A 144179-nucleotide genomic window follows, 5' to 3' on the forward strand; every position below is an offset into this window, starting at 1 on the left:
CCCTGCCTCTTATGTTGGAGGTACGCAAAATAAATGGTTTATACCACTTGTCCAAGTGGCCATAGACGGGGGCCTCGTTCCCACAAGAAGTATACAGACACTCCGAAAGCAGAAGTCACTGCTCGTTGTCCGAGTGGCGATGCAGTACGTTATCGGGATGCCAATCACAGTCACTTGTAATATATGAACACAGGAGTTCTATATATATTCCTTCTCCACCCTTCCAAAGACTGCCTGAACCAATCAACAGCAATCAGCAACATAATGAGAGTGGGATAATCACGCAGATCCCAAGAACAGGACGCCGGCTGCCCCCAGGGTATACGCAGCAGGTGGGCTTTTATATAACCCTATTTAATCTGTAAGCTACATTATACGGGTCTGTTTAAGGTACGGAACAGTAGAACGTAAACGGATAACGTGGCTCATCGGGGAAAGTCGCCGGAGCCAACGCTAGAGGAGAGATCCATTGGGTGGAATCTGGCAAGACCCTGACACTTTCGCACGTCTTTGGGAGTAAAGCAAGTTTGCCACACGGCTGAACGTTAGCTTTGTGATTGCCCCCTCCCAAGTACACAACTACATATACTTGTTCACATGTATTATTCAATGTAATATTTGGTAAACACTGAGCAATGTTTAGAGGGAACAAAATCATATGATTTGCCACAAAAAATGAATTACACGCAAAGTCCGGGATATATGTGCATGGGCATAGAGGCCAACAATTACATAAAGATATGCCAAGGTCTGGGCTAATGGTGCCCTGTATTGTAAAGCAAACATTTTGGGACAGGGCTTTGTGCATAACACTGCAGGACAATAAATGGTAACCAGAAAGAATAAGAAAAACAAAGAAAAAGAGAAAAATGATGTTCATACCGCATATACACAATTCCAGTCTACATGGTCTTATACAAAGAGCGGCTCCTATGACATCACCAAATGCAAAAGGGCTCCCAATTTAGACAGCATGTGGTGTAACATTTTATGAAGGATTAGTCTTTTTTTGTATACCAGCGGAAAACGGGAATAAATCACAAGGGTATGCAATTAGCCCAAAATCAGCCAAAAAAGGGAAACAGGAGGGACTCAAAAAACAAAACCTAAATGCAAGGAACTGTGTTTGAGATTGGCGCCCATCACACCCCGAGAGGAAGGTGGGAGCCAAGCCCCAACATCCTTCAACAGATGCAGTTTGGGACCTTTGGAGTCTCCAGGCCCGGACACAGCTGGGTCCCCCAAGCTCGGGAAGAGAAGAACGGCTATTTAAATCAGCGATACCCACGTTTGGGGGCGTAGTGTTTGGGGGGGGGGGGTTGTTGCTTGAAGCATTTTATAAGCAGAATGAAAACTGGGTATAAGCTGGGTATCACACACTAGTTTCGTGTTTAGTACATAGCTTTGACTGCGTTACATACAACGGTGCTGGACCTGGAGGTCTATTCACCGAGGGCTTATTTTCGTCAGAAGGGCCGCTCAGCCCTTCTCGGGGAATCAGAAAAAAAAAACTCCAGGGCTTGCAAAGTTTAGCATGACGTAAACTCTGGGTTTAGAGCATATTCTCCCGGACCTACTGAATGTAACGATTGAATTAGCATGCTTCTCCAGATCGCGCACACATTTACTACATCCGGCGGTCTCTCGCAGAGTGCTCTCGCGCTCATAGTCTTTATGCACAGAGAGAGAGACAGATGTGCTGCCGACGTAACCCAACTCTCTGCGTTCTTCAAACCCGGGGATACCAAGGAGACAGACAGGAGCGCGTACACAGCAGAAGGAAGCCAGCTGTCGTATGCTCTTCTCCCACCAGCGCCTTGGACTAAAAATCATGCCAAAACCCACCCCAGTTGCTAGCCAGTTCCTAATAACATCACTTCCGGCTTCGAAGCCGCTTAGACTTCCTTGGACAGTCCACAACCTCCATCGCTTTCTTCCTCTTGCGCGGGGAGTCATCGCTCTGGCCTGCTCCGGAAGAGCCTACAGCGCTTTCCATGACTTCGCGTAATTTGTGCTCTAGCTCAGTTAGGCGCACGTTCTGCTCGCCTATGATTTGGGTCTGTTCTAGAAGTTTCTGGTCCTGGTCTTGAAGCTGTTTCTGCTGCTCCTGGACCTTTGTACGCAGCTCCGTCAGCTCCCGTCTCAGAGAGGTCATGCCGGCCGTGTGGCCCCTCATCTGCTGCTGGAGTTTGGTCACCTCCTGCCTCGAAGGGTTCTGCTTGGAGAAAAGCTGCATGGAACTCAGCGCAGTGGAAGGACCAGGACCTACAGGGGGAAAAAACATGAATTTAAACACAAAACCACCAATGGGGGTGGTGGAAAATGGCATTAATCCCATCTTATTAGTCGATATATACGTCCTGGCAAAGCCACCGCACCTGGGGAAGATCCGCTGAGACGTCCAGACACGTCGGAACCTGGTAGCTTCTTTTTAAGTAACGGAACAATCTTCTCGTCGAAGTATTCCATGGCCATCGACGAGATGTCCCGTAATTCCTGTAGGACCTCATGAGCCCGCTGGGGAGATCTTGTAGAGTTGATGTATCTGAGCACTCTGAACATTTCATCGATGACCTAAAAAAACAAACAAAAAAAAAAAGTCAACTTGTTACTCGTTAATGTTACACCTGATGAGGGTTTCTCATTGGCCCGGCTGAACCAGACGTATCGGGATACGCTTGCGGTTGAAGCGTGGCAGCGAGGATCAGCCCACCCAGTCATCCAGTGTCGTATTTGGGGCTTATTGAGGATTTAAAAAAAATAGATAAAATCTTTAAATCACCGACGGCTTTTCCTACTGAAGAACTTGTATGAGTTTTCCCGGTAAATGGTGGGATTTCTGTCTGGAAGGCACAACCAGTTCAATTTGATCTCTGAAGGATGGTTATTTTTGACATAATGCAAGCTTTAGAAATAATGTAAAAAAAAAATATATTATATTTATATGCTGAGATATCTTATTTTCTGTTTTGATGAAAACCGTTTATTCTTCGAAGAAGTTTTGGCTGCCCGGTACAGACGTGCAGGCCTACCAACATTGTAAATAACTCTGCCGGAGGAGCCATTTGTTTTCTCTTCGCTCTGTGTGGGTGTAAATATTCCAAATATATCTCTTCTGAATACAGACAGCCATGAAAGGCCTGAGGCCGCATGAATATTTATCACGGGTGTCAAAGCGCTGGCGGAGAAACGTTACCATCCACCGGCAGTACCCCAGCGCCATCCACTGGACACCATCTACCACAGCAGAGGATTCTAGAACGTCTTGTATGACGGAAAAAAAAACAGAGCAAAGCCACACATAAGAATTCCATGTATGGGAATGTAGCCACATCGCGCCTCACATCGGCTCACGGGTGCCAAAATTCACAACGGCCCTAAAAGCCCTACAACCACAAACCTCCCTGGAACGCGTGAACCCGGCTCTCTGAATCCCAGTTACCTAGACGTTCGTTTGTCTGACTCACCTGCGAAAATGCTGAGAAAAGTCTAATTGGCTTGGATAGAACAAAAAAAAATGATCAAATGTCAGGTTCTTGTCTGTAACGGCCCAGAACCCATAAACCAGCACATAGGGGCTTTACTAGGCAATGGGACTTATGTTTTTTTTTTTACCTTTCCCGGGATGAAGCAGCACAGTTTAGAGTCGACGTATTTCATGAACGTCATGTTCAGCAGCGACAGCCTGGTCTCCACTGCCGCCAGAATGTCCACGTGTCGGGCCAACGAGTGATTCCGCCTCTCCGATTCCCGTCTGCGCACAGAGAATTGGAGAACATACAATCAGTAACGAAACAAGAACACAGAAGCAAGTGCTTTCTCTCTCCTAGGCGCGAGGGTCATGGTGAATGAAGGCTTGAGGCTTACAGGTTGCATTGTAATAAGAGTTGACGCTTCACTCACAGCGGGCTTACCTGCTTACTTCATGAAGGCAGCCAATCAGAGGCAGGATGCATAAATATCGGGGATTCCGTCACATTATACGGCCATATATCGCTTTGCCCGCCACTACGTCAAACTACCCCAAGATTGGCGAGTCTGATCTAATTTTTTATGGCTATATTGGTTACCAAGGAGGTGAATCAGTGGGACTGCACCGCATTTTAACCCAAAAGAGACTCAAGCACTTTAAAGCCTTCTCTGGACACCATTAACGAGGTTCCCGTGTAGCAGGAGGCGATTGCTTACTTAGTGCGTCGCGCCCTTGTAAGCAAACCGTGCTCCTTCTGACATTGAGTTGAGATCTACCACTGCCTGCTCGATGAAACCGAAGTCTGACTAAAAACAATTGCTTGAGGTCCATGGGAACGAACACCTCAATACACAGGAACTGTTACACTCACGTAAAATAATAATTATGCTCTATAGCATGCCAAATAAACAACCTAAAATAAAAAAAACGCTGCAAAGTAACAGAAAAGGAGCAGAAGCGCCGCGCTAACGTTAGCAGAAAGCCCGGAGAAGGTTCTTTTATAATTGCGTTTCCAGGTATCCGCGCTCCGGGGACCGGTCTGCTTTAATGGCTCCCGCAGGCGGTACGTACCTCGGCAGCTGCGACTTGACTTGTTTCTGGCAATAGGTATGGTATCTCTCCACTCGCAGGAAGCCCTGGTTGAGCATGCGCTGACACACCTGATCCATGCGCTTGCAAACCTATAGAAAGAGAAAAGGAGAAGCAGATCAGGAAGAAGTTAAAATAGAGAACGGTCAGGTTAGAATGCGCCATCAGTATAGTGTATAGCGCCAGCTGATACCGAAGCGCTGTTACAATAGTGGTGAAAACTAACAAAGTCACAAGTAACACATACAGGAACAGGAGAAGAGAGCCCTGGTCTTGTGAGCTTACTATCTACTTGGTGGTTGAGGAGGAAGAGAGACAGTAGGCGGGGGACTGCTTGGGTGAGTTGATTGTAAGCGAGGGTCACATTGTGTTTATATTACGCAGCACTCCTAGGTTTCCTCCCCGTTTACGGGAGCGCCATGCCCTCTACCGGTTACACTAATCTCATTACATCCAAGGTAAGCCGTCTACTCCCTGCACAGCACGAGCACCAGCATGCGCGGCAAGAACGCGAGGCTGATGAGCTCGGGCTGTACTCCGCAATACCGGGGCAACATCTGCAGACTGCCAGTTAGTGAGGGGATTTAAACATGCATGGGATAGACGTACGGCTCCTCAATCTAAGGCGAGTAGATTTTCAGTTTCACCCAAGTTTTTCACAGAACATGGAGAACGGCCCAGAATTACAATCTATTTTAGTAAAGCAGCAGACACTAAGTATCAAATCAATCAGCACATAAACCATTAAGATACCCAGCCATCTATATATATATATATATATATATATATATATATATATATATATATATATATATATCTATATAATCACACACACACACACATACAGAAGATCCAATTAGAAGGTCCGAGCGCACATCGTATCCGACAACAAAAACCCTGCCTGGCTCAACCACCCATAATTACTAAATCAAGACAGGCATGCGCAGCAGAGCTGAGATACAGTGAGCACCTGGAGGTAGAACTATTCCTTATTCATAGCCCTGACGAGCATTTCCAGCATGGAGGACACAGAGGTCTCACCCACCGGACCGGCCTTTGGGGAAACGAGCAAACGTCTGGAGACACCACGTTACTTACCTTCTCTGTCGCTCCACAGGCCGATCGGGGTTCTTTAGGACAAAACCATGGCGTAAAAAGTGAAATGCTGTGCACCCCTTTAAACAACGTGAAGAATATTAACAGGAGAAAACAGCCACCTACACACTCCCACCTGTTCCAAAGCAGGCAGTGTGCATGTGCATGTATATATATATATAACATACATTAATGAAGAGTTTAGCGATTATGCAAAACCTACTTTTTAAAAGATTGCGTAATCATCTTAAGGGATAAAAAGGCCCTTTTAAGAGCAATAAGTAAAAGCCGGCTTTCCTACACAATGAAAAACGGCCGTGTGTCGTGATAAATTTAAGGGAAAGTTTAGGGTAATATTTGCTAAAATGCACTTAAAAAGTTAAGTCTCTTGGTAAATATTTGTAGCCAACAAGCTGCAGGCAAAGCCAAGCTCCACGTAGAGAAAGAATAATAATAAAAAAAAAAAGCTTCAGGTTTGGTAATAAAATACGACGCGGAAGGAATTCACGGGCGCCGGCACAGATAGATTCCACCCTTAACGTGTCACTCTATACATTACCGGTTCTATGCTTCTAATGACATCAGCAAACGATGAGAGATATGATGCAAATGCCCGATGAATACAATCACAGACCCTGCAATCAGACCCCCCCCCAAAACAGCAGGCGATACAGTGAGGGACTTAACCCTATACCTACCGCGTGGTAGATGAGATGGATTGGTTCCTACCCGCTGTCAATCTCTGTTTCTAGCCCCTGTTAAGGTTGCTGATTGGTTCAGGCAGCCTTGGAAAGAGGCCGAGGAGCCGGCTGAGGAACCACGAGACCACCAGGAACTTGGTTAGATTCTACTTTTTTCGACCTCGGTCACAGGTTTTAGCTTTCTTGCGGTAAAATAATAATAGTTCAACTAGGTCTTTGCCTTTCCCAATACGGTAATTATAAAGATGCACCGCAGTACGATTGAGAAATACATACTAACGAGAGGTAAACAAGGAAAAGGGATTCTTGGCGAGGCTCAGTAGTATTACCAAAGAGATCAAACAAAGAAAAGGGGAGAAGTAGCAGCTCCGTAGAAAAGATGAAGGAAAGAGTCAGAGCCTTCTGCTCAAGATGTTACCAATGATCTCCAACGAGCGCCTACGGCAATAGGAGGTTCTTTAATACGCAAGCGTCGAATATCTTTCTTTATCCATCTAGCAGCCATTGGTCTTGGTTACTTGATGTGCCATAGTGGCTCTGAGAAGGCTGCTGGCAGACTAGGGTTCTTTCACCAGGCCTTGGATCTCTTGCTAGTGGTAGAAACGCGAGGCTGAGCAGACAATGGAATCGGGTCCAATGGATCATGGAGACCTTAAGTATCAGGTTTAGATGGCGGCTGGGGGTTCCTGGTCTCCTTCTTCTATGTCATCTGGATGCAGCCTTGATAAACTATCATCAAAGGAGGGCAAATAACATTTGATCTAGAAGAAACTAAGAATGGCATCCGGGCCTTTATGGAGTAGCAGGGCATAATCCCCTCCTAAAGCCCCCTGCAAAAAAAAAAATGGCGGCCACGGATAGGAGATGTTCTTTACCTTGGTTAATTTTGTCCGGAAACAACTACGCCCATCTTAAAATGTGCCAACAAAAAGCCCAGTCTGTGGAGTATCGTGTCACCTTCCCTTGTAGGCACACAAATGAATGGTTGTCTAAGGGACACAACACTCTCTGGCACACCACTGCCGGTGTCTCATCAACCCAACCGAGAACGTCTTCTGTAGCCACCAACCCAAGAAGGTCTTTAAATGACCCAAGATCCTTGTACACCCGTGACCCGTCCAAAGAAATGACTTGTCTTATTTCTGGAGTGGGCGCAAGAAACTGCATCTGAATAAGAATTAATCTCAGAGACACTCGGATGATGAACAGCATTCCAGCATCAGAACAGCCTTCTCCTCCATGCAGTTGAAGACGATTGCTGGGAGCTTCAGTTTGAAGCAGAAGGAGCCTCGATTTTGGTCAATTTGTCCTCCGCCACAACCTTCCAGAATCTCTAGCATTATTGGGATATGTTGTTGATGGGCTTGAAATGGTGACGCAATGGCAACATTCTGCTGTCACCGATTCACACAACAATATGACCATAAGGGCGAGAAATCTTAGATGTGAGCAGACACTGAGTCTATAGTGGCCTACAGCCTACCAAGGGGAGGAAAAAAAATTCAATACGCAAGGCTGCCATGGGCAAAAAAAAAAAAAAAGCCAACCACCTGCATGCTGGCCGCCATATGCCATCTAGCGGCTTCACGGGACAGAGGTAGAGCTCAGCAGGATTTGGGGGCAGCAATCCCACGGTTCCAATTGCATGCGCAGAATTGTCCTCAGTAGCAAGTTTGAGTGACAGCTCGGCGTGCGTCCAGGGGGTAGAAGTTTGAAGGTATGACGCCATGACAGTTCTTTAGAATTTATTCCGTTGTTTGTACTTTTCTTTTTCAAAGAGCTCGGGGGTCTGCTGGTGGCTGATCTTGGATATTAACCAATTTCCTGCCACTAAACAAATTAAACAATGGGGGGTGCTCATGCAGACCCCCCGAACAGTGCGACTACCGCTTGTAGTGCGACTACCGACACGTATGCTATGATTGTGACACATACTGCTTGTTTTAACCTCTGCCGAGTAGCGGATCACACTACTACTGGACATTAAAGGCCATCTCTGCTGCGGCGGTCATCAACTTTATCAGACCCCATAAACCACATCGAACCGAAAATAATCCACTTTTTCGTTGTGCCGTAGAAAAATAGGTACCCGGCGAGAGCTTGCATACCCCTTAACCCCTGCTCACCCAAAGCAGCCACAAGTCCGGTGTCAGGCTGCCTGTACAGCAAAGATATAAATCAGGAGAGCCCCGGACCTCATACCCCCCCGTCATGCTTCATCTGACACCTCGGCACATCACACAACGCATAACGACGAAGAACTGCGAAGCCCTTGTAACCTTGACGTAGAAAACACCTCGTTAACCTGTTAACGACTGCAACGCAAGAAAGCACTGCCATTGGTGGGTTACCCGCTGATCTATCCTACCCAGATCTCTTCCTCGTCATTCCCAGTACAAAAACAATCTGATCATCTTCATCACCGGCTCAGTTCGGGCTTTTTTTTTTTTCTAGTATAGAGATATTAGATATAGTTTCAGGAAAAAAAAACGTAAAAGAGGAACTGTCAAAAAAAAAAAAAAAATGTAAAAAATGTAAAATACTAAAGTTAAAACCACATCGAAATCAAGTCTGAAATCGCCATTTATTTTTTTTTATGTAGTTCTGCTTTTTATTAGCCGACGTACCTAGTCTGGGTATTTTAGGCATAATTTCAGTAATTTCCCATGATCCGTGCAGATGGCATAGGAATCTATTTCACGTCGGTAGCGTCCCCATGGGAGGCGCCATCTTCCAGCTGAAGCTCCAGCTTTTCCTGCCCGTAGTGACAACAAAAACCTGCGCGGACGGCTCCTCCACAGGTCAGCGAGTTAACGAACGGAACGGTTAATGAAGTCGAGTTATCCTTATGAAGGGGATTTTATTGATTTTTTTCTGAACGTGGACGGTTCCACTTTAAGCGAGACGGCCGTGATTCCAGCAGCAAGGTGGCATCTTCTATTATTGTTTTATATAGTGCCATCATATTCCGCAGCGCTGTACAATGGGTGACATTATTTGACTTACAGAAACAACGGGTAAGACTCCCCCAGTTGTTGCCTCTCACCAGATATCACCGCGGTTGCCGTGGCAGCCGACTGGCGCCAGGACAGCGGCGCAATCGGCAGGCCGTCAGCTTTGGCAGGCGTACGGATTCCGTCTATCACGGTATAGGGGACTCAGCCGCTGTACAAGCCACTAGCCACGGAAAATCTCGACCAGTCACTGGACTGTTTTGGGATGGAAAGCGGGTAACGATCCCGGGGTGTCAGCACCGGAAGGGCATTAAAGTTATTACACCTCTGCAGAAATATAAACAGGAATCTAAGACGAGGCCGAGGACTGGTTAAAGTTAGAGTCTTTCATCGGGACAAATGGGCAGATAGAAGGGGCCGAATGGGGCCGATCTGCCGGCAAATTAAACGCTTTAAAGAAATAAAGAGCAATTCTTCCCCCCCCTCAGCGGTGTAATTCACACGCATTGGGCAGGTAAACACCTTGGGCGGTGCTCCCAGGAGCCCAATTTTTGTCCAGCAGGGGCAAGTGAGATAGAGAAGCCCAGTCTCACCTCACACCCCACGCAGGGGCAAATAAACCCCACGCAGGGGCAAATAAACCCCACGCAGGGGCAAATAAACCCCACGCAGCCCCATTCCATGATCATACTGGCCCCGCACAGACTGATGGCATCCAATGCCCCAGAGCCTATACTGCCATCCCACCCCGTAGGTACCCCAGTCCCGAGCACACAGAGGCAGTTGGGCAGGTACCTCCTCCCCCACACAGCCCCCAGCCCTGTGTTGACATCTTACCAGCCGGAGTTGGCTGATCTCTTCATAGTTCAAGAAGTTCAGGATGTTCTCGATGGCCACGATGGGCAGCCCGAGCAGGGAGTTACCGGGGTACAGCAGCTCCGAGGACGGGGAGGCCGGCCTCGCTCTCTGGTTCCAGGCAGACACCAGAATAATCCCGGAGTCGCCCTCATCTTCACTGAACTCATCCACTGCGAACATCTTTCCTTTCCTCCTTGGAGGAAAACCCCGCCCCGTCCTACGTCACTTCCACTGGGCGGAAACACCATGCGACCGGTCACGCCCCCTCTCAGTCACCAGCCGTGATGCCATCACAACAGGCCGCGCTTCTGCGCCGTCGGCCTGGGTGACGCATCCTGTTTGCAGGTTGCCTAGGTGACTGTTATAGGATCCCTTTGCTGCGAGTCAATAACGACATATTACGAAAGCAGGATTGTTTTCAGGAGATTGCGGGACAATCTATGTCATTTCCTTTTTAAATAAAATGTTTAAAGAGACCTCCGTGTGGCGGCCAAGATGTAGTGGAACTCCAACTCCCATAATGCTCCAATGATGATCAGCAAGCCGGAGGCATAAACGGATATATTTGTGTGTGTGTGTATATGTGATTAAAAATAATTGTATATAATTACATATATATATGTAATTCATGTTAAAGTTCAATAATGAATATAGAGATCTCCCAGATGCCTTATGGATGCCAGTGATGTCACTTGGCTCCCTGTGAAGGTTTTATTTTAATTTTTATTTCATTATTCTAAAGTGGGAAAAACTTTGTGCTTCCCTTTGGTCTCCCCTGTTGATCACACTGTGATCAGCTAGCAGGGCTCCATAGCCAGCCAGCAGGGGAAGAGATCAGAGATCTGGATCTGGAAGACCCTCCTGAGATTCTCCTCTCCTAGGCCTAGCGGCATCACTGGGTGCCTGGTCATGCCTATGACATTGGCATGGTAGGCAGCTACTGCCGAGGTAAGTGGTAGTGGGCGGCTGGGGTGTTCCCTGGGTCAGACCTAAGGAAGCTTCCAGCCAAGATACATCCCTGTATATATACGATAAGGCGGAAAGATGTGAAAAAAAAATAGACACGTTAATAGTTTCTTTTTATCACTTAAAAAAATGCAAAATGAGTGAACAGAAGAAAAATCAAATCAGTATTTGGTGTGATCACCCTTTGCCTTCAAAACAGCATTTTTTATAAAATAGAGATCTCGGCGAGTTCTAGACGGTTCTCACTCGCCATCTCCGATAAAGACGCAGCCATTCCCTCGTTATTTAATGAATGAAACTCAACATGCTTCATCAGCCTTTTCTCATCGAAATCTGAGCAGCATTTCAGAGAGGACCCCTGAAATGATTGGTTATTAAAATAATAACCAAAAACTGTGTGCGTTCCCTAAAACTGCTTCTCCACTTTGACCAGTTGGGGGTCATAGGTTGAAAGTAGCCCACCGTAAACTCTTTGCCAGGACGGGCCTATCATTGAGCAATATCTAAATATACCGACCACGTCATTATTTTACGCCACTAGGTGGCAGAGGCGCACCTCTTCTAACTACCTCTGCCACAGCAGCCAACAGGGGGTATTATCATTAATTATTATACGATAGCGCCATCATATTCCGCAGCGCTGTACAATAGTTATATTATTATAACCGTTATATTGTATTTATTATTCGTTATGACAATTATATTGAATTGTGTATATATATATATATATATATATATATACTAGGAGCCCACCTTATATGTGTTCCATATATATCTATATATATATATATATATATTATTATACCTCCTTATAAGTTATCTCTCCCTTGTTGTTAAGTTGATGACTGATGCTGATTGGTTCAGGCAGCTTTTGTAAAGGTGTGGGGAGGTGATAGGAGGACATTGATTAGCTAATGCTAGTTGTGCCACCAGTGGCATATTTACAATCGGTGCCACTCTAGGTCTAACCCAAGGCAGGGCCATCTGCCGCCCCTTCCTCGCCACTGTCCTTACAACTAGATGTTGGGATATGATGTCATATCCCAGAGCTCCACTTTGTAAAGGAAGCGAGTCGCGGAATGAAACTACGAAGGACCATGTGACTCCACACAGCCCTCCATGGTGTTAATGGGCTGTTTGGGGAGATCAGCGATCTCCCTTTTAATCGACCTATTGAGTCGTGGGGGTTCCCCTGGAATTGCCAGCTTTTAAACCATTACACCGCACACCACAAACTATAGGTAGATTTAATGAATGAATAAAGGAATTTTATATTTTCCGTATTAATTTTCTAAATTTAGAGCTAAGCGGTACTCACTTTTTGCAATTTAGGAAATTACAATTACAAAATTTGGAAGCAACACCCCACTAGTCATCTTACCAATTCACATTGTCTGTAGTTTCAAGGTAAAAGTTTATATAAAAATACCATTTCCTCTATGACAAAGTAAATTAATCATACTGAGAACGATCCTCGCTGTAGGTGGAATCGCAGAGAGATGCAAATAGTTTCTAAATATACAGTCACCGGCATGCAGTATGCTTTCTGCGCGTTGGTCACGGAACGCGTGGATTTCTGGATTTGCATTCCTCGGGTGACCGTGTTATGACACATTCGAGTCGCTCAAAGTGTTACCTTGTCAGGTTGAGTAATTATTTTATACCGAGAAGAATACATTTTAGCTAAGAAGGGAACAGATGGGAAAGAATATATGAGCTCATTAGAACGCAATCATACAATGTAGCTACAAATTGCTTTCTTCCCAGGTGTGATACCATTTGTGGTTTTGTTTTCAACAGATGGGAGAGTTTTTCGGGACTTATTTCCCCAAATTGTGAGTTAGCTTGGTTTGTGCACTATTTCTCCAAGCTGGTCCGAGGTCTGGCTTGTGTCACGGTTGACGATCTCTAAATGTCCTCTTAGGGTCAACCCTACATGATACCTCCCAATGTCTCAAATGGACAAACAGGACACAGTTGATTTAGGGGTTATGGTTGACTCTTTGAATAACTTTGTGACCTTATTATTTTCCTTGAAGCCCAAGGTACTCATTCTTCCCAGTTTGTCGTGTAGAAAACCAGTGACTGTGCTAACTAGGGTCATAGTGGAAACCAGGTCCTCATTCTTCATCTTCTGGGGCTCCACTCATCACAGGAGGTGGGATATGTGGTCCCTTCTTTCTCTCCTAAGACTCCAAAGTCCTCAAAGAGGGGCTCTCTGACGTCTTCAACAAAGAGTGACGGCCAAAAGGCACATCCCACCAGTCCATCAAAAAGTTGAGTTTTCAGGGACCCAGCTCCACTATGGCGTTTTCAAACAAACCACATCAGGTGCAAAACCATATCAAAAGAAACACGTGTGCCCTGAAACAAACCTTTAAAAATGTGCAACGGAATAAGGCATTTAGTAGAAATATAATTTATAAACATATTTTCCATTATTTTCACGCATGGGATTGTGGCTTTAAGGGTTGTAGAACCCTGTGATACCCTCATATCCATACCTAGGACCTCTCTGTGTTTTGGCGGGTCACTGCGGGCATTGCAGCACGCCCCACTCCCTGTCCACTTCCCATCCAAAGATGTCGGCTGTCCCCCTACGGCAGCGGGACTTTGTGCCGTAAGGGGGGCTCTGGGTAGCCAAAGCCAGAGAGCTCCGCAGGATGCCCCGCAAATATTCTGATCTCCAAGAAAAAGAAGAATATTGATTAGGAAAAATGGGCAGAGGGATCGCGTGCCTACGAGGGACTATCTCTCCTAAACAGGCACAGGTGGAGAATACGCTTCATAAATACAACATACAAACATACCAAAAAAGGATGTGTTGTGTGGAATGACATCATAAATTCTTTTTTTTTTTACTGGTGTAATTTCACATTCCTGGTTTGGTGGGCTGTTTATTTTAATGTCTGTTTACTTAGCTTCCATGTATGAACATCTGCAGAAAATTACCGTTTGTAAGTTAAGGCAATTTTGCTGCTCTTTGAACGTCTGCTAGATTACCGCATTTTAAGGGATGTCCCACACGCCGAACATCAGGATGAAATAACATCAAAATTACCCCACATTACTGGCCGTTTGACCCAGTTGGGAGATGTTTTTATTTATTTAAATGTCAAGATCACATCTCAGTTAAACTGTTTTCCAAGCAGCCCATCCTGAATTACATCTTTAATGGCTTTCTTTTTCAAGAACATGGATGGATCAAGATCAGACGGAGCACCAGGCCCTCTTCCTATATATATATACCGTATATATATACATATATATATATATGTGGCTTTTCTGCCACTGATTGGCTGCCTTTAGAGAATTGTCGAACCATGTAGTAAAGTGAGAGCTGCAGCTTCTCCTTTAGCGTTTTTTTTTTTACTTTTAAAGAATGCATGTTAAAGCTACTTTAAAATGCATTATTCTTTGTCCCTATAAGGGCAAAGTTCTACAACGAAAAGATTTAGGAAATTTCCCTACCTTTAATGCACAGCCAACTCAGACCTGCTTGAATGAGAAGTTAACTTGGATTCTCCAAAGTTATAATGGCTATACACACACGCAGCCACTTAAGAGACAACCTCATGCATTCAGACACTTCCCTGATATTCACACTCATTCACACACACACTCCCCTGGTACACATTCACACACACACAGATTCCCAGACACATGGATCCACGTTCCTCCATGCTCAGAGGATCTCTGCTCCTAGGATACAAAGTGCTGCCGTTCTGGGCTCCTGCCTCCCGGGCTACTATCATAAAAATTCCTTAGACCGCACACCTTGCCTGAAAGGCTGGGTCTAGTATATAACTAAAAATAAAAAGTGCTTGCTGTGCTTAATACCGAGTGCAAAACCAGAAACATGTCGTGTGTAACGTTCTCGCTAAACCCCATGTGCACTGCGCCCAGACTCGGACCATGGCGCTCCAAGCGATCTCGGGACTTCAATCTAACGCAGCCTTAAGGCCAGACGACCAAGCTTCCCACTCCCACCGGTACTCATTTAATATCAGCCAATAGGCCGAGAAGAGAGTAGGGGTCCTGCAGCAATTTTTTTTTCTTCCTTTAAAGCCCGAGGTGCTCTTTCTCAGTCCTCCGCTGAAAAAACGGTGCTCCAGTGGTAGGGCCACAGCGGCAACTTAATCCCCTCATCTTCTGGGACTACACTCCCCACAAGAGGATGCGTGGCCTCTTCTCTCGAAAGCCAAAGCAAGGGAGGGCTAGATCGTCTTGGGTTATCCCCAAAAGGAGAACCCACTGGTGCCTTCAAGGTAAGGTAGTGGATAAAATGTACAACCCATCCCCCACCACCCCAAAAAGCTGAGAGGTTTCTCTGTGTACAAAAACCCATATCAGGTGCAAACAATACCAGATAGACGCATGCTAAAAAACTCAAACGGTGCGCCATAACTGGCCCCAACAATACCACAGCAGCCATAGGCCGGGGCATATTAAGGTTAAAGTGAGAAAAGGTGAAGTGCAATTGTGCCCCCACATAAAAACCACTATTTGCCCCACCGTTTGGCCACCTTTTAGTTGCTTGCTAACAGACATCTGCCCTGATGCCCTCCTTACCATCTCAGCACGCTAGGTTGTTGCTATGGTTGCCTATATGGCAGGACCCGCTTCCAAACCTTATTTCTTATTTTACTGAAGTATAAAGCATTACGTGGCCAGGACACGCATCTCCATTTCACATACGTGTAAACGAACCAGGGAAGTCTGCTGGTGTGACCTGGAGGCTCCGGGAGAAGCGCCACTTCTTTAGGTCACCGCCAGAAGACTCTGTTAACTGACACGCCCACTCCCCGCCCATTTCCCCTCATTAAACAGCGGGGTGGGTGGTCCTGCGGCCCGGAGTCTCCGGGCAAAACCCGGGGAAGTTCCCAAGTACGCCCAGCAACCATGTAGAAAAAGTACCCGCCGATCACAATGCATGTGCCTGGAATTTGATACATTGTTACCATTATTATTGTTTTATATAGCGCCATCATATTCCGCAGCGATGTACAATATCACTGTACAGTGTGTTCATACCGAATTGACGTGTTTCTGATCTGTGAATTATTTATTCCCTTATAAATGTTGCCCTTTGGAAAGTGGTTATATTACCGGCCGCTGCCACCTACATTCTTTACCAATAATGCACCTAACAGGGTTGTGTTTAGCCCGGCACTATGTATATGTGGTAAACCTGGTCATATAAATGTAGGCCCCAGACAAAAGGGACGAGACGCCTGAGTTCCGGCAGGGCAGGTTCGTGGAGTTTTAACCCCTCAAAGTGTTTATAGGCCTGGAGGTTTGCCCCCTGGCGCTGAATATGTTAAATGCCAGGGCGACTGCTCGTTGCTACAGCAACAGCCGTCGTGGCGCGTACACAGGGCGGGTCATGTGACTCTTCTGGGCCAGTGACGTGTGATGTCACGGCTCCCGGTGGGGGAGGAGGCGGGCGGTTCAGTATCGGCCTCTTTACCCCTCTCAGACACCTCCCTCCGCCGTCAGACAAAGCCGGACAGCACGGGGCAAAGCTGGGGCCGCGGAGAGTGAGCAACAGGTTGGTCTGTGTGGGGGTATTGGCGAGCCCGGGGTGTAAAGAGTGCAGCATACGGGGCCCTAAGAACCGGAGGGACGGAAACATGGTTAGTGCCGGAAGGGCAATGCCCACCGAAGGCACGATATCCTGATGCCCACAGAGAGGGGTAGAAGGAGCCCACGGAGTGCGTTGTTTTGGCTGAAGTACCCGCTGGACGAGGGTGAAAAGCTGGATGGTGGGGGCAGGGAGGGAGGTACAAGCGGGGGGGGGGTAGTTGAGAGAATTGCCCCTCAAGTGAAAAAGATTGATGGCGGGGGCAGGACCTCCAAAAAAAGGAGGGGGTGCTAAGTGTTTATTGAGGTGGAACATCAACAACTTAGGCTTAGGGGGGTGAATTGGCAAAAGGGTAACTAGAACACTCCGGGGTGGGGTGTCTAATCAAAAAGGGGGTGATGAGTCAGTGTCCACTCATGATGATGATGATGATGATGATGATGGGGGGGGGGGTGAAGCTGTGTCCAGCAATAGATGCAGAGTATCCAAGGAGGGCCAAAGTGCCCCAGGTAGGGGAGCAGGTGTCCCCTGGGGGGGGCAGTTCTTTGATGTGTGATAATTACCAGCGGGGTAGGGAGGAGAAGCTCCCACCGGGAGACCAAGTGTGGCAAACGCGGCACTAAGAGTGGGAAGGAGTTTGGGGGGGGGGGGTGTAGCCACTCAGGTTCACAATACCACACATAGGGTATGTGAGTCACAGTGTGTGTGGGGGGGAGATTAGACCTAATAGCTAATTGTTGTGCTTTTACAGATCCCTACCCCGACAGCAAGTGCATGAACCTGTCCAAACCGAGCAACCGGCACCCCTTCCTCCAGCAGGCGCTGCCGCAGGCTGACACCCTCTGCTTAAATGCGTTACGGACCCAAAATGATGCCGGTAAGTGCCTTGTCGACTAGAATCTGCCAGCAGATCGGGCCCCATTCGGCCCCTGTCTAGTCTGGCCGTGTCCCCCTGTTGTTGAGACTCAAACCTTAATCAGTCGTCGGTCGTCAGGAGCCGTATGTCTGTCCCATGCATGTTTATATTCCCTCACTGTATTAACCTCTACCACTTCTGCTGCTAGACTGCTCCATTTACCCACCTACCTCGCTGCAAAGTTAAACTAAATATGCCCTGCTTGCTTTACGTTTTCCGGCTTGACACATAACGTCGCTGTGTTGTGATGTTTCTCTGTTACTGACATAGAATGCTTTTAAGTCACAGCTAATTTGTGACCGATATTATATGTATGTAACCCGGTCATCGTATCCGTGAGTCGATTTTAACTCCTTCGAGTTGTTTGTTTGTTTTTGCACTGCAGGAGTTCTTGGCACTCTGTTAGTAAAATACAATAATATTGGTTCTTCTATTTGTTCTTTTTTGCTCTTTATTGCTGCTTTATGGCTGACGCCAGCTATCAGGTTACGGGTATTGTGTATGTAGCGTGCTGGGGACACGGGAGACGGGCTGGATCTGTCAGTCTATAGAAGTCATTGTGACGACCCACCTGCCAGACGCACAGCTTTACCCCCTGTTCTGGTAACTCGCTCCTGGCTGACTACAACAACCCGTCGTAAACCCGCGTTACAGAATAGCCTTTTGAGTTTAAAGGTACTTTCCACATTTTGACGCTTCCTTCTTGACTTCCAAAGGCAATCGGAATTTTTCTTGGTTTAAGAATATTTTAGAGTTTCCAATGAGAAATCTGACCTTTTAAGTCAAGGAGGAATCCCCCCCAAGTGGCAAAATTCGGGGGGGGGGGTAAGCCTTAATTTAGTTTTTTGGCTTCTTTTTGATCCCAAGCAGGACGGATTACTCTGTTACTATGTGTGTTACCTGCTCGGACACAGAAACCATATCCTTTTTAACCCTGAATAGCTAATTAATTTTTTTTTGTTCATTTTATTGATTATAAACCGGCCCTAATTTTTGCTGTGAAAGTCAGATTTCCCCAGGAGATTAGACTGTACGTGCGATTTGAACTTTTTATGTGATATGTCGGGGCTGGCCCGTGGCTCACAGCTATGGAATTCACTGCAGAAAAGTGATATCTGTCGAAGGGAACGGTATGTTTTGAGATACACCCTCCCCCCCCCCCCACACCTTTTGAGGATTTTTTAGTTATTCGTCCCGAGGCATTCTGTTGGTTAATAATAGGCGAGAAATTCCGCAGGACTTTTTGCCATGAATGGGGTTTTCGGGTGGAATGGGTATTGTGTTTGTATTTAAATGATCTTCTCAGAGTGCTGGAAAGGGTTAAAGAATCCATTGCAGAATATAATCCCTGAATGGTGTTCACTGGGTCGATGGTGACCAAGGCTTTCTTTATCCCGTTGTACAGCGCTGCGGAATATGAGGGCGCTATATCAAATAATAATCAATGGACGTAGCCATGCTCATAGATCTGCGGCTAGCCCGCTTTCCCTGTGTGGGACCACTGGACCAACTGGATTTTTAGGGTCTTATTGGGGGGCTAAAGCAGAGCTTGTGATCACCGTTGAGCCCGCTGCTTGCATTTGGGGCATTTTAGTGGGTGTTTGTTGGCCGTCGGGCTGACGCTGACTGATTAGTCCTATCTCAGTAATGCGCGGTATGTGCCCTGGACAGAAATCTGTAGTGGGAGGTAATTGTTTACCAGCTTAAATTCCTGCCCACTCCGCTGCCCTCTCGGGGTATTACATCACACTGCTGGCAGTATTACATCACATCCTGGCTAATGATTCCAACGAATAATCTCGGATTTGCAACGCCATCCTCCCCGTACCGGTCCGGGCACCGCGTTCTGTTCCGGGGGCCTCGCAGCTGTCGGCTTTCTCGTGGTTCTGACCCGATCGTATCCGGTAACCGTTGGTGCCGTTCTAGTCGGGGAGATTTGGATCGGTTTGGCGTAAGAGCTCCGGGGAGCATTCACTAAACTGTGCGCAGGAGAAGCTCGCTGGGGTTGTTGCTTCGTAGTGAAGGTGATGTTCGGCTCTCCTGCGATCTCCTTAGTGAATGAACGCGTCTAGCAGCTCCTCGGCTCATGATGTCAGAGCGGATATTCTGGTATGATGTATGGACGCGCGCCTGGGGTTTATTCACTAAAGGAGGATTTGGCAGGACAGTCGTGGCTTGAACTCTTCTGTCGCTTTAGTATCGGGGCTTTTGCATACAAAGCCATCGTTGCCGTAGGTAACGGAATCTTTTCACGCTCTGGGTGTTGGGTGGGCTGTTCGGAGAGATATACGGGGTATTAAATCCTTTTAGTCCGTTGTATTCCGGTGCGTCAGAAACCGATCACTAATACAATGATTTGGGGATTCTTAAAGGGACAGCAGAGAGCGGCAACTGTTTTTGTTTGAACTTTGTGGTAGAAAAATATAAAATTGTGCTGGAACCCCGTGATCGTTATTTGTTTTTCAGGCCTCGGTAGGCTTTGCTGTTTGCCGAGTTAACGAGATTAGGAGATCTGGAAGGAAATTAGTCTTTCTCTCTGGAGTGACTCTCATTCGTTTTGAAGTTGCTCTTGAAAAGAGACCGGTGCAAAGTTTGAAAAGTGGTCTTATCGCCTTGTTGCTATAGATGGGACCCTTCCGTTAGTTGCTATGGTAATAAGACCACTGTTTAAACATTCTATTGGGATAGATTTCTTTTTCCATAGTGTGCCTTGTTGTCACAGAGTCTGTCTATGACCGCATTGCAGAGAGTGCTTCTCCGCTCTTTCAAACACAAATACCTTGAATATTTGCTTTGGTTTCGGTGTGAGGCCCCTGGAACCGGCCCTGACGGCGCATGCGTACCATGTATACTATACAGGATTAGATATGATGATAGGGGGACGATGGCTGCCTTTACCGGGCACAACGGGAAGTGTACATGTCTTGGGTGAAATAGAGCCGCTGCTCTACATTCCGACCGGCTCTTCTTAGCAGGCACTACGTAATCTGTAATGTCATGAAGTTTCTGAGAGGTTGGTAGATAAGTGGAACAGCCTTCCAGCAAAGATGGTAGAGGTTATACACAGTAAGGGAATGTAAACATGCATGGGGTGGTAGATTCAGGAGCCACCTGCCTACGACATGACCAGGGAGGGGAATCTGTCGGCAAATTCTATATTTCTAGAATGTATAATTAATTCATTGAGATTATTAGTGTTTTATATAGCGCCATCGTATTCCGTAGTGCTGTACAGTGGCTAAACAGGACATAAGTAGTGTATATAACGTAACGAGGCGAGGAGGGCCTTGCTCAGACGAGCTCGCGAGTTAGAGTGCAAGCTCTTGGGGATGGAGCAGGGGTCGGTGAGTTGTTGGCGGCTCTCCAGCAGATAAACCGGTTGTGTTGTGATTTCTTGATCTCCTTTCGCATGCAGCCCTGGGTCTGGCTTTTCTCTCCTTATCTGATCGCATTGTGTGCAAAGTATTAATCCTCCCCTCCCCCGCTCATCTCCTTGCTGAAGGAAACACTTCATGGCGGCTCCCGTTGGCTCTGTTTACTTTCCTATATGTTGTCGTTCTATAAAGTGCGATAACCTGCGGATTGTACACCTTCCGTGCAAACATCGCGCATGTTCACTGAAAGTGTGTAAAGGATCCCTGCCCTTTCTTTTGGGAAGCCGCTGTTCCTCTGATTAAAGAACGTTTGTCGCTCCCAGGGTCGCCCTGCTGTCTGTTGAAGGCCGTTTATGTCTGAGTGACTTTCAATAACCCATGTGTAAGGGGTTTAAAGAAAAGCACTAAAAACACACATTTTGTCTGATATTCAACCCTGAGGTCTTGTTGAATTTTTTTTTTTTTTTTTGCGTCTTGTTAATAGTGATCATTGTTGCTTTTATCGAGATATTTTTAGGAACCCCCCCTAAAAAGACGGTAAGCTTTTGGCGTGAAAGCAAAGTCTTTAAAGTGACGGTTTCTGTGGAAACCTTTTATCGGATGCTTTTTGACCTGTAGCTCTGGTGATTTCTATGCGTAGATTGTGGGTGTATTTTGACCTCTTACATGTGCGTTTTGCCAATTCTGTTCCGGGTCATTTTACTGGCTAGAAACGCCTGAAACTTGTCACTCGTTTATGAATTTAAGGTGCGTGTGAATATTTCCTGGCTTTGACATTTTTAACGTGAAAAAAGTGTTTTTACTAATATCTAAAAATAAGTTAAAGTATCCTGCAATTTATTCTGTATTAATATTTGGAATCTGCCTTATGTGGGAAGCAACTCTGGGTCTGCATAGAAACCTGCAAAAAGTACTAAAAACAATGAGAAAAGGTAAAGCTGATCGTTATCACTTTTTTATTTTGGTCTTTGATTAGCAAACAGCGGTTAAACATGGCTAACGGCAACAGACCGAGATAAGAAAACCTTTTTGTGTTTCAACGTGATCGCTGGAATTGTATATGTAATACAGAAACTTATATAACGGTCCGTTACAATGTATACAGCGCCAACAACCAGCGCGAAATAACGCACTACAGTTCAAAGGGTGACTTAGAAACGTCCTTATAAAAGCAGATTTTGTCGATGAAATAATGAAATGGATCAGAAATCCAGCCTAGACGGGGTTAATGTTCCAAATTACTATGGTAGCTGGAAATGGCTGATTTTTAATGGAATCTCTTCCTGGGCTTACAGAGGCCCTTTATCACTCCCATCACTCCTGTGTTCCAATGGCCCTTTATCACTCCCATCACTCCTGGGTTCCAATGGCCCTTTATCACTCCCATCACTCCTGGGTTCCGATGGCCCTTTATCACTCCCATCACTCCTGGGTTCCAATGGCCCTTTATCACTCCCATCACTCCTGTGTTCCAGTGGCCCTTTATCACTCCCATCACTCCCGTGTTCCAATGGCTCTTTATCACTCCCATCACTCCTGTGTTCCAATGGCCCTTCATCACTCCCATCACTCCTGAGTTCCAATGGCCTTTATCACTCTCATCACTCCTGTGTTCCAATGGCCCTTTATCACTCCCATCACTCCTGTGTTCCAATGGCCCTTTATCACTCCCATCACTCCTGTGTTCCAATGGCACATTGTGTTCGCTGATCCAAGTTTAAGTTTAAAAGGCTAATTCATTGTTAGAAAACCCTTTTGCAATTATGATACAGACACAAATTTCCATATTTTCCAAGAAAACAGCTAAATGACCGCAAACTGTTGACAGGTAGTGTACGGGGGAGCTTGACCGACAAGCTTACGCTTTTGGAATCGGGTGTTCATTGGTCTTGCGGCCGGTACGGGTCCTTTTCTATGTTGGCCCGTTAAGAGGTATCCCCTTCTGCTAGATGCAGACTGAAGCACGTCGTCGGAGGCATCTCCAGTACTGGCATCCTCCTGCAAAGGGGTTAAACTCCCCTCAGTGATGTCATACAATCGGCACCTGATTCATTTTGTCCCTGAAATCATTGAAATGAGCCAACCTCGGATACGCCTCGCTGGCTGCTTTCTGCAGGATAATTAACGGCTTTTTTTAAAAACTTTTGAATTAAAGCCAGCATTGTCTGACCGTATAAATAGCAGCCGTATGGAAAGCACAAAAACAATGTGTTTTGGGTTTTTCTTTTTTTTTTCTTAGAGTACAATAAAAAGGAAAAATCGGCCATTTTTTTTTTTTAAAGTCCTGTAAACAGTTCTTTAAAAAAATGTCCTCTCCACCCATCTTACTTCACAGTAGAAGTTCACTTTAGTAATTACTATCAATGCCAAACGGATTTAACCCCGTGAGTGCTTCAACCTGTGTATGTCCTTGAGCGTAGATAACTAATGGTGTGTGTATGTATATATATGTGTTTATGTGTGTGTGTGTATATATATATATATATGTATGTGTGTGTGTGTATATATATATATATATATATATATATATATATATATATATATATATATATAATTATTACACATTTTTTTTCATAAATTTTTTCATCAGGCGGTGCTATAGTTTTTTACCCAGCAGTCTCTGGAATGTTAGCTCTGTTCCTCTGCAGTTTTATCTTTCACTTGCAGACAGACGATGAAAAATCATCAGGAACAGAAAACCTCAATAGGCTTTTGTTTTCAATAAAAAAAAAAAAAAAAAATGGAATTCCAGTGCTGAGCGATATCGTGTTTATGTTTATTCTACCCCCTCGCGTTGTATTTGGAAGCTCCAGGGCATCATCTTACACTAGGTAATATTTCTGCTTCTCTGCGAACCCGGAAGATTTCCTTCCAGCCAACCACTCCCAGAATCCCTAGCCAAGGCGAGTGGCCGTTCTGTACAGTGTCCTATTCCATAGGTGAGTGTTTGGTACGGGTTCCGTAGGCGAAACAGACCGTGCCATAGTTTAAAGGGACCGTGCAACTTCTTTGGTTCGTTGTTTTACTTCTGGGTTGTAGTTGTTGCCGTGATGGGAGACGCATGCAGTTATTGGGGCTGTTTGTGCTTTTACGCAATGTTTTATGATACAAAAAAATACAAAGGGGACAGGAAGGCATCTTTCTCGTCGTTTGCCTTGTTGTTTTATAGTCTAGAAGATGCATGGGAAGAATAACATGCAGATTTTTGTAACAGAAGTCAGGAATGTCTGTACGCCAAAACAAAAAAAGCCAATAGTAAGAGTGAGCTTCGGGTCAACTTTTGTACAAATTCCCTGCATAAAAAGCTTTATTTGCTTTACACACAGGATGGAATTTCGACAATTTAGATTTGTGCTCGGGCGCCAAAGGTAAATTAATTCTGGTATTTCTGGCATGTCAAGTAGAAATTCTGAGAGCTGTGTTTTTGTTTTTTATATCTGATATATTTCTGATCTCTCTCTCTCTCTATATAATCTCTATATATCTTCTTCCCTCGCTCATTAATAAAGCCACAAAAAGATTTCTTCCTAAAAGATTGTCGTTAATTAAGCCTACATCTTATACCCCGAGATTGTACTGTAACTCAATAATATCCATATGGTGAGGACTGTTGCACCGGCACACTGTCTGCATTGTTCTAAACAATCGAGTATCCCATTTTACATCACTGTTGGATCTGCTAGTAGTCCTTTAGGGGTTAATGGATGAGCTGTAAGGGTTCTTCCTGGTTCTGTGCGAGCGTACAGCTGTTTGCTTCCTATAGAACCGGTTCGTCCTGTCTCCGGAGGATGCTGCGCGGTGCCCGGCGTTGCGCTTGGCACGGTGTTACGCTTGGCACGGCGTTCTGCTATGACATCATCACCTGGAAGAGTAAGCCTGACTTTTAATGAATGGAGGATGGGTAATTGGGCACTCGTTGTCCTTCTGATGACACCCTTGGGTTGGCCTCGTATTTTTTAATAACTAATATAGATGAATAATATTCTAAAGGTTTAATTAAACAATACAATGGGAGAATTATATTAAAAAAAAAAACCTTTCAGGTTCTATAAAATATTGCTGATGTAGGGAAAAATATTAGTCGGCCTTTCTGAAAGTACTATTCAGCGTTTTCTTTATTTTCGGTTACTTTAAAGGTTTCATTGCCCAAATCATGCCCCCCCGCTTGTGATTTTGTCAGCGGGGGAGACAGGAGATAGTGGGCTGGTGTGATCAGGGCTCGGTGGTACTTGTTATGTTCTGTTTGCTCGCGATACTGCGCTATGGAATATGGTGACGCTATGCCATTCTGTAATTTAACCTTAGCTATATCACTAGTGGCAGCACCGGCGTTATCTGATTAATATTTTCTCCCAAAGATCTCTCCCTGCTCCTCCTGCCGCACATACACAGGCCGAATTAATATTTGCCGGTGCGTTCATACGCAATCTCTTTATAGTGTAAAAGAAAAGTGAATTAGGGGAAGCTGCAGCTCCAGGGCTGCAGTGCAGCACATTCTCCCCGCTCCCATTGTAGCATCACTGATTGGCTTCCAAGCAGTAGCAAAACACATTTAATCGAGCTTCTGGTACTCATGGGCCAGTCTCTGTATCTGTAGGGGGGGGATTAACCCTTTGAGTGTCGGATGCCCCATAATGTATCTCATTGTATCTGGAAGCCCGCCCGGCACACACACGGCGCATTGTTCGGCACATTGTTCGGCACATTGTTTGTCGGTGCGACCGCCCAACTGATTCATCTGTTATTTAAAGAGTGTGTGGGATTATCACGCCGTTAAATCCCTTCTGATTTAAGACAAACAGGATCAGATTAAGCAGAGGACTCGCCTGTTACCTGCAAACCCACAAACAACTCCAAAAGCCCCATACTGGAGCGCCTGCTGGCTTCTTAACTCTTTATGTGCCAGGTAGAAAGCGACACAGCGGTCTTCCTCCTCTCATGTATTTTTGTACCGCAATAAATGGTATTTACACCTCGCACAGATCTCTCTCTTCTTGTTTCTGAGGCCGACAGGATTTATAGCCGTTTATTCCAAGAATACGCCTTTTGCCGAGGAACTGCCGGCATCCAATGAGACGTTTTCACAGCAGAATGTAATAGTTAGAGACCTTTCATCCCGGCATTCACCTCGTTCTAACCCGCTTTCCCGTTGGAGAGAGGAGACGGCATTATAAATGTTCTGTGGATATTCGTTTCGTGTGCCTTGCTAAAAAATCATTTTAATCCTTAATTCCTTGAATACGCTGGTGATAGATGAGATCTCGGGGCTGCTAACTTCTTTCTAAAGCCTCCATAGTGTGAGCTGCAGTGCTAAGCAACTTGTTAGTAGGTTAGTGAATAAAATAGTTGTATAGTGTGTGTGTATACTATATATATATATATATATATATATATATATATATATATATATATATATATATATATATATATATATATATATATATTATATATATATATAATATGCATTTTTTTTCACATGCATATCTTTTGCGGGAGTTAAATATAATAAGTCGAGCGTCCTGTATGCCTATCGCAAACTCACCATTTTCCTTCTCGGCCCACAAAACCACACAATGCGCTCATCTGTTTGTTTTTCCTCCTCGGTATTGTCATTGAAGTCATTTCTGTAGACAGAATGTATTTGTTTGAGAAAACCGTCCAAACCTGAGCTCATTCCTCACGCCCTAACCTAAATATATATATATATATTATACACAAAAATGGCGGGACCGGCGCGGAGCTCGAATCTAACAACGTAGCGAAGAAGAAGCTTGTGTTTTGATTCAAGAAAAAATTATTCTCTTAATTTTTATTTTATTAAAATGACTCGTATGGATCATATTTTTGTAGATAACAAAAACTACTATGTAGTGTAAGGGTTTTAATTAGAAGGAATACACTCTTATTTGTTTTATCTGTATGGTTTGGTAACGTCATGGTCTCTCTGAATCACTGATTTTAAAGTTTTTGGGGTTTTCTTGGTGTTTGGGCTCGTCGGGTAGGAAGGGATATCAAAGCGGTGCCTTAATTAATGAGATGCAGACAAGACGGTCACATTGTGTTCCCGACGTTACTTTAGTTTCACTCCTATAGTATTTTCAACGCTCTTTTTCCTCCTCTCTTCCAGATGTTCCTCACGGTTTATCTCAGTAACAATGAGCAGCATTTTACAGAGGTGCCGGTCACCCCCGAGACCACCTGCCGAGACATCGTGGAGCTGTGTAAGGAGCCGGGCGAGACGGACTGTCATCTATCCGAAGCGTGGAGGGGCTCAGGTACGATCCCCCCCCCCCGCCGTATAGACCTGTTTATTCCTCGTGTGGGGATGTGGCACGTTTTAGAACATTCAGCCGCGATGAGCAAGCCTGTCATCTATAAGCTCTCGCCTGATGTGAAAAGTATCGTAACATTAGAGTAAAAGTGTTTTTTTTTGGCGATCTCATGGGGCAGTTCGGTTCTTCTAGCTGTTCTTGCTTTTCTGACATCTTAATAAAGGAAAAGGACAATGCTTGCGACGATAAGGCAATCTTTAGACCGAACAGAATACGTTTGTCCCTCGCAGGCATCGTGGAAATAAACCTGTTCTAGAATTAACGACTAAAGAGTGTATGTGTCCGTCGTCAGCCGGCCCCCGCTCTCGGGCCGCTCTCGCTGCAGACGTTTCTGTCTCGTTTCTTCGGCCTCCGGTTTTCCCTTTCATTGTTGGAAACAAAATATAAGGGTGACCTTCTGGGCCGTTGCCGCTTGTGAATGACTCCAGCATTGTCAACCTCAGTAGCTGTGTTATCCTCACTTTGTATTCTAATGAAGTGGCCCCGAAACCTTGCATTCAAGCATATTGTGCCTGGGTGAAAGAAGACGCCGGGAGACTCACTAGAGGGGCCATAAACTTTTTTTTAAACCATTCTTTTTACAGCGCTAATCATTCCTATGCGCTCCTTTTTTTGAGACTTGTGAATGCGGGGAGTGCTCAAGAATTATCCATCTATCCATCGCCTGTTCGGTGCTGCTGCCTCATTCCATGTTGATTTCTGGGGTGTTGGAGGGTCTCGTGGCCCCCGTTATCGCCGCATAATCCGTGCTAATTGTTCCACTAGCGGAAATGTAGGTTTTTAATAGACGCGCCGAGGTAGCGGTGGTTCTCTGATTGCCATAAAGCTATCTATACAGCACATGATCAATTTTTTGTTTTTAATGTTTTTGCGTCTACTCTCCTCTGATGAGAATATAAGGGATAATGTTTATGATCCGCTCCAGCATAGTGTGTAGGTGTTTCAAATTTCTATAAGCTATGTGAAGCTGCGCATGTTCTGTCCTCTTGTATTAAGCTGAAAAAGAACGTTTCCTTTCCACCCGTTAGCTGTTGGTCTTAAAAGGAATGCCCCCAACAGAACATTTGTGGCCCTTTTTTTAAAACCCCAAAAGCCCCTCCCCCCGCTCCGGCCGGGGTAACATCCAGCTGGCCATAACTCCATCATACAGTATATGTATACCCTGCTATGCGACGATTAACTCTTTCTTGGTTGGGTTTGTCCACTATTGTGTTACTTAGACACGTTCGCTTCGACAAATGCGTGTCTGTGCGTTAAACACCCGGGTGTTTGCGATGGAGCTCGCGGCACGCGCTCCGCGTCTCGCCAAACCGTTCCGTGAGTTTATTCACAGTTTTGAAATGAAGCCATTGTTCCCGGCAGCGGTTGTGACAATGGCGGATTATATTGATGCTGATGTCCTTCGCAGAAGACAAAGCCGCCTTCTAAGCACTTTAAAAAGGTTCTTACACAAAGTGACTGGTGATAGAGCAACTCTGTAACGCTAGATTTACTCCATTCAAAGGGAAAGCCTTACAAGGAAAATAATAGATATCTATCATATCTTTCTTCTTCTTCTTTTGAACTTAGACTGTAAGCTCTTCAGGCCAGGGACCTCCTTTCTCAGTGTAACATAAATGGATGTATTTTTCAAAATAAAAAAAAATGGTAAACCTGCCATGAGAAATTGGCCAGAGTAACCTGCGCAAGATATCAAACTTGTCCGGTGAAAGGAAATCCCGACCCAGCACGGTACCGGATCCTGCGTGTGAATGTCCACCCAGGCATTGACAGTCACGTGACCCTCTCGAGCTCATTTGGTTGGTTGTTTGATGTATTTTAACGCGTTTCTCACATATTGTTTCAGAACGACCCGTGGCGGATAACGAGCGGATGTACGACGTTCTGCATAAATACGGGACGCAGAAGCACGAAGCGAGGTTCTACCTGCGCCATGACCGCCCTCCGTCTAGAGAATCGGGTCAGTAAAGTGGTGCGATGATACCCAAAAACCCCCCCCTATCTCTCATAAATCTACATCGCTGACAATGCGTGGCTCATGGGGAGGCAACTTTAGAAACGTATAATTTGATGAGGAACCATCTGGTCTCTCTGGTTTTCTAGACCTGAACCTAAATCAGTCCTTGGGCTCGTCTTAGATCCAGGAGCTGCTTAATGACTGTTAATGGGTATTTATGTAGCCACAGAGCCCATAGGATACTTTATGTATAGGTTGTGGACGTTTACGGCCCATGGGGATCCCTGCTCGGTTGACCATTGGTCCCAATAGTGCCGTATGACTGTCCACCGCCGGTGATGATTAGAAGGAAGCCGTCGTGATGCGTGTTACTGAGTCTCTGCAGCTTTAGATTTTTTTTTTTTCTCTTTCATTTTATTTGGTATTTTTTAGCTAATGTGTGTCACTATTTTCCATTTCAGTAAATGCACAGAGAGTCAACGACCCCAATATGAAAAGGAACGGAGTGAAAGCCCCGGCTGACCGGAGGATAGAGAACGGGGTAAGTCGGGACACGATGCCCCTAAGCATACAGCTGAAATCCATGTAACCTTCTAATACGGAAAGGAAAAAATATGGAGTTACCTATCCAAGGCTGTCATTAGTTAATCATTGTAGGGCTGTCACAATCCTTGGTTAATTGGTTTGTACCACATGTTGACATCCCACTGCTTAAATTCAGGTGAATGGTCCCAGGATGGACATGACTCTGGCTGAATTGCAGGAGATGGCAGCCCGACAGCAGCAGCAGATTGAAGCCCAACAGCAGATGCTGGCCACCAAGGTACAACGAAACGGGAACCACCACCCTCACAGCCTCTAAGATGGGAAATTGTTTTGGGGATACTTTAGTTTCAATGTGGCAGAAGGTGGCAAAACTAGCGTTGTCTCACCTCCTGCTTTTAAGACTTGAGTGAGAAAGTCAAAGGCTGCCTGATCCAAATCCAAATCTCATCAATATGGCGGCGGAAACTCCTGCTGTAAGAAGCGCCGCATAAGTTGTTGGCACTATATAAATAAAGCTAAAAGATATATTATATCATATCAGGCAATTACATGCATGAAATTAGCGTGTAGGAATGAGAAGACTTAACCTTAGATCCGATGCCCAGGTCCATGATGGCTCTGGTTTTATACACCTGGGTCAACATAGGTGGGTAAAGCTGTACATAGCTGTTCAGCTTTTCCCACTACTTACGTCTGGAACAGCTTTGCAGAGGTTAGTAAAATAATCTCAATAACTCTAAATCCATAAACTGGTAACCTCTGACCTTTCACCGACTTGTTTATCGCTATTCTTTGGGTGTAAATCCTGGCTGCGGAAGCCCCGTTTCTGTATAAATGCTTGCTTGTGTTAATTAGTTTATTTCTCGACACAATGTTACAAAGACTAAGCAGAGGCTCGTGAGATTTGTAGCCGGAGAACAGAAGATTAATCGGCCCCCCGTTACCGCCGTCCTTTGTGCTCAGACACGCAGCTGGGACTGTGAGCCTCGTTCGATAAAATCTTTCCCGATTATTTAGGAGCAGCGCCTGAAGTATCTGAAGCAGCAAGGCCAGCGGCAGCAGCAGCAAGCGAGCGAGCAGGAGAAGCTCAAAAGGCTCCGCGAGATCGCCGAAAACCAAGAGGCCAAGCTCAAGAAAGTTCGGGCCCTCAAGGGTCACGTGGAGCAGAAAAGGCTGAGCAATGGCAGGCTAGGTGAGCTACGGTCCAGAGGCCGCCATGGTTATTCCTCCCCGTACAGCTTGATGAGCATTCGTTGCGCGGAATGAATTGTTAAAGGAAGGTGTTTATAGAAGTCGTGCATTGTGTACCTGCATGTAACGAGTTGGTTCATTGACACACAGAGTTTCTATGCTTACGTTCTACACGCGTGTCTTTAGTATGTTCCAAACTCGTTTTGAGCATTCACACGCTTCTGTCACACCGTGACCAAGGGGCTTGGATGGCGTTTCCCCCAGAAGAACATTGTGTGGACCTGAAGTCTACAAATAACCCACGTAACCAGCCTGTATAAATAGCACCGAAACACACGCCATGCGCAAACCACTAACCAGCCCCTGTATGCAATTTTCTGCCCCCGCACACTATTTTGGAGGCTTTTATGGAAAAGTCCCAGCAGCCCCCTTCTTGGTATATTTCCATGATCTTACTGCGCGGACCGGATCATATCGCGCGCTGTTTGTATGTGCCGTGTTTACATGTCACCCTTTCCTCTTTGCCAGTGGAGGAAATCGAACAGATGAACAACATGTTCCAGCAGAAGCAGAAGGAACTCGTCGTAGCCGTGTCCAAAGTGGAAGAGCTCAGCCGACAGCTGGAGATGCTGAAGAATGGCCGAATCGAGGGTTACCCTGACAACCAGTCGGCCGTCGCCGAGCTCGACAGATTGTATAAGGAGTTACAGGTAAAAAACGCATTTCTGTTATTACATACGATTACTTTGCACCCTCTGGTACGCGAGGCAAAGAAAATGTAGCAGATCTGCGTTTATTCCTTCCGCCGAAGGTTTAATCTCATGAAAACCTTTTCAGAAGCTTATTTTTCCCCTCAGTTGCTATGGCAACAATCTATCAATGCCTGCTTTTGTGTCACTTGGCGATTAAGCATTCCTGGCAAATATTACGCCGGCAACAATTTCACCGGATTAAAACGTTTATTTTTGGAAGGGGTTTTGGGGGCTTCAACAGCGGCAAGAAGTATGTTTCTAATGCTCAGGGATTACCAGATTAATAAATTGTGATTAATTCCTGTTAATTAAGTGCACCACACTTCAAAAGTTTAGGGTGACTTAGAAACGTCTATTTTAGAAAGAAAAGCAGATTTCATCCACTAAAATAACATGAAATGGATCAGAAATCCAGCACAGACGGGGTTAATGTTGTAAATGACTATTGTAGCTGGAAATGGCTGATTTTTAATGGATTCTCTTCATTAGGCGTACAGAGGCCCTTTATCACTCCCATCACTCCTGTGTTCCAATGGCCCTTTATCACTCCCATCACTCCTGTGTTCCAACGGCCCTTTATCACTCCCATCACTCCTGTGTTCCAATGGCCCTTTATCACTCCCATCACTCCTGTGTTCCAACGGCCCTTTATCACTCCCATCACTCCTGTGTTCCAATGGCCCTTTATCACTCCCATCACTCCTGTGCTCCAGTGGCCCTTTATCACTCCCATCACTCCTGTGTTCCAATGGCCCTTTATCACTCCCATCACTCCTGTGTTCCAGTGGCACGCTGTGTTCGCTGTTTAAATTTAAAAGGCTACTTGATGGTTAGAAAACCCTTTTGCGATTGTTACAGCCAGAAATGTCCTTGTTTTCTGTGAAAAAACGCCCAGTGACCCCAAACTTTTGAGCAGTATGTGTGTCTGACCCTGAATCCATACAGCGTGGGTATCGGAATGAATAACTTGTTTTGTGCTGGAACGTGCAGTGAATGTGCGTCCGGTGCACGGATTAGCATGCGCGGCTTCGCCTGGCTTTTGGATCCCCGTCTCTGAAGAGTTTTGTTCTGTTTTTTTTGCTGACCGCATTCAGTTAAGGAACAGGCTGAACCAGGAGCAGAATGCCAAGCTGCAGCAGCAGAGAGACAGCCTGAACAAACGCAACTCGGAGGTGGCGGCCATGGACAAGCGCGTCAACGAGCTGCGAGATCGCCTGTGGAAGAAAAAGGTTGCGCTGCAGCAGAAGGAGAACGTGCCGGTAAGTGAGGCGCCCCGTCTGATAGTCCGTCGGGGAGATGGCACCATATCTGGCTTCTTTATCAGCCGTGCGTGATGGGAGTAGTAAACATTTCATGTCGGTTTAACCAGATTCGGCACAGATCTTTGGGTATGGCAGATCATAACTTGCAGCCTGGTCTGGTTTTTAAACCCTGTAATCTTCATACTAAATAAAGCCGTTGGCTTCCCGTATGAATCCGGCGTGATGACAAGCTGTGTTGATGGTTCGCTTCTTCTACATCCCACGTTTCCGGGAGATGAGCTAACGTTGACAGGCTTAACCCTGGCTTTGTAGGAGATCAGATTTATATCCCCATTCTGTGGCCCGTAGCGTTGTGCATCTCATTCCCTTATCGCACCGGCGGGGCAATAAATTATCTCGTAGTGTGCACTATTGCCCTCGTCATCTCAACTTGTTGGGCGAGTCCGTGACAATCATTACAATGTATTTTCACCGTTATTTCTAGTACCGTTTGCTTTCAGTATTTTTAGTTTATACTACATACAATAAATTGCACCCTTTTTATATGAGATTATGTGAAATATCTATTTCGGATTAGATTTTAAATGCCTAAAATTGAGCAGATTACCAGGTTTTAATCTATAGTACATCACACAAAGGGTTGTGTTTCAGCCCCATATAATTCACTATTCATTATGAAGGTCCGACCCCGGACAGCTACTGCTGCCGGAAGAGCTTGGCTGGCCCTCTATAATGTATAGTTCCATCAGCGAGACCTCATCAATCTTCTCGCACATTGAATTATGCATGATACAGGATCCCGCAAACCGCTTAGTGAATAAACCCCACACTCTGACTTTGTTTATAATCACTCACTATTGCATATGAGAATTGGATTCCACCCTTTGGTGGTATTGCTGTTTTGTGTTTACCCCCCTTTTGTGTTGAAACGCTTGAAACCTCTCTTCAATCTAGATTTCATCTGATGGGAATGTACCTCAGCAGGTAGCGAGCACTCCCAGCCGAGTGGCTGCCGTGGGTCCTTACATTCAGTCTGCCACCATGCCGCGTATGCCCTCTAGACCAGAGCTGCTCGTTAAACCCGCCGTTCCAGAAGCACCCGCGACCACACAAGTGCCTGACGTGACACTGAAATCACAAACTCTGCCCAACATGAAAACTTCATCCCAGGGCAAGGCAGCATCTGGTAATGCCCTCCGCTGTATTATTGATCTGCTTTCGTTTTCCTCTTTGTTCTAGTTTACTGCTTTCATCATCATCATCAATGGTATCTCTGGTTCTAAGAAGTTAGGTGGGGTTGGGGAACTTTGGTTCCCTTAGTCTTTGCTATACTTACCACGTTACATTTTCTTCAGGGAACGGAAATCAATTTCAGTGCCCTTGCTAGCAGCAGAAATACCTCTGACATCATACTCCAGTGACCTCATTAGCAGATATCTGCACCTCTGACATCATACTCCAGTGACCTCATTAGGAGATATCTGCACCTCTGACATCATATTCCAGTGACCTTGTTAGCAACAGATATCTGCACTATGACCTAATGTGCTGGTATCTTTGCTAGTGGCAAAAAATACCTGCTCCTCTGACATCATATTCCAGCGTCCTCATAAGTAGCAGACATCTGCACCTCTGACATCATATTCCAGGGCTCTTAGCAGTTCATAGGTAGGGGAAACTCTGAACAGGGCAGCTTGATACAATTAGCCTCCTAGCCACTTCTTTACTCCACTGCTGATGATTGTTTACGCATGCGCAATAAGTAAATGTACAGCGTATTTTTCAATATGTTTCCTTCATGATTTCTTCGTTGCCAGATAAATTTCTCTCAATCAATAATACTAATATGTCTTCCCGGGAACATTTTAAACTCTTCTTAATGAGTGTCATGCTGAGGGTCAGGAGACAAAAACAGGTTGGAACTAAGCGGCGGCTGCCTCTGCGGTGGTATTTTACTCCCCATCGGTAGAAAGCCCGCTGAATTGCCTAGAACACACACCATGCTTTGTCTATAACGTTTTTGCTAAATGTGTTTTGCCAGGCATGGGGATTCACAGCGTCAAACTCCAGCCGAGTGGGACCGATTGGAGCAATACGAATGGAGATGCTCAAAACTCGCTGAGCGTCGCAGGACAGGGTGAGTGAATGAATGAGCGAGTGAATTAGTGAGTCAGAGACACGCAGCAGCAGGGCCCTTTTTTCTTAATTGAGTGTTTGTTCTTAAACTGTCGGCTTTATTATGGATGAATAAACCTTAGAATTAGAAATGCAGCTGTCTCTAATTTGCATAATTAAGTTACCTTGTCTCACATACCCCGTACCAGATTTAATTTCTTCTACAAAATCCCAGCATATGGTGAAATTAAATATATTGTAGAAAAACACAATATGGCTTGAGAAATTGGCGTAGCTTGCCTTTATGATTCATTTGATTTAATCAACTTTTCCATTGCCTCTGCGCTTTCTGAATTCACCATATATTTTGTAACTTGCACATTTCTTAAATTTTTTTTTTTTTTTTTAACCATTTTGATTCTTGACGGAATATTTTGTCGCAAGCTGCTTCTGTTTTTAACGATTGCGTACTCGTTACTCGTGTGAATACTAAGAGTTCCAGAATGTTGGTTAAGACTTTGGGGTTGGTCGTCGTACCTCCTGGGGTTAAATGTTTTTTTAATATCTTAGCTTTTTTTTTTTTCCTGTTGGGGTTTATTATAAAGTTGACTGACACGACCTGTAGTATTAATGCCACCTCCTCCTTTTTAGCCCCGGACGCAGATATTTCTGTACGAGAGAAGGACAAAAAGACCAGACCTTGTTCGATGTTTGATTCGGTTGAGTCTCCTCCAGGGCCACCAAATTTCGGGACTTTAAGGAAAAACCAGAGCAGTGAAGATCTTTTGCGGGATAGCCAGGTATGAGCAAAATATTTAAAAAAGTTCCAAGAAAGTATTTTGCATGTTATTATTTTTTCTTTTTTAATTAAAATACGTTGCATGTGTAGTTCGTTATCTTCTTTGGCGCTCGGCTCCTGATGACCGGATATAAAACATTATGCACGGTCTGTTTGATGTATGAACTGATGCTTATTCAGCTCCGTCGGCTGAGTGTTTCTAATAAGAAGCGGTTGCGTGTATACGACGTATGGCGGGAGGTAGATGTTTTGCAAGACGTTTCATAGAAAGTAGAAAATAGTTCTGCTGACAGTTTGATTCTCTGCCAAATGTTGGTTTTTTTTTTTTGTTTTTTTTTTTTTTATCTGTAGCAACTGCCCTTAAATATGGCACAGATGTCTTGACTTATTTTTTTTATTTATTTATTTTTTTAGTTTCCTAACAGAAATGTGGCAAAGGTGCCACCACCGGTGCCCTCCAAACCGAAACAGGTCAACCTGCCTTACTACAACCAGAACCAGCCCACCCAGCCACCTCCCGTGGACCCCAAATCTGAAGTTGCCTCCCAAAAACCTCTTCCGGTCTCTGTCGGGAATAAGCAGAAAGTGGCACAGCCACAGAGGGTCCCCCTCCCCTCAAATCAGGAACTTACCCCACCTGTCAAACTGGATAACCCCCCTGCCGTGGCAGTTCGTCCTTTTACCCCGCAGCCGGCTAAAGATCCACCACCTCCACCGTTCCGGAAACCCCAGATGGTGGCCGCCAGCTCCATTTATTCCATGTACACCCAGCACCAGACCCCGGGGAAAAGCTACAGCGTGCAAGGAGCCCTTCACCGAGCTCAGGGAAGGCCACATTTTCCTAGTGGTAAGATTTTTTTTACTCAATTGTCTGAATGGTGTGATGGGAAAGAGCTTTAAGGGGAAATCCCACCATAGTCTTAATAAAAGTATTAATTTTGAAAAAAGTAATGATGGTTTTCACACTTGGTTGAGGGTGTCAGTGGTCAAAAAGTCCTTATCATACTAGAATGTCTTGGTCTTAATCACCCAGATGGAGTCTCAGGCCAATGAAAGAAGGATATCGTTAGCATCACCATAAAGAATCCACTCTCTATGAGGTGTTTTTTTTACCCTAAAATGGTGACATAGAGGTCCTCAAGTAAAGGAAGCTTAATCGCTCAAAATAAAGTAACTTTTCTCCTATGCCAAACTTCATATTTTTTTTGTTTGTCTAGTTTACGGGAAACCTGTGATCGGTGCCGGACCCCAGAACCAGCAGTCCTTAAACACATCTGTAGATGAGCAGGCAAAGTCCAGCAGCCCCGACCCGGAATCAGAGCCTCCCGTTTCCGGTAACGAGACCCAGGAGACGGAAAGAATTCCTCGTCCGCTTAGTCCAACTAAACTCCTGCCGTTCCTATCCAATCCGTACCGAAACCAGAGCGATGCCGACCTTGAGGCTCTGAGAAAGAAACTCTACAATGCTCCCAGGCCGTTAAAGAAACGCAGCTCCATCACAGAGCCAGAAGGACCCAATGGACCAAACATTCAGAAACTCTTGTACCAGAGGACTACCCTGGCGGCCATGGAGACAGTCGGCGCTCCTAAGCAAACCGTGGTGCCGATCTCCGAGAGCTTGGCCGAGAACCAGAACGAGCAGATCACGGTGGACCCAGAAACCGAATCTTCAGAAACCTCGTCGTCCCTCCTGGTTCTTGATGCCGAGCCGGTTGATGAGATTAACACAGAGGAAATCGAGCTGCCTTCTCCTGTGCTGGGTCCAGATTGCATACCCGAGGGAATACCGACCGAGGTTCTTCCACCTCCACCTCCACCACCACCGCCTGCTGAATCCGAGGAAGCCCCAGAAGAGGTTCAGCCAACCAACCCCTATATAGAAGAGTACCCACCTTATCCTCCACCCCCGTATCCCACCGCCGGGGAACCAGACAGCCTAGCTGAAGATGCACTCAACATGCGCCCTCCTGAGATCACCGGACAGTTTTCTTTGCCCCCAGTAAGTAGGATCTGTTGCACATTATTTAAAACTGGGACTGTGTTTGTGAGGCTTTGTATTCTGTATAAAGTACAGTAAAGCTCTTAATGCCTAAAAACACAAACCAAAGATTAAAGAAATAACATGACATTCCAATGAATACACTTTATCCATCTCATTCATCTCATTCATACGACTATACTTTTTTTTTTTAATCTAGTTTATTTTTATTTTTGAATTTTTTCATTGCCCAACTTGACTTCAAGTTTTTCATGGATTAGAATAAAAATGCTACTTCTGACATTAAATGATAAATATATACCTTTCTTTTTTATACTTTACTCTCAGAAGCTTAGTGGAAAAATATCCACTCCTTAGGGGTGAACTGTGAGAAGGCTGTATTTTAATTATTAAATGATTGACATAAGCTTCCCGCCTTAATGCTTTTACGCAAAAGCAAGAGAGATGTCAGAAGAGACCATAATGTAAGACTAGATGGTCAGAGGTTTAGATGCAAGGAAGTTTATTTTTACAGAGAGGGTGCTAGATAAGCGGAGCAGCCTCCCAGCAGCAGTGGTAGAGGCTAATACAGTGAAGGCATGGAGGTGGACATTGGTTGTTTGATGCTGAGATGCGCAGGAGCACGTTGTCTCTGGGTTGGGACGAGCTGGTTGTGTTATATTATGACTTCTATGTAGTAACAGCGTTTTCTGCGTCTTTCGATCTGCGTATAGAAACCGTTAATCACGCGTGTTCCGGCCAGCAAGAAGCTAAATGCTGCCGCCATAGAAGAAAAGCAGAATGACCTCCTCAAACATGTAATGACGATTCTTGTATGTTGCAGACAGCATTGTAACCACGTTCACTTGTTACAGGGTAAAAGGACCAACCTGCGCAAGAACGGGTCGGAGCGAATTGCACATTCGATGAGAGTGAGGTTTAACCCCCTGGCGTTGCTGCTCGATTCCTCTCTGGAGGGGGAGTTTGACCTCGTGCAGAGAATAATATATGAAGTAAGTGAATAATTCACTGGAATAGCGTAACGGATTGTTAATGTTTTAATCCATACGAGTGTGCAAAGGCTCTGTAATGATGGCGCTTATGGGGGGGGGCAGTCCTATCCATGTATTTGCTCTTGTGTGTAGCATCTATGTATGTGACGGAGGGAGCTCCTTTAAGTTGTCAAAATTCTACTGACAATAGGAAATATGTGGGTAGGTAGAATGGGGTATGATGTGTCTTGAAATCATAATTATTAACGACAAGCAAAACGGCCGCCCTTTATTACACTCATCCTCTCTCAGTTTGTTATACTTAATTATCTGTTCTAACGATTCCAACAACTCTTCTTCAGGTGGAGGACCCGAGCCAGCCCAATGACGAGGGGATAACGGCCCTCCATAACGCGGTGTGCGCGGGTCACACGGAGATCGTGAAGTTCCTGGTGCAGTTTGGAGTCAATGTGAATGCAGCGGACAGCGACGGATGGTACGTTTTACAGATTGTAATCATCCTGCGCCTCTTACACAGACCAGGAGCCTAAAGCCGCGCTTTATATACGATGTCTCTTCTATGTTACAAACTTACCCTGACGGGAAACAAATGATGGAAATGAAATTCATATAAGCAGACCAAATAATACTAACCTGGATTTATTTTTATTTAAAATCACTCCAAGGGAAAACACACAAAAGCCCCCAATTTGGAAATATTCTTTACTATACTTTTCCAAAATCTCAGGGGTTAGATAGTAGAGAATAAAACTAATTTTTAAGGTTTTTTTTTTTTATTTATTTTCTTTTTTTCTTTAAAACTGTTTTTTTCACTGATTAAAGCCTCAATTTTTAACAATAAAAAGAAATAAGCAGTGTCTCCCTTTGATAACGAAGGTTTGCTCCGAGATGTGTATCGTTAATATCGTGTCCGCTCTCCCGGCAGGACCCCTCTGCACTGCGCCGCGTCGTGTAATAACGTGCAGGTTTGCAAGTTCCTGGTGGAGTCGGGAGCCGCCGTATTCGCCACGACCTACAGCGACAGACAGACGGCCGCAGATAAATGCGAAGAGATGGAGGAGGGGTACAGCCAGTGCTCGCAGTTTCTGTATGGTATGTATTTATATGCAGCTCACGGCTTTATTTCGTTTTGCACCAACGAAATTTCGTTTGAACGTCAGCTTGTTACATAGTTCATAAGGTTGAAAAAAGACCTAAGTCCATCAAGTTCAAGCCTTCTACCCAACCTTCCTATTCTTGATCCAAAAGTTGTTACAGTCAGCCTTTGTGCAGCGAAATGCAGCGTTAATACAATGAGTTGAAATATTTATTCTCTCTGTGATTCAGTGACGTGTTACTATTTAGTAAATAAAGCCCCAAATCGGGATGATGTGATTAGATGCAGGATTATATTAGGACAGGGAAGGTTGTTAAGCATGGCGAGAAGCTTTAAGCAATGGGAATGGTACTTACTGCGTACCGGATGTTTGTAAGCCTGCCGGGCCCTCGTTACCTAATGTATCGCCTCGTCGGACTCTTTAAATGTAGGGCCATGTTTATCTGCGTTTAACTCCACTGATTACGACGCTGCGGCGGGTCTCGCCGGGTCTGACCTCCCTTCAAATCCAGCTGCGGAATCCCTGAAGTGAATGCACTATGGAGCGATGCGGCTGATAACCCGCTGCTGCGCAGGCAATGTGCTCTTTGGGTACTTTCTGTGCGAACGGCTGCAATTTGGGCAGATTAAAGGCTTGAGCAGTCCAGATAAATCGCTGCCCAACCCAACAAAGCCGGCATAATGGGCTTTATTCACTAAATGGAGACTCATCCGGAAGGTTTGCAGGAAAGTAAGCTTCTCCAGCATGACTGGTTAAGACTGCCCTGCATAATGTATAATTCAGTGGGCGAGGAGCCTTTGAAGAGACCTCGAAACCAGGCTCTAAATAACTTTAATTTGATAATCTGGGATTTGCTGTTGGAGGGGATATTTGCTCAAATCACTCCTTTATATAATCTAACATTGATATGTATTAAATTAAACACAATTTACATTTTTATTGTCCATTTCAAAGGCTTTTATGCTTCAGTCCTGCTTTGCAGGGGTCGATGTGTTCACTTTACGGTAACTGTTGATCGGTAGAGATGATTAACGCAAGGCTTTTCTGTGTTCCATAGGTGTGCAGGAGAAGATGGGCATCATGAACAGAGGAGTAGTGTACGCGTTGTGGGGCTACGAGGCGGAGAGCGACGACGAATTCTCTTTGAAGGAAGGCGACTGCATGACTGTTTTGCGGAGGGAGGATGAAGATGAGACGGAATGGTGGTGGGTCCGCCTGCAAGACGGCGAAGGATATGTTCCACGCAACCTGCTTGGGGTAAGTGTCGGCTGGATGGTAACTCGGCAGGAACACTTTTTTTGGTGACTCAATTGTAAGCAGTAAATGCAGAACAGTGTCGGCCATGCTGTCCGATTATTGTCCTTTAACTCCTAGTTTAAAGGTTGTAAGCAAAGTTTATTTCCTTAGAGCGCACAATTGGTTAAAGTTTAATGTGAATGCTGATTCAACTACTTTTGGCATTTGCGCTGATCTTTATGGCCAGGGGGGTTTAGCGCTCAAAGGGTTCAGATCCCTCGGCCCTTCCTAGTGGCTTATGCGCTTAATGGAATTTTGTCTGCAAAGGACCCTTTTCTCATTTTCACTCTTTTTTTTTTTTTCTCCCCAGCTCTACCCAAGAATTAAACCAAGACAGAGAACTTTGGCTTAAACGGTTAATGAAGTTTTCCTGTTAGAAAAGGAAGAAATGAGGTCTCGCTATTTCACCAGATACAGAGATATCCACGTGGCTTGAAAGCAGTAAAGACAGATGGATGTGTAACGGCCGGGTATAACGGATGCGTTGCACCTCCTCGGACTAAGGACCTACTGCCTCCCGTACTTCTTCAGACGCTGAGATGTTTGTCGGCTTTTTATTTTGCCGAAAAGTTTAGTGCCCTCCTTCTCGCGCTCGTCTCTGACACGTCCGGCAACTTTGAATTCCTTAGACCTTTGGATGTTCTTTCTGCTTAAAACAAAAAAGGACCTTCCTCGGGCGCTGTTTAGACGTGAACTGGTTATTCGAAAGATGTTTTTAAGATGTTCCTTTTTACATTTTTTTTTTTTTATTCACTAACATGAAATGTACCAATATCATGAATTCTCATGTAGGGTTAGGGATTTTCAGTATTTTACAAAAAAAAAAAATCTATATTTATTTTTTTCTTTATTCTGAGAATATGTAGTATATAAAAAAAAAAAAATGTAGGTTCTAAAAAAAAAAATGTAATAAAATGTTAACCGGATTTTATGTAACGCGTTACTGTAAAGCGTGGTGGTTTGCGTCGTGCTGCGGGGGATGCCTGGGCTTCTTGTTGCGATTTAAGGAATAATGAGTGGGGGTCAATATAAAGATTATGGCAAAATTCAGTCCATTTAAAAACTGGATTTGGGGCTAATGGATCTTTTAGCAGGACGGTTATCCCAAGCACAAGGTCGAGGCAACATTACAGCCACTCGCGAGGAAAAAAAAATGGTGTATGTCTAAGACGCGTCCACTAAAAGCCATGGTTTCCAAACCAATTGAACTTACTTGTGGAACACGAATATAAAGTCCAGCCTGGAGAAAGTGTGTTAAGTGGCACTGTGTGCCGTTATGGTACATAGTTACCCCAAAAGACACACACGGGTACCGCGGTGATAGGTGGCTCTACCCAAAGTGTGGGGGTTGAATACGTAAGTTCTTAAAACATTTAATTTTACCATGAAAGTCAGATTTAATTCATTTTGCATTGTACTGGAAGCAGGTGGTTTAGTTATTGGGGTAAAGAAATGAGGAGACTCCGCCCCCAGCTGCCTCTCCAGGAAGCTGGAAGCAGGAAGTGTTCCGGTGTACACATTGCACATGCATAGCAATTACTGGATGTAGCCCTAGCCAGTCACATGTTACATGCTACTTGAAACGTGATGCTTGATTGGCTGCTGCTGCTACTCCCACCAAAATTCAATGACAAGACTATAACGGGGGGCTACCGAGCAGGTGCAGGGAATGGGCTTTAGTTAGAAGCAGCCAAGGGAGTATTTGCATGAGAAATTACATTTTCTGATAACGGAACGATGCATGCAGTAAAATGAATTTGCCTCCATGCAAAGTGGACCCCAACATAAATTAAAAAACTATGATATTGGGGAGCAAGGAGTCTGAATACAAACATTATATAATTATATTATCTTTTCATTTTCTCAGGTGGGCATTTATAGCGCACTATTAACATATTCAATTCCCTTTAATTCACATTAAACATTCACGGGGGAAGGTAAAATAAACGCACACACAAAGACTTCGTTTATTTTCATTTATTTCTTTAATAAAGATATTTTTGGGGAAAATAGTTAAAATTAAGGCTTTGGTTCTGTTTTCTACTCTCCTGTCTGAATACCTTGCAGGATGAACTATACTTTCATGTGCGTTGGGGGGGCATATAGCGACGCAGTCGGCAACCTCAAGAACCTGAAAATGGTGCCCCCTTTGTGAATTCAGGCAGGTGGGGAGATGGGGTTGGTCCCATTTGGGAAGCTAAGGCAACGTTTTTTTATTTATAGCCTTAAGAGTCTCGGCTAATTTCCAGTGCACTTGTTTTCCAGTCTTAGGTTTACATTTTAATATTATTGTTAATAATATTGATTTTCAGTTATTTTGTATCGGTGGTTGCAGAGAATAATGAAAAATTCCATTAGTAAATCAAGTCTTGGAGATCGCAGTCGGACTTAAAACCCAGAGCGCTGGGCATTGTTGGAGGGCCAAACATTGACCGTCATGAACGGTAAGTATAGGCTCTGGCCAGACTGCGATCTATGAGTATTATTACACCTGGCGGCTCCCACTCGGCCCTACAGATGAAATCCAGTCCGCGAGGGCCATCACCATACCAGAACTTAACAAAATGTATATTTCCTCCCCATGTAAGGGTTAGGTTACCATGGAAAACATGTATTTTTTATTTTTATCTCTGATAACTACACCTTCGCCAGCAAGTTCTCAAAAAAAAAAAAAAAAAAAAAAAGTAGCCACACCTCAATCTTATTAGAATACAGGTGGGACTCATTTAAGCAGCACCCACCTTTAACTGGTTAGTATGGGTGGGGCTATTTTCAGCCACGCCCACTTGGAGCTCCGCTTAAAGTAAGGGATACACTCGGCTAGCTCGTGGAACCAAAGGCAATTCCGGCTCTGCGGAGAACCTGGTTTGTTTTCTGGCCCTCGAGGACTACATCGGGAAAGCCCTTCTTTAAACATAATTATTATAAAGAATCTAAAATATGCTTTTTAAAAAAAATAAAAATTAATTGCACAATGGTGTTCCAAAGGCGTGGAAAGGAAGAGGTTAATATGTTAACCCCCTTCAAGACTTCTGCCAGAAGTACCTGGCACAGAGATTTATATTTGACCCGTTAGATAAGAGATTAAGAGTTTAGCAGTGAAACAAAGTGCCCCAATCCCCTGCAAATCACCCAAAAAAAACATTCACTACAAAGCTTGCAATTCGGGGCTATTTTCTTTCTTTCTGGATGCATAGTAATTATTGAGGCTTCTTTTCCATGCTGCGCATCAGAGGACGGTGAAAGACATCCACTGGAGAGAAAACACAAATATATTAAAAAACTGCCTCTATGCAGGGGGTCTGTGCACAATATCACTAAATAAGCAGCGACTACCACTTCTGCTGGAAGACTGTTCCACTCATTCACCACCCTCTTAGTAAAGTAAAGTTTGGTAACAACTGTTTGTACTTACTGAGTCCAGGGTGAGAGGCACAGATCCGTCGTTGTCCTTATCCAGCTTTTTGAACAGTTCTACCAAAATGAAGATGAACAGAAAGGGTTAATTTAAGCTGAAATAAATATAACGAAGCTGCGCATAGCGCGTGCCTTTCGTTTGTTGTTCAGTCTGCTTGTTTTCAAAATAATCGTTTTAAATGTTTAAAGCGATGCTGATATCTGTGGCAAAAGACGGCACGGCAAACAATATCTAACCAATAGCCTGTGCTGAGGTTTAATCCCGCCTCTCCTTACCCTGAACCAACCAATCGACAACAACCAGCAACTTAACAGTAGGGGAGAGATAACTTAATGGAGAGAGGTAATCATCACACCTGGGGACTTTACAGGATTGGCTAGCCAGGGCTCTCCCTCCTCTAAGGGGGTGGAGCTAGCCACAGGGGCTATCCACTCAGAGCATTAAATGGGTTGGTAGTGGGAGGGGAATTGGGCGGGGAGTGGGCGTGACTAATCTAGTCTAATTTGTTTCTAGAGCAGACAGACTCCAGCCAGCTCGATGGATCATCGTGACGATAAGATTTAACAGGACGTTGATGCCTTTTAATTTCGATTCCTGGCGTATAAAGGTACGTGATTGGTTACTCACTGAACATGATCTCCAGACGGAGCAGACATCGTACGAAGTTATCAAAGTCAATGGAAAGATCTTCATCAGCAAATCGAGCCACTAGAAGCTGGTGCAGCTCGGAATTCAGCTTAAACCCTGAAATGATTACATGATCAAAAAAACTAAAAGTCTATAGATTTAGCTCAAGTTACGATGATTTATACGCCATTCCGAAGCCTCAATAATACAGTGTATTATAGCGAAACGAGGATGTCATTCACCCTTCATCCTCTTATTGTAGCTGGTTACATAGGAATATATATATATATATATTATACATACACATATATACACACACACACATACTTCCACACAACCCATGACCGTTTTAGAATCCACCGCCATCAGGCACATATTGCATTATTATGGGACAATCTTTCATTAACTCTTTTATTTCTTCTATTTTATTCTTTGGGATAAGAGGGTTTTTTAATATTTATTTTAGTGTGTGTGTGTGTGTTTGTGTGTGTGTCATTGACTTCATCTCACAAACTTGATAAAGTTCAGTTGCCCTCGACCACCACGTACCGTATCCGTCTAACATTTGTTTGTTGTTTTGGAACTTATAGAATGTGAGCTGTGCTCAGGTTAACCATTTAACTTCACTTTTATTGAATAGACCCAAGCATGACCCTCGGCCAATAAGGGGCAAGATGCTCCCAGCCCCTTTAACAACAACTCATACCACAAATCGCTAGATCCCTTCTACCCATACGGGAGGTAAAATGGAGCAGCGACCGTCAGCGACCAGATTATTGTCAGTAAGCAGCGTGTAACTTCTAAACTACAGACTGCTTTCTGAAGTTTACTTTCAAAACCATTAATTGTATAGTTTTTTTTTTTTTTTTTTTTGTGTATAAACTTTTTTTTTTTAATGCCAAAAGCACCGTCTGGAATTTAGCTAACCTGCTGCCTGCAGAGCGTTTCTCATTTCATAAGCATTCATCGTTCCGGATTTGTCCACATCGATGCTCCGGTAAATTTTCTACAACAGACAGAAAATAATAATGAAAAAATGGAGTAAAATCTTACACGAAAATTACGTTGTTTTTTTGTTTCATGGCTTAAAAAAGTGAGTTTCTGGGGCGTAATAACCTGCCCAGTTATTGCCACTAGATGGGGCTGTTACTCTTTAGGTTTCGGATAACTCCGGGGGGGGGGGGGGTATGTGACTCGCGGAATTCGCAATCGGCAAACATGACCGCCTGCCCAGTTCGGATGATCTTTTTAACGGATACATTCTGAGACGCAGCGGAACGAAAAACACATTCGGAAGTTCCATCCACTTAACCCCTTTTTTTGTTGCTCACCTACATACCGCATTTATTTATTGTTTTATATAGTGCCATCAAATTCCGTAAAGTTAAGGGGTTAATATAAAAAAAAGTCATTCTGATAAATAATGCAGGCAGGTGACGGGTAAAACCTACCTGGTATTTCTGTATTTTTGACCACAGAATGTTAAATTCCTTCAGACCGAGTTTTCCTGATCCGTCAGACTGCAGAGAAGGAGTTAAGGATATTACAGGGTATGCCGTGTTTAGGGTGACCACGTCGGACATTTTTCCCCCAGGGCTAACATAAATTGCACATGTCGTTGAGGTATGTGAAGTGTCGTCATACAGAGGTGGCAGGGAAATGGTTAATCAGTTATACCTTCTACATGCTGCAGGGGGCAGCACTTTTCAAGCCCTGTTATCCAAAGGACAGCAAGCGGACATTATGCATCCTTACAGTAAAGTCTTTCCATCTGAATATTAAATAAAAGGGAAATCTGCTCAGCTAATTGGCACTCATTTTGGTTTGCAGAATCCCCCTCTGTCTGCTGCCACCCACTTTCACTAATTACATTACCGAGAGGGTGGTAGATAAATGGAACAGCCACCAATCAGAGGTGGTAGAGGCTAATACGGCGAGGGGATTTAAACACGCGTGGGATAGACATACGGCTCCTGAATCCAAGATCTTCCTCAGATACAGTCTGTATGTTCTAAGCAGAGAAAGTGAAATATTGAAAAATATTTGATAAAACCTCAGAACCTATTATTATTTATTAATTATTATTATCTTTATTAATTATTATTATTATCTTTATTAATATTATTTATTTTTTATTATTATTATCTTTATATTATAAATATTATTCCTGCAGCGATACCCTATAGATAATTCTATAATTCGGCTCTATAGATTATCGCTGATGGTTGGCAGCCGCTTTCGCGTTGAAGGATACATCGAGAAGGTCGACGATGGTCCTGCAGGTTTCCAGGCTGAAGCCGTCCGATTTTATATCGTCCCCTAAACGGAACACAAAGCGATACAAACAGTGATCAGGTATGGATTAAATGCACATTGTCACGCCATGAAACACAACAACGATAATTGCCAGAAGCGGGGATTTTATGCCTAGGGGCGTTTTAGGAGGTGGACACTCCGAGGGCACTGCTGGCAGGCGTACGGGGCAAGCAGAGAGCAAGGAGACTTACGTTTTGACATCACTTTCTTTAAAATGTTACAAAGCTCAAACGCGGAGATCTCTTTGTCCTGTGGAAGAAAAGTGGGGGCAAGATATGAGAAATACACATGAAGAGGAGACTTGTGAGGTTTGTTGCCATATTGAATGGTACCGGGTAGTGAGACCATTAATAGTCGAAGAAAAATAGAAATAGATGGGAGATAATAGGCATTTGGCCCTTCCTATCAGCTTTCTACTTGGAAACCTCAGCGATTGACGCCCGCTTGTGACTCCGGCATAGTGTTAGTGTAACTGTGTGGCAGTCATTGGAGCCACTGCTGCATTGCACGTCCTGATAATAATCTGTTTCTTCCGGTGATGAAATGATGCTCGCTGGACAAGCGCGTACTGTCTAGTATTTTACATTATGCAAACCATGCGAGAAATATCATGATCTGTTACTTGAGGTGGTGGTAGATACGTGGGAGACCCTCCCAGCAGAGGTGGTAGATGGTATTACAGTGAGGGAATTTAAACATGCATGGGATAGACATGGAATCTAAAGACGGGACCAACGAATGATTAAGGTTTGAGTCTTTACAGCAGGAAAAACATGCAGACTAGACGGGGGCCGAACGGGTCTGATCTGCCGTTAGTTTCTATTCCCAGGAGCAAGATACGGAATCACTTCACCAAACCAAGTTACCAAACACAATAAAGTTCTTACATAACCTGGAAAACCTACAAACTGATCATACTTCAGAACCCCCCATTGTTTATGGCTGGAGACTAGGACTATTGGGCACTACGGTAGCCATATGCATGTGCCTTTGGGTCTAATGGACCCTTTAAATTGACTGATGTGCTGCCCTTAGCGTATGAGTGACAGGGGCTTTAGATATACACGTGCCCCCTGGGCCTTGTTTCACAGCCGTGTTAGATGTGGATACAATAAACAAGGCTGCAGCTTCACTACTACTTACAATAAGGACAAGCTGAACCCGTGGTGCCCTTTAAGTCTGCAGCACATGCATATTGGCTCAGCGCGGCTTATGGATTCCAAAGCTCAGCACTGGGATCCGCCATGCAAGCGATAATGGTACAGCCTGCTAGAGAGTACGTCGGCGACATTCTTCAGCGGAAAGCAAAGAGAAGCCAAACAGGGGGCCTGCTGTGGTTTAAGCCGGTGGCATAAAGCTCCTCCATGTTGGTGTCTACTGCCTTTGGTCTCATTGACTTAGCTCACAGCCCAACATACAGTCATAGAGGTGGTCAGAGAGCTATGGCCAGTGATCGTACTTTCATCCAATCAGCTCAGTTCAATGAATGTATTTTATTCTTTAGCGGTGGCAGATATCACCAAGATCAATCAGAAACCCCAGTGATTAGTCCTTACTGGGTTTCTCCAACACCCACTGCCGTCTCCATAATGACCCTAAGCGTCCCGAAACATGTTTGAAAAGCCGAAGAGCATCATATTCTCTGCATGAGACCAAATCTGAGGACTGCACCTCGAGTGAATGCAAAAAAATGGGGAAAACCTGGTTCCTTCTACACCCAACAAGAAACCGTGTAGGACTACAGCCAATAAACGGCAAACACACCACACTCCACACGAGAGGACATACAACATGCTAAGTACAACTAATCTGAATGGACCCCAGTATGAAATATGTCATACCTCTGGTGAGATCTAAGTAGATGGGAGAAGAAAACCAAAGAAGAACGATGTTAGTATGGAATAGGCGAGTGACTCGGCAATGACGGACGCAAGCAATCATTCATTAGTGACTTTAAACATGGTAATGAAGAATAATAATTACGGGTATTGTAAAGGATACTGAGTGTGAGTGATATGGCAGTGAGTGTCATACTGGCAAGTAGCCGTTTGCTTTGTGGTAGTGAGCAGGGCCAGACTTGGGATAACTAGGTGGGTCTGGCACTTTAAGGCCAGTGGCCGGCTAATGATGTAAGCTCTGTCTGTGGCTGGATATGAAAAGCTGTGCGGTATGTTGGGTATGGCGTTACGGTAGTGGCCCCCTAGGCATTTCTCTGTTGTGCCAGATGGCCAGTCTGGGCCGGATAGTAAGTGTACAGCCTCGCTAATAGAATGAGTGGATGCGTGGGGTGTGTTAGTTGGAGGCGATCCGGGCATTTGGACAGCACTCACCTCGCCTGCCAGCTGCTGAAACAGTCTCTTGAAACTAGGGTCGATCTCATCTTCACTGAGCACATCCTTGAAAAGAGACAATGAAGGGTTAATAAGCGGATATTAGCCAAAACACGATATCCACCCTCCAGTATAAGCGCAACTCGCTGGTGTTACCAATATATGAAACCCCCTCGTTTACCGTTACCGGATTTTAACGCTTATCGGACATCACATAATTCTTATAGAGCGCCGGCAGATTCCAGAATCTGTTTTTATGCTCGTGTAGCTCGCAGCCGGGCATATCCAGGGGCCACGCGCTGCTGCAGGTATACGTAGCGTTACCAAGGCGACCAGGCATTTACCCCGTGAGCCAGATGGCCAGTCCGGGGCCTGTACCCCACCATCTAGTTACTCATCTTTCGCTAATCATAATGCTATAAGCCGTATACCTCGTCAATGTTTGCTTCGATTTCATCATCAGCCACACTGAAAAAAAAACATTTACAAAAATATAAATAAAACCAGGAAATATGAGGGGAGTTCTACTTTTTTTCCGAATATTTTCAGATACTTGTCCTTAAAAATGTCAGGATTTCCCCATAATATTTAATAACCAGGCCGTGCCACGGCTATGGCCACCGAAATGAGACAGGTTAAGCAGGTTGGCGTTTAAAAGAAATTTGGGGCTGCAATTCCAAAAAATAATCAGTGAACAACATTTTTAACATATATCCTTAAACCCTAAAATGAACTTTTTTTTATATATATTAACCCCTTAATGTCAAAGCCCGTACATGTACGGGCTCAAAATGCATTGTTTTCAATGGGTTTAGGGACCGCCCATTGTCCTTAAGGGGTTAAATTCATAGTAGTTCCTTAAACATTAAGAAACGCTCATTAAACGTACGGTGGGAGCCCCCCGTGCCATATACACCGTAGCTTTGGAGTGCCAGAGACAGCATATACCTGGAGACAGGCGATACTCACTGTGACTCCGCATTCTTCTCGGAGAAAACGCGGACACAGAAGTCTCCGACTTTATTGGGCTCGAAGGTTGACGGGACGATGACATATTCTCCCGGAGGTAGTTTGTATCGGTTCAGTACTTCACGTAGGTTGATGAAGGTGTCCGATCTTGCTATTGCCTTGTTCCTCAGAAAAAAGTCCCTGCTCAGGTGAATATTTGTCTGTCCAGCCAGCTGAAATATAAGGGACAGACAGATGTCCCATATAGAAATTAAAAACATTGAATTCTTTAAGTGTTTGTCAGAGCCAGATCCCCCAACAAAGACTAGATCCAAAGTGACAAGATATTTAGGGATGGTTTTTTCGTCAAAGTCAGGGATTTTGTAGGCATATAGCGAGGTGTATGATTGATCAATTATACCAAACAGGTGCTAATTATCATCAATTTAATATGTAGATTGAAACACAATCATTAGCAGTGTACAAAAATAAAACTTTGAAGAACAACAAAGTGAGGTTGCTGAAGAACTCAGCACAGCAACAACCCTTGCGGTAGTGATACTGCTTCAGGCACACCTCTGCTTCGCAGAAATGACTTTGCTACATACTCCGTCGGATTAGATTCCGTTATGTTCCATTTCCCGCTAACCTGGCACTTACTCTACATCTTTTGGGTCACATCTCCACATGAACACCTACCTCTGACGGGTTATTATAACAATATTTGTTTGTGGCTAGAACGCAACACACGGCCAACATACCTGTTGAGGAACCTGAATTGGGAAAAGAGAAACAAAAAAAAAGGAATAATTAGAAAAAAAATGCCCAATATTTGAACAGTGACAAATCAGCCTTTTAACTTCATTTTAAACAAACTTCTTAAAACACAGTTAGTGTGTCCTCCCCAAGGGGCAGAACAGAAATGTATTCACTAAAGTAGGAGTTTGCAGGAAAGATGCGAAACTTCACTATACATTATGAAGGGCTGCCCCTGAAGAATGTATACATTGTCTTTTCATATTGTGAGTTAAAACTGCTTTAGTGAACCAACACTCTCTTTGGTAACTTAAATGTGACCCGGTTGGTGCCGGATGACCAGCCACAAGTTGAAGTAGAGTGGTGGGAGTAGAGCTCCCCTCCAACAACTAGGAGGCTTCGGGTTCCCATGTTTTGTTGATACTTTGTTTATTATACGCTACCTCATAAATAGCAAATCCGATTGTGTGCATGTCCTCTCCCATCTTTCTCTGCTTCCTGCGATTCTTCTGGATCAGACCAACAATGAAGGTGCAGCCTTCCTCATTGTCATCTGGATCGTCATCTGCCTCATCCAGCTTGATCACATACTGAGGGTTTATCCAGAAGGTGTCTGCAGAAAATCACAATGAAAAAAGAAGGAAGCGTCACCTTCACTGCTCTAAAGCAACATGTTACTCGTATTCATTTCTCTCCAATACGTTTTATTAGTTTCAAGGTTCATAAAGGTAAAATCTATCTCTCGAGGGGGCAACACTGGGTTTACCTAATCAGTTTGTGTACCAGCCTTATCTGACATCGCCCTGGCAATCAGAAATCTGTATGTCGCCCTCCATGGCTCTTCCACGGCCCTCAGCGAGTATATGAAATCTACTGGTTAATGATATCTCCTCACTGCCATGCCATGTTTTGGCCCACTGAGATTTTGAACCCAAAAAGGTAGATGTGGTCTTCACCTGGGAAATTCCTACATCCGCCAGCAGTTGAGCCTCGTCGCCACATGCCGTCCATCTTGGCCAAACTCCACTTTCGGTACTTTTCAGAAGTAAGGGTGTCTGGGGTCAGGTTGCAGATTTCCAGTCGGGAATAGTGTCTTAAGAAGTCATTGTAAGACATCCTATTAAAATGGCAGAAAAGACTAATTAAATTAGCTACTTAGGTGGACATTTGGCTCCACCATGTTCTTATGTATGGATAGCATGGGGGGGGGGATAGCCCTAGTAAAAAAATGGGTTTTTGAAAATAAAGATTTAAAAAAAATTCTAGTTTTTGCCCCATAATATGAAGTTAGCCATAGAAATCCTAAGTAAAATTGGAAAAATTCGTTTTTTTGTAAGCTTTTGGTGTTTTTTTTTTTTTTTTACCATAAAAAAAGACTATACAAAAAAAGTTGAATAAACAGAAAGCACTATCTGTCCTTGAAAAAAAACATATAGTTTGCGTGGGTTCAGAAACATAGTAAAGGACAATTATAGTTAACCAAATATATTAAAAAAAAAAAAAAAAAAAAAAAAAAGCTCCGGACACCTTGGGGAGTAGAATGCCTAGTCAAGAAGGGGTTAATTTACGGAAAACGAATGTAACTTATAGCAGTGACTGCGTCTCACCAGAATTCCCCGTCATCACATCTTTTAATCAGTCTATCTCGATCATCTGGATCAACAGAATTCCACTCGTTAGAACTGAAAATATCGAAAAGACGGGACTCAGATTCAGTCAAGATAATTAAAAAGCAAAGATATATTTTCAAATAGTACTAGACATATACTTTGAACGTCGGCGTCCTGTGATACTCCTTCTACGTTACCGTGGGATATGATAGAACGCTAGAAATAAATATATATAAAAAAATAGAAGAAAAAAACAAACTACATAAACAGAAGCAAGTCCATTTTTCCATAGGGTGGGGGAGGGGGTTCAATCCGAATAAAATGAAAAGTCAGTTAATTGGTAAAAATAAACTATTTTACCCGGATTATCATAATGAATATTAAATCAAGATATACTTTTTAAAAACTTAGGCCAGGTCTAACAGACTGCTCATGCTGCACGTAATATTCCCGAAACAACTGCAACACGCTCTGACATCCAGAAAATACTATTTCTTTAGTATTTCTTTAGTGGATTTTTCCGTAATCATAGTTTCTTGTATTCATCGCATTTTTGTTCTTTGGCTGACGGGTGACTTTATTTTTATAGGGTTTTTGGTTTAATGAATGTCTGACCCCTACACTTTCTGTATGACCCCTTTCGTTTAGGCTCAACAAACCTCTTGTACTTTTCAAATGCATTACTTTGCATTTATCAACGTTGAACTTCATATGACCACTTTTTCTTCCCAATTTTAAAACCTTTAAGCAATGATAATGTGATTTTTTAACATCCATAATGATGTTTTTGCCATTTATATATACATAAAAAAATCCTTTTAAATAAAATAAAGCTATTCCGTGCCTATGATTTGCTGGAACTGAAATTCTCCAATATTTAACTTAAAATGTGACGATTTCCAGAGTTTTTATTTCTCGTCAACCCTTGAAATCTCCCTTGGTTCATCACTCAATTTCCGTGCTCTCAGCAATCACTACTTACTTGTCACTCCATGCTCCGGTCCACTCCACTTCTCCCCATGGATTTCGGATCCGAATCAACTTTTCCTGACTCCCTCTGTAGTTTACCTTTTGAAGTAACAATCAAATGGTATTAGAACCCAGGAAAATACAGAAGCTTTACAGACATGATCTATGAATTCTCAAAAATCTATAAAACGGGGCATAATTCTATTTCTAGACGGCTTTACAGACATTTATGTAATTAGACATATTGTATAGAAGCCTCATCACAAAGAGACCACCGACCTCCTCTGCTGCGGTCACGGAATACGCGTGGCCCTTCACCAACTTCTGGAACGTAATCGCTTCTGTCTCAGCAGCGCTAGTGATCTATAACACAAAACGGTCGCAATGGTGACTTACCGGATGATTTTAAATGGCGGTTTCACAAATCACAGCAATTGGGGCAATTTATTACGTTGTGATATGGTGAAGCCAGCAGCTAAATATTGCATCTCAACACAGTAAAGCAATTTATTATAAAAAAGATAATTTTATGAAAGTATTATTACAAATAATAATGATAATAATAATAATAAAATAATTTAATGATAATGAAAAAATAATCTTTTGCCTTTAAAAGCAATATTGAAAGCCGATATGGATAAGACTTTGAAACACCGGTGAAAATGTATATTTCTTGAGATAATTATAGTTCAAAAGGGCTCTTTTACAAAAAGATGTGAATCAAACATGCAAAAAATATTCAAACATCACATTTAACGAGCAAAATAGTAAACCTAAGAAAATGCATTTTTAACTCTGATCTTTGATTTATTTGAAGCTTGTGGCACCAAATTAATGTCTCAAATATATAAATGAAGCATTTTGAAAGAGTTCACTCACATCTATGGAGCAACCCAAAAGTGATCCGGTCTTCAGGGCTTTTTGGATGATCTTAAAGAGATTGTCCGGAGCCTTCTTCAGTTCGTACCATTCTGCGATTCCTCCTGTAAAGTCTTCGAAGCCTTCAGTGGTGCTTCCTCCCGAAAGGGCTTCATAACATCCGTTCAGCCTGAATCCGAATGGAAGGCGGTCGTTAATAATTGTCCATAATAAATAAGAAAGGAGGAAATAAACTTAATAATTAATTACGGTAAATATTGTACATTATTGTTTTCATATGATCCATCTAAACAGCCTATGAAAGATTTGCAACCCAACGCTTAAAAAAAGTCATGGCAATGAAACGCAGAAAAAGAGATTTCTTAGAGATTTCGATCATTTGTGGCTATAATTCAGATGGCCGACGTTAGCTCCGTCCTTACTTGGCATAGGCCTTCTCCAGTAGGGCGCTCCAGAATTCACTTCCTTCTGCCGAGTGGACAAAGACCAGCTCTCCATTTTTGGTTGGGAGCCTGTCGTCGATGACAACATCTACCCATTCCCCGAACTGCCAGAACTGAAAAAAACACCAGATATAATATAATATAATGTAGTAACATATTATATGTCAATCGATATACCAGTGAACCTTCGAGCATACATGATCTATAGATGTCTCCTAATCCTAATAGGCTTTATTCAATAAAGTGAATGAGCTTTCCAGAAACTAAACCAAACTACATTAGAAGGACCCTGGTGAGCTTACAACCAAGTTTGCTCTGTACAATGCATAGTTAAATAAGGGAGTTCTGCTGAAAGTCCCATCAACAACTAAACTATGCATTATGCAGGGCCAGGAGAAACCTGCCCAGATTAGTCCTTCACAACGTATCAATGAGGCGGAGGCCACTCTCCTGAAGACCTCTTTGCTTCACTCAATATACACTAGGGGGATTTGGAGGGTAAATTAGGTATGGCCGCCATCAATTTAAGGCAGTCAGATGGAGAAGAATAGAATTTAGTGATGAAGATGGGTGGGAGAAATACTTATGGGAAGCTTTATATGCCTGCTCAATGAAGATAATTAAACTGAAGATAATTAAAGTCACATATAGCATATATATGGTTATATCTTCCTTTTACCCATTTTGTTCAAAATAATTTGGTGTTGTCAAATATTGTAGTAAACTCGAGTGCCGTGAAACCCATAGACACAGGAATACGGATGTCAACAGCAGTTGGGAACGATTCGGCCCACCCGGTCCACCCTTATATCCGGTTATAAAAATCTCAACTCTCATTCGGGTTCTTGGTTTCGAAGAAAAAAAAAAAACATCCAAGAAATCCTGAAAAAACCTGAATAATCACCTGGAAATGGAATATGCCGGCATAGTTTTCCTGGAAGCTCTGGTCTTTGGGAACCACACGCGACAGAACTTGTTCATTGAGGGTAAGAGACGCGATGGCGGCCAGAAGCCAGCAGTCACCTGCAAACATGGATGTTCTGTTAGCTAAAAACATGCTTAGGAATCAAATATATGAGCGGATATCATTTGGTTGAAGGGACGAGAAATAATGTAGGGGACAATCATGTCCAACAATCTCTCCACACGGCTGGTAATACCACTGCATGTTCTCCTCTATCTTCAACGGGCAAACATGACTATCAAAGGACTTGGAAATATTCCCAGTATTAAAATTGCCCGATGGGGTGTAAGAAATACATGTATGATGCTGTGTTTTACTGCAAGTAACTGTATGAAGAAATCCATGAATATGTAGTCATATGACAGTATGAATGGCCGCTTGTGCTGCTGGAATAGCTCAACACATTCCATGCGGAAACTCAAGAAATCTCCGGAAGTAGCAGAGACCCCGGCCAAAAACCAATGGAAAAACCCGACGCATGTTATGTGCTATGAAATCCAACAAGTCCCTGAATGGAATTGTAAAAGCAAAAAAAAAAAATAATAAAAAAAATTATTAATTAAAAATAAAATGAATCTGTGGGACCAAACAGCATTCATACACATATAAAAAATAATAAGAAAATTACAGTTTTTTAACAATAAATGGGTGTAAATTGCTACTTAATATTAGGGAATACGCCGGTAGTGTGGGAACAATTTAATATTTGTTAGTATGAAATGAAAAAAATAGATAGAATACAAAAAGGGGATATGTGGTCACCCTGGGCTAATGCAAATCCTATGGCGCTCGAAGAGTTAAAGCAGACTGTCGCGTTTCAATAATTGTATATAATAGTGTTTGCAAATTAAAATAAGCAATGTATATAACACCTCCTAGAAAGAATTCTTTAATCATTAACTATTTTGTGCCATTCTTATTTTTTTTTTGGGGGGGTTATTTGTCATGTGATACAAAATCAATCATTCACAGGGCGTTGCTGAAAAAGCATAAAAGCTCGTGGGGAAAGAATAATATGATAGATCGGGTAAGGGTTATTTGTTTAAAAGGGCAGTGTAATGTTTTTGACACTCGCACTATAGAAGAAAGCATATTATTAAAGAAGAGGCTGCCCTGCTGCAGCAGCTTCCCTCCTCCTCCTTCATGGTCTGACTGTTCTTGCCACTGATTGGCTGCTTGAAGCAAACAAAATGGCAGCATATCCCCCACTGAACAGACTATAGAGTGCGAATAATGTTTTGGATAAGTGGAGCAGCACCTGTAACCTAATAAACTCCCATGCAGTAGTAGTAGGTACAGGACAGAGTACCCAGATGAGTCGAGTCATTAACTTTCATCTTGGGTGTGGAAAGCCTTCACACCCTCTGCCACGTAATACAGCAAAGAAGCTATTAGCTGAAAGAATGTATCTGCAATGAGGCCGGGATTATTCCGTACGGCCGGAGACTGCGAATCTAACCGAACGGCTACTAAGTATCCAGTGCTGTGCGTTTACCTCTCGGATACGTTATTCACGTTGCTTTGTGTCATTATCCTGAAAATCCAGTGTTTGTGAATTGGCTTTTGGACTGGGTTGGGACAGCTGTGTGCGAGATGTGGCTCAACCGGTCCTCGGACTTTAATTAGCACCTTGTGAGTGTTCCTTATTCTCTAATGTGACCCAAATCCACAATACAGCACTAGAGTGCTTATATAATAATAATAATAATAATAATAATAATAATAATAGTGAAAGTCTTATAATCACTACAAACCATATTTATTTACAGATGACTTAACCTTCACTGCAACCGCTATTACCGCATTTTTGCTTGGTGTAGATCTCCAAACGTAGGACACGTACGACAAGTAATGCATAATATTTGCATTAAAACGCTTGGCTTTTAATATTGATTCCTGCAGAGAGTCCGATCTCCAAAGTGCTGATATTTTCCTCGGCTACAAGCCTTTGGTTAAGTAACTGACGTGGCGGTACTGAACCCGAGTGTCAGGATCCCAGCGCAGGGAACCAGGAGGCGATTCAGGGAAACACCACACAACAACCGATTCACAACACACACAACATTTTAACTACAACACAATGCGTTTTGATTACAGTATACGGGGGACCATGCCACAAATATCCACACTTCTACGACTAACTGCAAAATTCCAATCATCATCATCCCCGGCAGCGTTTTTTTTCTTGGAAAATGGGTCCCACATGTTAAAAATACAATTTGGCAAGTGTGTTATAATTTACATGGTAGACGGCGCACTTAATGTTATTTTCAGAGAGGAATGATACTGAAAAAATCCTGCTGGAGAGGAGAGATGTAAGCGGGGCAGGTGGTGGGATGTGTGTATATGTGTATATGTGTTTGTATATATGTATGTAATGTATGTATGAGAGCGTGGATGAGCCGACCCTGAGAAATCGTGAAGATTCTATGTAAAAACTCGCCAAATTAAGTCACCTGCATTCAAGCAGGGGTAACAATCATAACGTACCGGGCGCAAAAGCACCAATTGGGAGTTTTATATATGATCACGGAAGTGTAGAATAGGAAGGGGGTCAGCTAACCCTGATAATCTACCCTGAGATTGGGTCGGGACAAGCCCTGAGAGTTCCCCGATATGCACATTCCCTATTTGGAAAATATGTGAAAAACAGCATTTAGTAGAACGTGCCCACAAAAAAATCTCCCAGTGGTAACTTCTCCTGGGATGTCTGCAGTAACGATCGGTTGTGCTCCGGGTTCTGTATAAACTATAATGTAAAGTCATGCTAATAACACAGGCGGTTATGATTCACGACTGGGCAGGGCGCTGTCTGCCGGCTGTATCTGGCTGGGTGTACTTGGCGCTGGGTAACACATATTTTTACCCGTATATAGGAAATCAGTAAAAGTCAGAAAAAGGTAACTATTTTAAAAGCGAAGTAAATTACGCGAAATCATTGAGTAAAATCAAGCAATGTTCCAAAAATACATGATTCGGGGTGTTTTCTTATATATATATTTTCTTTTTCCTCCATGAAACAGCTCAGCTTTTGTGCAGATGTCGGTGGCCAGAAGTATACACGGCACCTACATGTGAACATGTGTGTATTATAAGCACACATCATTCTCACACAAACGTATATGACATGTTGTGTACTCTTAACGCACTAAAGCAGGGGACACGGACATTTTACTGTAATACCAACTTTTTATAGTAGTTTTTTTTTGTAAATGGGGAGGAAAATTAAGCTATAATGCAATCCTGTTGCCATGGTGATCAAACAGGAAATCACACACGCCACCGTTCACATCAGCTTCCTGTTGATAGCGTCTACAAACTTAGGCAAAGAATAACTGAGCTGATTCACTCCTAAATCATGTCTTTGTATCACTTATATACATTTGGGGCTTTAGGCGGCTGCCTATTCCTGACTTCTTGGATGGGGCAAATATTTTGCCTCCCAGACACCGAAGAATGAAATCGGGACCGAGTCCTGCTGTCCTGCCGAAGTCCATCTCTGTCCCGAAGAGGGAGAGAGGTAGAGCTTGGTGGGACAGCCGGTATAGAGCGGCACAATCGGGACTGACCCACAAAAAGTGTTCCATTTTTCTTTATAGCCGAGCAGGGAACAGGAACAGGAACCAGGAACGTGGGACGTGGGACGTGGGGCAGGTGTAATAGCGCTGGGATATCTCTGCACAAAAGGCTCAATAGCCTAGCACTTAATGCAGTGTGTTGAGGGTTTAAATACTTCCTGGTATCTAGGACATGCCTCTGTTGCCAGGGAGATAGGAGGAGGAGCCATGATCTAAAGTCTCCTATTGGAACAGGTGATACTGGAGAACAGGTGTTGATATCGCTATAATTTGATTCTGCGTCCGTCATCTTGGATCTCCCCTGCACTGGTCACATTGTGATCAGCAAGCAAGGCTTCATTCACTTACATTGCTGACCCTGTAGTGTCTCTCCTATCCTCGCGCGATCAGGCATTCCTTATATAACGGTAAACTGATGCTCGCATTGAGCGCCTTTATATACAGTTTGTCGTTAGGAAGCCAGGGATGCTGCCTTCTGCTTACAGGGGGGAATTCAGGCTGTCAATAGACAGTCAGATTTCCCATGTAGGGGCAGGGAGACATCCACGCTGGTGCAACAAATTCATGACGTACTAGTACGTCTTTATAGGAGTTAATGAAGACAGAAGGTTGAATAAATTGTTCCAAGCCATCTCTGGCAATTATTCAGCTGCTCAGCAGTTTGCAGGTGGATTGAACATTTCAGGTCAGTCACTTCACTATGAAGGGCCAACCGCCAAGAGCATCACTTTGAGAGCGTTCAGCATTGTGAAGGCGGTGGGTTGTAACGTTAAACCGCCCTCCCAATTTAGGGAATGGACCCTGGCAAAAAAAACCTTTCCTTACCCAGCGCTCCTTGGCAGATGTCAGTGCGAGTGGCTCCTCCAGAGATGAACTGTGGGTTGGAGCACAGCTCCTGGAATAAAAATCACAGAGAAACCAGTAAGTATTGCGTCATTAAACCGAGTCCAAGCACTGCGGTTATGAAAAAGAGCCGTGAGTAACATCCTGACTTACTAAAAATCAGGACGGCCAACTATTTCCCCCAACAAACCACCACGAACCAACAGCAACACCAAAAGCGTGACAATTCGAGTGACTCACGTGAGCGCTCAGACTTTCTGATCACAGAAGAGAAATATTCGCTGCAAACAAAGAGGGCTGACAATAGGGAAAGGATGCAAATGCCCACGGGGGGGGGGGTAATCTGATTTAAGGGGACACTCCGTGCATTGTATGCACTTTAATGAATAACAAGAAGGTTAATATTGAGGACCCCCTGTTTCTCATTAACGGGGGACATTTTATTTTAAAAAAAACATGTTTACAAAAAAAGTTTTTAAAAAAAATAACTCGACTATTTGATGAGAATTGCTTTTTGGCCGGAATATAATAAACATGCATGGCAAGTAATAATACCTCTACCACTAATAATAATAATTATTATATATTGATAATAATTTACCCAGTACATAGGTGCCACAAACTCACGCTGACAGAGAATAACTCATAAGTGAATTTAGGATGGCTCAGGCCTACCGACTCTATGCGCATTTGTTTGCGTTTTATATAATATAGTGTAAAGAATAAAATCCTATTTGAGAGGCTATCGGGGTAGACAATAAGCAGACGTGCAGTGAGTTCATTCCCCAGAGATCATCATCACTAATGAGCGTGTAGGATGGTTTCTATATGCTCAGCAATGGATGCTTTTCAGTAATTGCATTATTCGTGGATAATAGTAAAAATAATAATAATAATAATAATAATAATAATAATAATGATCTGGAGAAGGGGCCATATAACATGTAAAAATAAAAAAAAATACGTGATGGAGCACTCTCCAGGAAATAAACATTGTTCCTATACAGCTCTGCAGAATACATATATATATATATATATATATATAAATCAATAAATAATTACGGTATACATCTACATTATACAGTCTGTGTCCATGAGTATATGCATTGTCTGTATTAACTGGGAGACGGTTAAACTCAACATTAGGTTGCAGCTGTACGCCGTGTAGGGCTGTTTGCGGAGTTCTTCCTTTTCAATGATTCTTTGCCGTGCGGAATCTCAGTACTTTGTTCTCCAGCCCTCCCCGTCTCCCATTATCAGCTGGGCTTACTGGGATTTTTCAAGCCCCGCATTTCACAAAGGCCAGCTTTGGAGGGGGGGGGACGCATAATTGTTCATTTAACAAAAGGACGTATTTTGTAATAACAAAGTCTGATAAACAAAGTCAAACTTAGTCAGAGAAAACATAATTTTTTGTCAACGACATAGCAGTTGAAGCGTTGCGGTTGCTGAGTCTTCACAATACCACGAAGAAGACGAGTCAATAAAAGATGCCATTATAAGTGCCAATGTTGGCCATGTGAGCAGGATCACAGGAAAGTCACATTTTGGGGAAGATCGTTAAAGATCTAAGAATATGTTCTGCAGCAAGTGAAGTCCTTCATGAAGTACATTATATCCGACCAACGCTGGTCCGCTGGGAGCTGCTTGAGTGATGTTAGGATTGCAAAGGCCATCCAGTAAATTAGCTTTGTCTATAATTCATCAGCTGACAAAGCAGTTTGTAAAAGCTTTCAGGTATATCCTGGTAATTAGATCCTGCAGCCCTAAGCCTGGGCGCTTTGCCTTCAGAACGACATAACGAGGATAAAGAGTAATGGAAGTCGGAGTTCCAAGAAGACTAAGTGCAGCTTTTTGACTACAACACATTGGCACCTGCAGACGTGCCAAAAAACGGGCAACATTTTGAGTACCCGCAATAATCAGAGGCAGAGGTTGTGGAAGACATTGGCCGTGAGAGCTTACAATTTAAGGAATGATACATGGGGAACACTCAAAACATTAGAATGCCGGGAAAGAGCTAGTGGAAGCAGGGATTCCATATGAAGTAAGGTCTTGTAGACAGAAAGCGGTGAGGTTAAGGTAACATGTAATTAATCTAGATGAAGGACATCCAGGAAGATATTCTGGGCTATGCCCAGGGCAGCAGGTCTGGGGGTTGGCACCCTGCTCCAAAACTGGGGCAGATTATCTTGTTGGGCCATCAGACTCCCCTGACCACGGCTGCTCAATGGAGGTGTGATGAAGATGAGCTCCAGGGGGCGTTGGGGGTCAGATCCTAAGATAAATACATTACTGGGATATACAGTGTGTAAATGAACGCACATTATATATAGATATCTATATATACACACACATATATACCGGTATATATATCTAAGAAGATACAGCGGAACTCCATTCTTGGGACTATTTACAGAAACTTTGCCTGTGGCTAAAAGACGCGCCCACAGTTCTGTACAAAGGCGATACGTGACGTACGTGATAGGGTCCTTTTTCAAGTGTATGACTAGGACTTCAGAGCCAAATGTCAAGTAGGAAGACTATAGTTAATGGCAGGTGTTGCCTTCTAGATATGATACTACACGGTTATACCGGTAGTTGTTATTACAGGCACTGCCTTATTGCCGTCAGCAGAGGTGGGCTGGGGCTCATGGCATTAATAGGTGAACAGCAGCTGGTGAGCTTTGGACAACCATAGCAACTGCATGTAGCTAACCCCCGGGGGATATACGATGTATAACGTACCAGACGTATATATTACCGGAACTAAACCTGCGAACAGCAGAATCTGTCCGCCATCCTTAAAGAAAGACTAATTCACATGGTTCACCTGACGCACCCTGACTCGAGCCGTACTCCTCAGAAATAGTCTCCATTGGGTCAAACCGATGCGATATCCTCTACATGAATTTATATCCGTTAGATACAATGTATCCCTGGGATGAGTCTTTCTGTAATGTGCATTAAATGTAATAATATTGATTAATCTCTGGAAGAGAAACCATGAGAGCGACTGTCCCTTTAAACTCCGCTAGTCCCCCAAAAATGTATAGTTTAAAGAGATAAAACACCATCTATACATGTTTTTGGTGACATTAGTGCTGAGCTTGTGTCTATACCATAGTTTTTTCCCATTGGGTGTCCCACCAGTGACCATTAAATATATCACGCTGACCGATCACTTTACAGTGTCCATTGGCGACACTGGCCTAGATCTGGTCCGAAGTAAATTCACCCCAATATGGGGGTACTGGTGGTGTGGTGGTAGCCCAGAGCTCAGGAGCCCCTAGGCAACGTGCCTAGTATGCCTTACGGATAATCGCTGGACTCATTGCTGATAAATTTAGCTCTCGTCGATATTAGTAGAGTCTCCAATTAGAACGTTAGACCTTCCATGGATCTCCTAGGACTTTCTGGTCTCCTGTAATTGCCATAAAGTGTCCGTGCATTCCAAACACTAATGCAAAAGACGGCCGATTCCTCATCACACCCTGTAGTTAAAAGCTCACAAAAAGCCTCCGAATTTAGCGAAAAGTCTCTTTTTGGCTATGAATTCGGTTAACCCCTTCAGAAGGCAGAAAGCTGCGCAATGGTAGTAAGTGCAGAAGGCAACATGATGCTACCAAGGGTTGAATGCTGCCCCCCCCAATTTTGTAAATGATTTATTAGTTATAATAATATAGGGGTTATATTTTGAAGAGATGTTTAATTTGAATGCACTGCAGAGCCCGTCGGTGCCCAGACGGAGCACAATGCTGTTTCTGTTCGGTGAGAAGAGCGCGTGGTGGGCGTCCTGGGGAGGTCTTACTTTCAGTCTTTATATAAAAACAGATAGAAATCCATGTTTGTTTCTGGTGGCGTCTAAACTAAAATAAAAGATTTGTTTGTCTGTCTATCAATGATATCAATCTTACTACAGCAACCACATCAGCGACCGATGTAAATGTCCTAACAACATTATTAGGAAAGCAGATCAGACTCATTCGGCCCATCTAGTCGTCCATTTTTCATGCTGTAAAGACTTAAATCAGTCCTTGGTCTGGTTCTAGATTCAGGAGCCATATGCCCATCCCATGCATGTTTAATATTCTCACTGTATTAAACCTCTACCACTTCTGATGGGTGGCTGATCCACTTATCTACTGCCTCTCAGTAACATAAACATTTACACATCACCGTCTTAATCGTACTGGGCTCTGAAGGATGTTAAAACTATAATTTCTAAAAAAACAAACAAAAACAAAACAGGATTGTAAATGAAAAAGCTCCATGTAGCGTGATACTTCCTGATTGAGGTATCATCTGCCTTCAATTTATTGCATGTTACATCACATACCCGCCATCCCACCCCTCCTGCCGGGCCGCTGTGCCTTTAAATACAGTGACAGCGGCCAAGAAAAAAAAATAAAAAAGTTTTATTATAAAATACTTCTGTTTACTAAACTACAAAAGTGTTTAATAATAATAATAACAATAATAATAATAATAATAATAATAATAAACATATTAATGAGATCATAAACCTGCACTGTTGGGACAAATAGTAAAGTTCACTGGAATCCAAACCCATTGTGATATTAACCCATTCCATGCCAAAGCGGTAAGCTCTGGCTTTTCAAGAGTTAAACACTCAGACTTACCGTGGGTCTCTTCCACACCACACCTTGACATTTGGAAGAGTTAGGTCCCAGTTCATTAAAGCCCAGAGAGGAGTGGATGGCAGGAAAGCAGGGGTCCTTAAAGGGTGTCCCCGACTCCAGGCACTCCTTCCTCAGGGCATCAAAGTCCTGGTTGAGGTATTTCAAAGCATGTTCGTTAGTCCCAAAGCCATGTGCCAGCTCTCTGTCTTTGGCCAGTTTAGCTGCCAGCCCAAACATAGCTGCAGTCGGTTTCAAAGGGAAGCAGATGGGGCAGTTAGATCAGGGGGGGGGCAGTCCAGGGTAGAGATGGGCAGCAGGAGGCTCCTCAGCTTGGAGGATCTAGATCCTTGCAGATGACGCAGCAGCCAGGGGGTGGGGAGTCCTTCCTTTGCAGCAGTTGAGATACCCAGGCTGGGGCTAAGGTGTCTCCTGAGCGGCAGCCACTCCTGACTGGGGTAATGATGCAGCTGGCAGGCATTTACCCAGACTCCTCCTCAGCAGGGGAGGCATCAGCTGCTCAGGGAGTGTCCCTGCTGCATGTCAGCCCTTTCGCTGCTTCTCCCCAGCATTATCCGGGGCTGACAGCAGGGGCTACTTTGTAACAATTACACAAGGACTCTACCTGCTGCTACATGTGTATCGCTTTTTGTTACTCTTTGCTTTACTTTATACTTCTTTATAGTCAATTTTGCTACCAAATACAACATAATAATATTAATAGCATTATTAACTTTATGAAACAATCCCAGATCGACCCCTTAAATACAAGCAGTTACTATCCTATAAGCAGCCCAATGACCCAATAAATTTGAACCGTATTTGAAATAAATGGTAGGAAATCATTAGTGTACAGGAGAAAACATAATTTAAATATAACAATGTTTCACCCCGCTAGGTCTGTTTCCTGAAAAGGATTTGGGAAGGTCGAAACGTTGTCTGTTTCTATGGTGGGAAAAGGTAATTTAAGACGCCTGCAGTTGCAGCAATGCAGGATTTTTTGGGAATTGTGGGCAGACATATCATAGACTCGGGGAGGCAGGTCCAGGAGAAAGAAATCACCTTCTGGCCCAAGGGGCAGGTACAGCTGAATGGCCCTATGGATCTTTGCCTCCAACCCAGTAGCATACACATTCTCACACACACACATACACACTGACCTTTACATACACACTCTAACATACTCAGTCTATTAAACCTCACACATCGCTGCAGATCATCACACCTCACACCCTTACCTTGTCTGGGGCTGTTCACACTGTTAGCACAGTGGCAAGTAGCATTCTGAGTCACACTGGTCCTTTTTGAAGAATTTTGGACCACCCTGGGGGGAATTTGACCCCTTGCCTCTTGGGCCAGTCCACCCCTGAAAGCAGTTCCCTAGGTGCAGCTATAAGACAAGAGCGGTGGCATATGGCAGCTTTGGAGGGGTCGGCCTGAGGAGCTGCCGTGGGTCAGGCCTAGGAAAGGGCCCAAGGAAAATACATCAATGCTCTTGGGAATCAGTAACAGTGATGCATTTATAAGGGAAGCTGATCTAAGCATGACCAGTCACCCCCCCACCTCAAATGTTTTGCAAGGGATCATCTTCTTAGAGGTGAGCATCCTCATTGTGTAGAACACTAGAACATGAAGTCATATCTTAACCCTCTGCCCCAGAAGGTCACACAGAACAAGGGATACTATACATACTATACATACATAAATAGGTCAGTTACAAGGGACAGCTCTGATCTCCCCAAGAGACCAAATCAGCCAATATGGCCATCAGGCCCCTTGGAAAGCAGCACAGTGCCCCCCCCATCCTATAGATATATATGACATCATGTTCTATTTCTTATATCAGGCATTTAGTTCTATGTAGATGATAATATCTATCTTAAAAATAAATTTTCTGTTTTCTCATTGAGTCCACAAGGATTTGAAGATCCCCGTACGCAGAGTATATGTAAACCGATCCGATCTATGATGATGTGACAATGTATACTGACACCATGTAACTGATACCCCCATCTACAGCCACATATGGGGGGAAGTAAGAAAGGGGACAATTATTTACCTATCCGAAGAGCCAACAGCAAAGGGGGAATTCAATCCCTGAACTAAATCCAAATCTTTTGTATCCCAGTAACATAAGAAATTAACTTTTATTTACAAGTTAAAATAAACGCAACAAAATTGTATTGTGTGTGGATTCAAACGAAAAGCTATAGATTTTATTATAACTACTGAATGTTCCAACAATAGCACAGATGCACTGACTTTGTGTGTAAAACAAACCTGGACGAAGAATCCTGGCTTCAAAGAGACAGATCTTGGAGACCCAGACATGGCTCTGTACCCAATGCAAGCAGAGAAATGCTCAGGACAGAGACAGCTAGCTCTATATCTCTGATTATCTATCCCTTCCATGATGACAGGAATGAGGGTAGGGTCACTGACACCTGGGTTCAGGATGTTTCTCGCATTCTCCCGACTGGGGGGCTCAAACTCAAACCCTCCAGCCACTCTCAAACCCAATGATGCAAAACCAGAAATATGTAACCTGCACAATCAATTTAATGGTGACCCGCGCCCAAATCTAGCTACAAGCAACCTCAAGGCTTCAAGCTATCCCAACATTAAGGCCAGAGGACCAACCTTTCCCTCTCTCACTTTCTATCGCAGAATCGCCACCTGTATATAAATCTTTCCTGCAGCTAAATGCAAAACATAAAAACTAAGACACAATATTGTGTTTTTTTGGCTTGTGTTCAATGTCCGGCGTGTCATAAGCCTTGATTTAAATCTGTTCTGCATGTTTTCTTCAGTATCACCTTACAGAACCCAAGGGCCACCTGAAACAATGTATCCAGGAAGTCATTGTCCATTAAACATGTATAACGGACTTCTAAATATATCAACATCTCAGGTCCACCAGGATAAGAGGGCAGGTAGTTGTGTATAGGGCTGGGGTTAGCCCCATTTAGACTTGAATAAGGCGGAGATTGGGCAAAACCTTAAGCAGGGATTGGACGGAACCTGGCTGGAAGTGGGTATGGCCAAACGTCGCCAGACCATCCATCCAGATATCAAACAAACTGGCCTGGAGGCCTGGTGATCAGCTCAAATTTCTGGAGCCTCTGAATAAAATCCAGATAGTTTTCAGTTTTTCAGCAAATTCAACATGCTTTTAAGAACCCTTTTCAATAACTCCTTGGGTGAAGCACCACTTCTCCGGGTCACCACTGGAGCAGCGTTGCTACACACCCCATTCAACACCCAGTTACCCTCAACCCCCAGTTACCTTGGCCAGTTTTCCTGCATGTGGGGCTAACCTCGCATGCCAACGTCAAAGGGACTGGCCACCTGCATCAGCGGGACCCTCTACCCACATCCCGAAAAGAGAGGGTAGCTGGAGCCTGGATGTTCCCATGTATGTGTACCCCCTCTGTGAGAAAATACCCAACGTCTCTGAGTATAATGTATACGTGAGCTGGTACCTCAGCAGGTTAAAGGATAACCAGAAAAGACTCCCCACCAGCCTATGTAATTTTTTGCGTATACGTTTTGTGTCGATTGCAGTGAGATCTACAGGAACTCATGAAATAAACCGGTTCCACCAGAACCTGCCTGTCTGGCAGGGAAATCCCACGGTATTCGCAAAGTGAGGTCTACCTACACAAATCAGGCAACAAAGACAGCTCCGGGAACAAATGAAAATTAGAATGTCCGTGACACTTTACTTTCCTTCTGTACTCTGTGCCATTCACTATAGATATACCGTGCATAATAGAGCCACGTCATTTAACAGACTTATCCTTACATTTGCCCTTTTGTATTTCTGAAAGCATAGACATGGGGTAGAATTGGTAGAGGACACACGAAGGGCATTTGTCCGATCTCAGTGTTTTTTTTAATCTTTGTCTGTATAATATTGCTGATTTCTGAGTAGTATGTTCTATGAATTTTTTTTAATCGAATTGACCCGTTATTTACTTTTTATTTTTATGGGTTTTCTATGCATCCTCTTCTTGTAAATGTGTTAAGGACAGGGTTGGATGGCGCGCATGGAGTATATTCTCTGCCAGATGTCTCATGCACCCCGTTATTACCAGGCCACTTGGCTGGACTTGCACTCCAGGTTGACTTTTGCCAGCCCTCCACTGATTAATAGGAAGACTCAGAGTCACTGAAATGAGACCACATGGAAGGCACCCTGCGGGTAGGGGACCATTTAGGAATATGTCATAGTTACATTGTATCTATGGCGCTTCGTCTTAATCTGTAGGTGCTAAAAAGCTCCCCCCCCCCCCGAGGGGTCTAACTCGGGAACTTCTCCACCCTGGCTGCTTCTGTAGGTTTCTGTGATTTATAGCATTACCCCAGGCTTTACTGTACAGTGAATTCTTTTCTGGATTGTTTGTGTTTTAACCCTTTTAAGGAAATAAACATTTAAGTATGTTTTCCTTCCCATGTCATCCCCTAGTAACCATGACAATCATCACCGTGCCCCCTGTTATTTTTGCACAAAAGTGCTTTGCGTATGCAAACTATTTGTGTACCAACACACACACTCCTTTCTTTAGCCCGCGGCCTTCTATGCACCCCTTTGAATATAATTCCTGGAAAAGCCGCTGCACATTTCTTGATAATCTTTGAACCAGGGCTACGGGCTACTAGGACTATGTTATTAAACGTTAAAATGTGGAGGGCTGCATAAAACAGGGAGAGTAGAGGGTTGAGGGGACGTGTATTCCAGGGGAACTGTCACGTCTCAGATAAACTCCGTTTCAGACAAATTCAGGTTTAGACTTTCCAGCATCTGCCTCCACCAAAGGCATGACTTATTACAAAATGTCCTTTGGCTCTCGTGACCCCTCGGTGCAAATTGGAGCCCAAGGAGGAACTTGTAACTTGCCTCCTGGACTCTACCCGCACTCAGCTCTCTCCCTCAATGTCAATGGCGCACCCATCACCCCTTCTCCATGCCCTTGCTGCCTTGGTGTCACCATTGACCGCTACCAAGTTCCTGCCTAGTGAGTTGGCTTATCCAAGTTAGACTGGCCCTTTTTGCAAAATGTTGTACCAGCCAAGTTTGAGTAGGGCCCTCCTTACCTTTTGATTCTGTAAGTCTTGTTTTTTGTAACATTGTTATAATAATAATCCTTAACAACATGCATGAAACTGTCAGAAAGTTGTTAGCCGTTGTAGATATTGGGGGTATGTTCATACTAGAGAACTACATTGTAAGCTTGCGAGCCGAGTCTCCACCGAATGTATCGGTTTGTCTTTGTCTGTCGATTCTCGTCTTGTCAGACCCCTTGAATTGATGTATTGTATTAAGCGCTGAGTAAACTGTTGGCGCTATAAAAATAAAAGATAATAATAATAATAATAATAATAATAATACACAGGGGAGGCTCCATCTTTTGGGAAGGAGGATCCATGAGGTGTGGGGGATACCTGCACACAGGGGCGAGGCTGGCCCCAGGCAGTATTAGGTGGGTGAGGAGGGGGCGGAACCCAACTCCACTCCCCTGCCCCCAGGAAGAGGAAGCTGAGTGCTTCACCCGGAGACTCTGGGTCAAAGCTGGAGAGCTCCCATGTATGAGTTCGTTACAGACGTACAAATAACGTAAGGGCGAGGCAGCAATTTAAAACACGCGGGGTCGGAAAAACTTCCACGCAGCACCATGGAAAATATGAGATGTATTTTCAATACTTAACCCCTTCATGACAAAGCCCGTACATGTACGGGCTCAAAATACATTGTTTTCAATGGGTTAAGGGACCACCCATTGTCCTTAAGGGGTTAAAGATACAGGCAGGTTGGGCACAACGCAGGAAAGCCTTGGAAGCCGCTTCCGGCCCTTGGGCCTCCAGATGGACTTCATAAAAATATAGATTTTTACAATTTGTATTCAGCCTCCCTACATTGCTCGTTGGTTAAAGGTTAAAATGTTATCTACTGTACTCAATGTGCCGTGTATCTAAAGCAAATACGTCTCTGCGATGCCTTTGTTTCCTCGGAGTCCATAATAAGCTCCTGATGTTGGCTCAAAAATCATTGTTTTCAGCGCAGCAAAACTACACTTTTTCAAGTTTTCCTGTTGAGTCACATCGGGGGTGAGTCACACTCCGGAATGCGATCTGACTTTACTCCCTTCCCAGGCCCGTGGCCTCCAAGAAAATCATTTGTCTGATATTGATTTTTACACGTTGAAATATAATCATTTTTTTATGCAGAATCCAGGGCGTTTCATCTGAAAGGGCCAGTTTAATGTCTCGGGGAGTTATCCCAAACAGTACATTAATCTGCACTATTGAAAGAGTTTACAAGAAAAACCTACTTTAGTAAGAAGCTTCAGCTATAGAGCTGCAGCTCTCTGCCTTCACCGTGGTCTGATAATGCTTGCCACTGATTTGCTTTTTGAAGCAGCCAATCAGTGGCAGAAAAGCACTTTCATTGCAAGCAATGAGGGCACTTTCTGCTGATGCACAGAAAATAGCAGGGGGGGGGGCAAATACATATGGGGGATTCTGCATTTGTAAGGGAACATCCTAATAAGGGGACCGCTATTATTATATGTATTAAGTGGCTGGAGTGTCCCTTTTAGAGACACAAACTATTTGTTATATTATTGGTTTCATTTTTTAAGACATAGAAACATGAGTGAGAAAAATGCATAAAATAATCACAGTTATGGGGCAAAATCAGGCTTGTTAACACAGCAGACTCAGTGAACCCTGAGATGACAGCTGGACGTCTGCATTCACAGTTATCATTCCAGGACTTCAGTCAAACGGTGAGGTACCTGGTATGTCATGGGTTAAAATCAGTGCTGCAGCACCGATTGGCATAGTCGACCAAGTGGCCACCGAATAATGTTCCTAGAGGGACAGTAGTGAGGTACCTGGTATGTCATGGGTTAAAATCAGTACCGCATCACCCAGAATTACATAACGAGTGCTGTCTGAGGTCAGCAAGAGTCAGTATTGATGATTCCGAGCCGACAGGTTGAGTGTATTGAGCGCCGGTAGCACTGGAGACAGCGTGTCTCTTATAACACGTTACATGCCATATATAGGTGTTTTAACCTATGTTTGTCCGTGTAAAGTTGTTGTTTTTGGGGTGAATGCAGCGCCACCTACAGGCTCACTACACCAATTACGGCTAAACGGAATTTACAATATATACGTTTTAAACGAGCAGTTGGGTCCCTCTAGTGGTAGGAGTTAGGAAGTGATTGGCACATAAGACCATTGTGACTGGGGTGATATATTTATTTCTGAACTTTTCCTAAACATAGACTCATTTTATATAATTAGATTAATATTGCTACTATTTACCACTAGCCACTCGGCAGCTACTCCTGTAGGAAAAAGGGGGCAGAATGGGTCTTATCTGTTGTCAAATTCTATGTATCTATGAAATTAGCAAAATATTTTTATTTCATGTCACACGGACCTGCCAAATTATTATTATTATTATTATTATTATCTTTTATTTACATAGCGCCAACAGTTTACGCAGCGCTTAATACAATACATAAATTCAAGGGGTCTGACAAGACGAGAACTGACAGACTAAGACAAACCGATACATTAGGTGAGAAAATTAGAACCCTTAGAACATGAAGAAACTGGTGTTACTCCTATAAAATGTTGATTGTTGATTGTTATCAGTGGTTCAAGTGACAAATGGACATCCATAGAAAAATATCCCATGTGGGTTTAATACAAAATCGATAAGATCATTACCGTTCAATTAATTATTATAGAACACGGAAAGGAGTGTCATATAAATATTTAAACACTACCATTCCTGGAAACTGTCATGATTTGTCTCAGTCTCTGCAGAAACTGTTGGTGCTTTATAAATGAAAGCTAATAATTATAATACTAATAATGTTCAGAATTAGTTTTTTTTTGGAAAATTGCAGTAAAGAGGTTCCTTAAACGTGCTTGGCCCTAGAATGTTACGCCACCACATTTATAACAGGATTGTTACCTTGTTTTTTAGTAAAAATTATTTATTAATATATTTTTTTATATAGTCTACCAAGCAGCATAGCAAAAATAGCAACTTTTCAATTACTTTTAATATTCGCAAAAACAGATTTTTTTCATCACTATTTGGTGGTGATTTATTTTTGGAACTTGTTTTTCTCTTGACATAATGATCGGTCTTATGATGGAATAAAACTCAGCAAGAAAAATACTTTGACATAAAAGGACACCTTGGGCCATGCTTAAAAAGATCAATTGGCAAGCTTTAAATACAGAACAATCACCGTGGAAACCGATGGAATGATATTTTTGATTATGCCACATTTAGCACTTTGCACTACAGCATGACACACTGACCCGGAGTCTCCAAGTGAAACTCTGTTTCCCCGAGTCTCCAGGTCACTTGCCTCAATGAGTGCTTGTGGTGCCCTTGGAGACATCACAGCCTCTTTACACTACTGTGCTGCTTCTAACACGAGGTAACTCACCTGAGTGTGGTTATAAGTGGAGACTTGACTTGGATCTCACCTTCATGAACCCACTCAGCAACCCAAGTAGTCATGAATTTCCAAAATGTTCAGAAATTCAGGATAGTTGCTATTCTTTGTAGAAACATCAGGATAGACATCAGTATAGACAAGGTTCTTGACACATGTGGTGCCTTTGCCTGGGCAAAACAACTTGTACTGAAGGGCAGAGAAGACAATGACTGGATTTATATCAGTATAGCTGATATTTCACTGGGTAACCTTAGAGATAATTGTATAAAGCTCAAGGAGAATTGAAGGTGAGTTGAGGCCAAATGAATGAACCCTGATGAGGTTCTCAAGCGGGAAGGACTGAGGTGACCCTGCATGCTGGACAGTTAAATCCCCAACATTATCTCCCAGACTTAGCTATGCATTATGTCAGCTGAGCCCTGCTGGTAGGAGACTCCCTCCAGCATTGGTGCTTCACAATAAACAGTTTAATTGGTGAGATTAAAATGTTCATCTCAGCTAATATATGAATCACCATTTAGTTAATAAACCCTCCAGCGTTTCTCATAATGCTAACACTTACCTGCATGTTATGCATGTCTTCTAACATACACAGTAAGCAGCCCTGCTTATTAAATTAGAAGAATGGTAGAGAGTCTGGCAGCTGCATTTCAATGTTGATAAATGTAAAATAATGCACTTGGGACGGAAACTGGGGATATTGCATGGGGACTGGGGATATTATATGGGAACTGGGGATATTGCATGGGGACTGGGGATATTATATGGGAACTGGGGATATTGCATGGGGACTGGGGATATTATATGGGAACTGGGGATATTGCATGGGGACTGGGGATATTATATGGGAACTGGGGATATTATATGGGAACTGGGGATATTGCATGGGGACTGGGGATATTATATGGGAACTGGGGATATTGCATGGGGACTGGGGATATTATATGGGAACTGGGGATATTACATGGGGACTGGGGATATTGCATGGGGACTGGGGATATTGCATGGGGACTGGGGATATTGCATGGGGACTGGGGATATTATATGGGAACTGGGGATATTGCATGGGGACTGGGGATATTGCATGGGGACTGGGGATATTATGTGGGAACTGGGGATATTGCATGGGGACTGGGGATATTATATGGGAACTGGGGATATTACATGGGGACTGGGGATATTATATGGGAACTGGGGATATTACATGAGGACTGGGGATATTGCATGGCGACTGGGGATATTATATGGGAACTGGGGATATTGCATGGGGACTGGGGATATTACATGGGGACTGGGGATATTACATAGGGACTGGGGATATGATGGGCAAAGAGTTTGACAAGAGGCTGGGTCGAGGAATCCAACAGGATGACTTTATGGCATGAGGGAGATATAATGGTGAGAGGAAAAACATGGGGCAAGATGTAATGATGGGGGTTAAACCAGAAAAAGAGAGAAGTGTAGTTTAAATAAAAAGAAGAGGAATAATAATAATAATAATAACAAAGACAAAGAGAGTAGTAAAGAAATAGTTAAATAAAAAAAAAGAAATGAGAGAAAAGGTAAGTTGGGAGGGGTAAAAAAAAGCTAAGGGAGAAGGAGAGGGTTAAAAAAAAGGGGGAGACATCAAGGAGGGATGGGAATTCTTACAAGAGAATTGTAAGAGAATTACAAAGGTCAGTTTGGAAAAACCCAAATTCAGCTCTTATTCCAACTCAGTTTTGTAATTCTCTTGCACGTCCCTTGAAATTCTCACTGATTCTTTGCTTAGTGAATAGACCCTAGAACATTTCATGACCGTAAAATTGTAATTAAAAATCATTTTATTAATAATGATTATTTTTATTAGTATTATTCATTTCAATAAATAAATTAAATTTTTATTTACAATTCATTTTTAATTGTGTTGATTGTGGGAGCTACAAGGGGCTACAAACTATCTTGCACCAGGACCCTTAGCTCATTAGTTCCGTCACTGCTTAGATGTCCTATAGGGAAGTTTTACTTCAACGAGAGCGTGGTCGACAACAGCCTCCCAGCAGAAGTGGTCAAGGGTAGTACATCGAGGGGATTTAAACATGCATGGGATAGACGTACGGCTCCTGAATCTAAGACGAGACCAACGACTGATTAAGGTTTGAGTCTTTACAGCAGAAATACTTTGTATTCTTTTATTTTAATACTTTATTATAGAAAGCATATGTGGCGTATGATGTAAGATGATGACTCAACAGGAAATCCATATGTTTAGACAGATGGTAAAGGAAGCTTAATATATTTAATGCAAGCAAACTCCATGTATTAAGGCGGCACAGCCCTATAGATCCAGAGAAGAATAGATGTAAATATGGTTTGCTTAGAATCGGGTTAAGCTGATAACTCCCCTTCCATTAAGGCAGCGTGTCTCAGAGCTCACGGTCCGTCTTCCGCTGGGCGTAAAGGGATCCAGGCCTGGGAAAAGAAGAATTTCAGATGTTCAAGGTTAAAAATAATCAAATAAGCAAATAAAGTCAAAACAAAAGGCAAATAACAATAATGTCTGGATTGGCCGTATTCTTTCTGTGTGGTTATAGACGGACGTCCTCTACAAATAAAGCGTCTTCACGTCTAGCGGCGGAAAAGCAAATATCAGCAAAAATCGACAGATCCAAGAAGAAAGCGAGATTAATGATACGATTATGGAGATATAACATAAGGGCAGATGGTCCGACAAACAGTCCCTACGAACTACTGTTGATAATATGTTACCCCCGGGTAAGATGTTAATGAGCAAAGGTGTAATAATTAGAACCCTCAACAATTTTTAGCGTAAAATACTCCGAGCACTGGCCCGATGGCGTAGATTGAGGCTCAAAACTGTATACAGCGCTGGGGGTTATATTACTGTATACAGCGCTGGGGGTTATATTAATGTATACAGTGCTGGGGGTTATATTACTGTATACAGCGCTGGGGGTTATATTACTGTATACAGTGCTGGGGGTTATATTCAGAGCCGGCCTTAGGTGTTCTGGCGCCCTGTGCGGACTACTCGTCTGGCGCCCCCCCATCCCAAAAAAAGAAAGGAATCAAAACTTGTAACAAAACCCCAATCACTATATACTACGCCAAACATTGATGTGGTGTAGGCCTACCACTTCATTGTCTGGCTTAGTAGTAGGGATGCACCGAAACGAATTCTGGACTGAAACCAAAAGTGCAGCATTTACCTGGCCGAAACTGAATATGACCCCCCCCCCCACACCATAACACATAACAAAACAATTAAATAACAATATATATATATATATATATATATATATATATATGATTAACAGCAATCACATTCTTATCATGCCCGCAGATTCCAGGATGTACTCGTAGACTACTTGGCATGATAGGAGTATGATTGCCCTATGTACCCCGTCTCACTCCATTCTCCCTATCTACCCCCTCCTAACTATCTACCCTCTCCCTCTTTGAAGTTCACTTACCTTTCAGAAGTCCTGCGGTGGGGGTGCAAGGCCTCTGCCTCCCAGCTCTGCCACTGTATGGAACAGTATAGAGTGATGGGAGTAATGATGTACTTTAGAGCATAATTAGATCATGAAAAATACATTGGAAATGGTACAGCATAACACCCATCACTCTCACACACTTACCAATCCACACACATATACCAATCCACACGTATACCAATCCACACCTATACCAATCCACACATATATACCAATCCACACGTATACCAATCCACACACATACACACCAATCCACACACATACACCAATCCACACATATACACCAATCCACACACACATAGACCAATCCACACACATACACCAATCCACACACACATATACACCAATCCACACACATACACCAATCCACACACATACACCAATCCACACATATACACCAATCCACTCCACACATATACACCAATCCACACACATACACCAATCCACACGTATACCAATCCACACCTATACCAATCCACACATATATACCAATCCACACGTATACCAATCCACACACATACACACCAATCCACACACATACACCAATCCACACATATACACCAATCCACACATATACACCAATCCACACACACATAGACCAATCCACACACATACACCAATCCACACACACATATACACCAATCCACACACATACACCAATCCACACACATACACCAATCCACACATATACACCAATCCACTCCACACATATACACCAATCCACACACATATACCAATCCACACACATACACCAATCCACACACATACACCAATCCACACACATACACCAATCCACACACATACACCAATCCACACACATACACTAATCCACACACATACACCAATCCACACATATACACCAATCCACACATATACACCAATCCACACACATACACCAATCCACACATATACACCAATCCACACATATACACCAATCCACACATATACACCAATCCACACATATACACCAATCCACACATATTCACCAATCCACTCCACACATATACACCAATCCACACACATACACCAATCCACACATATTCACCAATCCACACATATACACCAATCCACACATATACACCAAACCACACATATATACCAAACCACACATATACACTAATCCACACACATACACCAATCCACACATATACACCAATCCACACATATACACCAATCCACACAAATACACCAAACCACACATATATACTAATCCACACATATACCAAACCACACATATATACCAAACCACACATATATACCAAACCACACATATACACCAATCCACTCTCACTATCACTCTATGCTTTTCTACCTTTCCTCTTTCAGTTTCTTTGCCTCCTCTTCGCTCTTCTTCTTAGTTCTTCTGTCTTCTCTTCTTCCGGGTCAGAGGGCACGGAGACCGGTGGGCGCGGCTTCAGTGCTGTGCGCCGGGATCTGACAGCAAACCCCGGCGCACAGCAGCTGTTGCCGCGGGGATCACAAGGGAGCGGTATCGGAGGTCTGTTAAAGACCTCCGATACTGCTCCCTTGCGAGCCTGCTCCTCCAGCGGCGGACATTACTGTCCGTCTCTGGAGGGGTGCCGGGTGCCCCCATACTGGCGGCAGCGGACCCCGCGGCGGCAGGGGCGTCGGACCGCGCTGCGGCAGTGGCGTCGGACCGCGCTGCGGCGGCGGACCCCGCGGCGGCGCCCCCTGGAGTGTGGCGCCCTGTGCGGTCGCACAGGTCGCACACCCCAAAGGCCGGCCCTGGTTATATTACTGTATAAAGTGCTGGGGGTTATATTACTGTATACAGCGCTGGGGGTTATATTACTGTATACAGTGCTGGGGGTTATATTACTGTATACAGCGCTGGGGGTTATATTACTGTATACAGCGCTGGGGGTTATATTACTGTATACAGCGTGGGGGTTATATTACTGTATACAGCGCTGGGGGTTATTACTGTATACAGCGCTGGGGGGTTATATTACTGTATACAGTGCTGGGGGTTATATTACTGTATACAGTGCTGGGGGTATATTACTGTATACAGCGCTGGGGGTTATATTACTGTATACAGTGCTGGGGGTTATATTACTGTATACAGCGCTGGGGGGTTATATTACTGTATACAGCGCTGGGGGTTATATTACTGTATACAGCGCTGGGGGGTTATATTACTGTATACAGTGCTGGGGGTTATATTATTGTATACAGCAGTGGGGGTTATATTACTGTATACAGCGCTGGGGTTATATTAGTGTATACAGCGCTGGGGTTATATTACTGTATACAGCGCTGGGGTTATATTACTGTATACAGCGCTGGGGGTTATTGATGTATACAGGACTGGGGTTATATTACTGTATACAGTGCTGGGGGGTTATATTACTGTATACAGCGCTGGGGGTTATTGATGTATACAGGACTGGGGTTATATTACTGTATACAGTGCTGGGGGGTTATATTACTGTATACAGCGCTGGGGGTTATATTACTGTATACAGTGCTGGGGGTTGTATTACTGTATACAGCGCTGGGGGGTTATATTACTGTATACAGCGCTGGGGGGTTATATTACTGTATACAGCGCTGGGGGTTATATTACTGTATACAGCGCTGGGGGTTATTACTGTATACAGCGCTGGGGGTTATATTACTGTATACAGCACTAGGGGTTATATTACTGTATACAGCGCTGGAGGTTATGCTAAGTAGGAAGATATTATTATTATTATAACACTATTATAACGTTATTACGTATAACAATGTTTTTTGAAATGTATATTATATAATTGTCATGGAGAATATCCTGCTAGGTTGGGCGTTCCAGCCGTGTATCTGTCGCTCTGCCGTATCCCGTGTGCTACCTTTCCTCCCAGTGCTCCTTGTGTACATATTTGCACTGGCATGATTAAGCTCTCAGATTTGTGATCTCCTCCCCTTCACCAGGAAAGCCTCCTAAGGCTGTTTTACATCTTGCTCCTTACATATAAATACACCTGTCCTTCCAACAATTTACAACTCAGTCCCAGCGTCGTCCAGAGAAGCATTCAGAAAGCATTCAGTATGTCAGGAGCTGCTGCCAGAGTCGCCAAAGACAGATCGTTAGCCGATGGCCAAGGTACCAATAAAAACCCGGTGAAATATCTCAACCAGGATTACGAAAAGCTGAGAGCCCAGTGCCTGGCGTCAGGCGCCCTGTTCAAAGATGAAGAGTTCCCAGCGTGCCCATCTGCCTTGGGTTTCAACGATCTAGGACCAAAGTCCCCCAAATCCCAAGGAATCGTCTGGAAGAGACCCTCGGTAAGACTTAAGAAAGACAGAGCTTTGAGAAGAAGATTGTGATTTATTTTTATGTTTATCGGCCAGACAACGGTCCAAAAAGATCACATTTTACAAATATATTTATTTATATGGATTTCTCTATATCTGTCTATTATATAATCTATCTATTATCTACCCATCTCACCATCCATCCATATTATCTATCTATTTATCATCTATCTATCTATCTATCTATCTATCTATCTATCTATCTATCTATCTATCTTATCTATCTATCTATCTATCTATCTATCATATAATCTATCTATTATCTATCCATCTGTTTATCCATCTATCCAATCTATCTATCCATCTATCTATTATATAATCTATTATCTATCCATCCATCCATATTATCTATCTATCTATCTATCTATCTATCTATCTATCTATCTATCTATCTATCTATCTATCTATCTATCTATCTATCTATCTATCTATCTATCTATCCAATCAATCTATCTATCATCTCTCTATCCATCTATCTCTCTATCTATCCATCTATCTATCTCTTTATCTATTGGTACACATGTATATAGGTTATGATACAGACACAAAGAGTATCTATACTTTATTAGACACAAAAACTAACAACAAGTAGCCTTTTATAGCAACTATTTGACTTTTGAGAGCCACTTAACACATAGAAATGCAATTAGTTATACATTTATAGTTTGTTCACTACCACTTCTGTTGGGAGGCTGTTCCACTTGTCTACCACCCTCTCAGTAAAGTAAACTTCCTTACCTTGCATTTAAGCCTCAGATCTTCTAGCTTTAAATAATGGCCTCTTGTTCTTTGAAATAAACTTCCCTCTTGTGCTTTGTTAAATCCCTTCATCACCGCCAAAGTTGATTAAACTAATTGGACTTTATATTGATACATTGCACACATGCTTTTTTATATTGAAATAACACAGATTACGTTAAAACTTGACATTGTCAAAAATAAACACAAAAATACAGTAAATTAGCGTTACTGAACAGCAGCTCATCAATCGCAGTGTAAAGTGCTCTCTAGTATTAAGCCAATAAACCTCCCATTGTATTCTTAACAGAGAAACATTTAAGAAACTTTTTTCACTTTCTATGACATCAGTGGCTTCTTTAACATCACATGACTAATACGTGTTTCCAGCAAAATTAATAATAATTAACTGTAAAATTTTACTTGATTAGGAAGGTTTCGGTCATTCTATCTAATGGTGGATTTAGTGGTAAAAGTGTTAAAGTCAGCAACATAGGTAGAACACCATATTTTAAACACAATAAAAAAAATTAATATTTATATATATATATATATATATATATATATATTAGGTAAGCTTACAATAATAAGATTAATTAAAAAATTATTTTAGTGAATAAAGGTGTATGGCAGCAATAAACTTGCAGTGTGTTGGTGTGACAGCTGCCCAAGTACTGGATCCCTCTGCACTGAAGACGTACGAGGGATGTGAACCAGAATGTCCAGTTTCTTAAAAAGCACATTTAATGTATGGCTTACAAAAGGTAGGAAGACTCCCAAGGCTTTGCAGGAGAGCTAAAAATATGTCAGCCGTCTTTACATCAGAAAGAACCGACCCCAGGAGGCTTCTGCTGTAGTAAGGGATGAGGTTGCCCTGTATAATGTATGATTTATATGGAGAGACTTCATGAGTGATTTCACTGATGTAACCATGCATTATACGGGGCCAAGTCAGCTCTTATTGCCGGAGATGGTCACTGGAGTTGGCTTCTCATTCTGCGCAGTGAAATCAGGTAGTCGTGATGCTAAACTCTCATTCTTCCTTCTCGTCAGCTTTCTTTTTATTGGTTTTTAGCTGTCTCTGCCTGATTATGGTTTACTGTTACTCTCCACAGGGGCACTTTACTCAGTTTCAAATAATTAGAGTTTCTCATGCCACCTGTCACTTGTAACTTGTTCATTCCATTCGATGTCTCATTCTGCACGTTGCCTTCTCAAATTTCATTCATTCTGCCTGTCTACTAACTCAACCTGGACGGCATGATCCATCGCTTTCACAGAGCCAGAAATACCCTTACATTGTGTTAGCCAAAGGCACAGGGTAGATACGGATGATAATGCCCTTGTCTGGTGTTCATTCCCCTGCCTGTAAGAAAGATACACGCAGATTCTCTGATTGGGTTAAACGTCATGAGTCCCGTTGGTGGTTTACATACCTCTACGTTTACACACAGTTTGCAAACTTTATCCTAAAATGAAATGTAAGTTTGCTAGAAATCTTTCACAACATGGAGATGAGATTGTTCTGTCTATAAAGCAACACTTTTAGAATTTAAAAATAACTAAATAAATAATTAAAAATAGTTCCAGAGATTAAAGTGAAGCGATGCCTTAGGAGTAGGTGGTCTTTCTGGACAACCATTGTTGGGCTGAAAAACTAGGTGCCATGGCGATATAGAGACCCCAAAACACCTAGAGCAGCCACAAACCATAGTGATCCATCCCATCGGGGTACTTGGGATCAGCTCAGAATCGAGTACTTTATACTAAAATACCCATTGTTATTGCCCAAGACCTGCCCTAAGGCAGCAGAAATGGAGGCAGGAATGGATTACACATTAGGAGTTATAGGCATGTGCCTAGGGCCATCCAGTCCAGAAACTATTGTGACACGTATAGTTATAATGTAGACCCCCCCATGGCTCTCCAGCATTCGCCTTAATGATAGGGACCATTTTGGTACAGGTTGTCCTATCAAGCGTGGTCTCTCACAAGATCAAGTATGGAGAAGGTGGAGGAACCATGTATAATTAATAATAACTGATCAAATCCATTATCCATTAAATATTTTAGAAAACAGAATAAATGCTCTCCATAAGACCAAATATATATAAATATTTCATTTTTTACTGTACTCTGCCTTCAAAACACAATTGTTGTAACTACTCAACACCTGTCTCTAACCTGCTATCAGCTGAGCGTGCATTCAAATGAATTACTCTGCCGTGCGTCATTATTTGCGCATGAGATCGGACTGATGATGTCACAGATGAGAAAAGGCTATCTTTCCTTTGAATTTCCTACATCCATAAAGCTCTATATACCCGTCCCAATCGAAACTTTGTTTTGGGAGACATTCGTGCTTAATTTTTTATTTCTTTAAAATAAAATAAAATAAAAATGAATAATAAGAATAGTGGACGGGGGAACCAAAAATATTTGTACAATTCGGTGCTGGCCCACGATATATATATATATAAGGGACGGTCGGTGTATGTATATTTTTGCGGCTGCTCATGGGGAACGTTCTGTATTGGATTCCCCGTCAGGCTCCCCACATGAAGGATTTCTTATGTTTTCTGCTATTTTCTCTTTTATTCACCTCTCACATATCATAATACATTAACCCTACGCATGCTCTTACATTGTTGGATTATATGGCACGGGGGGGCACTGGGGGCTTTAAGGGTCACCAAGGGGGCAATAATCCGACAAAGAGTAAGCGAAGCTAAAAACCACCAGAAAATCGGTTAATGAAATAATATTGTATAGTACATTTACCATACACTCATATAGATTTATTCACATGTCGGTTACAGGAAATTTGCCCCAAACCGCACTTCATCGTCGACGGAGCGACCCGTGCTGACATACGACAAGGAGCCCTTGGTGAGTAAACATATGATCGCAGAAAAATATTATACAGAACCGGGGTGATTCCATTATTTTAAGCAAAATGGAATAACGAAAAGAAAGAACGGGCAATGCTTTAGCCGGTGGGACAGCTCCTTTCAGCACAAGGTAATGAAAGATCCTGTATCTAAAACCAACCTCAGAATGGATCAAAAGCAAACACATTTCCATGTTTTAAACCCTGCGGCCTGTCGGGTTGCCAGGCATTCTATCTTTATCTGGTCTGCTATGGAAACACGTTATCGAATGAACCGACACATCATGCTAACACCCCGCAACATGTAATAATGGATGCATAGATATGGTGTCAGACAGATTTCACCTTACGACCTACCGGTATCTACTCTACGGTTCTAGAACACAAGGGGACATCATGGAGATTTAAAAGGATCTCCCAGCTATCATATACATTAACGTACACACAATGGCTGGCGAGTCCTTTTAATGTATATGAGTGTTCTACTGCATTAAACTAATTTTACACTAATTTAACCAAATTAAAATGAAACTAATAGTAAATGACATAACCCAGGGTAAATGTAGGTATACTTGTTCCGTTCAGACTTCTGATTCCTTACCTATCATATAGTAGGGCTTTATTAACCTGTAATTTGTCCAGTGGCCCCTGGCCCCTTCGGCATCCATCTAGTGAGAATGGAAATGTCGTTTTTTTTTTCTGTGAATATCCCACCATCGCCGGTTCGTGGTTTGTGTATTTCCTGAAATGTCATCCCAGTTTTAATTTGGTTTGGGAGCATTAACTGTGCCTTTTAAAACTGGTTGTTTTTGTTGGTCCCATAAGGGGCAGTCTGGTCTAATTTCGAGTGGTTTCCTCCCAATTTCAGTTTTCTGGAGGATTTATAGGCTGTAAACGAATGGCTTAGAGTTCGAGAGAGGCATAAAATTACAATCATAATCCAAACAGTGCGGAGAGAGGTGGAGATACTCTCGTTTTGTTGAATCTGGGTGTAACCTTAGGCAAAATTTCAAGACATTGTTTGACTCTGATTCTTACAAGGTGATTAGTGTACTGCATAGTGCCGCTAAAACAGAACAATCATGCAAATCAAAGAAAGATCATGTCAATGAATTCACTAAGTAAATTGAAATCCTCCATTTTCCCGGTCTAAGCCCCTCCCCTTTGCTGCTCCAGGAACCGCAGGATGTCCAAGGCTGCGTTGGAGGAAAGGCAGGAAACAGCAGGGTTTCTATGGTTACTGCATTGAGAAAAATAAACATGGCTGCCCTTCATATGCACTAAATGAATGAAGTCCAGAATAGGTTCCTTATATCTCTGCTGACAGAGCTAAGCAGATGTTTTGGAACTACGTCTCCCATGATGCTCAGCATTTCAAAGCCTGTTAAATTTCAAGTTGTAGTTCCACCACCTCTGTGCTTATGATTAATTAATTTTATTTATACAATTTTATTAAGCCAGCAAACATTCTAAGATCCTAGAACAGAAGGACGATCAGGGGGAGGAAGAAAGGATTTGGGTCACAAAGAGGGACGTCTTCCCAAGCAGGGATATTTTGGAGCTATAAGTAGTAATGTATATATATATATATAAATATATATATATATATACATATATCAATTTTATTTGAACAGAGGTTTAGTGAATACATTCTTACAGTGTTTATTAGGTTGTTTGGTCTCTATTTAAAGCGGCAGCTGTTTATAGTCGAGATGATTCAGTGACCGATGGGTTAATATTTTACGGGGTTTCGGTGACCTCATGTTCAAAACTCCTATCTTCTCAAGTATTCCCATCATAAAGTAAAAAATAGTGCCGCTTAACTATAAACACAAGCACATAGCGAGTATTATAGATTCCTCCTGATCACGCTTCAAGCTGCAGGCTATTTTTTGAGCGGATCTATTACAGTTTAAGAGAAGCTGTCCTCTCCTTCACAAAACTTTCTGTTTTTTTTTTTTTTGAGTAATCCTAGGAAACCAGGATAATAGGATTCCTAAAAATCTCAGGAGGCTGGTACCACTTCTTAATCCCAAACCGGTACCACGTCCTTCAAACAGAACCCTATGTTTTTATCTGACTTGAAAGTCTATCATTTAAGGATTGCGAGAAACGCGGAGGATGTTCGTGACGCCGCCTGCGGCAGGGATAGCGAATACCGTGGCTGATTTATGGCGTCATTGTGCCAGCTCCCTCTTTATAGGGAACCCAGAGACTGCGAGCCGTATCCCGTTTTAGATTTTTACAGTTACGGGATCCGGTGCTCAATTTTTTTCAGACTTTTAATGGATGCGGCCTTGGCAGAGTCATGAAAGTGTCGAAAGCCATTGTGTCCATTGTAAAGCGACCAATATATATATATTTAGAACCTGGATCTACCAGAAAGACCTTATACTTTCCCGTGCAACCTGAAACTTTCTGATCTAATACATTATTATATACATTTATTCTCAACATATGTCGCTTAGCAACAATCTTTAAAACAAAACATTGCAGAAAAGTCCTATTATGTGTTTTTTTTTTGCACGCTAGCACACTAGACATTTGCTCACGCTGCTATTTTTAGGGGAGCTGCTGAACTCGACTAGGGGTGCTTTATCCCCCCAGACCCCGTTCATTTAGACCGAAACGCCCCCCCCCACTCCCTGTCTGAATTCTTCTCCTTTGTCTTCTTTTGTAAAGGGGATTGCTGGCTGTTGGCCGCCATCGCTTCACTGACATTGGATCAAAACATCTTAGCGCAGGTTGTCCCAGAGGATCAAAGCTTTGAAAAGAACTATGCAGGAATCTTCCACTTCCAGGTAATTCTCCAAACTGTGAACTTGAACGATTTCTTAGGAATTTGAACTAAAATCCCACCACGAGGCAGGAGGAGAAACAATTGTGCAGACAATCTGAAGTCTGGGCATGTAATAAAAAAGTAGATGACTGAAAGGTAAAAAACAATCTATTGAAACTGACTGCACTTCCTGAGATTGCTGTGAGAGATAACAGGAAGTAAAACGTGCAACAGAAAAATGGTTCCCCCATCCTGATGACATTTGGCTTCTCAACACACTGGAATACTGACGCATACTCAAAATGCATCATGTTTTCTTTATCACGGGAGGAAGTAGTAATAGTTTTTTTTTGGGGGGGGGTATACGATATATAACAATTGGGTCATTTGAAGGGGGGAGGTTAATTTATTTTTAAATGCTTGATGTATCCGGAATCCACAAAGCCTTGAGAAGCCTATACTTTGCTGAATCTTAGGTCATATGGGTCTAGAATTAATGGACATTTACTTTTTCTCAGTACCTGTAATAGATTCAGGTTGAAACCACCATGGGACTGATACACCTTTTAGATTAAAATATGTCCGTACGCATTTTTTCTCTCAGTTCTGGCAGTATGGAGAGTGGGTCGATGTAGTGGTCGATGACCGGCTCCCCACCAAAAATGGAAACCTGGTGTTTGTGCATTCGGCGGAGGGGGACGAGTTCTGGAGCGCCCTTCTGGAAAAGGCATACGCCAAGTAAGTTTCTTCATCATCTCTATACGACCTGTGGTGAGGACATTTCACGGGGGACTGATAAACCTTCTGCGGGGAATTTGGGCCGTGACAGAGGGTTCCGGCAGACGCTGGTTGTTGAGGGCCTCCGGCTATTAGCATGAGGACTGCGATGCGAGGTAGACTCTACCTAGACTGCACTTCACCTGAATACTAGAACAAACGTTCTACAACATCACAGTCCCATGCGGTATCTTCATGCCGACCTAGTAGACTCTCTGACTGATTTTTCTATAACAAGACATGGACAATGGATTTGACGGGAGTCATGTTCCATTTTTTCCTTAGCATTACTAATGTAAGCAGTGGCGGAACTACCGGGGTCGCAGGGGTCGCGACTGCGACCGGGCCCCGGTGGCAGGGGGGCCCAAGCCAAGGGGCCGCCCGAAATCGGGCCCCGGCGGCAAGGGGCCCCAAGGTCTATGAGTTATAGACGGCCGTAGAGGCCGCATAGGCCCAGTCAGGACCGGACTGACTGGGCCTATGCGGCCTCTACGGCCGTCTATAACTCAGGGCAAAAGGGGCACTTGCCCCTTAACCCTGCAGCAGCTGCTACCGGGCCCGCCACTCTAGGGGGCCCGGGCAACCCCCACGATTAATTCCGCGGGGGGGCGCTACTTACTGGCAGACGAGGATGCCGGGGGACGCAGGAATCCAACAGTCACGTGACGTACGTGACGTACGTCACATGACCCTGCTGCGCATCTGCTTCCCCCTATGCACTGAACAAGTTAGTCTGCGAGCGCCGAGCGGCACATACTTTTTACATCTTCGGTTGTTCAGGTAAGGGGAGGCTGCATGAAGGAGTATTTGAGATTGAGTGAGAGAATTAATGAATATCTGTGAAGGAGTGAGTGAATGAATGTTTGTGAATGAGTATATGTAAATGAGTATCTGAATGAGGGAATTAATGAGTATCAATGTATGAATATCTGAATGATTGAATGGATTATCTGTGAATTAGTGAGTAAATATTTGTGAATTAATATATATGTGTGTGTGTGTGTGTGAGAGAGCATGGATGTGTAAGGGGGGGGCAAAGATACCACAGTCAGGCTGTTTTGGTGGAAAGATGCCACAGGAGGGCTGTTTTGGGGCCAAAAATGCCACAGGAGGGCTGTTATGGTGGCAAAGATGCCACAGGCGGGCTGTTATGGGGCCAAAGATCCCACAGGCGGGCCGTTATGGGGCCAAAGATGCCACAGGAGGGCTGTTATGGTGGCAAAGATGCCACAGGAGGGCTGTTATGGTGGCAAAGATGCCACAGGAGGGCTGTTATGGTGGCAAAGATGCCACAGGCGGGCTGTTATGGGGCCAAAGATGCCACAGGCGGGCTGTTATGGGGCCAAAGATGCCACAGGCGGGCTGTTATGGGGCCGAAGATGCCACAGGCGGGCTGTTTTGGTGGCAAAGATGCCACAGACGGGCTGTTTTGGTGGCAAAGATGCCACAGGAGGGCTGTTATGGGGCCAAAGATGCCAAAGGCGGGCTGTTATGGGGCCAAAGATGCCAAAGGCGGGCTGTTATGGGGCCAAAGATGCCACAGGAGGGCTGTTATGGTGGCAAAGATGCCACAGGTGGGCTGTTATGGGGCCAAAGATGCCACAGGCGGGCTGTTATGGGGCCAAAGATGCCACAGGCGGGCTGTTATGGTGGCAAAGATGCCACAGGAGGGCTGTTATGGTGGCAAAGATGCCACAGGAGGGCTGTTATGGTGGCAAAGATGCCACAGGCGGGCTGTTATGGGGCCAAAGATGCCACAGGCGGGCTGTTATGGGGCCAAAGATGCCACAGGAGGGCTGTTATGGTGGCAAAGATGCCACAGGAGGGCTGTTATGGGGCCAAAGATGCCACAGGCGGGCTGTTATGGGGCCAAAGATGCCACAGGCGGGGTGTTTTGGTGGCAAAGATGCCACAGGCGGGCTGTTTTGGTGGCAAAAATGCCACAGTCAGGCTGTTTTGGTGGAAAGATTATTTATGTATTCAAAGAAAAAGGGGCGCATGTACAAAAAGGGCCCTATGTACATGCGCCCCTTTTTCTTTGATTATGCCCTTTGAACATGCGCCCCTTTTTCTTTGATTTTTTTACAGAAATTATTCAATATGTAAATTGAATTTGTTGAAAAAAAATTGTTGGGTAAAAATCATGTTTTTTTGGGGGGGTGGGGGGCCCTTAACAGATTCTCGCACCCGGGCCCTGAGGGGTCTAGTTACGCCCCTGAATGTAAGCAATGATTCTAATAGACTGAAAGAGTTGCATTATATATGTATATGTATATGGAAATGTTTCTCACTACATCCAAGAACCAGGATACATTTACAGCTAGTAGTTGCTTTACATGAATCTACTAATTATTGACATAAACGTAATACGTAATGTAAGAATTGCAATGTTGTATTGATGTTTTTCTTTTATCTCATTGGTCTGCGCTTTGATCCAAAGGCTTAATGGATCCTACGAAGCCCTGACTGGTGGTACAACCATAGAAGGGTTTGAGGACTTTACTGGAGGGATCTCGGAATTGTATGAATTAACAAAAGCCCCGGCTGACTTGTATGATATTATTCAAAAAGCCCTGAAAGCAGAATCCCTCCTTGGATGCTCAATTGATGTGAGTTTCACTAATCTGAATTTACAATCACGCCGACTCGTATAACTGCCATCTATACCGCTTTTAGCTTCACTAGATTCATTGCCTAAAACTTCCTATGTTTTACTTTCATATAGAAATGACAGCGCTTCTCAACCAAGTACTAGAACTTTTAATAACAATTAAGAACTTTAGTGTCGATATTCTTATATCTATATATCTATATATTTATTTATATTATTATATTATATTCTAAGTGCTGTACTGAAGAGGAAAAGAAAGGGAGACAAGACCATTCTTTATTCATTCTTCAATGTATTGTTTCTTTAATATTATAATAAGTGTATTATATTTATATATAATGTAATAAATAAATATTATTCCCTGGTCACAGCTTGGTAACAAAGTAACAATAAGATGTGCTTTCTAAGTACAATCTGTCATTATGTGGCGCCCTCTTGTGGCATAAATGAAGAAGGCAGCTGAGGCTCTTCACAGATAAAAAATGTTGGCTTTCCAACCACCTTTAAGTAATTATAAGCACAGTAAGGTTGTTTTTTTTTTGGGGGGGGGGGTTGTTGAGGTAATAGAATTAATTAGGAATCCACCGGATGTTTATTGTTATGTTATTGTAATAAAAGAAATGTTTTTTTCTACTTCACATAGATTACCAATGCCTATGACACAGAAGCCATCACAAGCCGAAAGCTGGTGAAGGGACATGCCTACTCGGTAACCGGAGCTGAAGAGGTAAACGGGATTTTGTTAATGTAGTAAAGTCTCCAGCACAGCCCAGCAGACACATATCCGTCATTAAACAGGGGAGTCATGTACAGAGGGGTACATCTTCACCGTGCATGCCGCCCTACCGCAGTGAATTATTGTGTTTCGTACACTTTCAGGTGCTCTACCGAGGCAATAAAGAGAAATTAATAAGGGTGAGGAACCCCTGGGGAGAAGTTGAGTGGGATGGCCCTTGGAGCGATGAGTGAGTTTTTATTCTTTAAATTTTTCATTGCCTGCCTTTTATAAAATCTGCTTTTTACTGTGATTTCTTATTTGTGAGAAAGGTGTAGAATCATATAGAAACCCCTGTTTTGGGGCTGATTCCAGATCCAAAAACAGCACCTTGGGCACTATTAAAATGACCGGACATTTAACACATATTAAAATAGGAAGATGTAGATGACCTGTAAATAATAGATCTAATGTATATAATATATAATTTCTCCAAAAAAAAGAAATGTAGATGATGTGATGACTATCATCCACGTGATCATGTGTCTTAATGCATATAGTCATAACAGCTTTTAATGAACTAGCCCACGCGTTTCACTTTTTGGTAAGCTTATATCTTAGCTTCTGATACATTGTGTGGTTGTAGCTACAGCAAAATGGTACCTTGGTCTCTTTAGTGTTTAGTTCATTTTGACATGTATTTGGCACCCCAAGACTACGGAGGGTCTGATAAGAGACAGGGTGAGCCTCGAGGAAACCGGGACATGCCCGTGGGGTAGGGGGTAGAGACACCACTGATGTGAAGAGCTGTGTTGGGTAGACACACGTTAAAATGTATTATTGCTGTATTTGTTAGGGCTCTGGAATGGAATTATGTTGATCCCAAAGTGAAAGCAGATCTTGACAAACAGTCAGAGGATGGGGAATTTTGGTGAGTATTTAATATTTTCCCCCGAAATGTACTGTCTCTTTAAATCTTCAGTGATTGCAGTTAAGGATTATAGCCAGGGCCGGCCGAAGACTTAACGCCGCCTGGGGCGAAGTTTAAAACGCCCCCCCCCGCCGACGCTGGGGGGGCGCCTCATTTTAAACTTCGCCGAAGCCATAATCTACGATCCCCCCCACGGTACTTACCTTTAAACAGTCCTGCGGCGAGTCTCCCTGCTCTGCCACGGTGACGGCTTGTAATGCTGAGCGCCGGAAATTGACGTCACTTCCGGCGCTCTGCATTACAAGCCGGCACCGGGACCGAACATGGAGACTCGCCGCAGAGGAGAGAGAGAGAGGGGCACCGAGCGGGTAAGCGAAAACCACTCGGCGCCCCTCTCTCCTCCGCTTAAAAAAAAAAAAAAAAGTGCCGCCCCTTCTAAAGTGCCGCCTGGGGCAATTGCCCCAGTCTGCCCCATTATAGGGCCGGCCCTGATTATAGCTCTTTCCTTCTGATGTCCCACTCGAAACATTCTTTGTAGAAATTCTGCAAAATAGTCTTATCGTCTTAACCAGAGCCGGCCTTAGGTGTTCTGGCGCCCTGTGCGTACTACTCGTCTGGCGCCCCCCCATCCCAAAAAAAGAAAGGAATCAAAACTTGTAACAAAACCCCAATCACTATATACTACGCCAAACATTGATGTGGTGTAGGCCTACCACTTCATTGTCTGGCTTAGTAGTAGGGATGCACCGAAACGAATTCTGGACTGAAACCAAAAGTGCAGCATTTACCTGGCCGAAACGGAATATGACCCCCCCACACACACCATAACACATAACAAAACAATTAAATAACAATATTTATATATATATATATATATATATATATGATTAACAGCAATCACATTCTTATCATGCCCGCAGATTCCAGGATGTACTCATAGACTACTTGGCATGATAGGAGTATGATTGCCCTATGTACCCCGTCTCACTCCATTCTCCCTATCTACCCCCTCCTAACTATCTACCCTCTCCCTCTTTGAAGTTCACTTACCGTTCAGAAGTCCTGCGGTGAGGGTGCAAGGCCTCTGCCTCCCAGCTCTGCCACTGTATGGAACAGTATAGAGTGATGGGAGTTATGATGTACTTTAGAGCATAATTATATAATGAAAAATACATTGGAAATGGTACAGCATAACACCCATCACTCTCACACACTTACCAATCCACACACATACACCAATCCACACATATACACCAATCCACACATATACACCAATCCACACATATATACCAATCCACACACATACACCAATCCACACATACACCAATCCACACATATACACCAATCCACACATATACACCAATCCACTCCAGACATATACACCAATCCACATATATACACCAATCCACACACACATACCAATCCACACATATACACCAATCCACACATATACCAATCCACACATATACACCAATCCACACGCATACCAATCCACACACACATACACCAATCCACACACGTATACACCAATCCACACATATACACCAATCCACACATATACACCACTCCACACATATACACCAAACCACACATATATACTAATCCACACATATACACCAAACCACACATATACACCAAACCACACATATATACTAATCCACACACATACCAAACCACACATATATACCAAACCACACATATATACCAAACCACACATATACACCAATCCACTCTCACTGTCACTCTATGCTTTCCTACCTTTCCTCTTTCAGTTTCTTTGCCTCCTCTTCGCTCTTCTTCTTAGTTCTTCTGTCTTCTCTTCTTCCGGGTCAGAGGGCACGGAGACCGGTGGGCGCGGCTTCACTGCTGTGCGCCGGGATCTAACAGCAAACCCCGGCGCACAGCAGCTGTTGCCGCGGGGATCACAAGGGAGCGGTATCGGAGGTCTGTTAAAGACCTCCGATACTGCTCCCTTGCGAGCCTGCTCCTCCAGCGGCGGACATTACTGTCCGTCTCTGGAGGGGTGCCGGGTGCCCCCATACTGGCGGCAGCGGACCCCGCGGCGGCAGGGGCGTCGGACCGCGCTGCGGCGGACCCCGCGGCGGCAGGGGCGTCGGACCGCGCTGCGGCGGCGGCGGCGGACCCCGCGGCGGCGCCCCCTGGAGTGTGGCGCCCTGTGCGGTCGCACAGGTCGCACACCCCAAAGGCCGGCCCTGGTCTTAACTGACAATTAAACTGGTGGGGAAAATATGGAACGATTATTTTATTTTATTTGACATTTTATTTTATATTTCAGGATGTCCTTCACAGACTTTGTAAAAGAATACTCTCGGCTGGAGATCTGTAACCTGAGCCCCGACACCCTGACAAACAACGAACAGCACAAGTGGAATATAACCCTATACAACGGGAGCTGGACGCGAGGGTCTACTGCCGGGGGCTGCCAGAACTACCCAGGTAGCATTATAAAGCATAGCTCAACAATTCAATATAGTATATATATATGTTAAGTTGCTCGTTACTAATACTTACAATTGCACACATAGGAACATTCTGGACAAACCCACAGTTCCGGCTTAAGTTAGAGCAACCCGATGATGACCATGATGGCGAGTCCCATGAGCCGTGCTGCACCATGGTTTTGGGTCTAATGCAGAAGAATCGCAGGAGGCAGAGAAAGATTGGAGAAGACTTGCTCACCATCGGCTTCGTGATATACGAGGTGAGTCCGATGAATCAAAGTTAAATTCAAAGCTAAAAAAAAGAAAAGAAGCCTATTTTAAAACAGGTCTATAATCCAGTTTTCACTCCTGGTCATGAGGTGGGATGGTAGGACCTACTACGCAGAATGTAATCGACCCAAATAAAATCCACACAGTCACTTGTAAATGTATTTTTTTTCTACCGTCAAACATTGATTGGGAATAAAATATGATATTCCATTACTAACACAAAGATTTCTTATACTTTTTTTTATTTCAGGTTCCAAAAGAGGTAACGATTGGTTGATAAGCGCATGCATGCTTCCAGCAGTTCAGTTGGTCAAAGAAGAAAACTTTGTTTTTTTTAGGAGGGTTTGTTTGGTTTCATGAATTGTTGAATGGTAATGGAATTCTTAACCCCTTAAGGACAATGGGTGGTCCCTAAACCCATTGAAAACAATGCATTTTGAGCCCGTACATGTACAGGCTTTGTCATTAAGGGGTTAAATGACTTCATGATAGATTTTCAATTTCAACGCTGTTATTTATTGCTGAGTAGTGAATTTTTTGTTACTGACCAGCCGACCCTCTCTATAGAAAATGTAATATAATGGTTAATAGCTGTGTTTTTTAAATACTAATTTAAAAAACGTTATTATGTCTTTCCAAAATGTAAATTGTTGGATTGCATGGGATTTGAGGCGTTTAGTTAAGGCTTCCAAAAAGAAGATATTTATATTAATCGCTGGAATCCATTGGAATTTTATTATGTCTTATGTTTAATTCACTGTCCTGTTGAATTTAGCTTCAGGATCAAACTGATGTCCACCTGGGCAAGGATTTTTTCAAGAGGAACCGATCTGTAGCCCGATCTGACACCTTCGTCAACATGCGCGAGGTGTCCAAGCGGCTGAAGTTGCCCGTTGGGGACTATTTGATTGTGCCGTCCACTTTTGAACCCTTTAAAAGCGGAGACTTTTGCCTGCGCGTCTTCTCGGAGAAAGAAGCTAAATCTCTGTAGGTATCTCTGAATAACGGTTCGAATCAGTATCCTGAGCCAAGCTGACTCTAAACCCTAAGCAAAAGACATGAACACTTCGGCCATACTAGGTCCAGCTATGTTTGTAGTGAAGTCTTCCTTATCCTCTATGGCCTGTTTCATTTTCTTGTGGGGTATTTATGTAGTGTGTTGCCCTAGGCCTGACCCAAGCACGTGATCCCAGTTGGCCTTCAACATCTACCATGACTCCTGTTCCATGCGCTGCCAGTGCTGGGACATGATGTCATAACTGGAGATCCACCTCAGGAGGACATGTTGAGCAGAGAAGATACTATGGAGGCTCTTCTGGCTAAACACAAACCCCCGTACTATAAATGGATCAGTAACAAGGGAGATCTCTTATCTCCCTACCAACCCCATTGAGTGGTGGCCCACCGGGATACCTAGTCACCCAATAATGTTGTCTTCCTCAGGCAACGCTTCGGAGGGGTTACCATCTCCATAGACCTGCTGGCCTAGCTGGCCGATACCAGTATACACCGCTGGCATTACCCACATTTTTGTCAGATATTCTAGATATCATATGGTCCCTTACAAAAAATCTGCAGTTTTTCTGAATTAATACTGCAGTTTTTTGGACATGAAAAAACTGCAATACTGCACTTTTACTGCAGTATTACTGCATTTGTACTTCACTGTACTGCAGTTGTACTGCAGTTATTTTTGTACGGAAGTACAAATGCAATAAAGCTGCAGTACTTTGAAGTACAACTGTAGGTTTGCAATATATAAAAAAAAATGCAGTAAAAGTGCAGTAATACTGCAGTAAATGTGCAGTATTGCAGTTTTTTCATGTCCAAAAAACTGCAGTATTACTTCAGAAAAAAGTGCAGTAATTTTTTGTAAGGGGTAACCATAACTAAAAATTATGTTTTACTTTCTTGCACCTTCTACCCTATAAAATCTGTGAAGGGTGGAGTCTCTGTAAATATAGAATGTTTTTAGCTATTTAGGTTTTTTTTTAGCTCTTTGCGAGAATAATATTTGTGAGAAATAAGAAATAGGTATTTGTTTAATAAACAGGCAGGACTTCCATATAACGAATTGTCTCTTTTCTTCCAGGGAAGTTGGAGATGTTGTGAAAGCCAATCCATATGAGGTACCAATTTTTTATGGCTCTTAACTAATTATTTGTTGTCAAGCGGCGATGATCCAACGCCCGGCAGCCTTTGCCAAAGGCAAAATCTAAATGCACATGAAGAATTTCACAAACTGGCTTTTTTTTGTTAAAACGCATCAATTGATTTTTGCAGAGGATAGATGTTTTGATTACATGCCAGTGAGCCAAAGATGTAAAACGGCACAGCCTCTTAGCAGTGGTGTAACAAAAAATACAGATACATAGTAACATACTAACATACTGACATACACACACCAACGCACACAAACAATAATATATTCACACACACAGTTATATACTCACACAGACACACAAAGTGATCATACTATCATACTTACACACACAGCACACTTACTTACACACTAACACACTAATGTACATACACACTAACACATAAAGGCACACAGTCATGCTTACACCCGTGCTAACACACTTAAACACACACATACACACTAACATACTTACACATGCACCCTGCCATCCTACCTTTGCTGTTCACCGGACTACATCTCGCATCCTCCTCAGCCAGCCCCTTAGATTAAAGAGCATTATGGGAGATGTAGTCCTGCAGCAGCTGGAGGGCCGCAGGTTGGACGCCCCTGGCCTATAGGCTCCTCCATCCTCGGTTCAAAATGATTACAAATCTCGATGGATACCTAAACAAATTTTGTGTGTCAGCTTTTTACAGGTGCGCTCCATTGGGGCGGCCATTTTGAATCCACAGCAGGCTGCAAGCAATATGGCCTGCAAGCGGGGAAATGGGACGATATTTTGTGCTACCCTTAATGAACTCCGCAATGCTATCTGTATTCGTTTCAGCCTCAAATTTCTGAGAAGGATGTCACCGAAGACTTCAGGAACATTTTTGATAAAATTGCAGGAGAGGTGAGAGAGAGAGAGCGTAATATTTACAGTGCTAAATAATTACAACACACAAGATTCTACCAGAAAATGGGCTAGTTTGGGCCAGCCGCGTACTAGTAATCCCTGTCTCGATTTATTTGTGGTACTGGTGAGCTGTCCTGATTGCTTTGTACTTGCAGAAAGGTGAAGTTGATGCCAAGCAGATTCAAGTCATTCTGAACAGACTTCTTTCCAAGAGTAAGTTGATCATACATGAAATACGTCCACTGAAAACAAAACATATTAACATTAACCCCTTAATGACAAAGCCCGTACATGTACGGGCTCAAAATGCATTGTTTTCAATGGGTTTAGGGAACGCCCATTGTCCTTAAGGGGTTAAGATTAGTGTAGATTTACCTCCTTTAAACTTTGGAACTTGGTCTGAAAATGATTCCATGCGCAGCTCAGGGTTTAGTAAATAAGTCCCACAACGTCATTGTTTATACGGACAGCTGGCTTTGTTAAAAAATGCCATGATTACCCTAGAAATGCCCCAATAATATTGCTGTTTTTTTTGACACGATGCAGGAACTGATTTGAAGTCGAGTGGATTCAGTCTGGCTACGTGCAGAGAGATGGTCGCCCTGCTGGATGTATCCTTTGAATGAAAATGTTTTTTTTTCGATGAACTTGGTCTTATTTTGAACCTAAAGCAAAAAAAAAAAAAAAGAAGAAAAACTATTGATTCTATTGAAAATTATTACGTTTCAATATAATCAATAGTTTTCCTTTTTTTATTTTTTTTTTATAAACGTACAAAAATACATATAAAATTTACATACATAAATACATATAAAATACAAAAACAAATTATTTATATTGATTCCTTTTCTTCATATTCTTCCAGAATTTAATTATTATTATTAAGACTTTATTTGAATCAATAGTTTTCAATAATCAATATAATAATCAATATAATTAGTGTAATAATCTTCATAATTTACCATTTTTAGGGAATGCTTAATAGTCACGTGACACAAAAGCAGGCAATGATAGGTCACTGCCTTAGAAACGGAAAAATATTTTTTTTCAAGATTTTATTATCGTTTTTCATTTATTAAACCTTCAGAGAAGATAATGAAATGATAGATCTGCTAAGGTTTATTTTCTTAACACTCCAGACCGTTCAAATAATAATAAAGTAACCTTTAATTGTATAAAAAAAAAAAACACAACAACAAAAGTTCCCCCTTAACGTCACACCTGACAGATGGATGGAACTGGAACATTAAGTATTGTGGAGTTCAAAGTTCTATGGATGAAGATCCAGAAATACATGGTCATTATACATTATTAATGATACTTTTTATATGGATCTTAATATAAAATAACTTTTAATGGACGGATGTACATAGAGTGAGTAACATCTCTTGTGTTCCTGCTTTAGGAAATATACCTGAAGGTCGACACCGATCGATCGGGAACCATGAATGCTTATGAAATGAGAGCAGCTTTACAAGAAGCAGGTGAAGAATATATTCTCGTTGTATTTTATAATAATAATTGTATAATTTACTTCCTCTGAATCGCTTATTGTTTAGAGCCATTGTCTGTCCAGCCAGAAAATATTCTGAAGCCCAAGATGTTGTTGGCTAAAAGTCTCTTGTGAAGACGTCATGTTGCCCCAACTTGGAGTAGAATGACTTCTAAAATAGGTCTTCATGCTTTGTTTATGTTGCTAGGCTTCACAAGTATTTCACAAATGTGGAACTAGTGAAAATTTGACTCATTAGGATTGTTGAATTACATCTAAAACCACATAAATAATTTGTTTTGTAACATTTTAATTACTCAGGTTTTACGCTTAATAACAAGATCCAGGAGAGCATCACCCAGCGCTACACAGACAGCGACATGACTATCAATTTCGATGGGTTCATCGCATGCATGATGCGGCTGGAGACGCTTTTCAGTAAGATCATTTGTTGGCCATTTTTATGGTTATGATGGCCAGTGGTGCACCTATCGACATATAAGCCAATCCAGCCTGGAGACCAGACCTATTTTTTTGCCAAATAAATAAACCTTTATTAAGTCTGAAGCCTGAATTGTGTACAGACCCAAACATTAACGATGGGCTTGAGTGCCGGAGCTGTTAGTTAAGAGGCAAAGAAAGGGCACCTCGGGCTTTTTGTGGATACTTTACCTGCAGTTCCACGTACAGCCACCGGGTGCTTAGTGTCTCAAGGAAGTAAGGCAGCATTTCCCGGTGCCTAGATCCTTTCTGTGCTTTGTTTTATTGGAATCTCTATATGTTTCTTTCTGTTGGACTGAATAGTGTATATGGAGTGTGTTGTTGGCCCGTGGGCCCCTGGGGATGCCTTAGGCTGTTTCACATACACTAGTCTTGGTACTATGGCTTTAGAAAGCTTATATCATCAGACGCCATATACTTCTTATAACCCCACTTCTCACAATCCCACTCTGCCTCTTTTTCAGAGTTCATACGTTCAATTAAAATGAATCATGGCCGTTTCTCTCTTGATTCACGTATATTAAATTCTATTATTTTTTCTTTAAATAATTACAGAAATGTTTCAGCTGTTGGACAAGAATAAAAAAGGAGCCATCGATCTCACTTTGCCAGAGGTATTTCAAACCGTGTAATGCTCATTATCGTAACCCTCCTAGTCCCAGGCATGTAGAAAGTTATGTTAGAAATGAGAGCGCATTCTATGATTTTTTACATTAAATGTTATTTTATAGAGCTCTAGCGGATTCCATGCTGCTATTACTGTAGGGGAAGAGGTAAAATGTACAACTGACAGAATACTAAACTTGCAACATCATTAGCACATTTTAAAGTGACTTCCCCTTTAATATAACTTTATGACGGTACTACATAGACCTCCAGAGACTCATGCGCAACCTGCTAAAACAATATAGAGTCTAGGAAGCGCATTACAACACACGCCTAGGGCTGACAGTAGGACCCCAATGCTGGAGATCGTGGAAAAACCTCATATAATCAGGAGTGGACTCGCCATCTGGCAAATGCCCGGTGGGCCCGTGGCCGATAGGTCTCCATGTCTACAGCCCCGACTGGATATGCGCAGACCCACATTGCGGGAATATAAAAGACATAACATGAGGGCATGTGTATCCAGCCGGTGGCCACATATACATTACTTGGCGACCTCTGGCCTTAAAATGCCAGGACCGCGTAGTCACCCCCAGACCGGCCCTGCTTATAATAATAACAATGTGACTATTTTAAGGATAATGAGGTTGTAATCATTGTTCTCACACGCCTTTTTCCCTCTCTCACAGTGGCTGTGCACTACTTTGGCCTGAATAGAAGATGAGAACTTTTATCATATGCTCATTATATTAACGTATTTAATCTGAATCAAGCTATTTCTGGCATTCTGGTGCTTATTAATGTTAATGAAATACTTATTTCCATATGTATCCTTATAAGCGAACACTTTTCTTTTGTCTTTGAGTCGATAATAAAGATTAGCTCATTAAACACTGGAAAGTGAGGTGTTTTCTTTGTATTTTGTGTCTTTCCTGTTTTATACCAGTTCATATATTCTGGAGTTTATATATATATCGGGTGGGGGATACACTGCGAGAGGTTTGCCCCGGGCTCCGTAATGAGAATGTAGATGGCTCTTTGGCCATTTGAATTGTTGGGAGGTCTGATAACTTTCTAACAAACCTAAAGCCATGGTTGGATGAGTTTGGGGAGGAAGAACTTGACCGGCCGCACAGAGCCCTGACCTCAACCCCATCGAACACCTTTGGGATGAACCGGAACGGAGATTGTGAGCCGGGCGTCACGTCCAACATCAGTGGCTGACCTCACAAACGCTCTACTGGGTTATTGGGCAAAAAATCCCACAGAAACTCCCCAAAATCTTGTGGAAATCCTTCCCAGAAGAGTGGAGGCCGTTATATTTGCAAAGGAGGGGGGGGGCAAGTACATATTACAGTCTATGTATTTAGAATGGGAATGTATCATGCACACAAAAAAGCTACAGTGCTTTCGATTCAAATTTTGCAAGTTTGTTAAAGAACCCGACGCGTTTCACCTTGGTGGGTCTTCAGAGGAAAGTGGTATAAGCTATACAATAAATAGGCCTATAGAAGATCAGAAGAGCCAACTTAAGGTCGGACAAGCTACCTTATCTACTGATTATATAAAATACAATAAAATTGCGATGGCTATAATTTGAATCAATGGGAGGCGTCTAAATCTTTGTCCCATCCACACTGTTGCAGAACCAAAAATAACTATAAATTAGCAGATCAGCTCTTTATTAGCTGTAAGGAAGGGAAGGGAAGCCAGGTTGTTCACTCGAAAAGCACAATTTCACCAGACAGAATACTTGCGATTATTTAAAGAGATTTATTTACATTTCCAGAAATCAGAGATTCTGTGCACAGTTTATAGAAACAGTATCAAAATGCAAAGTAAAAAAAGTCTAATGCTTTCAATACATTAGACCAATAACTGCTCTCATCCTCAAGATCTGACCTCAATGAGGTCCAATAAGGTTTAATTTATGGCCAATTATGAAGTATGCCAGAATTTACACATGGCTGTTGGGACTGTTGGCACCTATTGCAAAACTAAAAACAAAGATTTGGATCCCTGCTCTCCGGATTTCTTCGGAGCGATCTTGTCCAATTCATATATAATCCGGTGTTAAGCTTCTCTCATATAGAAATGAAGATAATAATCATCTTCATTATGATTTTCCTTTGTCCCACTTTAAGGAAATGCTGCGCAGACCCACTGTAGAAAACAAAAAGTTATAAAGAATGAAAGTAACATAACCTGGGTCGACCCTGAATTAAGCAGGTTTTTTTTTTTTTTTTCTACTTTTTCCATCCATTTTTATATTTTTTTTAATGTGTTTTAGATTTTTCTGCTTCATGGTAATCCCGTGAGAATAGTAGGTTTGCCTCTCAGGAATTCGTTTGCGGTTATGATTGTAGAGTTTTCTCTTTCTAATCCCCGTCAGCTGTCGTGTGTCTTTACTTGTGTCTCTGATGTAATAAACCCATCCCAGAAGCTGCAATTCTGTGACCTGTCTGACTTGATGTCATAAACAAGCGCTAAGTATGATGTAAGCACCTGGTTATGTTTAGACATACTATGTAACAGATACATGTTGCCAGGTTTGCAAAAGATAAGGCAGTGATACATTTATACATATTATTCTGCTCTAATTTACAATAAATCATTAGGGGCAGTACTAGCATCTGTGGACAACGGGGCTTTTGGGGGTAAAATGTAAGGACCCCCTGCACCATATAGGACGGTGTGTCATAAATACATCTAGAAATGGGGAAAGTACACAGGTCACTCCCCAGCTTTTGAGGATATGCAGTTTCAATGGCTGCCCCGGTTAATGACAGCAAGTGCAGCTGATGAAGATCTGTGCCATCAAGTGCTGGAATGGGGATTAAGATTGCCCCTGGCACTTTAAGGCCAGTGGCCAATAAATGATGGATGTGTAGCCACCAGCTGGATGGGCGGGGGATTAGACCGCCACACTCTTAAAAAAATGTTGCCGTCTCGTGTATCCAGCTGCACAAAAGCTGGCCATAAAGGCAAGTTACATACACATTTATTGTATCAGAAGATCTGCAATTTTATTCTTCCATCTCAAAAAAATAAAACAAAAAATGTCTAAGAATCTTTTTTTATTTCAAATTCCCTGCGGGGCAATATGGGTTGACCTTCTATATATATATTTTGGAAGGGTTTGAGAATTTATTTTTAATGCTGCATTTAGCTAAAAAATTTTAAGATTGGCAGGGTAAGCAGAACAGCACTTTCCAGGTTATAGATCTACAGGACTCTTAATGAATAGCTGGGCTATTGTAACCTTTTCCTCATACCTCATATAACGTGAGACTGATGACATCATTCTCCTCCGTCTTCAAGATCTGAAACATGTCTGCACAAATATAAAAAAATAAAAAAAAACTCACATCGGATTAAAGTTATATTTACAGAGATTTACGTCAGGTAAACAATGTAACATTCATTCTGGTTAATCCCCATCAACAGACCTGTCCAGTTTTCTAGCTTTTATTTTGACAGTTCCTGACAGTCAATAATCTAGAAGTTCTACATTTACCGGAGGGCTGGCACCTGCGGGCCAAGTTACCCCACCCCAAAACCAACACATACGCGTGTATTAATCAATTCGTACTGGATCTCTGTGTAGAATTTGGACCAAGGCTGGGTCCGATTGCCTACCTGCTCCCTGGCCAACCCACCCCTGAAAAGATTCATGGACTTTTACTGGGTTATCTTTTACCCCCAGCAGCCTATCGAGCAATGGCCTCTGTATCAGGTGCCGCTTTAGAATTCCGTGACTTACTGAACATGGTCTCCAGCCGTATGACACAGCCGATGAAGTCATCAAAGCTAATAGTCAGGTCTTTAGTGCCATATCGTTGAATGATGACTTCGAGAATGTTGTCATTCAGATTAAGACCTACAGATTGAAACAAAAATAAGAGATGAGCGTGCGTTCTCATCCAGGTACTCATGGGGTGGTAGTCTTTTCTGAATGATAATTGCCACCAAGGCAGAAAGCTTCTTTCCCTGTCTGGACCTCCAATCCAAGACAACCGAACGGATGGATTGCTCTGTGAGGTCAAACGGATCTGATAAGTTGCCATGTAAGAAGTATGGTTTCCATAGCTATACATTCAGAATGTGCATTATACAAGTTCACATAACACCAGTGATTATATTATAAGGTGACCAGATTTCCCCATCACCTGGGAATGCATATAGAGAGAGCCCAGGTGTTCATTGTAGTCTACAGAGAGGCTACCATCAGATGGCTTTGTCTCCAGTGGGGGGTAGGATAATTGCGTACACACCGACTAATGTCCTCTTGTGGATCTACAATGCAGCAGCGACTGATGATGCGGGCAAATTAAACTGTATTTGTCATGGCAAAAATTGGTAATTTTTGCCAATTTCCAAGTCCTAATTCCTTCTGCTGCCTCCCAGGACACCACTAGGGGGTGCTAGAGGTACCAGGCGCAAGGAACAAAGACCTCTACTGTTTACTCCCTTTAGAGTTTAGTGCATGAATGTGTATACATGTGCCAATCAGAAACAAATGATTAAATTCCATCTTGTATGACAATTTTCATTTTAAAAGGAAACAGAAAATGCCGGTAGAACCATTTCATTCACCTGCTTTCTGCAAAGCGTTTTGCATTTCATAGGCGTCCATGTTTCCCGACTGGTTGGCGTCCACTTCCTTAAAGATTTCCTATTGTACAAAAATATAAATGAAAAAAAAATAAAACAAATTACAAACAAAGATTAAGAGAGTTATTAAACCTTAGAGAGAAGTGCTGGATATTTATATATCCCAAACATGGTTTAGTGATTTTACTCAAAGCTGCCGGTTTCCCCGTCCTTTCCGATTAACCCCCTCCGCAGGCTGTCCGTGCAAACTATGATTGCATTAGTCATAGTGCGGCGTTTTTTTAACCTGGCCAGGTGGACCGCATCAGAAGAAGAGTTTAGTTGTCTTATTTCATTTTTATATTGATTGCATTTTTTTTATACGTATTTTTTGGATGATTATGCTATATTTTGGTAACATTGAATATATAGTATTTATTTCCTTTCAATGCCCATTGTACTTGATGATAATGGGGTATTATATGTATATTTCATCGAATAATATTTTTATATGCATATTGTGGCATTGAGTAATTTCAGTGCTATTTTTTCTGTATATTAGTCATATATATTCCCATGTATATCACGTGTCTCTGGACACCCTGTTCTATCTTATGCCATACAGTTCAATTACGCAAGAGCGGAAGTACTTAAAAAGTTCCGATATTAGACATGAGGAAGCACTGTTCATTTTGAACTTGTTGCCCAAATGCTTGTCTTTTTAACTTTTTTAAAGCATATATTAGCATATGCTTAGATTGCGTTAGTTAATTCTTTCGGCGTCCCCTGCGTCTCTGTTATTTGCTTGCTGTGTTCTGCAACCGAATATTACTCTTGGCCCATGAACTCAAAGCGCTCGGAGGGCTCAGAAAAAGGACAGAAATGTCCTTTAACTGTTACCTCTACAAACCTGTGAAATAACGGGACGGGGTCAAGCTGATGAGACCCGGGAGAAAATCAGCGTTTTCTTTGGACAGGGTTGTGTCTGGGAAAAAAAATGTAATCCATGACAATTACCATGTACTTCTGTAACTTAATCCAGAGAATTCTGAACTCGTCTGACCCCAGGGTTCCAGTTCTGTCCATCTATAAATGGTTTAGTTAAGGCAACAACGAAACGTGCGAATCCCATCCAACTCAGCAGGATCCATTAATAACCAGGATCCGGAAAAGTTTAAAATATAATCTTTGTGACCCAAATCTTGTAGAACGTCGCAGGGACCGGGTCTACCTCTGTGCTCCAGAGTCAACTTCAGCCAGAGACGTTACATCTAAAGAACCCGGTGAATCCTCCTAGATCTGTAGGTTATTTTGTGGATCATTAAACGATCTGAGCGAATAAACACCATTTGCACAAAATGAAGCAATTTCTCCCATTGTATAATGGCATTGGAAAGCAGCGTTCTAATGGACTACAATCGAACATTCGCTCCACTAAGCGCAAGCCGTGTAGAGAAGAAAGGATACATCAAATAGATTGATCATTTCTTTGCACGTAGCCAGACTGAACCCATCTGATTTAATATCAGGACCTGCAAAACAGAATACTTTATTAGAATGGGATGAGAAAAAGAAAATGGCACGCTTTATCTGGCAAACGAAACAGAATGCAGCGGGGTTGGCAGCATGGTTCTTTGAGAAAACAGTGTTTTTTGGGGATTACGAAAATTAATGTTCAGCACATTGATCACACGAGGGTTGTAGAAAACCAGTGTCGTGTACGTTGTATTTATGCGTAAAAGTAGCGGTCTGCAATTAAACTTTTAGAGCTTTAAATTCACATGAGCACAGACGTGATGTCATTTAATTCTGCTGCAGACTACATATACCCCCCCCATAAATATATACATTATTAGTTCAATACTTTATAGCAGTTCAAGTATTTTTACTGTAAATATATATCACAAAATCTGTGTAATAAATAGTATGGATCAGTTAATTAAGTATTTGGCAAATCTGTATAAATGATAAATCGATTTATTAAAAAATTGATATTATTATCAATCCATTTAATACGTTGATAAAATATTAACTTACCAGTAAATTAATAAATATTACAGATTATAAAAGTTACAGTTACTCTTACACTGTACACACAGACAGTACAATACAGGAAGTGATTTCTAGTCGCCATGGCGACCTAACGCCCGGGATTTGTCCCGTGCTGCTGTAGAACCCTCAATACCCTCATACACGGCAAACATTCTGAGCTCCTAGAAAAGAGGGGCAACAGGGGATGAACAAAATGGCATTTAGAGGGACTAGTGGACATAGGAGAGAAACTCGAGCCAAATATGTTCCTTCACTAAAAATCATAAAACATGCGGTTGCTGAGATATTATGACATCATTTATATAAACCAGGATCCTTGTTTTTCTTACAGTTTGATAGCCTCTCACTCAGAGTCTTCTGCAGCTCCTCGGCATCAAATACGTTTATCTGCAAATACACAAAGATGTCGCATAAACAGGCGAGGTCGTCGATAAATTCATCTAACCGAGCCCCATTCCCAGAATCTCTGCTCCCATTTATCAGATTGGAACTTTTTTGGGAGGATCTCTTCCCGAGAACGGTGAAATCGATGAAAGTCATGCCCATTGTCTATTTGGCATCACATACAAGCCATATTTACCTCTTGGTTCATCTCATTGGATTCAGAGTCACTTGTTGTGTCTACGGACGTGCTGGGCAAGCTTAGCTAAGAGGGGAAAAACGAGCAGAAATCAACCGAAAATATAAACAGCCTAGCAGATTTATATTTAGGTATAAACTACATCATAATAAATAAAAATACATTAAATCTATGCAACTCTGTAGTGTTCTTACCTCGTTTTGACCGGGGTTTATGCCAAAGCCAATGTCACCACTGGAATACACAAAGAACAAAAAGAAATTTATATATATAATTCTAGGATATAGAATGTGAAACAGAATTATTCTTCGGGCAAATTATAAGATTATATATTATAAGATTATATATTAGATCACTAGTGGAAGGGAGAGGTCCGGTAGGTAGGGTCCACACGGGGTCTCCCATGTGCGGAGTAGGGAGGTGTGAGCCCTACTTGCCCCGGCTTAACGACAGCCATGACCGTCAGAGATCAACAAAGGCAACGCTTAAACAAAAACACTCAAAGAACAGACGTTACTAGCAATTTAAAATTTAAACGGGACCAGGGGCAGAATAAGTAAGAACGTCACGCTTCAGACATAAGGCACTTATTTCTTGATCGCGTAGACAAAGCAATATTCCAATACGATGCTTATAACGTATAAAACATTGTAGAAAAGGGGGAGGCAGCCTTCGGCACTCCAGATGTTGTGAACTACATTTCCCTTGATGCTTTCCCAGCATTATGACTGTAAGAGCATTATGGGAGATGTAGTCCACAACACCTGGAGTGTCGAAAATTGCCTTGTAAAATAAAAATATAAATCCAGTGGGCCATAATATAGGGAAGAACATTGTGCTTACAAAGCTCCAGCCTTTTTCTCGGTGAAAACGCGGAGGCAGAAATCCGCTTCCAGGTTGGGGGTGTAGGTGTGCGGAATAATCATATATACGCCGACGGGTAACTTGAAACGACTTGAGATCTCGCGGTGCTCCTTGTACAGAACCTGCCGGGCGACGTCTTGGTTTTTCTCGAAGAAATCTTTGCGAAGTTGGGTTTGGCCCGATTTCTGCAGCTGCCAGTAAGAAATAATAATCTGTTATTATGTATGGATCAAATATTTTACATTATTAGAATGGAAACGCCAAATGATATAATTTATAAATGAATTGGCAAATTCTTTTTTGTGCAAAGTTTTGCCAGAAAGAAGAGTTGGTGAATGTTAGAGGAAGAGACAACATTCCCCTCTCCAGGTTGGTCGGCAAACGGACATCGTTAGCAACCGTATCAGCGAGGGAACTAAATGCTGCGGAAGGTCCCAGGTACTTTTGACATTCTAGGCTATATATAGAACTACGGGAACAAAAACACACATTGTCTGTATGTGGTAACCCAAAGTCACAGAGGACAAATACCTACCTACTTTGGTATCCCTTCCTTAAAAACAAGAATGTTTTATTTTACAGAGAGGGTGGTAGATATATAGTGCAGCCTCCCATCAGAAGTGGTAGAGGTTAATACAGTGAGTGAATTTCAGTATGCAGGGGGTAGTCATGAAGCTACCGTGAAAGACGAGGCCAAGGACAGAGTCTCTACATCAGGCAAAACGGGCAGACTAGATGGGCCAAATGGTTCTTGTGTCCTACTGTCTTGGGGTACTGAATGTGGTAGATCTATAAGTAGTGTTTTTGGGTTGCGGGGGGTAATCGTGTAAAAATGTTACATCTTTCAGGAATAGCACGATAGCTTTACGGTTTTGGGAGATATTTGCAAATAATCCAAAGCCATAAATTCAGACGAGTAAAGCAGGACCCGCCGTACCTCTTTGGGGACCTGCAAGAGAGAGAGAGAAGGAGAAAAGGTATGTTATTTCACAACGATCGCATACACCTGCATGCTAACGGAACATTACTCATCATACATTTCCCAAAACTGACTCTCTGAAATAATCGTTATGCGCTATTATTTCCGCCATGAATCTTAATGCTTTTTGAGCCCAACAATTTGCTCTACTGATCATCATCTTTAAGTGAAACATAATACATAGTGATGGAGAGATCCATGGTGATAAAGAAACGGAGAAGAAGTTCATTTTCATGCCGGAACACGATCCTCTTCTGCTTTTGTCCCTATAAGTCTTAACATGTGTTAATCTTATCGGCATTTTTGCTCTCTCCCTACTTTAATGGGGCTTCAGAATCTGCTCTATAAAACGAATGTAACGCGGTCGCCGGCTAATTAAACCACATCCATGTACACATTGCGTGCTTATATTTACATAACCAGCATGTGGACCGGCGGCTCTTACCGCCTACCCAATCGGGTCCATTCTTTGATACACGCTACAGCATTAACTAAACTGATTTTCGTGGAAATAAAACTCTTTGCCCAAAATCAAATGAGCATTTTAATAAAATAAAAATAGATAAAAAATAAATAAAATAAATAAAAAAAATAAAAACTTTAAAAGTGAACAAATGTATCCATATGGATTTGTGGATTAAATGCTATTTAGCATATTTCACCCCAAAACATTTTTTAGAGCCTGAAATTGTAACCAATGAGCAGAAGAGCTCGATATACTTTAGATCCGATTTTTTTTTTGGAGGCAATGAAACGGCACAAACCCGATAAATATAATATCCGATGGGATGCAGATTTGCTCCCAGCGGTTTGTTCCTCCTGCGATCCTTCTGCATCAGGCTCACGATGATCGTGCAGCACGGCTTCGTGGCAGGACCGACGTAATCCTCATCGGGGTCTTCCAGTGTTATCCAGAACTTTGGGTTGGTCCAAAACGTATCTGTATAAAGAAGGAGAATTACGCACAGGGATTTATCCTTTACACCTACCCTGTGCATACTAGAAAGATAACAAAGATCACAACAAGATTGCCAGAAAAATATATACTTTTTTTTTTTTTTTTTTTTATTCAAGAACGCGATTCCTTCCCATACTGTATGTTAAGGTTTACATGTAACTTGTGTCTATTTTTGATCTCCTTACCTTTGTTTTTTTGGGTCCCGCCAGCATTCAGCCCCTTCTTCCAGCTCCCTGTAAATTGCGTCACACTCCACTTCTGATCGTCGGTGCTAAGCGCGTTGCTCAGGTTAATGTTACACACCTCTACCCGAACATATTCGCTGATGAAGTCTGAAATCGGCATCCTACAAACATGAAACAAAACACTGTGACAGATCCATCGTCGTGCAAATTAGGTACCATGATCTAGTCTCCCCAGTCTCGGCATCGTTATCAAACTGTTTGAATGTTGTGGATCCTTGGTTAGCGGTTTAGCGGCTATTTGGCTCCACTTTTGGTTCGGATCGATAACACATAACCACTGCTCCTCATGTATATTATGTGTTGAAATGATTATTCCCATTGGGAGCCTCGCCGTTGCCTATGCAACCAATACACTTTCTATTTTTTCCTGGCCTTCCAGCACGTGAGGGACATCCATTAAGGAGAGGCCAATTGTGGCAGGCGAAAGCCAGGCACACGATGGCTGTCAGAGTCCCCGACTAGAAAGAAGCATCTGTTTGTACTTTAGGCCAGGTGAACTCTGGGGAGTATTGTGTGCTAAGCATACCTGGGAACCCCTCGGGGTTCTGCCCGGAGACTCTGGGTGAAGCGGAGCTTCTTTGGGTCTCCGGGTCACCACTCTGGGTCGCGGGAGCGGCGTTGCCACGCCCACTCCCCACCCACCTCTCCATAAGCAAAAGTGTGTGTCCCGTGACATCAGCAGGACCGCCCACCTACACCAGCGGGACCACCCACCAACCTTAGAGGGACCTCCTACCCACATCCCGCAAGGGGGTCAGAAAGTTCCCGGGTATGGTGCTAAGCAGAAGACAGAAGTCATTTGAAGAGCAGATTGGATACATTTTCTTTTTACGGAGTTAAGAAAAAGATGCTGTGATACAGAAGAAAGATAGATAGGAGACAGACCGACAATTAGGTTCGAGGATTACTCACCAAACTTCTCCATCATCACACCGAATATTAAGCGCTGCACTCACATTGGGATCGACCTCATTCCATTCTGGGGCACTTTTTGGAAAAAAAGAAAACATAGATACATTTTAAAATTAAACTCAAAATACACAATACAAAATAAAAGTGTAGTAGTTTGAGAGAGATTTAGTTCATTCATTGGGTTCTCCTAACAGAAGATGAGATTGGTGGATAATCATGTTATACACGTAATGTGGTGTTTGTTTTTGTTTGTTTTTTTAATAGAGATGTATTGCTCATTTTTTGAGCCTGGAGGGCCACAAACAGGGCCGGAATTCCGTCTATCTCTGCCCGACATCAATGAGTTTTAAATTTAGCTGCCTGCGCTCAAGAGATCTCTAAAAATAGCGGGCCGCTTGTAGCACAGAACAATGAAACGTAGGTGTTGGAAAAGTGGCATTTCCAGTTCAGTTACGAGAAATTGAGTCATCCAAATATCGACTGACAGCAAAGATTACGTAAAAGGGTAGGGATTCATAGAGGGAGTCAACGCATCGGCACGGACAGAAAACCTACGACCCGCAGCAACTACAGAGAATGCCAGCCCCGGCTCGTACTTTCCTAATTTCGCCAGTTCCCACACAGGGTGTATAGGAGCGGGTGCGTGAAAATAGTTCCGCAACAAAACCGAATGAAACAAAACCTGAAGTTCAAGTTTTCTGATCAATACAATTGGGAAAAATGAGACTTGATATTTGAAACGTCAGTCTATAAGTAAATCAATGGTTTGTCCGTCTGTTAATGTCTTCGCCCCATTCAGGGATGGGCACCAGCATTGCTCATGGTGGACGGTTTAATGAGGTTCTATGGACCTTCACATGGACACCGGTGTCCTCGTACGGACACTTTGCCTATCCCGGTTCCCATTCCTCCTCCACCACACTTGCGTCCACTGGTAATATAGAAACTTCTATAGGGTATTTCCTGCCTTTTTACTTGTGTCGTAGATTGATGGCTCATAATTAATATCTCCCATTACACCGAGGCAGCACCGGGAACTATTAGCCGTATTTCCCATAAATTTGTTTAATGTAATGTATCATTTAAACGCCCCGGCAGCTTGATTTTGCAACACGTTCACCATTCTGCTAACTCCGGTAGGAGAGCACGGAGGTGGCTCGGAAAAAGAAAAGCGTCTTCTAGCAGGATTCCCCGTCCTCGGGGGTTTTAGGGAAGGAACGATGAGGCAACAACTAGAGCAACCGTAGCCAAGAACGGACTGGGGCTGGTCCTGCTGCTTTCAACAAGTAGAAGCCCACATCTAGGCAAGCCTCAGACACTGCCTATGGCTATTTACCAAGAATTGCGTTATGTCTCTTGTTATAATCTTTAGAATCTTGTGATACTTTTTAGCGGACAAACATTTCATGGAACAAAAGCAAGACCCATGAGGCATAAACTCCCAAGACCTCAGTGCACCTTTCTCCAGAAATGATCAAACTCTCCTGAGCTTCCAGGTATCAGAGGTTCCCAGGGGTTCCAGGTAAAGCGGTTTGAAAAGTGATGTTTGTGTGTTTGCTCCTCCAATTCGCGTATCAGGGGCCAGGAAGAAATTCTATTTACTTGCCCCTTGGGCTGGAAGGTGCCAGCTTTCCCCTGTCAGCTATAGGACAAACCAGACACTACCTCTAAGAGAAGGTTACGGCCACTAAACGGCATCTCTTTTTCTCTCCTCAATTTGAGATTGACACAATGCGTGAGAGAGATCCATGAACCTACTTATCACTCCAGGCTCCGTTCCATTCTTTGTATCCCCAAGGATTTCGCACCCTGATCAATGTCACTTTACCACCCCGGTAGGATACCTGAAAATCACGATAAAAAGAAGAAATTCACATCAATTCAAAACGGTTCCCTGATCAGCAGTCACATCTGATGACTGTAATCCGTACTTATTTACCTCTTCTGCCCCGGTGACAGAATACGCATGTTTCCTAACCACGCTGTTATTTGCAACTGTTTCGGCCTCTCTGGAAAACTCATCGGATTTCTGCGGACATTAGTGAATAGCATATTATACCATTTGTTACCAATCGGTTGTACGACAAAGATCAATTGCTACCTTTATTCTACTCCCACCAGGTCTCTAAAAAACGCCTCATGGAAAACAATAGGTCCCGACGTTCGTTTCCTTATCCAGTTGAACTTACAGAGGAGCAGGTGAGTAAAGCTTTTGCTTTCAGTCTCTTCTGGACTATCTGGAACAAATTTTCTGGAGCTTCATCCAAGTAATAGAGTTCAGCTGTCCCGCCTGTTAAATCCTCCAAAGCCTCTACCGGTAAACCTCCTTTCAGGGCTTCATAGGATCCATTCAACCTGTAGGAACAGATTTAAACACCAAAAATTGAATGCATGGCCTTAAAGTATAAACACAGGTCCTATGGAAAGTCACAAATGAGATCCCCAATCTGGACCATTAAAAACTGCAATCGCCCCAATAGAGCAATCTATGGATGAAGAATTCCATAGGCCTACATCTAATGGGTCTTGGACAGAAGATGCCTCCGAACACTGGTGCTTCTGACCTTCTGTACCAGAATCTCCTGTGTAACTCCCTTGTAAGGGTAAGTGGCTACTGGGTATAGGACCCCAGACACTACGAAAGTCTCACTCACTTGGCGTATGCTTTTTCCAGGAGGGCGCTCCAGAACTCATTGCCGGCCAGCGACTTCACAAACACCAGTTTTCCTGATTTTGTTGGTAACCGGTCGTCCACTACGACTTCTACCCACTCGCCGTACTGCCAGAACTGAGAGAAGCAAAATCGTATTAACGCTCAGATTAACATTCCACATGCCCACGAGACACCATAAATTCCGGCGTCCCCCACATGCACCTTACCCACCTTTACACCTTAACGATGGACATGAGGAAAAGTGGGGTATAACGCGAATAGCGAGAGTATAGACATGAATGGGTGGTACTGGGAATTTAAGTTACTATATTTGTGACCCTAAAGCGACACCTTACCCCCCCATCCCTGAGTATTAGACCACGCTGTGCATGAGCCAAGCTGGACAATACCTTTAAGAGAACACTCACTAGGACCTAGAACCTCATGAGAGGAGACGTTTGAGCCGGCAGAGCTAGGTGTTGGGCTCAGGTCAGCATTGGCTCACCCAGCGAGAAAAGCACATTCAAGCAGGGACTTGAAGGTCATCGATACATTGCAGGAGGACATCACGAGACTCAATCATCAGTAGTGCAGAAGGATGAAGAAGGTCTCACACGTGTTGTAACTGACAGCCGGTTGCTGCTGATCACAGCTCAGGGGAAACCGAGACCTTTAATAAACGGGCTAGGCAAGTTTTTCCGGATTTTGTAGACCAAGAATGAGGGGATTGACATGTTACCGAAGAAAAAGGACAATGGGGTGATTCGTAAAGAGGTTGCAGGTGCAAGAACTGGAGAGAAGTCGCAAAAAGAAAATATTTTGACAACTACTTTATTAATAAAAATTCTGAATCCCTGCCTTAAATCACAGACCTACCTTAAAGCGGAAGATTCCTGCATAGTCAGTCTGGAAACTTTGGTCCCCTGGAACCACCAGGGAGAGGAAGTCTTGATTTTGTGTCAGCGAGGCGATGGCGGACAGTAACCAGCAGTCTCCTGTTGGGATAATAAGGAAAGTGTATACAGTCGTATTAGAAGATATCGTCTTTAGCCGAGGTTTTATTGGGCTTGTGTAGAAAATTATATAGTCGCATAAGTTTTTGGGACCTCATTTGGAATGTTGCGAATATCTGAGGAAGAGACCTCTGACCCCCAAAATGATTTAGGGATATTTACTGTATAGATTTTTTTTTTTTTTAGTGATGAGTTGAAGCAGACAGGGTCCATCCCGACGGTACTCACCCAGAGATCCTTGCCGGACATCTCCGTGGGTAGCTCCACCAACAATAAACTGAGGGTCAGGTTTTATTTCCTGCGTAACAGCGGAAAAAAATTCCATTAGTTGAAAGAAAACGATCCAATAGTCACAATGTTACAACAACTTCTTGTAAACACTTGGAGGGGGCTTGGGCACATCTATCACCTCAAATACATAGAGGGAAGTTCCTCGAGGTAACCTACCCACAGCAAAGCATTGTAGGGCTGTACGTGCTGCGTCCCAGGTACTGGAACCCCTTCTTTGCACATACGGGGGCTGATGGGACTTAATAGCCCAAGTGTCTGTTTAGAAGGGACGGTGCCCCTTTTCCTCCCCTGATGTCCCCTTTTCTAGGCACTACGAATGCCTTACACAGTTATATGAGTCCATGGTAATAGGTCACAGAGTCACATAAAAGGTCTTGTAAAGTCCTGCCATGAACCCGTCTTTGGCCAGGAGAAGTGTATGGTATGGTAACTAGCCTACGGACCACTTAACTCATTAAACCAACATTTTTTTAATTTATTTTTTTAATTTAAGAGCATTCATTGATTTATATAATTTATATGTGTGAACAGGGTTGAAATTGTCGAATGACTCTGATATTCAAATTTTTTTCTGGAGCCCAGGATTCCGTGCTTCCAGCTAACTAACTAAGTGCTCCATGGACCAGATCCCCAAAAGTCTTCTGGGGCTGCACTCCTCTAATGGAGTGCGGCCTCCCCTTACTATATGCACACATATAACTGGAGATATGTTACATTGCTTTAGCCTTTTTGCTCTGGGCTTCATAAATTATATTCACGGTCTACTGCTTTAATAATTATGGTTTTTATTAGTGTATATACGGTATCTGCGTTTTATATCTCATTCACTACACATAACTGCCTGGGGCCATTCCTAAAATCGCATGTAACTGAATGACAGGTTTTGCTATTTCACCTCCTACCGGAAGCGTTTAAGTTTAATTGCAACCCATTGAAAACAATGCATTTTGAGCCCATACATGGACGGGCTTTGTCAATAAGGGGTTAAAGAGAGATTGCCTTCCACATGTTTAATTTACAGAGAGGGTGATAGATAAGTGGAACAGGCTCCAAGCAGAGGGGGTAGAGGTTAATACAGTGAGGGATTTGAACATGCATGGGATAGACATACGGCTCCTGAATCTAAGACGAGACCAACGGCTGATTTGAGTTTTTATAGGAAAAAGCAAGCAAGTAGATGGGGCAGAGTGCCATATATATATATTTTGTTTTCAAATTTAATGTGACCCCCCACCCACTAAAGCAATCGGATGGGCCTCATGTTCACATGTATTACCGTGATATATTTATTTTTAAATATAATTTTGCTTCACAAAAAAACCAAAAAAACTATTTATTTATATATATATATATATATATATATATATATATCATATAGGCGCTATTGACTTATGATAATATATCCATCATGGTATAATATTAAGCAGCAAAGGCTAGCCAGGAAAGTGTTAAAAATACACACCGCTGAGTGACACCCAATCTAAGTGGCTTCCCTATTCTTAAATAATTGTTTCTAAATATTTGTTTTTAAATTAAAAAAAAAAAAAAAAATTCTTCTAAATGGTAACATTAAAAAAAAAAAAGCCCAAAGCCTCTTTTTGGAACGCTGGGAGTTGTGGGAGTTGTTCTTACCGCGGGTCTTTTCCAGACAATCTTCTTTGCGTTCTCAGAGTCCGGTCCCCAATCTTTTAGACCCAAAGAAGTTGGCCCCGCGGGGAAAGCGTCATCTTCAAACAGACCGCCGGACGCCAAGCACCGAGCCTTCAGCGTCTCGTAGTCTTGGTTGAGATACTTCACCGGGTTCCCGGGGGCGCCGAGACCTCGGGCTACAGCCCTGTCTTTGCTTATTTTAGCAGCGACTCCAGACATGCTGCGCGTTCGGTCTTTATGCTGGCGTTGGAAGTTTAGGTTTGTTCAGCCGGAGTGGGACGTTTATATAGGGACAAGAAAAAAAACAAAAAAACCACCCCCGGAGACATCGCTTTACAAGCGGGAGGCAGTCCGTGACACGTCAGAGGTCACACAAAGCAGGTGTGACATCCTCGGGATTCTTGTGTAGGTTTAGAATGACGTCATTAAGCATGAATCTGGAAATAAGGATTCCGGATGAACGGCTTCACTCCGCACTTTGCTCGAAAGCTGACTGTCTCTGATTTTCACTCTTTATGTTTTTTTTAGCCTGAGGTTAGAAGCTCAGCGAGGAATGTCAGGCATTCGTAAATTTCCGCCATCGCACTCAGGTGAGGATAACACAGGATAGGGGTCACCTGGTGAGTTCCAACTAAACGCAGGTCAGCCCGTTCGTCCCCATCTAATCTGCGGTAAAGACTTAACCCTTAATCAATCGCTCTCGTCTTAGATTCAGGAGCCGTATGTCTATCCCATGCATGTTTAAATCCCCTTACTATATTCACTTCTACCACTTCTGCTGGAAGGCAGTTCCATTTATCTATCTCGCTTTTTAAAGTGAAAATTCTGTACGTTACATTCAAACCTCTGACCCTCCAGTTTTGGACAATTATCAATGTTAGATTGTAACTTTAATTAAATTTTTTTGCATAATAAACCAAGTAAAAAGAGGCTATGAATTTGGGGATTGTTAAGTAGCCAGGAAACCCTTATTTTTTCATCTTTCAAGAGGTCTCTCTGCTGATGCTACACCTTAAATGAACCGACATTAAATAAACCTGCCGGTACTCTGTCCCAGGCACCTGAATCATAACCATAGATGCCAACAGTCTTAAATTTGCTTGGATGAAGATGGCTACTGGGCAAAAGTTCTGTTATCAAGAAAGCTGGCAGGTGAGCCCAAATTGGACACTGTGTTCGTGTGGCAATTTTAAAATCATTTAAGTGATTCCTTAAAACAGCTTTTGCAATCAGAGCAATTATTTTGGATTTTTTTTAATCAGAAGTTACCACAGTGAAGCTGAAATTTGTGGATTAATAAAAAAATTTAACTACTAAAGCATACCTTCTAACTGTCTCAATTTACATGGGACACTCCCAATTGTGCCACTCTATCCCGCTGTTCGGCCAAGCTTTTCGGGACGGGGTAGAGCTCAGGGGGATACGGGATTTGGGAAAGCAAACCCGAATTTCATTCTCCATTGTCTTGGGACAGGCTCTGACCCGCAGGTAATCCACCTCCAGACCAGATGCCCATGGAATCTGTCTACTTTATAAAATAAGTATGATTAGGTGGACCCTGGATAACCATAAACCCCCCGGGGAACCGGCATTTAATTATCTGATCTGTGAAATAATTCCCTGGGGTCGGCTGTTAACTCGAGGACCTGCAGGAGGCAGTTAAATTGTATAGTAATTATCAGGGTCCGGAGAATACGGAGCTGATGTTATCGGCATAAAAGTCTGTCCTTCGAGCGACAATCAACACAATTGCTGTATTTACATCAGAGAAAAACATAGAGACAGTCTGGTGGAAGATAAAAGCTCTGACTCGGTTTCCTCCGTCCCTTAACTCCCTGTCAACCCTTCTCCAATTTGCCACCCTACTCTTCACCAACTCCCCAACAAAGTTGGCTGCAGCTTTATAGAGAAAATCTAAAGTGCATAAAGGCATCAGTAATAACTCATCCATACATTAACACGCACTGGCAATAACAGTGAGCCCATCGTTTTGCAACCCTAACCTCTACCACTAACCCTCACCACTAGCCCCAAAACACCAGCTCCGTGGGAACCACATGAAGTGTGCGCCCCAAGAGCGCACCTCCAACCAGGGCTGGGGAAGGCTCTTTTCTATTCCAGCATGACTGTGTCCCAGCACACAAAGCAAGGTCCATAAAGACATGGTGGGATGAATTTGGGGTGGAAGAACTTGACTGGCCGCACAGAGCCCTGACCTCAACCCCATCGAACACCTTTGGCATGAGCCGGGCCTTCTCGTCCAACATCAGTGCCTGACCTCACAAATGGTCTACTTGATGAATGTGCAGAAATTCCCCCAGAAACTCCCCAAAATGTTGTGGAAATCCTTCCCAGAAGAGTAGACGCCGTTATAGCTGCAAAGGGGGACCAACTCCATATTAAAGTCCCTGTTGGTGTAATGGTCAGGTGTCCCAATACTTTTGTCCATATAGTGTATTTAGGATAGCCTTATGCCTACTTATTGAAGTCTTAAATTGTATTAAACTCTTCTACTTCTGCTGTAGGCTCCTCCATTTAGTAAAATACTTTCTAACCTCACATCTAAGCCTCTGATCCTTTAATTCTAGGTTATGGCTTCTCCTATAATCGTTGCTCTTTAGAAATATATTATCCTCCTAGGCATGGTTTATCTCCTTTAATTTTTTAAATGTTTTTCTCTTATCCCCTCTCGTCTGTCTTTCCTCCAAGCTATAGGAATGGAGGCAGTTTATCAGATAAATATATATATATAAATATATGCCGAAGGGCATCTGGTCAGCAACATTTGAAATGTATATATTGTGTCCTGCGATAAATGGCTGGTGTGGCCACCCTATCGTAGAGTCACAGGATGAATGTGTTCTACTTTGTATAAAAATTAATATTATTGCTCATGTCTCAGCAGCTCCTTATTGTTTATGCTCCATGTCCCTTCTGTTAAGTGTCCACCGCCATTCCGAATCATGCTTCTGGTCTGACAACCCGAAGGCTTCGATAACAGGGAGATACTGAGTGGTTGGTTGGACCGAGGGCCCATCGCTGGAGGAGTCCCAGGCCAGTGGCGGAACTACCGGGGTCGCAGGGGTCGCGACTGCGACCGGGCCCCGGTGGCAGGGGGCCCAAGCCAAGGGGCCGCCTGAAATCGGGCCCCGGCGGCAAGGGGCCCCAAGGTCTATGAGTTATAGACGGCCGTAGAGGCCGCATAGGCCCAGTCAGGACCGGACTGACTGGGCCTATGCGGCCTCTACGGCCGTCTATAACTCAGGGCAAAAGGGGCACTTGCCCCTTAACCCTGCAGCAGCTGCTACCGGGCCCGCCACTCTAGGGGGCCCGGGCAACCCCCACGATTAATTCCGCGGGGGGCCGCTACTTACTGGCAGACGAGGATGCCGGGGGACGCAGGAATCCAACAGTCACGTGACGTACGTGACGTACGTCACATGACCCTGCTGCGCATCTGCTTCCCCCTATGCACTGAACAAGTTGGTCTGCGAGCGCCGAGCGGCACATACTTTTTACATCTTCGGTTGTTCAGGTAAGGGGAGGCTGCATGAAGGAGTATTTGAGATTGAGTGAGAGAATTAATGAATATCTGTGAAGGAGTGAGTGAATGAATGTTTGTGAATGAGTATATGTAAATGAGTATCTGAATGAGGGAATTAATGAGTATCAATGTATGAATATCTGAATGATTGAATGGATTATCTGTGAATTAGTGAGTAAATATTTGTGAATTAATATATATGTGTGTGTGTGTGTGTGTGTGAGAGATAGCATGGATGTGTAAGGGGGGGGGCAAAGATACCACAGTCAGGCTGTTTTGGTGGAAAGATGCCACAGGAGGGCTGTTTTGGGGCCAAAAATGCCACAGGAGGGCTGTTATGGGGCCAAAGATCCCACAGGCGGGCTGTTATGGGGCCAAAGATGCCACAGGCGGGCTGTTATGGTGGCAAAGATGCCACAGGCGGGCTGTTATGGGGCCAAAGATGCCACAGGCGGGCTGTTATGGGGCCAAAAATGCCACAGGCGGGCTGTTATGGGGCCAAAAATGCCACAGGCGGGCTGTTATGGGGCCAAAGATGCCACAGGCGGGCTGTTATGGGGCCGAAGATGCCACAGGCGGGCTGTTTTGGTGGCAAAGATGCCACAGACGGGCTGTTTTGGTGGCAAAGATGCCACAGGAGGGCTGTTATGGGGCCAAAGATGCCAAAGGCGGGCTGTTATGGGGCCAAAGATGCCACAGGAGGGCTGTTACGGTGGCAAAGATGCCACAGGAGGGCTGTTATGGTGGCAAAGATGCCACATGTGGGCTGTTATGGGGCCAAAGATGCCACAGGCGGGCTGTTATGGGGCCAAAGATGCCACAGGCGGGCTGTTTTGGTGGCAAAGATGCCACAGGCGGGCTGTTTTGGTGGCAAAGATGCCACAGGCGGGATGTTTTGGGGCCAAAGATGCCACAGGAGTGCTGTTTTGGGGCCAAAGATGCCACAGGAGGGCTGTTTTGGGGCCAAAGATGCCACAGGAGGGCTGTTATGGTGGCAAAGATGCCACAGGCGGGCTGTTATGGGGCCAAAGATGCCACAGGCGGGCTGTTATGGGGCCAAAGATGCCACAGGAGGGCTGTTATGGTGGCAAAGATGCCACAGGCGGGCTGTTATGGGGCCAAAGATGCCACAGGCGGGCTGTTATGGGGCCAAAGATGCCACAGGCGGGCTGTTATGGGGCCAAAGATGCCACAGGCGGGCTGTTATGGGGCCAAAGATGCCACAGGCGGGGTGTTTTGGTGGCAAAAATGCCACAGTCAGGCTGTTTTGGTGGAAAGATTATTTATGTATTCAAAGAAAAAGGGGCGCATGTACAAAAAGGGCCCTATGTACATGCGCCCCTTTTTCTTTGATTATGCCCTTTGAACATGCGCCCCTTTTTCTTTGATTTTTTTACAGAAATGATTCAATATGTAAATTGAATTTGTTGAAAAAAAATTGTTGGGTAAAAATCATGTTTTTTTGGGGGGGTGGGGGGCCCTTAACAGATTCTCGCACCCGGGCCCTGAGGGGTCTAGTTACGCCCCTGTCCCAGGCCACTAGGTTTGTTAGGTTAGGGATAAAGATGTAAGGTTACATGTAAAAAAGAGACCTCGAAGGCTTTGAAAGGTCACATGTATTTGCTGTGTTGGCAGTATAAAGGGTATCAACTTCAAATACACATTTATACTGTACACTCAACTTGGGGGTTAACTCCACTCTTCTTCTTTGATGATTAGGATTGGGACAAAAGTCAATAAACATTAGTGCTGGAGCCACTGGAACTGGAATACCCTTATTGTAAACTACTTTTACTGAAGAGAAGGGTGATATAACCGTTTATTACCCCAGGGGTCGGATAACTGGAAGGACACAGGAAAGCCATTATCTAAATGACATGCCTCGGGTCTTCCAAAGATCCTATATTTACAGACCTAATGACAGACACTGAGTAACAATAAAGTAACGGCCGCCCCTGCTCTTTAAACTCTGTGCGAGAATACCAGGGTGTTTAAGACGGTTCTTTGATCTTTAACGTATAGAATGAGCGTTCTTTTCGAAGAATCTCTGCTCGCCATTATGGATAAGAATCTGTCTTGCTGTTTTTCTCTTACTGACTCGCATGGAGAGAGATGTTTTTTTTTGACCTGCCCCTATTGCCAGAAATGTATTGTATAAATCTTTTCTATTTAAGTACATTTATAAAAATGATGTTGTATCAATAACAATGTCTTTTAACGCATATTGGACTTTTTTTTAGTTAGTAGTAGGTTCAAAAAAGACTTCAGTCCATCAAGTTCAACCTTTCACAAATACGTAAATGTAAGACCCCCCCCACAAAAAAACATGGCACAGTAATGGTTAACCTGTAAAGGATTAGAATGGCCAAGAAGGCTCTGATAAAGACCTGAGTGATGAGATATAAAAGGATGCTGAGAGCTGCATTCCCATAAATTAAATATTAATATTAAATATGAGCATTTTAGCTGATAATAATTAAATAATGAATTTTACACTATGCAGGGATGTTAATTTAGCATTGATATTAAATATTTATTTATCTGCTTGCATTTCTTTTGAACAATGCAGGGGTAATATTAATTTTATGGCAAGACAGGAGGCTTCATATTTGCTATCTCTTCCTTTACGGAATATTCGCCTCCTTATTTATTCCAATTATTCGGTCATCAGGTGTAGAATAATTGCGTATACGTCACGCTACCACAAAGACCTTATTTTGCCCTTACCTAAGGCTACTACATATGGCTGGACAATGATTACGGCATACAGTTATTAAGAATATGACATCATTTCGACATCATGACCTGTGACACTGTCCAAAACATGGGAAAACGGAAACATGGGATTCCATTTATCTTACTGAGGTCTACAGTCTTACCTGGGAGGGCAAGAAAGCAAATCCTGGTATAAAAAAGAAGCAACGTACAGTTCCCATGAGCTATCTATCTATTATAAATATCTTGGAGGGGTCCCTTGTTGCAGTGTTGCCCCAGGGCCCACCTGACCTTAATCCGCCCCTGCCTATACCTTGTCTTTTGTTTGTTTGGCAGTCAGGAAAATTTCTTGCTGGACAGAATAGTTTCTACAGTTTCTAGAATTTTTGATGTTCTGAAAAAAAATCACATAATGACTCATTTAAATTTTTTTTTTTAAATTATAAAATTTCTACCAAAACTGATTTGTGATTTGCCGTGCCAATGGTAGGTCGGTCGGTTATTCAGCCATGGCCACTTGGTTCTTCCACGCCGTACCATATGAGAGACTGAAGATTCACCAATGCCGTAATGCTTGTCATAAACATTTTTCACTATTCCACGTTTAGAGCATCCTGCATTAAGGACAAAATTCTCTACTTTAACGGTCACCCAACTCATTCCTACTTAAAATGCTGTTGAGATGGGATCGCCCACTCAATTGCCACTAGATGGTAAGGGAGTGTGGTGACCCAGGTTTCACCAAGAGTTAGTCTCCTTGCAAATACCTCCTTTGGAATTAAACAGTCTTTGGAAGAAACACAGAGCCAAAAAAAAGTATAATCAATTAAAATAGAAATGGAACTGTAGGCAGAGCCAAATCGGAGAGCGTTAGAAAGCGTTTCCTAACGAGAGACGCACTGTAGTAAGAACGGTATGCATTATAGATTTTTTATTACATAATGCTAACCTTTAAATACATTAAATAACTCGATGTTCCTTTAACATATTTAATATAGTGTAACAACTGTGTTGACATTGCACTTGTTACACTTTTACTCTAACATGCGCACAGTAACTTTTGTCACATAATACAAAAAAAAAGTGATTCATGCACCTCTAAAAAGGAAAAATTACTTGTGGCGGGTATAGGGTTAAGCGGGAGATATTTTCTTTTTATATATGAATATTACTTACTTCCTTTGTCACATAACGTCTTCCTGTTACAGTTATTTAAGGAACGCCCCGGGTGATTGAATTTACCGTTCCTTGGGAAAAAAAGAGTTCAGAACCCTTATTAACTCTCTCGTGTTAAATGGTACGTTTAATTTTTCTATATTTTGCATTAAATTAATGAAAAGTGAAACAATGTTTAACTCATAACTTGTTTTATGTTAAAATTCCAATAATAAAAGCAAAAAACATTGCTTCCATAGGAATTTAATTTAACCCCTACACATCACTATTTAGTGTCCCTTCATATTTCGGGCCACTAGTTTTTAAGCTTGTACCAGCTTGGCACGGTGTTTGTGTAAAACCGGCCCCTTCTTTTTGGGTGATTGGCTCCAGGTTGCTTGGTTGTTGCTTGACGATCACATTTTTTAAATAGCGTCACAGATTCTACATGGAGTTTTAGATCGGGATTTTTTTTTTTTTGCTGGTCCTTTTCCAGAACTTTCCGCTTAGGGTGCCGGGAAAGTAAACAATGAAAAATGTTACCTTTAGGCCCATCCAGCTTTTTTTAAGCAATACCCTGGAGTCATCATTTTCTGCCCATATAAAGGGCCATCTATAAAATGAAATTTAAAAAAACCTAAAAAAAAATAACCTAAAAAAATAAATTCTCGTACTGTATTAATATTCAAGCAGGGTCAGCGAGTGCAGGGATAAATGGTACCTGTACCAAGACAGTCACTAATTGAGGTGAGAGCAGGTTTTATAGTGGGTCAGAGGATAAAGCTCCACCTCCTCGTGGCTAGTCCCCTCCTCCCATAGCAGAATCCACCCTCCAGCACCGAACCACCAATCAGGAGACCGCACCCTTCCCGACGACAGTAGGGAAGGAACCAGGTCGGTGACTCTTTCTCCGAGAGCTAGCGGGCCCCGGGGCCTGACGTGTGCCTTGCTCATGTTGATAATCACATTTTTCCTAGTAATTAAACTAATTATGCTTTATCTTACCCATTGTACAGCGCTATGGAATTTGATGGCGCTATATAAAACAAGAAATAATAATAATAATCTTGTTGCTGCTGACAACATGTGCATCCATATGTAAATAGGCAACACAAATATTGCGTAGACAAAGCACTGATAAGTTTTTCCTGGAATACTTAATTGTCATGTGATCCAAAAACAGGCACTGATATGTTGTTGCCCTAAAAGCAAAAAAAAAACCTTTTTTTTGTTTCTGTTGCTGAAAAAAATTATTAAAGTTACTCTAAAAAAAAATAAAAAAAATGACACAATGAAAAATAAGAAGGCTCCATTCTATCAGCCAAAAGGCCAGCGTCATTCCCAAAAGTTTTCTGTACATCGAGGATAGAATTGGGGAGTAAAACAGATCCTACTTGTTAAAAGCCAACAGACAATAAATGACAGATGTTTCCGGGGTTACATGCGCCGCACGCTACACTCTTCCACGTCTGAAGCGTTTGCAAACCTCCGCAAAAAAAAGAAAAATATAAAAAAACTCAAATAAACGTGAAATGATAATTTATATTGATGACTCTGGACACAACTGACAGAAAAAAAGATATTTTATTGCAAGATAAAAATATTTAATGACTGTTTGTTCCAACGATCTTTTTTTTTTTTTTACATTATTTGCACCAACGTTGATTTCTGAAGAGCGGTTATACCGATTAGTGGAAGTCATTTTGTGTTTTAGACTCGTCTGGGTGTCCGGATGCACCATTCTAGGCCATTCTAGGCCATTCTAGGCCGTTCTAGGCCAGTCCAGTACCGAGCCGCTGGATAGTGAGGAGAAACAGACGTTATTTTGATACAGGGTAATATTAAGGAAATATCTCTACCTGCTGATGGGCCGAGCTCAGCCAGCATTTTTTTTTCACAAAATGATCATCTTTGTTTATCTTAATATTTTTGGTGACATATTCTGGCCTAGGCCGCACAGAGCCCCGACCTCAACCCCATCGAACACCTTTTAGATGAACTGGAACGGAGATTGAGAGCCGGGCGTCTCGTCCAACATCAGTGCCAAACCTCACAAACGCTCTACTGGATGAACGGGCAGAAATTCCCCCAGAAACTCCCCAAAATCTTGTGGAAAGCCTCCCCAGAAGAGTGAAAGCTGTTACAGCCGCAAAGTGGGGACCAACTACATATTCTTGGAATAAGATGTCCAAAAAACTCATATAGGTGTGATGGTCACATGAGATAATTTAACCTGCAAGGAACAGGATTTGCGTATATATATATATATATATTATATATTTTATGTTTTACGGGGCTGCAGATTCAGTCAGTGTTCTATAAATATAAGAAAAAGCTCAGTAGGAATACTGTATGAAAATTCTGCATACCGCAAACAGGGACAGACGGCTGACTCTTCTACTTCTTTAGCTGAATATCTGGGGGGGGGGAATAGAAATCGATGTGTTAAGTACATTAGTCTCGCGATCATGCATATACCTGCTGATGGGTTTACAAATGCATTCTGGTGATTCTTTCTGCTCCGGGGAAACAATGTAAACATTCATGGTTTTAATGAACATTAATGGGTCACGGCCATGGCCAGCCAGTAAAAATGAAAGTTCCCGTAACTGCAGATCTCCTAAACGACCCGCATTAATAGGAACTAACCCCAAACGGCTTTATAAATGCGGCAGAGGGGCTGTCAACCCCCTGGAACCGCCAGCCTAGGACTAGGAATGGAAATCAGTGACTTACTGTACAAACTTTCAAACTCCATGAGACATTCCTTGAAATCGTTTAATTCGAGAGGCACATCAAAGCATTTTTCAATGAACCTCTTCCAAACAATATTATCATATTCAAAGCCTGCGAAAACAAACACAAAATGGAGTTTTCTAAAGTTACACCAGGAATAAAGATAAACATACTTGTTAGAGAATCAAACTTTGTTCAGGTTAGGAATCAGACACATTTATCATTTATCGGTGGTTTTTCTTTTATCATTCTTCAAATTATTTTAGTTTTTTCGGCGATTGAAGCGCAAACCAATACAGCGGCACCTACAGGGTATGGATGCTCAACGGCAGTAAAAAGAGCACATGTTGAATAAAGTGGCTAGACCTGTTTGGATATTAAGTAGTAAAAAATATAGTAACGCAATACACCTGGAAAAAATCGAAGAGAGGAGTAGGGAGAATAATTGCGGTGATCACATCTGGCGGCATTCAAGTTGGCCCAAGCCGACCAGGGTACAGAACTCTAACCAATAAAATATATGGACAAAAGTATTGGGACACCTGACCGTTACACCAACAGGGACTTTGATGACATCACATTCTAAATACATAGACATTAATATGTAGTTGGGCCCCCCCCCTTTGCAGCTATAACAGCTTCCACTCTTCTGGGAAGGATTTCTACAAGATTTTGGGGATTTTCTCTGGGAATTCTTGTCCATTCACCCAGTAGAGCGTTTGTGAGGTCAGGCTATGATGTTGGACGAGACGCCCGGCTCACAATCTCGCAATTCATTTCATCCCAAAGGTGTTGGATGGGGTTGAGGTCAGGGCTCTGAACGGGACATAACAAGACATTGTGGACAATTCTCTGCTTCCAACTTTGTGGAAGAGACTGCGCCCCAGCGCACAAAGCAAGGTCCATAAAGACATGGCTGGATGAGTTTGAGGTGGAAGAACTTGACCGGCCGCACAGAGCCCTGACCTCAACCCCATCCCACACCTTTGGGATGAAATGAAATGGAGATTGCGAGCCAGGTCTTTCTTTTAAATTTAGAGGGAATCACATCTTGGCAATTGTGATATATAAGAAGTGCAACGTACCTGGGTTTTGCACAGGAATCACCAAAAATGTAGCTGGCTGATCGGAATCACTTTCATATTCATCACTGGATATTATCTATGTACAGAAGAAGACACACAGCATAGCTCAAGACGAAGCAGGTGGCACAAAGGTTTTATTTGTTTGCTTTGCCAAATTTAAATACTTAGGTTTAATGCGTTTCCCTGTTTGCATTACTTTTTTTTTATACACACAGGGCCGGCCGAAGACTTAACGCCGCCTGGGGCGAAGTTTAAAACGCCGCCCCCCGCCGCCGACGTCGGGGGGGGGCATTTTAAACTTCGCCGACGCCATAATCTACGATCCCCCCCCCCTCCTCCGGTACTTACCTTTAAACAGTCCTGCGGCGAGTCTCCCTGCTCTGCCACGGTGCCGGCTTGTAATGCTGAGCGCCGGAAATTGACGTCACTTCCGGCGCTCTGCATTACAAGCCGGCACCGGGTCCCGAACATCGGTCCGAACAGGGAGACTCGCCGCAGAGGAGAGAGAGAGAGAGGGGCGCCGAGCGGGTAAGCGAAAACCACTCGGTGCCCCTCTCTCCTCCGCTTCAAAAATAAAATAAAATAAAAAAAAAAGCGCTTGGGGCGGCAAAGTGCCGCCCCTTCTAAAGTGCCGCCTGGGGCAATTGCCCCAGTCTGCCCCATTATAGGGCCGGCCCTGTATACACATCCCACGCTTTCTTGAATTCTGAGCATTGCCCGATAAATCTACATTCTCCATGCAGAACTAAACTCACCCAAATACTACCACTGAAGCCGCCATGCTACCTTGGAACTTACGTAATTCTGTGGAATACTTTCATCCCCCCAAAGCTCCGGCAGTGGGACAGCTTGACTGAGAGTTGCGATGGAGCAGAGAATCCAGCAACTTACTGAAAAAAACAAAGCACGGGTTACAGCGACCTATCGTCATGGAACACAATTCAGTTATTCGAGCGTTGGAATTATTATAGGAAACCGGTGAAAGACTGAAACATCTCTGGTCACGGTTGTGGCTTCGACGTTGTGTGCAACAAACAAATTAGGGTGAAAAGCTGTGAAAGTGGTACAATGACTACGCGTTTTGGCGGAAGTTTGACGGTTAAGTCCGTGGAGATGCAGACGAGGATAGACGATAAAAGGGAGAAGCTGAAGAACAAGAAGATGCGGAGACGGAAGTGATCGTCAGAGAAGGTAGGGAAACAAGAGAGTGAGAGTATGAGTGAATGATAGTGAATGTCCCGAATTAAAAATGCCCCCCAGATTTTCATCCAAACCGAATGGGCAGGAAACATAATTCCTGCCCAAGGGTAGAAAACTGTCCAAGGCTGGAGTTGTATATACTTAACCCTACCCAAGAATAGAAGTCTAGGGCTTACTGACCTAAAAGGACATTACAACGACATGTAACGCTGGGCGCTATTGTGGATCGGTCTATACCTGTCCACGAGAGCGGCATTAATCATACAACATTACATGGTTTTCAATACAAAATACTAGTTTATGTGTAAATTTGGGTCAAACACAGCACTCACCTAGTGTAACTTTAGGTAGCTCCATTGGAATTAGTGGCCCCGAGCTCTGCTGATACGGCTGCACCTATGGATACAAAGAAGCGAATGTAAAACAAGTTTTATATCGAGTGCACAGAGTGGTCGTTGATTTAAAAATAAAAATATAATTTTTTATCACATAAAGTAAAGAAGCTTAATGCCAGACAGAATATAATAACAATCTAAAATAAAACCGAACTGTGTGGAGCGACTTCTTGGCGCGTCTTCAACAATTCCTGCTAAGAGGAACACTTCAGTAGAGGCAGGCAGGGGAGGAATCAGACGATGATCACATGCGAGCATTAAAAAGCATTGGAGTCCATGCAAATTCCCTATAACTCCCCTCCCAGTGCAACCGGTTGGGTAATGTACTTCTGGCCCTTACGGGGTTTGGTAAAGGATGTTTGCTTTATTCTCTTTGGATAATTAAGGAAAAGTTTTATGGCTGAGCGATGGCTTCCGATTCCAAGTCTTACGCTACAATTTCAAATGTGTGGGGCAAGAGGACTGATCAAAATGAAAATCAGAAATGACTTTAATTAAAAAAGTCTAAATAAAAGAATATCTCTGGTTGTAAGGAGAGCCCTAAACAGACCAACAATAATTTGGACTTTCCAAAAGGTGAGGAACCTGCGCACACAAATACACCACAGGAATGGTACCAATACCACATACTGGCATCTTCTCATGCCGGTCATCCAATGTTCTAGATCTCGTAACGCGTGTTCGCTGCCCCAATTCTGGACCATACAAAGATGAAAGAAGGCAGACGCTAAATAATGTAAATTAATGCACAGAGAAATAATGTGAGCAGAAAAAGGATGGAGATGACTTCTGCCAAAACGGACACAGTATCAAAGATCTGGGAGTCATCATGTTAATGGGGAATTTCCGGACACAGAAAGAAAGCAACATATTGAAACACAAACTAATGCTAAAATGTGACACCCTTAATTCAGTCTTAAATCGTGATAAAGAATTGATGTCACACCATCCACACAATCAGTCTTCTACAACCCCAGAAGAGACAGCTGGGGCCAAATGCTATATTTCACTCTAACACAAGGCATACATTTCCTTTTAACATCACCACACAAATGTAACATCAGTACACAATCTTTGTATCAAGTGATGTGCAACTAATGTGCAACCAATGGTGAAGGACCCAAAACAACCCCTTGATGGAATGTGTTCCCCATCACCTACATCGGCCTAGGACAGGATAGCATAGAAGAGGGCTGCACCTGCTACACAAACTGATGGAATAAATGTGGCTGCTACGTGTGGCAGGCATTGCCAGTCTCCTTCTCCATCATGGACAGAATGTTCTGTTTTGTCTTTTACACCTCTTGTCCAGCAGTGACCCAGGTCTGTCCCATCATTTCTCAGGTCTTCTCGGGGCTCATTTTCATCCTGCTAGAGCATTCAGTGTGCAGGGTTTGGATAGCCCACAGCAGCCTTTGGGCCACACAATCATCATAGTGTTCAGAGGGCACTCCAGGAGGCATTATCTACCTATCTGCCCATCTGCCAGCATGTTTGGCACCCACATGACAGGCTTTAGAAAAGGTTATTGCAGATGAGTCTCTCAAGACTCACCTCCCTACCATGGTGGGATCTTTAAATTCAGCAGCTGATCCCACTTCCTACCCCCATCCTGCTCAGTTACCAATCACCATACCTGAGATCTAAATCTTTCTAAATTGGCTAACCCTGTCAGTTTAAATATTAATCCCCTCATTGCCCATCATGCAGATTCCATATAGGCACTCATCCAATGTATTAACCAAATGACTCTAATACCCGTCCTAATGGAAACAAATTGAATTGTCTTTATCAAAAAAAATACAAGATTGAGTAACATGGATTCAAACAGACAAAAGCCACACAGCCACAATCACACAACAGTTTTTTATGGGTCATAAAACACTTGCCTATCATCAGTTTTTTTTTAGAATCTAGTTTATTTTGTTTCCAATTACAGATCAACAATTGCAACTCAATAAAATCCTCTTGTTGGTAATGAACACAGTAATAAAATATGGTACTGAGAAATGAGTCAGTTCCATGGCTTATAAAGTAAAAATGGATACTTCTTGATTTGTTTGCTTGTTTTTTTTATTGTTGTTGGGTCCACATATAAACAGGAGTGTAAGGTTCCCCCTAGCTAATGCAAAATGCAAAAAAGTACCGCTCTGGGGGTTCCATTGGCCGATGAAAAAAAATCAAAAGGTCAAACATCCATCACTAGGTTTTTTGGGGATCCATATCTGGAATCCATAAATGATCTGCATTTTGAATAAAGCGGATTGGCCGGGTTTTCTGCACCATTTTATTCACCTAAAAATCATGATCATAGAGATGATTTGGAGGTATGGGAGCCAGATGAAGAATGATGTCACAGCCTATGTCACAGATGTATGCAGCATAAATTGTAAATTCCGCAATCAGGGTTCTTGGGGTTAATAATGAAGTATGACATTTCGTCAAAGCTTTCACAGGCCTTCACAAATCAAAGGGTCCTGCTGGTTGAATAAGAAATTTAGAAGCATAAAAGTCAAGACCAAGTAAGAACCATTCAACCAATGTAGTTTCCAACTTTTATGCCAGTCCTATCTGGTCTTGTCTTTTATTTAAGATATTTATATGCCCATCCCATGCATATTTAAATTAATTCATTGTGTTAACATCTACCATGTCTCCTGAAAAGCTGTTTTATGTATCTACTACCCTCTCAGTAAAGTAAAACGTCCTTACCTTACACCTACAGACTGAGACAGTCTATCATTTTCCCACAAGGCAGTATCAGAAGTAATCAGGTTATTTGTCTAGTAGATTAAGATAAAGTAAACAGAGTAAGAACGCATACACATGACAAACACCCGGCTGTCTGAAATCACTTTATTATGTAAAAATGTAACAGTTTCAAACACGTTGACTGTAGGAATGCCAATAAGTATCTAAACTTGAATTGTTATACTAGACCAAAGCGATGTTAGAAAGTTTTAATTATGAGATAAATCCATGTCTACACTAATGATATTAGATTAGGTACTTCTGATACTTCTGTTTGCTTTATTCTCTTATCTTTGGCTGATTGATGGCTGAGCGATGGCTTCCAACTTAATCTTACGCTACAATTTTGGGGGCAAGAGGAGACTGACCAAAAAGAAAATCAGAAATATCTTTAGTTAGAAAAATCTAAAAAAAAAGGGTGTGAGAGCAGCCGGACCTAAAGCTGCAAGAGAGGTGAGAGGTAAGCAGGAGTGGGCAAGAGGAGGTATGTATGTTCATATATATGTATAAGTGTATGTGAGCATGGATGTCTATAAGTATGTGAGCATGGATGTCTATGTATAAGTGTGTGTGAGCATGGATGTGTAATTGTGTGTGCGAGGATGGATGTGTAAGTGTGTGTGCGAGAATGGATGTGTAATTGTGGGTGAGCATGCATGGCTATAAATATGTGTGTTTCCATAGATGTGTTAGTGTTTGTGTTTGAGCATGTATGCAAAAGTGGAATGAGAGAAAATATGTGAATGTTTAGGGCAAAGGTGGCACAGTGGGACATGTTGCTTTGGGGTAGTTGGGGCAGTTTTCACACCAGGGCCCTGTGGTTTCTAGTTATGCCCCTGATTACACCATAAAATTAATGGTACTTTCTCGTGCAAGTCATCCAACCTGGTAGATCTCCTAATGTGCATTCACTGCACCTGTAGGAGACGGACACCGTATCAAAGATCTGAGGGTCACCATATTATCTGGGCAAATAATAGATAGACATGGTTGTCACCCCCTACCATAATTGGTGGCCCTGGAGTACAGTTTTCTTTTTTTAATTTGATTTACTTCATTTTTCTTTTTAATAGAGTGTAAGGATTAAGAAGTATAATTAACACGTTTCTGGCGAGGACATGAAAGTTTTCATTTAACTTGCATGGTCTCGTCCAAATCTTACAAAATATGCCCACACAATCAACATGGATTTTAGTAGAAATGCTTGTTGTTCTGCAAGTCCTAACATGCAAGGGCAAAGGCATGTCTCTTCAGGCAACTTATCCCTTAACTTGAGTGACCACTTAACGTTTTAGTGAATATACCCAAAAATCGTGTTTTTCCTTACTAGCCAACATTCTCACTCCTGGCAGACATTGGTCACATGGTCCAGCCATGGTTAGCCAGCAGTTGGCATGTAAAGCAGCTTATCGAGTTTAAAGGCATGTATAACATATATATATATATATATATATATATATATATATATATATACTCTGCAAAAATAAAACCTACTATTAGACTCCCCGGATTACATTGTTCTTTAGTGTTCAATCATCCTACAATTAGGTGCTGAGAGACTCTCGTAGTTAGGATACTATATTGATTGAAATATTGATTTCCTAGAGATTTTTCATCATCCCACTTTAGAAAAAAGCTGCAGAGAATCCCTGCGGGAACAAAAAAAGTGACATAAATGTTTATTATTCTCATGAACCTATGGGACCATAAAGCAGCATTGACAGAGTGTTACTTGATCAACAGGAATTTGGCAACCCTGACTGCTTTCTTTACTTTATCTGTTGATTTGTTTGTTTTGAGATTTTTAATATTTTTCATTCATATTCTTCTGCTTCGGGGTAATCATGTGAAATCTGTGAAAATATTTGCCTTTTCTAAGAAAATATTATGTGATTATAGTTGTGCCATATGCTCTTCTTACTGACTCTATAACTCTTGTCAGTCTCCATAATTTGTCCAGTCAAAAGCCCTCAAATAATTGTGGGAGTTGAACTTAAAAGAATGTTTGTAGAAGTGTTCTCAACAGAAGCTAGAATATTTCTTATCAGTGATTAAAGGATCACCTATTTCTTCTCACTTTTCTAGCTTTCTGGGGAAGCCGGACCTCATCCCTAGTAATCTCACAAACGTAAACAGAATATGGTGATCTGACCTCAACCTCAACCAGCCCATGGCAATCAACCTCAACCAGCCCATGGCAATCAACCTCAACCAACCCATGGCGATAACCCTCAACCAGCCCATGGCAATCAACCTCAACCAACCCTTGGTGATAACCCTCAACCAGCCCATGGCAATCAACCTCAACCAACCCATGGCGATAACCCTCAACCAGCCCATGGCAATCAACCTCAACCAACCCATGGCCATAACCCTCAACCAGCCCATGGCAATCAACCTCAACCAACCCATGGCCATAACCCTCAACCAGCCCATGGCTGCATCAGGAGAAAAGTTCACCTGCAGATCTAGAAACTGGTTATCTTGGATGTTTAATGGACAGCATAACCCAAAATGTTCAAAGCTACAGTTCCTATGGCTGTCTGGTGAGTAACAGTGAGAGATGCACATGAGTTAGTAGGGAAGCATGATCTGTACTATATAGGCTGACATCTACTACCGACCACCCAAACCATTGCTTACTACAGAGCTAGATTTCTAGCCTCATTCTAAAAGTGTATGTAAAGTGGGCTGATGTGAAATCTATTTGGACTAGTTTTTCTTCTAATAATCAAATTCCTCTGTAGAATTTCCTTATAAGCTTAGAAGTGTGTCCTTTGGACAGATGTAACACAGTCCACTTACATTTCTGTCTATAGAACATGCTTATGATTTAGAACACATTTTAAACTATTGTGTTTTTTCTCATTATTCAGATAAGGAGAAATTGATTACTCCATCACCTGTCTTCATAGATCACTGCATGGACATCCTGAGGGTGGGGCAAGAGGGGGCACTCGACAACCCCCCTCTCGTACATTCAAAGAGCTGGTCTCCCCTTCACTCTGGTAGCTGCTTTTCATAGACACAGCGTCCCCGTCTGAGCAAAGACACAGTTTGCCGGCTGCAGGCACAAGGTAGTTTTATTTCAAACATGTATTGCTGCTTATACTCCAGCTCCTACTCCAGCTCCTGAGTTGGATTTGATTTACACATTCAGTAGTTGGCTTAAGAGTTCAAAGTTACAGAACTACATGGTAAATGCCATTGATATAAGCTGGTTCCAATAAGTGTCTCATTTCCAGTCTCATCTTAGTGTCAACAGTAAATCCATTTGTTTTTTAATTGACACATTCTATGCATAAACTAATACATTCAAAAAGAGTTGAAAAGGCGATCATTTGGCGATTTAAAAGTTAATATTGCTGCACTTCTTCAACTCTTGTCTAATCTCAGACCATTCAGTACCCCTCATTTGATTGCATTGCACAGAAGAAGTATAGTTAGTATAGGAAAGAATACTATAGTATAATAAAGTGGTTGGGGTATCCAGGGATCTTCAGAGAGATGCACGCGATCCTTACATTCCCTATATGACTAATGCAAAAAAAATCAATGCACCAAAAATATAACGCAGACTGGTGCATCTTGGCATGGGCAGCGTGCGGCAGTTTTCAGTCTGGGAGGACAGGGAAATCAGTGATGCCTTTGTTCTGGAATAGAGAATAGAAAAAGGAATAAAGTTTGGACCTCACCAGCATCAGTAACTTGGTTTAATCTGACTTGTTAAAGCGACTTGTCCAAGAAGGGGCATACTGGGGGGGGGGCACTAAAAATTAAGTGAGCACCTAAAACCTCCAGTGGTATAAATAGGGTGCATCTGAGACCATTACTTAACCCAGCGGAAAAGGGAGAAAAGCACTGCATTCAATTCATTCCCTTCTGTGAGGTTATGAGGCTTGCAAGTCAACAACGTCAAAAAGGTATTTGTGCCCTCGCCAAAAACGGGCACCCTAGCCAGTGGAGAGGCAACAATGACAAGAATAATAGTTGTCATAAGAATATTCTTTTTTTATTTCTTTGTAATATTTCTTTTAGTTGGCTCATATTCCTACGCGTTTCCATATGTGTTATTTATTAATATTCAGTAAAATTTTTAATTAAAAAATATTCAAGAAACTTCTGTTGAACGATAGCTTCTTAAACTCAAACATCAGCCCAACCATGGAATTACCCCTCTAAGATCATTTAACTTACGTCACATAGGTTGTCCACTCAATTGCCCCATTCTCAACATTGTTCTAATGTTACCTTCATTTCGTTTTCCTATTCCATGTATCTATAGAGCGCCAGCTGATTCCGTAGCGCTGTTACAAAAGGGAAGTGTAAACTGACATCATTAAAGTTGGCGGTATACAGAATGGACAATAACGTTAATACATGTTTAGTTGTGCTGGCATAGATGGAGAAGAAGATGGCACAGATGGAGAAGAAGATGGCATAGATGGAGAAGAAGATGGCAGGTTCTGCTCTTGGGACCTCACAATCGATATTAATCCTCAAGAGTTTGGCTGTCCTCGTGGGCACTACAGGCCCAGGACCTCCATTCAGTTCAGTATTCAGTTGGCCCAGATTCAAAGATCACATAGCAGCCAAAAACCTCCATGTCAGGTTTTAGCTTTAGAACTTCTTCTATGGATCAGTAGTGAGCTAACAAGGCATGTTCTTCGAACTAGTTGGTGCTATCCTCAAAGGCTGTGTCTGAAACAGCAGTCACATGCAAATGTAAGGAATCAAAAGATGACACTCATTGTGTAGTTGTGTGCATGTTTTAGCCTTAGAAATGGCCATATTGGATAATAAATAATAATAATTATTATAATAATAATAATGGTAACGTTTACCATTGCTTTCCCTACAATTTAATTTGTACACACATTTTCTACAGTTTCTATACACATTATTGTGACTTTTTCCATACTACCTTGCCAAAAATTCTAACTTTGGTAAAGAGGGACTATGCTTAGTAAAGACGGGCATCTGGGTGGTATGTGTTCGGGAATTGCTGGTTTATATATGAGCATGCAGTTGTAAAGATACACAGCAGGGGGCGCACAGGTCTTAATACGGTAATAATCTCATTCTATTTCCATGTTAAGGCGGCAGATGTCCAGCAGGGGGCGCTCGGGGTTAAATACCGGTAATAATAATCTCATTCTAATTCCATGTTGAGGCGGCATCTATCCAGCAGGGGGCGCACGGAGTTTTAATAATAAACTCATTCTAATTCCATGTTGAGGCGGCATCTATTCAGCAGGGGGCGCACAGGGTTTAATCATAATCGTATTCTAATTCCATGTAGGGGCGGTAGCTGTCCAGCAGGGGGCGCACGGGGTTTAATAATAAACTCATTCTAATTCCATGTTCAGACGGTAGCTGTGCAGCAGGGGGCGCACGGAGTTTTAATAATAAACTAATTCTAATTGCATGTTGAGGCGGCAGCTGTCCAGCAGGGGGCGCACGGAGCTGATAATGATCTCATTCTAATGTCATGTTGAGGCTGCAGCTTCATGTCTCGTTCAGTTTGCTGAGTGCAAAGTGGAAAGCGCGACGTGGAAGGCAGGAGGGAGCTGCCCCCAGGTTCATGGGCTTCCCCTTGGATATGAAGCCGACTTTTTGAACTTCTAAATCCCTCTTCTCCATACCCTGCTGCACCCCTCTGTGGCCCGGTACCTTGAGGACACCATGGATGGACTGATCGTGGTCTTCCTTATCTCCCTTGGCATGTTCTTTGGCTGCTTTCTTCTGGGCTTAATCCCTCTTGCAGTTAAACTTTCAGAGGTGAGTTTTTATTTCAGCAATGGATGAATGTAATAAACCTCAGGCACTTTGCCTTGTGGAAAAACTCCCATCATCCCAAGGCACCACTATCCGGAGTGCCAGGGGGTTTCTTACACTATGGTGACAATGAGTTTGTTGTGGTTGCTGAATGAAGTTGTGTTTGGTGAGCCTGACCCCTATGGGCAGAGAGCGGGTATTGCAGCTTCATAGCCAAAGGGATACATTTCCATAAACCCCACATTGGGGTAACATTATTATTATTATTATTATTATTATTACTTGTAAGAGTTTTGGGGGTTTGCTTTAGTTCTCTGGTACAAGGGAAGAGGAATCACTGGCAATATTCTGTTGCTTTTAATGTTAACCCACTAGGTGCCAGGCATGGGTCTTATAACTGTTGATGAGAGATGTGCCTTCATTGTGAGTCCCTGGAAAACTACCACTTGTTAAAATGCAGAAATGTAGCTGTGAATGGGTGTCATGGCAACAGAAAGCCCAAAATGCAGAAATTTAGCCGTGAATGGGTGTCATGGCAGCAGTAGAGCTCTTCTGCAGGAATTTAGCCAGTGCCAGACTGGGTAAAAGTTCACAATCCCTGATCCAAGCTGGGGAAAGTTTGGATTTATGAGTCCGGCGCTCCGGAATTCACTGGCGCTATACAAATAAATGTAATGTAATACACATCAGAACTGATCAGCATAGTACGCGGGTTTTGTTTTAGAGTTTGTTAGGGATATTTTTAACCACATGAATACACCTTTCATTTAGGTTATTTAAGATATTCGCTATCCCCGGAGATAAATTTAATATTTATCCTTTTTCGTTATATCACAATAATATTTTTTTTGCATTATTTCATTATACTTTATGGGGGTCGGCTAAACCCTTCGGGGGGGCATCATTTATAATGCATTGTGATGTCGGAGATCAAACACTGAACTGTCCTGGAGACTCCTTGTTTAGTGAATACACCCCTTTTGTTTCTTATGGAGAAAACGAGTCAGGAGTGGAATTTTCCATGCAGTATACAGTGAAATGCGTTCAGCCCCATCCTGCTGTAACGACTCAAAACTTTAATCACTCGGCGGTCTCGTCTTAGATTCAGGAGCCGTCTGTCTATCCCATGCATGTTTAATACCCTCACTGTATTACCCTCTACCACTTCTGCTGGGAGGCTGTTCCACTTACCCTTTTCTATACCCATAGTGTTTCTAGGAGACACACACCTTTAGATTGCAGTTTTAATCCTCCATCAGTTTTTGTTATGCATTCATTCACCTGTTGATTTATGTTGGACGTGACTGGCATCGGCCGTTGCTGCCCGTCCTGTTTTACAGGTGAGAGACACACCTGTGTGTTTGTATCCGTACTTCGCGGTTACGCACAGGAACACGGGTCAGATACTCGCCCCGGGCATTTTCCCAGCCGGTGTTTGGACTTTGTAAGGCACGTGAGAGATAAAGAGGCAGCGCAGGCACCGTCTGTACCTTTTTAAAATGTAACGGCCGATCTGTGGCGATACCAGACCCAAACTAGTCCACGGCTGGGCTTTGTCAAGCAGAACTCAAATTCCTTCTCCGAGAACCAAAATGCAGAAGGGAAGGAAGAATCCGGCTGTTCAAACACGCACCAGTCTCCCCTGCTGTTATATTAACCCTTTCATTAGCAGATAATCATCGGAAACGGGAATTACAACATCTTGTTAATTTCCTGAGCAAGAGTTCTCCAGTCCCCTTTTCCTCCCCACATTAATATTAATTAATATTTTTTACTCCCTACTTGATGACCCTCGAAAACACCCTACATTGGCAGATTCTACCCACTATCCTATAGCAACCCCACCACACACAAACCGCTGTAAAGGAGTGATGAAGGGGTTAAGGAAGGATAGGACTGGAAAATCTATCGCTGATTTTTGCCTCTGTCGTACTTGACAGTATGAAGTACTGAAAGGGTTAACTACGAACATTTGTTACATTCAGTTTTTCCCTTGTTACCTTAAATGTGAAGTCCCAGGAAAAAAAAAATATTCTTCTTTGAGCCATAAATATACAGTACTGTAAACTGTAATGTTCTTTAGCATTGAAGAAAAGTTGGTTTTATTCCGTTTTGCTTGAATAAACTCCCTTTATCTGCAGACCTGGAGCCGCCGTTGCTGTCAGTCATGTGATGTTTTGGGTGACTTTCCTGGCTCAAACACCACACTGAGCAGACGCTTTATGGCGATGCTAATGAAGTCCGTTCCTCCATAGACTCTCATTAGTCTGGCTGGATGATGATTAAGACCGAGCCATTCTGTTGTTTCCCACAAGCTGTATGATAAGGAGTCAGGGGGTTTGTCTGGTAGATTGGGGCTCAGATAGTGAAGTGCAGCCCCCTGATTATATTATATTATGGGGCAAAAACTAGCCTGTTTTACAAAAAATACAGTATTTATGAGAATGCATTTTAATGGAATAGATGTAATGAACAAAATGTGTACATTCCCCTTAAAATCATTAATAAATGCCCTGTAATGTAGCGCAACCTGATAGTTCTCTTATTTAAAAAAAATACATTGTAAGGCAGTGACTTTGTCTGTTTGGAATTAGCATTTTCAAGCATTTATTTCTAAAAGCAATTATTTTATAATAAAATGTCCATAAAGGGTTACTTAAATATAAAAGCACAGCCGCTTACTCCTGGAATTAAAATGTTGGGTAATGATGTTGTTCTTTGAGATGGTCATATGATGCCTTCGCACCGATATAAATAATTATATCTGATAAATATGTAAAAAAAAAAGAAATTAAAAAAAGATGAGGATAAGCCCCTAATAAAAAAGGGGTTGTTTGTTTTTAACCAAACTCCATCTGACCGGTATGCAATAGATATTCATCAGATATAATTATATATATATTTGTATTTATTCTCTATATTTATATATATTTTATTTTTATTTTAGTCCTTTATAGATACTTTAATAAAAGTAAAAGAAAAGTTTTATTTTTAAAAAGTTAGGCTAGAGCAAGATTTGTGTTTTTTTTTTTTTTTTTATTTTTGTTTTTTTTTTAAAATTTCCATAAAAGAAAGTCCTGCTTCTAGCAAAACTGTTCAAAAAGCCGCATTGATCGTTTTTGAAGCCCCAGATCTCTCTTTCGTATCCGCTTTTCCGCGATGGGCTGATATAAATGCAAATTATCTCCGAAACATGAAAGCGGCATCTAAAACCAAGATCAATGCCAAAGTTTTCCTTCGTCAGGACAAGGGTTAGCGAGCCGCCCCTAAATCTGCTTTTCGAAGCCTTTGAAGTCGTTCCGTTGGTAATTTAAATTATTTTCCTGTCCTCCTTTATACTGATTTCATTTTAGTTCAAGAAGGGCTTTCAAAATCGTATATATTTTCCGTTTCAGCGCGATGTAGATTATCTTTGGGGGTAGGGGATTGTGTTCATTGTATTACTTATAATTATTTGTAAAATGTAAGAAAAGATAGTTTTGGGTTTTTTTTGCTAAAAAAGCGCATGTAGTTGGCTTTCTCAGAGTGTAACCCGTTTCCGCCTGATTCCATCCAAATTTGAACAATATTTTTGTTTTTTTTAATTTTTTAATTTTTTTTTCCCTACCGAAGACTTAGTTATCTAAATTCTATTCATTAAACTAACCAATTGCTGACTTCAACTTTTTTTGGTATACAATCCCTCAAATTACCCCCAAAATACCACCCATTAAACTATCATTATCGCAAAGGCCCCCCCCCCCAGGTATAGAGTTAAAATAAAAATAATAATAATAAAACACGCATAGGACAGACTGTTACACAGCGCCGTCTATACTAGGGCCAGACGTGGTGATTTGTACAAAGTGCCTTTTTATTACAATGTTTGTGTTTAACTCTTTGCAACATTATAATACTTTTAACATAACAAATACAAAATTATACATAGCAAATAGAAAAGCATCCTTGAATTTAACGGCATAGTCTGAATAAAACAAAAGAAAAAGGAGAGGAAAACAGGGAAGGGGGGGTTTGGCAACATACATATAATACATGTGAAAAAAGACAAGAATATTCTATATATACAAAAGAACAGCAAATCACAAAAATTATAAAGAAAAAATATTCACATGATATAAAAGTCTCCAGATGGGACCCCTTTACAGGGAATTGGCAGCCAGGAGCCGCAGGGGGTGAGGCGATCGATAGAACGGAGGTTTTTTATGTCATGGTCACTAAGAGCCTCTGTTTTGAGGTTGGCGTAGAATGTCCTTTTGTCACAAACTGGCTAAAATAGGCTAAATGCCCGCTTTTTCTTAGTATTCCCCCCCCTCGTGGTTGAGTCACGTTGAACTTGATTGGATTTCTTTTGCGTTTGTTCATAAATGGTGATTACCGGCGCTTTATAAAACCATTTGGGAGTATTTTGAATGTTTGGCATTGAGCATTTTGATCTTTGACCTCTTAAAATTAAGTGGTTTTTTTTGTCCTATAATTTGTAGTTGCCTCATTTTGAGAATATTTGATTTTTTCCTATATATTTATTTGTTTTTTTCTTCCAGCAAAAACTGCAGTTTGTGAGCGTCTTGGGTGCCGGATTGCTGTGTGGGACGGCTTTGGCTATAATTATACCGGAAGGAATCGAGCTGCTGGATGGATCTTCCGCGGGTAACATTTCCACGATCATTCGTTCTGTAAATTAATAGGAGGACGTCTAGAAATACTTGAAGGGGAAGAATTCTGGCGAATGTTTTAACGTTTGCGCTCAGATAAAATGGCGTGGGATTTTTATATACTTTTCATGCCGACCTGGAGCTCGCTATTGTATATTATTATTTTTTAACCCCTGCTTCCAAACCACAGCATGTTCATTTACTGTATTATAAGACTTTTTTGGGGGAAAAAAACATCTTAAAAAGAAACCTAATCTTATAACCAAGTTCATCTTTTATTGAACCTCAAATCCTCGGCACCGATGCCCAGCCGACTAAGTCTTGGTGCTTGTCACACTCACACTCACTCACACTTTCTCTCAATGTCTCCCGACCTTCTCTGCCGACCGCTTCCGTGTCCCTGTCTTTTTTTCTGCTCTTCTCTTGCCTCTTCTTGTTCTTCTGTCTTCTTTCTTCGTCCGCTACTCCCGGGTATCAGCTCCGTTATCCAGGTGCTTCCGCAAAAGGGAAGTATAAAAGCCTCCGCGCACCCCCTCTACCCCTGTTGGAGGAGCAGGGGAGCGGCTGTCCCCGTGACGTGCGCCGAGGCTCCG

General features: G+C 42.8%; 6 protein-coding genes across 8 annotated transcripts in view; 3 read left to right on the top strand and 3 right to left on the bottom strand.

The window, feature by feature from the left end:
• Positions 1-1264: 1264 nt before the first annotated feature.
• On the bottom strand, positions 1265-10377 carry FBXO28 (F-box protein 28). The gene is made up of 5 exons (XM_053459650.1): positions 10149-10377; positions 4544-4653; positions 3616-3754; positions 2379-2574; positions 1265-2265 (listed from the first exon to the last, which is right to left on the bottom strand). The coding sequence occupies exons 1-5, from the start codon at positions 10347-10349 to the stop codon at positions 1874-1876; spliced, it is 1038 nt and encodes a 345-aa protein (XP_053315625.1). The 5' UTR covers positions 10350-10377; the 3' UTR covers positions 1265-1873.
• A 6185-nt stretch (positions 10378-16562) lies between these two features.
• On the top strand, positions 16563-42444 carry TP53BP2 (tumor protein p53 binding protein 2). Of its 3 annotated transcripts, none has more exons than XM_053459954.1 (19): positions 16563-16686; positions 17471-17596; positions 27137-27284; positions 29188-29301; positions 29760-29839; positions 30020-30121; positions 30862-31036; positions 31564-31745; positions 32882-33046; positions 34004-34235; positions 35091-35186; positions 35816-35964; positions 36378-36810; positions 37181-37962; positions 38817-38954; positions 39296-39429; positions 39880-40046; positions 41109-41308; positions 41658-42444. In XM_053459954.1, the coding sequence occupies exons 2-19, from the start codon at positions 17570-17572 to the stop codon at positions 41697-41699; spliced, it is 3366 nt and encodes a 1121-aa protein (XP_053315929.1). In that variant the 5' UTR covers positions 16563-16686; positions 17471-17569; the 3' UTR covers positions 41700-42444. The 3 variants fall into 3 exon arrangements, with proteins under 3 accessions (XP_053315929.1, XP_053315930.1, XP_053315931.1); XM_053459955.1 differs by having other exon boundaries at positions 34031-34235; XM_053459956.1 differs by having other exon boundaries at positions 34034-34235.
• A 1847-nt stretch (positions 42445-44291) lies between these two features.
• CAPN2 (calpain 2) lies at positions 44292-66116 on the bottom strand. Its single transcript, XM_053459331.1, has 21 exons — positions 65672-66116; positions 61011-61080; positions 56548-56666; positions 55623-55756; positions 55201-55369; positions 54601-54684; positions 54335-54420; positions 53350-53424; positions 52699-52859; positions 52186-52355; positions 51748-51759; positions 51008-51219; positions 50470-50506; positions 50039-50104; positions 47900-47957; positions 47647-47711; positions 46844-46912; positions 46320-46398; positions 45393-45509; positions 44763-44821; positions 44292-44600 (listed from the first exon to the last, which is right to left on the bottom strand). Exons 1-21 carry the CDS (start codon positions 65906-65908, stop codon positions 44577-44579), a joined length of 2103 nt encoding a protein of 700 aa, XP_053315306.1. The 5' UTR covers positions 65909-66116; the 3' UTR covers positions 44292-44576.
• Positions 66117-80595: 14479 nt separating this feature from the next.
• Positions 80596-101685, top strand: CAPN8 (calpain 8). Its single transcript, XM_053460093.1, has 20 exons — positions 80596-80945; positions 84533-84602; positions 87286-87404; positions 87987-88120; positions 90600-90768; positions 91414-91497; positions 91650-91735; positions 92342-92416; positions 94713-94873; positions 94963-95138; positions 95924-96135; positions 97241-97277; positions 98118-98183; positions 98342-98399; positions 98733-98797; positions 99415-99483; positions 99592-99670; positions 100000-100116; positions 100735-100793; positions 101475-101685. Exons 1-20 carry the CDS (start codon positions 80709-80711, stop codon positions 101496-101498), a joined length of 2097 nt encoding a protein of 698 aa, XP_053316068.1. The 5' UTR covers positions 80596-80708; the 3' UTR covers positions 101499-101685.
• A 1021-nt stretch (positions 101686-102706) lies between these two features.
• On the bottom strand, positions 102707-117806 carry LOC128483175 (calpain-8-like). Its single transcript, XM_053459258.1, has 22 exons — positions 117558-117806; positions 115863-115932; positions 115498-115616; positions 114623-114756; positions 114158-114323; positions 113908-113997; positions 113727-113812; positions 111969-112043; positions 110997-111157; positions 110618-110793; positions 109812-109823; positions 108854-109065; positions 108205-108244; positions 108011-108076; positions 107760-107817; positions 106846-106910; positions 106396-106464; positions 105382-105460; positions 104549-104665; positions 104061-104119; positions 102890-102948; positions 102707-102859 (listed from the first exon to the last, which is right to left on the bottom strand). The coding sequence occupies exons 1-21, from the start codon at positions 117792-117794 to the stop codon at positions 102925-102927; spliced, it is 2115 nt and encodes a 704-aa protein (XP_053315233.1). The 5' UTR covers positions 117795-117806; the 3' UTR covers positions 102707-102859; positions 102890-102924.
• A 20889-nt stretch (positions 117807-138695) lies between these two features.
• Positions 138696-144179, top strand: part of LOC128484320 (zinc transporter ZIP9-like) — an 11366-nt gene continuing 5882 nt past the window's right edge. Inside the window, exons 1-2 of the mRNA XM_053460658.1 lie at positions 138696-138937; positions 143476-143581. Coding sequence (XP_053316633.1) covers positions 138842-138937; positions 143476-143581 — 202 coding nt within the window. The 5' untranslated portion in view covers positions 138696-138841. The remainder of the gene's footprint in view (positions 138938-143475; positions 143582-144179) is intronic.

This window comes from Spea bombifrons, chromosome 3 (genome assembly GCF_027358695.1).
Source record: "Spea bombifrons isolate aSpeBom1 chromosome 3, aSpeBom1.2.pri, whole genome shotgun sequence".
In the NCBI taxonomy this organism is placed as follows: Eukaryota; Metazoa; Chordata; class Amphibia; order Anura; family Pelobatidae; genus Spea; species Spea bombifrons.

Bases quoted from the DNA above. Each gene is read 5' to 3' on its own strand.
- CAPN8 (XM_053460093.1), top strand. From the start codon at position 80,709: ATGTCAGGAGCTGCTGCCAGAGTCGCCAAAGACAGATCGTTAGCCGAT. The intron at 98,184-98,341 runs GTGAGAGAGAGA...TTGTACTTGCAG, and splicing joins TTGATAAAATTGCAGGAGAG to AAAGGTGAAGTTGATGCCAA. The intron at 100,117-100,734 runs GTAAGATCATTT...AAATAATTACAG, and splicing joins GCGGCTGGAGACGCTTTTCA to AAATGTTTCAGCTGTTGGAC.
- CAPN2 (XM_053459331.1), bottom strand. From the start codon at position 65,908: ATGTTTGGGCTGGCAGCTAAACTGGCCAAAGACAGAGAGCTGGCACAT. The intron at 46,399-46,843 runs GTAGGTTTTACC...TGTCTGTTGTAG, and splicing joins CAAAAATACAGAAATACCAG to AAAATTTACCGGAGCATCGA. The intron at 44,601-44,762 runs GTAAGTACAAAC...TTTTCTCTCCAG, and splicing joins TGCCTCTCACCCTGGACTCA to TGGATGTCTTTCACCGTCCT.
- TP53BP2 (XM_053459954.1), top strand. From the start codon at position 17,570: ATGCGTTACGGACCCAAAATGATGCCG. The intron at 31,746-32,881 runs GTAAAAAACGCA...GACCGCATTCAG, and splicing joins GATTGTATAAGGAGTTACAG to TTAAGGAACAGGCTGAACCA. The intron at 33,047-34,003 runs GTAAGTGAGGCG...TCTTCAATCTAG, and splicing joins AGCAGAAGGAGAACGTGCCG to ATTTCATCTGATGGGAATGT.
- LOC128483175 (XM_053459258.1), bottom strand. From the start codon at position 117,794: ATGTCTGGAGTCGCTGCTAAAATAAGCAAAGACAGGGCTGTAGCCCGA. The intron at 115,933-117,557 runs GTAAGAACAACT...GCTGTTACGCAG, and splicing joins TTGTCTGGAAAAGACCCGCG to GAAATAAAACCTGACCCTCA. The intron at 105,461-106,395 runs GTAATTGTCATG...TTTGTACAATAG, and splicing joins TTAAGTTACAGAAGTACATG to GAAATCTTTAAGGAAGTGGA.
- FBXO28 (XM_053459650.1), bottom strand. From the start codon at position 10,349: ATGTTCGCAGTGGATGAGTTCAGTGAAGATGAGGGCGACTCCGGGATT. The intron at 4,654-10,148 runs GTAAGATGTCAA...CTCTTTCTATAG, and splicing joins AGATCAGCCAACTCCGGCTG to GTTTGCAAGCGCATGGATCA. The intron at 3,755-4,543 runs GTACGTACCGCC...CTCTGTGCGCAG, and splicing joins GTCAAGTCGCAGCTGCCGAG to ACGGGAATCGGAGAGGCGGA.